This window comes from Metopolophium dirhodum, unplaced genomic scaffold, assembly GCF_019925205.1.
Source record: "Metopolophium dirhodum isolate CAU unplaced genomic scaffold, ASM1992520v1 scaffold8, whole genome shotgun sequence".
NCBI classification, from domain to species: domain Eukaryota; kingdom Metazoa; phylum Arthropoda; class Insecta; order Hemiptera; family Aphididae; genus Metopolophium; species Metopolophium dirhodum.
In genome coordinates, this window is record NW_026869952.1 from 1 (window position 1) to 125,000 (window position 125,000).

At 32.1% G+C, this 125,000-nt stretch overlaps 7 protein-coding genes across 7 annotated transcripts; 4 read left to right on the plus strand and 3 right to left on the minus strand.

Moving 5' to 3' along the window:
• Window positions 1-4: 4 nt before the first annotated feature.
• LOC132953533 (delta-1-pyrroline-5-carboxylate synthase-like) lies at window positions 5-15,213 on the plus strand (the record flags this gene model as incomplete). Its single annotated transcript, XM_061025919.1, has 11 exons — window positions 5-358; window positions 617-832; window positions 1,757-1,922; window positions 2,878-3,087; window positions 3,158-3,309; window positions 4,823-4,960; window positions 5,969-6,164; window positions 6,237-6,358; window positions 8,857-9,043; window positions 9,117-9,212; window positions 14,593-15,213. Coding segments are annotated over 11 exons (2,007 nt in total), but the record flags the coding sequence as incomplete, so codon positions are not given.
• A 19,349-nt stretch (window positions 15,214-34,562) lies between these two features.
• LOC132953536 (uncharacterized) lies at window positions 34,563-38,198 on the plus strand. The gene is made up of 3 exons (XM_061025922.1): window positions 34,563-34,832; window positions 34,901-35,122; window positions 35,914-38,198. The coding sequence occupies exons 1-3, from the start codon at window positions 34,676-34,678 to the stop codon at window positions 38,196-38,198; spliced, it is 2,664 nt and encodes an 887-aa protein (XP_060881905.1). The 5' UTR covers window positions 34,563-34,675.
• LOC132953535 (uncharacterized) lies at window positions 38,138-40,258 on the plus strand. Its single transcript, XM_061025921.1, has 7 exons — window positions 38,138-38,327; window positions 38,403-38,713; window positions 38,774-38,906; window positions 38,965-39,144; window positions 39,215-39,319; window positions 39,400-39,916; window positions 39,975-40,258. Exons 1-7 carry the CDS (start codon window positions 38,246-38,248, stop codon window positions 40,069-40,071), a joined length of 1,425 nt encoding a protein of 474 aa, XP_060881904.1. The 5' UTR covers window positions 38,138-38,245; the 3' UTR covers window positions 40,072-40,258.
• Window positions 40,259-40,873: 615 nt separating this feature from the next.
• LOC132953537 (uncharacterized) lies at window positions 40,874-42,958 on the minus strand. The gene is made up of 4 exons (XM_061025923.1): window positions 42,407-42,958; window positions 41,654-41,808; window positions 41,115-41,563; window positions 40,874-40,878 (listed from the first exon to the last, which is right to left on the minus strand). The coding sequence occupies exons 1-4, from the start codon at window positions 42,956-42,958 to the stop codon at window positions 40,874-40,876; spliced, it is 1,161 nt and encodes a 386-aa protein (XP_060881906.1).
• A 3,570-nt stretch (window positions 42,959-46,528) lies between these two features.
• Window positions 46,529-48,013, plus strand: LOC132953538 (uncharacterized). The gene is made up of 2 exons (XM_061025924.1): window positions 46,529-47,680; window positions 47,933-48,013. The coding sequence occupies exons 1-2, from the start codon at window positions 46,529-46,531 to the stop codon at window positions 48,011-48,013; spliced, it is 1,233 nt and encodes a 410-aa protein (XP_060881907.1).
• LOC132953534 (uncharacterized) lies at window positions 47,872-49,244 on the minus strand. Its single transcript, XM_061025920.1, has 2 exons — window positions 48,389-49,244; window positions 47,872-48,325 (listed from the first exon to the last, which is right to left on the minus strand). Exons 1-2 carry the CDS (start codon window positions 49,091-49,093, stop codon window positions 48,173-48,175), a joined length of 858 nt encoding a protein of 285 aa, XP_060881903.1. The 5' UTR covers window positions 49,094-49,244; the 3' UTR covers window positions 47,872-48,172.
• Window positions 49,245-87,530: 38,286 nt separating this feature from the next.
• On the minus strand, window positions 87,531-105,868 carry LOC132953532 (toll-like receptor 6). The gene is made up of 2 exons (XM_061025918.1): window positions 101,450-105,868; window positions 87,531-89,161 (listed from the first exon to the last, which is right to left on the minus strand). Exon 1 carries the CDS (start codon window positions 105,247-105,249, stop codon window positions 101,461-101,463), a length of 3,789 nt encoding a protein of 1,262 aa, XP_060881901.1. The 5' UTR covers window positions 105,250-105,868; the 3' UTR covers window positions 87,531-89,161; window positions 101,450-101,460.
• Window positions 105,869-125,000: the final 19,132 nt, after the last annotated feature.

Here is a 125,000-nt window from a genome sequence, read left to right on the forward strand (position 1 = left end):
ATTTGGAAAACAAAAGTTGACCCACGAATTATTAATGTCATTGAGTATGCGAGAGACACTGTCGCCTAACGACCATGCTAGAAAAGATGTTAGAACATTGCTCAAGGCTAGGGCTGCAGCGGCTGTGGGTCAATCTGGGCTCATGTCTTTGTACGATGCCATGTTTTCACAGTACGGTGTTAAGATCGCTCAGGTCCTAGTCACCAAGCCCGATTTCTATAACGACGAGACACGCAAAAACCTATTCAGCACGTTGTCAGAACTAATCAGTATGAATATCGTACCTATTATCAATACCAATGACGCAGTGACACCTCCGCCACAAGACGACGACCTCATTAAATCTAAAGGAAAGAAGGTTGGCGAATTCTAAATGTTTAAGCAACTATTTTAACGCACCATTAAATTAATGCTCGTGTTCAGAATAACACGGTGTTATCATCACTGTTTTAATTCACATTACACAAGCTATTATTAGACTTGTTACACGATATATAAGCTGTTTGTGTTGTTACACGATAAAAGCTGTTTGTGTTCAAAATTTTTTTAAATATGCTTATAGGACTGTTTTTATATAATATAATATATTATATTTATATTTTAATGCTATATATAGGTTATCAGCATCAAGGATAATGACAGTTTGGCCGCTATGTTAGCTGCTGAAGTCAGTGCAGACTTACTTATTTTGATGTCGGACGTGGACGGTATCTTCACGCGACCACCAAAACAGGAAGGGGCGAAAATGATTTGGACATACAACAGCGATATGGCTGACATAATACAGTTCGGCAAAAAGTCAACTGTCGGTACAGGGGGCATGGATTCCAAGGTGAACTGACTACATAAAAGTACCATTAAAAACGATAGAGGCGAAGTGCAATAATTGATCTTCAACGCTGATTATTATTGATTTAATTGGTTCCGTTTGTTTATAGTCGAGAGATCAGTTGATAACTATATTTCGGGGCATCTGAGTTGGGTCCCTAACACTGGGGGTTAATTACAAGTAGTATACTAGTTGGGTCTAGGATTATCTTAGATAAATAATACAAACGAAAAAATACTAAAAATGGTAAAAATCTAATATATAGGTATCTAATATTAGGTAATAATATAAAATACGGTTCATAAAAATCACTTTTAGGTAATTCAAGATTAATTTAATTGTTCCCTCAATTATTTGTTATATTATAATCTAAACATTACAATTCACGTAACTGCAGAAAAAATCAGTTTATTGGAATTAGTAAAATTAATGGCTTATACATTAATTATTACCAACTCAAAAGTGATTTATTTAAACATTAGATTATATTATGCAAACTATGTATGATAACTTATATAATATGAATTTTTAATATTATTTTATATTACGTATTTATGTTATAGTTTCTAAAATCTAATAATTATTTATATTTTTTTGGCATTTTTGGCAAAAAGCATTTTTAACCATACTTGTGGTCAAAAATTGATTATAATATACAGTTTTAAGTGGCTAAATCTGTTAAAATGGGAAGAAAAACGTTAGTTTAGTGTAGTACTTGCCGGAGAAAATCCGGGAACCAACTAGTATAGGTATTTTTAATTCAGGACCCAACTCTGATGTGACCTTATATTTGATATAATATTTATTGTGCATGCATTACATGATTTGTTTACACGATTCCAAGGGGGAGATCTTTTTTTTTGTCTGTTCACCAAGTCGAAACAGTCCATTTGTAAATAATGAGTCACGTGAATATTATCGTTTTAGGTACAAGCGGCCACGTGGGCATTAAATAGAGGAGTTTCTGTAGTTATTTGTAATGGCATGCAAGAAAAAGCTATTAAGTCGATTGTGCTCGGCAGAAAAATCGGCACTTTTTTCACCAATGCCCCAACTGCTAATGTCACTTCAGTTGAAACACTAGCTGAAAATGGTAAGTTGAAATTTTTTTCTCAAACATCAAAATTACATAAAAATGAATATCAATACTATTAATTGAATACATAATATAGTCTGCATATAAAGTGTTCAGACGAGTAGCGGTTGACTGTTAAGTAGCAGTGCTCAAGACTTAATTACACGTTGTATTATGTATTATCTTACCATACCTGTATTATTTTTTTATGATTAATAGCTATCAGAATAATTACATGGTCTAATAAAATTATTGAATAACACTCTGTGCTAATATTAGGTTTTATCTATAATTACCAACCGAATCATTGAGTAAATAATTGTGTACCTAAGCGTTTTATTAAATAAACAATGAATAAATTGAGTATATATCTAGGAGATGTATCACTTATCGCCTATCAATTTTGAAATTGCTTCGATAGACATAAAAAAAATATATTACTTATACATTAATTTAAATCATCCTGATTTCTCAGTGGCAGATAATGAAATAACTAAATGTTAAATTAATATTTCACTTACTGTACATAACAGTAGCTTTATATTCGAATCTAACATTTGCATTAATTAGGCACTGTCTGAGGTAGTCGATGGCTATTATACATTAATAGGTAGCAACAAAAATCTAATTATTAACTTAATTGGTAACATTTTAATTTGGAATATTGCTTTATTATAACATGGTATAAATCCAAGGTTATGGTATTAAAACTGTATTTTACACAAAGTATTTGGTATCCATAACCAACGAAAAATCAATGAAAAATGAATGGGTGATCGGAAATTGAAACGATCGGAGTAGGGTGTGATAAGACAATCAGTATTAACATGATATTTATTTTAAACGTTAGAATGCATTTGTCAAATATAATTATTTATTTCGTTTTATAAATATCACACTATACGAGTGCACTAATGCACGATTCAATTGTATCACAATAAAAATAACTGTATATTATTTAATCATTCTACAGCACGTTACGGGAGTCGTATCCTGCAAAAGTTGCCAGCTGTAGACCGTGCAAGTGCAATATATGCATTAGCTGAGTTGTTAATAAGCAAACAGGCAACTATTTTGGACGCAAATGAAAAAGATATAGCAATAGCTACCAAGGAAGGGACAGCTGCTCCCTTGATCAGCCGATTATCTCTGACACCGGCTAAACTTAAGAGCCTGGCCATAGGTAAGATTAATTTCAAGGTGAACTATAATAATATAATATAAATTATTTGAATTAATAAATCTTGTTGCAGGTCTTAAACAAATTGCCGAGACTAGTCACACAAATGTTGGCAAGGTGTTAAAGAGGACCAAGATTTCAGAAAATTTAGATTTAACTCAAGTCACAGTCCCCATTGGTGTTCTTCTTGTCATTTTTGAATCTCGGCCTGATTGTTTACCTCAGGTAAATATATTTTAAATCTTAGAATTACAATATTAACTAATGAGAGAGAGAGAGAAAAATATAATTTATCAGTATTATTTTTGTACGATATAATATGTTTAGTTTTGAAAAATAAATAAAAAAGGTTAAAAGGGTGTCATAAGGACATATTATAGAGAAATTATTATATAAAGTATAGAATAGTACATGGAAAAATGTAGATTAATTTCCTGGATATTCCTGAAGTTGCTTTTGGTGTTATCAAATACAGTCTTATGAATTTATTAAATAAATTAAAATATAAATGCGAGTTGTGATGAAATATTTTTTTGTAACAAATGTTGATGATTTGTAAAAAATAATCTTATAACAACCCATAACAATTTTAATGAACAAAAGTTTAGCAAAGTAATGAAATATTATTTTATTTTTATTTTATAAGTTTCTGAATTTTTTCAAAGAAGTTTAATTTTATAATCAAATTCAAATCAGCTTTGAGAAACATATTTATTTATTTTTTAATATTTTAACATTTTATATTTATATCTATATATCCAGTATGAACTATGAATTGAATCATTAGTCAAGCAAGATATTATTTGCTATATAGTGTTTATGTTATTCAATTTCAACATGGCTGTTTAATGCTATTATTTGATAGATATAACACTAGGTATGAAGAGAATAGTTATATTTTTAAAATAGATGCTATGCATTTTTTTTTTTATTATTATAAAACCCTTATATTTCTATTAACCATTTAAAATAAACTTAACAGACATAAAAAAATTGTTTAGTTATCAGTACATGACCAGTTTGACATCACTGTAAATTACCAACACAACAATAAGATTATTCGTGTATTATATTTCGTAAACAATGTCTTTTTCACAAAACAAAATTAAAATATGACAGATTTACATGATAGAGGATATTAATTAATAAAACAAAGTCCCGATGAAAAAGGTCATACATCAACACATAATGTATATTTATTATTTATATTAGTTTGTATTTTCAATTTTCAATTAAAAATTGTACGTATATTGTATTTAATGAATTTATTCGTAATGTATAAAGGGTAGTTGTTCTTTTTTCGAATAATATATTATATTGATATCAATAACATATTTTTTTTCCTCAGTATTTATTTTAAACCTACACACTACATATATTATTATAATTAGTATTTCAAATGTTTAATATTGATTTTTACGAAACCAGTTACGAATTTGAACTAAATCAACGAAACCCGCCAAAAACGAAATCCTATCAAATTATTTATCATGCGTTACGCATACAGCCGTATAAAATATGTTATTGAAAGGAAAATATTAAGCATCTTCTCTTTCACACATTGGATATAATATTATGACGGTGTGAGGGTGTTTTGCGTTTAATGGGCAATGCGTAAATTTTAGTGCAACGAACAATAATAATTTATTATATAATGTTGCCACCCCATTCCCACCCGTTGTGTTCAACACTCGAATAATGTAAAATGTTATTATGAATGACTTTTGTGGGCCCGCAGGTAGCTGCTTTGGCGCTGAGCTCGGCAAATGGACTTTTATTGAAAGGAGGCAAAGAGGCGTCGCACAGCAACAAAGCACTCATGGATGTAGTCAAAGAAGCATTGGCTACGGTCGGTGCCCAGGACGCCATATCGTTGGTAAATTATTCACAGTCGTGTTTCTCGACATGTCACTATACGAAAAATATAACTAATAGTGTTTTCCGAAATGGACGTTTGCGAATTCACCAGTAAAACTTATTAATATTTTCGAAGTCATTGGCAAAGGGCGTGGAGCACTTGTTTAAGCGCTTTGGTGGGATGTTTAAAATTGTATAAAAGTATCCGAAGTATTCAAAATGTACTTATTAATTTCGTCACCATCATAATATAATATTTAACTCCAAATTTTTTTTCACTTCAAAATACCTACTACATTTTAGAACACATTGCATTTGGAACATAAAATAATCTATAGTTTTCTAAAGAGTCGTAAAAATCCAACTATTTACATAAAGTATTTGGTAAACACTTGTTAGTTGTTAATAAGTAATAACCTTCAACAAATCAGCCGGAACACGAAAGTTTACGAAAGCTCGTCTAGTTTGCTTATTTTGTATTTCAAGAATTGAAATTCCACGTACTTGAGTAATGATTTGCAAACTCACAAAACCAAAGTTTTGACATTGACATTTTTTAATTCTAAATATATCAAGTAAATTGGAGGAGATTTATTTTTTTTCTTCTATAAAAAATGGTCACATAATGTTTTTTATTTAATAGGTGCTTAATGCTAATAGTGTAAATTATTTAGAAAACTTTAAAATGTTTATAAAATATAGACAATGATAACGTAAAACGTTGCAACAAAAAGTTATGTATACCTATGCTATAACAACGGAGTTAGTATATTTAAGTTATAAAGGTGGCCGAAAATGATACAAAACTAACGTATGATATTATGTTATACAATTTTCTAAATAATTAATCGTGATTTTTTATGCATAAATTATTTATTGCATTTGTAATAATTTTTAGTAGCACATTCGACATAATAACATCTTAAATATGTTAAAATATTTTTTTATAACTTTTGTGAAGCAAATGAACCATCATAATAGTAACGTAACTTAACTCATGTAATTCAGTCAATGATTTATGAAACAGGTGTCGACTCGGGAAGAAATCAGCGATTTATTAGCCATGGAGAACCACATTGATCTTATTATTCCCCGTGGATCCAGTGATTTGGTCCGTAGTATTCAGGATCAATGTGCTCACATCCCCGTCTTAGGACACGCAGAAGGAATATGTCACGTGTACGTAGACAAGGATGCCAACTTGGATAAAGCCCTGACTATAAGTAAGCATTTTTTTTGTAAATTATTTTGTTTAAACATTTATACATAGAATTTCAATTTATACAATATTATAGTTCGTGACTCCAAGTGCGATTACCCAGCCGCATGCAACGCAATGGAAACACTTCTAATCCATGAAGATTTGTTTGGAGGACCGTTTTTCAATGAAGTCTGCGATATGTTAAAGAAAGAAAATGTAAGTGTAAAATAATAATTATTTTATCCGTTCTGTTTAATATGATATGGATAGACACTATAGATTTATAATTACACTTCATATATTTTGTATGGACTGTCTTACATTGTTTATTTATTTATTTATTACAAATTTCAACGGGATGAAACTCAATAACAATTTTTTTAGTTATTACATAATATTAAAACTAACACGATTAGAAATTACAATAAAATATTTTCGGATAGTATCTTAGAAAGTAAAAACTATAGCAAGATAATCGAAAACCATTTAGTATACTTTGTGATAATAAATTATAACTTAATGTTCCAATGAATATAGTTTTCATTAAGTGTTTGAAAAACTTTAACACTTTTAAAACGAGCTTTTTATAATATATTTAAACCGCAGAGGGTTACATAACGTGCATTTTAATAACATAAATTGATAATTGTATTTTTGCACATATCAATATATTGTTATTGCATTGTATTCATTATACCTACTCTAACATGAAACAATCGTAATTTTAAATTATACATTCATTTATAGTATATTATTCTTTTATCAATATTGTTCAAGTGAAAATTTAATGCCCATTATTAACGTCCTTTTATCAAATTTCTTTACTTCAGTTAATTTTAGTAGGTATATTGAGTCACATTTCCAATTTTCATCTACTTTTTATAATTTATCGCTTTTAGCATTAGCCACTTATTATTATTTATAACTTTTAGATTTTATACAGGGTGATTTGTCAATCATGCTCACCTTCAATAATGCAGTTATTTAAAATCTGAGTTTTTAAATTTTTAAATATACTTTAAAGTCATATTTTCAAATTCTTGAGATTTTTTGTACTATTGTCCTATTTTGTTCTTTTGAGATAAGTACAAATATCTGTTTATCAAATAAGAATACCATCCTTTTCATTTGTATTCAGCGGATAATTTTCTGAAAAATTTTACGTACCAATAGTTTTTGAGTTATTTAACTTTGTGTTGTAAGGATAAAAGGTAATGGGTTTATAAGTATCATAAATAATAGTTCCAATATTTATTGTCTATTTTATGTTTTTTAAAACCATTTTTAAGGAATATTATCTTTAGCACAATAATTTTAATAACTAAGAAACTACCTAGTCATTCGAATTTTGAACTAGGTTTAAATATAATTTTAATTTAAATTAAATATTAAAATACATTTTCAAAAAAATTATCCACTAAATAATTTACAATAAAAAAGTAGGTTCTCTAATATTCAATTATTGAAAAAAAAAGTTTGTATCGCCCTAGAACACTCCTTAAGCAGTACAAAAAAAATTTGAAAATTTGAATAAATTGTCTTTAAGGCGGCTGCAGTCAGTTTTGTTAAAGGTCAAAACTAATGTGGATTCGACCGATCCAAACACAATTTAGTTTATTTGAAAAAAAATGGTTTTTAGACCATAAAGCCAGACAAAACTGAAGGAATTTGATTTGACGGATTTCAATTTTTAAAACTGATTTTTATTGAAGTTTACTAGGTTTCCGTCGAGGGGATTTTGAACATCTATTTTTTCAGCTCTTATATCCATGAATAAAAATATGATATTTTTGTATTTATATATTTATTTATTCACTTATTTTTTTTTTATTGAACTTAAACCCGACAACTATGCGGCCATTAACTGTTTTTTGTTGTTTTTGTAGTGGGGGGGAGAGGCGGTTGGGGTGGTTGATTGAAACACGTTTTTGGGTTCAAGTTGGGCACCCGTAGGTTTCTGCCATGCCCAGGGGGGGGGGGATGGCGGCATCCCTCTCCGGACACCGCGACTGTCCGAAGAAAAATGCCGTCGTGGCCGCAACCGACACTTTAGTCTACTTGGCCACTAGCCGTCCTCCCTTTTGTATTTATATTAACACATTAGTACGCATTATGACACTAACAATAGTTGGAATATTAAAAATTGCCTCGATGGAAACATAGTTAACTTGTTAATCAATCATAATCAGTTTTAAAAAATTAGAATCCGTCAAACCAAATTCTTCCCGTTTTGTCTGGCTTTTTGGTCTAATAGTTACTTTATTTTCATAAATTAGTGATAGTTAAAATATTTTAAAATTCCAATAAATTTATTATTCAAGGATAAAGTGGGGGGGGGGGGGCAGCATGCTTGGTGAATAGTCTTGTATATCAAGCAGATTTATTTGATTCAGTCTTACATCGTATTCTATGAACTCAAAATGAATATTATTTATGAAATACTTAACTTATATTATTTAACTGTTTATTAAATTATATATTACTTTATATATCTGTTTACACTATTTATTATTGACAAAACATTACTAGAGAAAATAAAATTCATTGTATTCAAAATAAAATTTCTTACATTGGGTTTTATTTATTCAAATATTGTTAGATATTATGCAAAAAATATTAAAACTATACCACTTTTTAGTTGATTTATAATAAAGCTACTGGTGTAATTTCTATAAGATTTAATTTAGATGTTTATTATATTTTTGTTTGTATAGGTGCAACTATTTTCCGGTCCAAAATTATCTTCACGTTTAACTTTTGGGCCACCCCGAGCTAAATCCCTGAAACACGAATACGGCGAGCTAGCTTGTACAATTGAATTGGTCTCTGGAATGGACTCTGCTATTAATCACATACATACATATGGAAGTGGTCATACGGAAGTGATCGTTACTGAAAACAGTAGGTTTTAGAATATTTATATTGATAAACTATTCGTATTAATGACATCAAATGGTTTTTTTTTGACAAACAGGCGAAGCCGCTACGAAATTCCAAAGAGACGTTGATAGTGCTTGTGTATTCCATAATGCTAGCTCAAGGTTTGCAGATGGATTTAGATTTGGTTTGGGTAAGTGTTATGTTTTGAATTTTATTGTTTTTTGAAAATGCTCAAGTATGGTCGTAGGTAAATCTATTTTTTAATTTTAATTTTAAGTATGAATGCAATGATCTGTTGTACAAGTTCAACCAAAATTAGACAATAATACATAATATAATATACATATTATTGTATTTTTGCGTAAATACTGCTGAGGTTGAACAAATGTAGTTAAAAACTGTTTGATTGCACAAAAAGAAAATTTAATAGGTAATAAAGCCTGAAGCCACTTAATTAACAATGACTATTATAGTGACTAACAAATGTTCAAAAGATGTCATTAAGCAACATGGGATTTGTTTGATTCGGTGAAAACAACTGTTACCTATGTTGATGCACGTTGTGGCGTAGGTATACTATATATTATAGCACAATAAAAGGGTTTTGGTAGTTCAAGTAACGTTCCACTAAAGACTATTTGTCTAACAGTAACTTCGTTAAAAAGGATCGCTTTATATTTCCAGAGATGAGTGGATGAGAATATTTGGTAAGAAAAACTCACGTTTGAAAACATATTTAAGTACGTAGGTACAAAATATAAGAGTGTAGGATGTGTGAAGGTGACTGAAGAGGTGTTAGTCCCTTAAATACACCACGGAATTTACCACCTATCCCCAAATTGTTTGTTAAGTTTGTCGGTGCCAGAGAGCGTAATACAAGGAACAATTAACTGCTTGGTTTCATTAAGTATAACGTTGAGGCTAATTAAATTTATTGGATTCAAACACGTGGTTTTAGGTTTACCGACTTACCGTACTATGTTACATTTAATATTGATCATTGCATCTTTTATACTTAGGAGGACGTCACACCCGCATGTATCGTCTCCGTCTTACACACTATCAAACTTTTAAGTAACAACATTATCTGTGTTCTCTCTTTGTTTTTTTACAATATTTTAATTCTTGAGTGAGTTACGAGTATGTAAATTAATATTTGAAAATGCTCATAACTCACTTAAAAATTAAAATATCGTTTAGAATAGACAAGAAAATACAGATACTTAATGTTGTTACCTAAAAGTTTGATAATAGGTCAATTCACTCTAATATCAAAACTGACGGCAAACTATTGAAATTGGCGAACGAAAATTTGCTTTGTCGTCAGTGTGTAAGACGGGGACAATACAGGCGGGCGCGACGTCCACTTAATTTGTTCATATTACTGAATTATGTATCTATCGACTTTCAAACTTTCGGTTCCAGTTTTTAGTGTAATCTTCAATTCCACTGTTATAATATTGAATATTTTAATATTTGATTTGTATGTTTTAAAATTTATAATCAGTATGGTATTTAAGATTCTAATAATTTATATAAAAAGTATTCAAAACCTTTAATAAAAAGGATCTATTGAATGATCTCTTCTGTTAGTGGTTAAGGTGCTGGTGACAACTACAGTGAGCTCCTAAGCTTGTTGACATTTTAATCTAACTGGTAACTAAGACCGTATTGAAACTTGTGGGTCATGAGAATTAATGTGACATAGGAATGAAAAGAAGTAGGTAGGCATGTAATGTTAATAAAAAACGACATGACTAGAATTGTTAAGCCATGATTACAGCTAGACAACACGAAAAATCGGGCAAGTACGAAACCGCTCTGCTGTGCAGCAGGTGTCGGATGTACTTCGAATAGTATAAGGTCACTGTAACGGATGTATTAAACTTTAATTCATTAATAAATATTTTTATAAATCATTGAATTATTGTCTTTGGAAAATGATTCTGGGTGGAGACGATCTGTCATCATAATATGTGACTTAATATATTTTGTTATTATATATGTATGTTGCTATTAAAAACATTTATTTTAATTATTAGTAATATGGTCTAAACTATAAATAGGCAATAGCTTAAAATCAATTTAAATATTTTGAAAAATATACATACAAATGTTGAGTTTTCACAAATATTTCTAAGACAAAATAACTAAAACTTATGACTAGGAGGAGCTTGCATTAAATGTTTTTGGTAGGTATACAAATTGAATATTTTATAAATTGTTTACTATATTATTATACGGTCCATCAAAAGAACTCACTGATTTTCCACATTCTCACTTGTATCGAGACCGGCTCCACTATGACTTAGGGCCCAATATTTTACCAATATTCTACCAATATTCTACATTTCCGTGTCTTACAGACAAGAAACATAAACACATTTATAAAATCAATACGTTTATCACTCTGCTCAGAATCTAAAATATTAGGCACAAATTATATTAAACATGGGATAGAGTTTTTAGGTTATCTACCATTTTGTTGACGAATGTAGTGAAAAAATATGAATTGTACTTAATATATTAGGTAAAATTGAAAAAAATAAAAAAATAAAATTATAAGGATATTATAGATACATTTTATTATATGTAATATAAATTTAAATATTTTAAAGTCAATATTTTATTTAGTTATTAAGTACAAGCAACATAGACGAGAATAATTTATCAGCACTTTGTATATTTCAGCTCAAACGTTAAATATGATATTTTCATAATTACTTTTTTCGTCCAAAAAAAAGAAAAATAATAATCTTTATTTATTGAAAATATAATTAATTTTTTATGTATGCAGTATAATAGCGTAGATTTAATTAAGTGATTCTTTCGTACTACGTAATTCAATTTAAAAGTGTTGGGAATTCCATAGTGAAAAAAACCAACATAATATAATACATAAATCGTTTGATAAAATAAATGTTTTCAAATTGAAGTCATCCTGTAAATCAGCATTTCCTATTTATCGTTTTTAGGAAGGTTTAAAAATACAAAACGCTGCACGTGGGATGTACCCTGGGACCGATAAAAGTCCCTCGAGAAAATTAAACTTAATATTGCATTTATCAAAATTGTTATCTATTTTTTACTTTTCGTGAAATTATTAATTTTTTCATATCTTTTTGTCCGTTTCAATATTTGGATATTTTTGTAGATTTTCCAATCTCGCGGGGTTAAGAATTAATAACAATCCCACAAAACCTACATAAAGCGTACATACTAGGATAAAGTTTTCGAATACAAATTTATTATTATGCATAGTAATAATAATAATAGTAATATAATATACATCGCGTGTGTATTGTATAGCTGTATGTTTGTATATTATACGATGCGTATAGCTTAGGGATATTTTGTACACATATAAATGATAAATAGCGAGTTATACAAATCCATCGTATGGTATCCAATGTGATATTAATAATAATAATAATAATAACAATATGTATGTACATCGAGTAATGTGTTATAGATTGTGTGAGAGGGTCGTTTATGGTCGTTGCTCGAATATAGAAATTAAAAATAAAATAAAAATCGTATAGACATCATAGATACAACTTGATTTAATTAAAATTTTTTTAATTTTTTTATACTGGGGCGTGTTTAAATAATATTATGCGTTAGATATAAAACTATAAAAAAAAACCGTTATTTATTGATTTCAAAGTGAAACAAGTCCGGAGAAAAAATTCTTGATAAAAAGTAAAAACTATTATTCTAAAACGATTTATAATAAAATATTCACAGAGTTATTTTCATCGGAAAAAAAATCTTTTCGCGTGGGAAAATACCCAGGAGTTATAAACGTACTTATAATACTACAAATTTAAAAGAATAAAATTACTATGCGAGAGATAGATGAATACTTTATCTGCAGTGAAATATCAAACCTTATTATTATAACGTTTCAAATATTATACATTTATAAAATATATTATATTAAAAAAAAGCTTTTATTGAAATTGCGTTAAATAAAATATTACAACACAAGTATTTGTGTTGACACAAATTATACAGCTCTGGTAAATAAACAAGGTTTCCATATCTATATCGTGTTAACATTTGGAATCCGACTGACTATATTATTATATCTGTAGTCTCGGAGATTCTTTTCCGAAACAATTTTCCTATATTATTTCGAAACCAATTACGATACGATACGGTATCACAAATCACAATGGCATTTTATAGAATTACAAGACTTTTCTTATTATTTCGTTCAGTCAGTAAAATATAATTAATTAGTAAGCCACAAAATCCCGCGAATAGTGATTGTATAGTTTACATATTATATAATATTAGTAATACGCAATGAATATAATCGTAGTTACTGTTGATCCAATAATATTATATTATTTTAGAAATAATACATTAATATGATTGGGGTTGAGAAGTTGTAGGAGTTGCATATTTTTCTATAATATGCTATCGATTCATAGCAGACCATTCTAGGCCAAATCAATTCTATTAAATCACCAGTTTTAAAAGATAATTTATTTATAAAATATATTTCATTAAAATTAAAAAAAAAAAACCATAATTCTAAATTTGAACCTATACGTCATATAATATTATTTTATATTTTATGTATGGTTAATATTTTCGAAAAAAATTACGTTTTTCTTATATTATCTAAGTATTATACACTCAATTATTTAATGTAATTATAAAAAACTATCAAAAATCCAATTTGTTAACTGCTTAACGTGGTTTTGATATAGCCTGACGATAAACGCCATGACCTCAACGATGTTTTTTTTTTTTTTTGTGAAACGAGGTTTCTTTCACATATTATCAATGTCAGTTTATTTTCAATAAAAAATAATATTTTGTAACTGATTGAGTGATAGATCAAGTTATAATTTATTTTGTACATTTTATCAATTTTAACTTCGATAACTTAAGGGGATTTAAATTGATTAGGTACCTATCGTATCGTAGTTGAGCACTCCTATACGTGCATTGTCATGTCAGTAACGCACTTCACGAATAAGTATTAATTATTTTGTTTAAAAGTATCAATTTTTTGTTTTTTAAATTTTTTTATTTTAGTTACCCAATAAAATGTCTGAATACATATTATTTTAATTAATCCTGACTCTTGAAGTTTACTTGAAATCGACTCTCTTACATGATTTTGTAATTAATTACTTTACTTCAATTTTATTAAAATTTGAAAGTTCTTAATAATCAAAATTTAAAAATATAATTTTGAACGGATTAAAAACTAGTTTAATTTCCAAAAAAAATGGAAAACTCGGTTTCCAGTAAACTGCGTGGCCAACTCATACGCATTATGTTTTCCAAAAGGTTCATTCGAATTCCGAATATTAGGGTAATCGGTATACAATTGTTACAGGCACGAGATAGGTATTATAATATATTATATTACAATAGAAACGATAGAAACACGCGTCTGGGATCAAAATCTCCATAATAATATTGCATTTTGTTACGGTTAAGTGAATTTGATTTCGCACGTCATACAGCGGGCGAGATTACCACATGTATGGAAATTTCTGTGTACGTACAAATTTATTCATTTTTTCCCATATAATTTATGATTTCAGGCGCCGAGGTGGGCATCAGCACAGCCAGGATACACGCGCGTGGTCCCGTGGGCGTCGAAGGACTTCTGACAACCAAATGGATACTGAAGGGCGACGGTCAAGCGGCTGCCGAATTCGCAGAAGGCGGCGGCAGGACATACGTGCACGAACACTTGCCCGTCGACAACTAGCAACCACCTGCGATCTCGACGCGCAAACTGGCGGCGTGCGAGCTCTTTTACGCGATTGCCGCACAGGTGGCCAAAATGTTTTTCGTCGTCCGGAAACTCCGAAAACCAGACGAAAAATAACAACGATATTATTATCATTATTGCACTGGAAAGGTTTCCCCCCTCGCCCCCTCCCCATCAATAAATTATTACTATTTTATAGGTACAATATTTTCCAACACGCGACACAATACGATATTGTCGTGCACGTTAGTTTATATCATTATTATTTTTATTATTATTGTTATTATTACGTTTGTTAGAGTTTAGATTTTTAAATGTCTGTATATGTATATAAAATATTATAATATTGTAGCACCAACGTTCCAAACAATTGCATGTATAAGATCTTTTCATAACGCAATTTCTACGTTATTTTTGTCATTAAATTATTGTTATTTTTAAGTAAAAACTGAATATTGTTTTCTTTCACCGAACCGTAGTCTTATGAATCCTTTCAAAACAGTGAGCGGAGTGTGCACGTTTCCATGTCCCTCTTGTTTCTTCTATTACATTAGTGACTTGGAATGTTTATTCACTGTTTTGTTGTATGCAATTATTCATAACGTAAGTATACGTGTTATTAACTTTCAAGAAAATTGCTAATATAACATTATACCATCGTATGATTAGTTAGAACACGTGTGTATAGGTGGCGAGGAGTTGTCACTAGAACCCGTGTGGTCACTGGTCACCCATCCGGGAACTAGATGCACCGACTGATGCTTGACTTCAGAACACGTTTTACACGTTTTATGACTGAAGCCACTATCATATTATATTATATTATATTATTATATAACGAATTCACATAACGTTAGAACTTGCAGTTTCCGTGTGACGATTTGAAACATTTTTGAAAAGGCACACAGAAAATTAAATTTTGATTATTTTTAAAATAAATTGAAACAAAGTGCTCAGCTTTCAATATTATGCGCTTTTGAGCAAAAGGTTGGTTTTTTATGCATGTTAGATGATGAATTTACGCGTGTAAATTTTAATTTCGTATAGATCGCGTAGTTTGTTTTTGTACACCGAAAGTAAGCCCTTATTTAATGTACACCTAGGTATATACTTTAAAACTTTATAGTTTTCAAAATTAATTAATATAGTCTAACAACTAAAAAGTTTTATTTCGTTTATTAATGGCAAAATAGCATACAACAATTATAATAATTAAAATATTCAGAGAATCAATAAAATATGAAAAACAGTAAAAACGATGAAAATAACTGTTAAATTATTAGGTAGGTAAACTGAATAGATAAAATAACTTAAATCAAATTCGAAAAATATGTAGGATTAGGCATGTTATATAAGAAATATTTATAATCATGCGAATATCAGTGTCGCAACGAGGATATTTTTGGATAACCTCCCTTCCCTGGTCCAATCCAGAAACTTATTTCCATTACGGTTTTTTTTTAAATTTATTACTACCATGCATTTATTTGTCATAATTTATGAATGATTTAATTACATAATATTATTTATTATTTATGTTGGTAAACTAAAAATTTTTAAATTAAAATGTTTTATTAACTTAATATAGTGGTTTAATCAACCACCCCCTGCGTTGACTTGAAGCTCACCCCATTTCGTGTGCTGCTGACTATATTGTGACTAACATAATATTATTATATATTTATATTTATATAAATCCAATGTATAATAATATTATAGATGGCTTTTACCGGTTAGTGGGCGAGAAAAAATAGACGCTTAATCGATTTTTGGAAAATCCACTTTTAATTGTCAATGCTCTAATATCGTTTTAGATTCTGAGCGAAGCGATGAATGTATTGCTTTTATTATGATGTGTGTTATTTTTTTTTTTGTGTCTGTCATCACCTTTTAGGACAGTAAAAATGCTTGGATTTTCTTCAACAGTAACTTTTCTGATAGGAAAGTGAATCTAGTCGGTACTTTGGGAGGGGGGGGGGGGTCAAAAGTAAAAATTTCCCAGTAGTTTTTAAATGCGACGTGAAAAACAAAAGAAAAATGAAGGAAAACCGGGAATTTTTACGCAAAATCTGTTTTTGAGAAAATCGATTTTTGTTTTTAGCGTAACTCTAAAACAAATGAACATTTCATGTATTACAATTTCATATATGTACATGAAAATTTCACTGGTTGTTTATATTTGCATTTTCTATATACGATAAAATTTTAAAAATATTTTGATTTGTTTTGAAGTGTTTAGAAACATTTTCAGTTTCCAATTTTATTAGTATTTTTTTCTATAAGTATCAATAAAATTATATCTGTTGGGTAAAAAAATGTGAAAATTTAATAAAAGGCTCCTGATATATTGTTCTAATAGCAGTTGAAAAATATTAAAAATACATAGGCACGATTTTTTTTTATAAGCATTTAAAGTTCAAATTTTGACAAAATGTATCAAATTTAAAATTTAATAATTATTTTGTAGTTAAACATTTATAAAATGTTCAACTTTTATAGCTAAGGATTGAAAATTTAAAACAAGGCTCCACGTAAATAGGTTATATTATATAAATTACTTTATTCACAATAATATCATCAAATATACTTAATAATATCATAGGCTGACTGACCGTTTTCACTCAGAATCGTTTTTCTAATACAATGATATTATATCATTGAATTCAAATTTAACACCATCCATTACAGTGAATCACTTGTAACCTACTGTACAGCAGAGCGATATCCACTTATCCACCTTTTTTTACATTATGTTTTGCTTGGAATAAAAATAAATTTCAAGGACAAAATATATTGCTAGGTAGTTTTTAGATTTGACAGTCATTAAGTCATTCATTACGAATAAAGATATTATGTATTACAGTTTGAAGTTTAAAATTGCTCTCCTGAACAATTTGATATTTTGAGATAAAATCTTTTGATTTTGTGCCCATGAAATGTTTCTTAGAGTTTCCACCTTAAGGCTTAGAGACACTTTAAATAACTTTAGATTATATCAGCCCTGAGCGTAAATCACTTGAAAAATGCCCAGAAATTAAATACTGTTCTCGAATCCACTCACAATATTATAATAAAGATAATATTTATTTTTTAGATGTTAATTTTTTTCTTAAATGCAGTAGATATAAATAATAGTAAAAAATATGTAGTAAGCTTAAAATTAAAAAAAATAGTTATTGATAAAATTCCATCAAATATTATACACTGGTATACCTATATTTTAAACATATTAAGTAATAATTTGTTTGTTTTTAAAATCCATTATGTTATACGATGTAACATAATATTTTCCTTTGTACTTTCTCAATCAAACGGATGAGATATTCGTTCCGTTTCAAATTTCGTTAGCTATTTAATGTTACAGGTGAGAATTTTTTTATTGAGGTGGTTAAACTTACATATTATTATAACATGGTTTCATTTAAGTTAAAATTATTTTGTAGGACGAACTAAAAATTTTATTTTAAATATAATGGATATCTTTTATATAATATTTAAAATAACAAAATGCAAACACTTATTTTTACAACTATTGGTTTGACTAGTCGGTTGAATTTATTATTATAAATGCAAATACAGTTAATTGAAAAATAAATCATTAAATTAAACCATTACAATTCTAACCTATGACCATAATTATTGTAATAGATTACGATTTGAAAAATATAAATTATTTCTTATGTTCCTATATATTTTAAGCATATGAGCTTATAGTTTATAAGCAGCTACTTTTATAATATTTGATAACGAAGTGGCAGATTAATTTACACAAATATCGATAGTTTACAAGTTTACTACAGTCTGACATACTATTGGTTTTTAAGTCTGTAAAATACAGCAGTTGACTATTTTCTCAATTTCTGTATTTTCCTTTTGATATTATATTGTAACAATAAATAATTGTACTAAGGTAAACGATAATATAATATAAATAATATAATATAATATTATATTATATCGTATAAAAATACTAAACAAGACAACCAGCTGTTTAACCAGCTTGTTATAAAGACAATTTATTGTTTTAGTTTTCACTGACTTCAATAAGTATTTGAAGTTTATGTATGGACTGAAACCGAAAATCACGTTTGTCTCATTAGTTTTGTCCGAAATTCGCCGTGCACATAAAAGTGGCATTTCTGCATAAATTTAAACGATTTTTAAGTCTATTAATCTGTTTCCTTGTACACACCAATACACCCCATCCGAGCTCATGCAAGTTAAACTGCGGGATCTTTGAAAAAGTGACGGTCCATTATAAGAAGTTTCCACGACGTCCATATCCACAAATACCATAAATCCTCCTTTGGATATTTCGTTCTCATGTCGAGTGACAAAATGTATTCTATAATTTATAACGTTTTACAGTATTGATAAATCATGTTTATTACAAGTCCTGCAAAACTACGAACGTCTATAATAACGACTACGCACTATAACTATTGCTGCGCAGAAATGACTGTGCGTAGCCGTACGGTTAAAAACATAATATAAGTTTTCGTGACGCATAAATAAAAGGCGCTACGCATAAATCGATACTGAGCAATATATTTCAATATTTCAAATTGGCCAGTAATCGATATACCCATTTATTGTGCATCACACATACACACCTAATAATACCGTACTGTTGCGTATATAGTTTTCACTCAAGAACAAAATAATCGATTAATGTCTGTTTGTACGTGGTACAATATATTAATAATCATAGGTATTACACTATTATATCAGTGTTGAGAAGGAACTCGTTCCAAAAGGAAACGGTTTCCTGGAATGAGTTCTTTTTGTAAGGACGTAGCTTGGAATTGATTCCTTTAAAAATAAAGAAAAAAGAAAATTAACGAATTCGTTTTTTTAGAAACCTAAACGATAATCACAGTTCCTTTGAATTTTAAAAACATATTTCAAATTGTAATATAATTTTCTTTGTTTCTACGTGTTAATAAGTTTAATAAGGTATTTTTGGTTGATTTACCTTTACTTCATTGATCGTTGCTCTTGCCTAACATTATAAATAACAAAAACATTATTCTAAAACAGTTATTTTGTAAAGAACTTGGTTGAAAATGAACGAAGATTGGAACGAGTTCTTTTTTTTAGAGACATTATAGATTTGGAGTTTGCCTTTGTGAATAAGGAACAAGGATCTGAAAAGAGTTCATATATTAAGAAATGAACGGGGAACGGAATGAGATCCTTTTAAGAAGGAACTTTCCCCACACTGTATTGTATTATATATTATTAGATATCTAGTCTGAATTAGTGTTACTCGCCACGTAATTTTTTTCTCTAGTCTCCGAGTATAATATGCTCCCCAACTGCCCCAACTAAATATTGCAGCGCGATAAGACCGAAAAAATCATAATATACTGGACGTAAAACGTAGAGTTTTTTTCATGGTAAATCTATAAAAAAAGTCACCCCCCCCCCCCCCCCCCAATTATCAGCAGACTGAGAGATTTTTTTTTTGTTATTTAGTGCCTAAAAATAATTTTTTTGTGTAATAATCATACATCATCGAATATGTACGACGAAAAACGTCTTACACGCAGGTTTGACCTGTTGTCATCATGACAATTATACCGTAGCTGCAGTGGAGTGCTCGGCTTTTAAGAAAAGGGGGGAGGGAGATATGAATTTTTGACTATTCTTACACCATGCAGCTATTAAACAGTATAAATATACTTTACTTGCTTTATCATTTATTATACATGACAAATACAAGCGGGGGGCTAATGACACCCCCCCCCCCCCCCCCCATCCACCTCGTGAGCACGCTACTGATCGGCTCTGTGGTTGTTTTTTACTCAATAACCATCATAATATATTATAATATTGTATTTTAAGCTGACCCACTCCGACTTATTCGATTACACGCGCACACGAGGAGTAAAAATGCATTTATTCAAATCGACTAAATTCTATAATATATAATAATATTAGACGTGACGTGACGGACATAAACTTAATTTGACATTCTCGTAATGCGTAAGTAGAACGATTTAGTTTGTGAAATTTGTGCATCATTAGTGTTGTCTACTCGCCTGTTTGCACATAGTTTCGACTCAACCCTCGGCGCGAGTCTTCCCAGACTAAGCGTGATTAGAGATATTTATTATTATTATTACGCAGATGCATTGAAATTCCACAATAGTTAAATATACCGCGGATAGTCATTTGATACACTCATTTTATGGCTACAGTTGGTTTCACGTAAACCTTCTTCGATTGTAGCAAAATAAAATCGTAAACACGCTAAACGTAGGTACTTACAATAATAATATAATATGCGTAGGTACCTGGTATATGTTAAGAAGTGTAATTTACCACATTCTGGTTCAGACAATATAATATAATACATAATATTATTATATTATAATAACACTTATATGCTCAACATGGCGCACGTGCCTCTGAAACCGTTGAGTGTCATGCAGAGCCCTACTTATAAAGGGAGTGGCTAGGAGGCTGCATCCCCTGTCGTGTACGATTTATTTAAATCGATCAGTATTAAATAATAAAATTACTTAAAGACTTATGGTATCAATTATTTGTAACCTTAAAATAAAAAATTATTATAAAAAAAACACAATAGCAAAAAATAAACTGAATTAATATTTAAGTTAAGGGGCCCCACCAAAAAAATAGCCCCGTACCCCAAAATGCCTAAGTAGGGCTCTGCAGGTGTCGTGTGTGGCGTGTACATCAATTTTAAATAATATTATCAATTTTATTCGGGGGACGGAGTGGCCGAGCGTACTAAGGCGTCGGTTGTGACGCACACAGGCGCTGGTTCAAACATCGGTTCACTGGCGGTATTTTTCTTCGGGCAAGTCACGGTGTCCGGAGAGAAGTGCCACCATCTCCCAACCCAGCATGGCAGATACCCACGGGTGCCCACTAAAAAATCTGCCATACCCAGAACACACGTTATTACTAACCTACAATTCCTCCCCTACAGACAAAAAAAAACCAGCTAATGGCCATAGTTGCTGGGTATCACGATCAATAAAAAAAAAAAAATTTATTCGATTTTTCCATTATAGGTACCTACGTATATTTAAACAACGTCTTAGTACGCGGTCTACGACGTTTCAATATAATATACGAATAAAATGATATATATTATTATAAGACACGCTACGCATAGATCTCTCAATTGTTTATTCTTTTACAATGTTATTTTTTCACGAACAATGTCGTTAATCAAACAAATACAAATTATTATATTTTTTTTATATATTGTTTATTAATTTATAATAAATTGTACATTTTGACAAGGTTTAAAACTCTTTCATATAATTTATCAATGCATGTCATGGATATTTTTAGTTACGTTGTTTGCTGGAAAAATGTACGCAATCATTTTTCTTGGACCTGTCTTTCTAATACATTTGACGCCTCATTAACTTTATTGAATTTTAATGATTATGGCTCTCGAGCTCGCAAGCTTTCATCAATATATTTCCATTAGTGTCTATATTAGAAATAATGATCCATTTTAATAGTCTCTAGTTCTAAAGGTCGTTTTTTAGTGACTTTTAAAACAAAATAATCACGTATTAGGAATTGGGGTACTCTATATATGCAGCAACTAAATTATCATGACTCTATGGGCATAATAATGAATTATTACATAAAATTAAAAATTATAAATAAAGAGATAGGTTTTTATTTACACGTTAGGAAGTCTATTTTAAGTGCTATAGTAAAAAATTGACTAGGTTAAAAATAATTTTATTATGATCAAAAATAAATAATCTTTAAGTTTTTACTAGCGATTGAACAAAAAAAAAAAACAAAAAACAATTACATCTAATGTTGGGACCTAAACACATTTTTTAAAAATCAAAACTCGAATAATTCAATCAAATTCAAAATTACACATTCAAAGTCTAATCGTTTAATGAAGTACCTACCTGACGACCTACTGAAAACATAACTTATTACGATTACGGACTTTTTGAAAAGCACTGATGATACAGAAATACGTAGCTAATAAGTACATAAATCATATTTTCATAAAAATATAACATACTTATACAAACACATATTTTTATATGAAACTGTTGCTGAGTGATAACAAAATCGAGTGATTTCATTTGTAAAATATCAATAAGAAAGGTTTAAAACTATAAACATATTGCTAATTTCATTTCAATCAACCGAAAATTGAAAAAAAATGTATATTTATTTCTATAGAAATTGAAAAACTTTATTGTATTTGCTATTCGGTTTTACTTAGTGACTTAGTGTATTAGTAATCTACAATCCCAGCTCATCAATATAGATATTTAATTCGATTAAAAACTAAAATGCACTATAAAAACTAAAATGCAAGCTACAAAACCATGCATTACTTGTCTGGAAATTTAAAACTAGATTAGCTTACGAAATATTATTATACAAACCAATAATAGTTAGACTGTATTGTCGCGTCATAACATTAGACTATGCTAGGATGGTATTTAAGCAATTATACGCTAAGGATTATAGGTGCTCTGTGGTCATAAAAAGGAATTTATTATTTAAATCAACGATCTATACTTTTTATTTTCAAGCTATAATTGAACTTACAGTGGTAGAAGCCAAATCAATTCCATGCCTGTAGTCAGTAATCTGTAACGTTAATCTTTAAATACGTACCTCGCCTCTCCAACAGTAGGTCCATGAAACATCTCTACCACAGTCCAAACAAAAAGGTATTTATAAGTAAATTTGAAAAAAATAAAACATCCTTATAAGTACTGGCTGTATCCTTATAAGTATCCCGCTCTCAAATTACTAATTTGTATAATATACACTATATTTTTATTTTGATTAATTGCATTAATTAAATTAAAATATGTTTATAATTAAATAATGTTAATCAATGACGGAAAACATAATTTAAAACTATTATTTAGATAAGAGGTGGCAAACCTATGACACGCGCTCGCTATTTTAGTGACACACCCAACTTGTATTTTTATCGTTCAATAGCTATGGATGAATGAATTTTTATTTTTAAAAAAAGAGTTATCAAATTAGTTCCCACACAGTATTTGGGAAATGATAATATTTTGTGAATATTTTAAAGTGCTTGAATAATGAATATTTGACTAAAAATATTTTATAAATATTTTTTTCTCATTATAATAAAATATTGTACCTACTATATAACATATATTATTATGATTGCATAAAAATGTTTTTTAAAAATATATGATTAAAATGTTTTGTCAATGTTTTTTAAAAAATTTTTTCAAAAATATGAACTTCTTGGCCAAAGAATATAACTAAAATATTTCCTAATTATTTATGCAACTTTTTAAAATATTTTGGCAACTTACTATTATTTTCCTGTGAATATTTTTACCATAGTTAGAAAATATTTTTATGCTGTGTCACGCGGGGCTAATAAAATCCGACCAACTTTTTTATTTGACACACGGTTACAGAAAGGTTCATCATCCCTGGTATTATAGGTAAACAATAACATAAATTATATTTATATTTTTTATTTATTTGAGTCAATTTTTGTTTTTTCTTTAAATAATTAGTACAATTTTTAAATAAAACAATATTATCTCGCAGTCGCTCTTAATATTTAAATGGTAAATATAATATATGGTTGATACCTCAGTTTTTTACCCGTTAGTTTGGTTTACTTTTCACTCCATTAAGTTGGGCAAAACTATTTTATTCTTGACATTGATAGTTCCAAATATTATAGTTTAAATTTTAGTTATCAGGCGAAATGGATAAAAAAAGAACAAAACAAAAATAATGTCTCACATTGTATGTAATGGTGTATTGCTCGTTTTCGTATGATTCGGCGTAGGTAGTGTGTAATATATTTTATTATATTTTAAGTTCAATACGTTGATGAAATAAGGATTAAAAAGATAAATATTATCAATAGATAGGCACTTAGTAAAAAATATAATTGGACTATTTTTTTAACAATAGAACTAGATACATTTGTTGTGTAGAATGTGTTAGTTAAAATCAGTGTGTAGTTAAGTGCTTTTAAGATTTCAAAGATAAAATAATAAAGTGGTATTGCCTAGCATTAATCATTCTTTATATATTATATAAAACAGTTAAAAGTACTATAAACATATTTTATTCAACGACTATTTAGTTGTCACTCAAATAAAATCAACAGTCCTAGAGATTTGTCATTCTTATCAATAGACCATTTTAAAATATTACACAATTTATATTTATCATAGTTTATTAAAGTGTATAATATTGGTTGAAGTAGTACTTACAATGGATATTTCTAGATGAAATTGGAATCGTATTCTACGTTATCTTCAGCGTAGCTTGGTCGAATAATAATCTTTAAAGAGACACCGATGAAAAGTACTGAAGAACCTACAAAAAACGCCAAAAACATAGTGATGAATTAACGAGTAGATACATTTTACTATTTCAGTATTCTTTTATTCACACTAAAATATGTATTTATCAACAGTTGTTTTTTTAAGTAATTACAAATTTAACAACCATTACAATACATTTGAAAATGCATTACCTAATTAAAGATATTTCAACAATGAATCAAATATATAAAACAAATTAAAATAATATAAATATTTACACTAGAAAACAATGTTAATTAAAATTGTAATTATCTACGTTTCTAAGTACATTAATAACTGTATTATTGTTAGCTATATTTATGTAGTTATATAGTTATCAATTTTAGATATCCATTAGTTCTTCATTCAATGTATGGATATCAATTCAAATCATTTTATGCGATTATAATGTATATTTTATTGATGAGCTTAAAGTATAAAATAATTTTACATACCTAATCCTTTACTAAACGACCAATTCTTTTCAGTTCTCTGGGAATTTCAATCACTATTCAAAATTCTATTCTTTATTTATACATTGGGATACCAGCTGTTTTAGTTTTTTTATTTTTTAAACATAATATATTATATGACCTTAACATTTTTTTTTTTTTTTAGTAATTACTCATTACTCATTAGTGTAGTTACAATATTTCATTGATTTAAATTGATGTATGTATATAAAATGGTTTTCATAAAGTGCATTGGAGGAAATCAGGAGGAGAATTTTGTTGATGGACGCCACATTGATGTTTAAAATGTTAGCCCCTCTGAAATTTTAATGGATTTTCGTCTACGAATTTAAGTGATTAAAATAATTTGAAATATGAGTAGGTATGTTTCATTTAAAATATTGGAAAGACATAGTAACATGAAAAAAAAAAAAAAAACGAAATAACGTTTTCTAGTTATCATTTGTTGGTACTTAGTAGTTATTTAATATTATCGGTTGGGACTTCCAACTTTTCAACATCACGTGTAGGTATATTTGTATTTACTATGTAATATGCACACATTTCATTTCCGAAATATTTAGATTAATTTCAAGCGTGAAAAATTTACTACGAACTTATTCATACAGGTCTAAGATATTTATATCGAGTTAAAATTGAAAAACAGTAAAGAAAAATGTAAAGAAAAAACTACATGATTTAAATACATTTTTTCTTACACTCGACATTTTTCTAAAACCCATATTCACAAATTGGCAATTTTGAATTTTTCAAAAAATGTTTATATTAGATTTAAAATTTTTCGTTTTCAGCGATTAAAAATAAAAATACAAAAAGTTACTAAACGTGCAACGCAAGCGTCTGTAAATGATATATATACACAAAAAATACAGATTAAAAAATATTGACTAAAAGAAAAGTTATTTAATTTGTCAGGTCTTCCTGTTACTGCCTATTTATTGGTACTAGGTATTTTATAATACCATTTTAATTTGGACATTTTACGAACACTCATCTAAGTGCTTATTTGAATGAAATAAACCGTTTATTATTTTTTCCCTCTAAATGTGTAGTGAAAAAAAAGAAAGAATTGTATAGATGATGTCATTAAAGAATAAAGTGCCACAGTGTCATATATTAGACTCTAATATAATATTACAATTGGATTACTGTGTTAACGTACATTTTTACTATCCAAGGGCTTAGGGGTTTTTAAAGCATTGATAATTTAATTAGTTTGTTCTTATAAAATCCTTATTTAATTTTCAAATTTAATAAATATGAAAAAACGATTTTTGACCTGAAAAATTATTTTGAGTGTCGATTCGTATCTATGAAATACCTAAGGATAGTATATTCGTATGACATAATTTGATATAAAAGAGTGAAATGTATACAGCTGTTTGATTTATGTTTTCTTTTGATACCCGATTTTAAAAGTACTATAAAATATTAAAATTGATTATTTGAATGTAATAAGTTCAAATCCCATTTCTATTAGACGGTGAGGAATATTACAAAATATAAAGATTTCTAAATATCTGAGGTATTAAATTGAGGGAAATAAATTCTTATGAAGAGCCATTTAAATTTTAAACGAATTTGCGTGGCTTAAATATTTAATCTTTAGGATTACTAAATTATTTTATCTGATAATGAATTGGAAATTATTTTTTTTATGAAATATCACCACGTAATTATTATTTAAAATAAAGAAAAATAATCTTCATTTTAATATTCTTTGATATATATCGTATGTTAAGATTTATATTTTATAGTAGGTACCTATAATAAAACAGTTCTACGATGTCTCTCTCTGTACATTAATTTTTATGAGTTAGTTATGTTCCAATAATATATTTTTGGCTAGGTAGTTATGATCTTATGAAATATGAAATAATTTTTCACTGATAGAGACATTTATATTTTATTATTATTATTTTTTTAAGCTGTAACTTGTGTATCAATTAGTTTCGATGATTAAGTTAATACGGAGACAGTAAGTTGATCGATCATTTGTCATGAGTTAACTTTATTTATTATCCACCAATAGTGTTGGTATAATTATAGTGTGTTCTCACTTATCACGCAGGTAATACAATATTTAAATTTTAAACTTGTATAGTATATTTATTCAATACATTCACGCAATCACACTATTTTGTGTTGGACTATTTGTGTATAAGTGTATAACAATATGTATAATATAGATATAGAAAGATATCTACAAATAAAAACATTTGAAATATTTATCATTATTTAAGTACGAATAAACCTACACATTTTATGCCAAAAATGTATGTTCTAACGAGTAACCAAAATAGGCATCCAAGAGCCTTGTTATGAGTTTCACAGTAAAAATTTATTAAATTAGTTGTGGGGTATAATGATACATATTACACAATATCAAAGGAAAGTTAAGTTTAAAAGATATCAAACTTAATTTAAAGAACTACAAGTTGTTATTCAGTCAACAAATGTGTCCACAAAATATCAAAGTTATTTCTTCTGATTATGAATAATTTCACACAACTATATAATATTGTACCAACCAATTTATTATTATTTCGAAAATTTCAAGAACATTATAGTTTTATAAATTATAAATTAAATTAATTTTCATATTCACTTTTATATTGTACTTTTTAAGATTAAAATATATAATTTTGCTTGGCATGGAGCGTTATTTGCGACCAGTCGCGCAATGCGACTAAGAGTAAGTAACATCCGCTGCTGCTAGTTCCCGGATGGGTGACCACCCGGGTTCGTTGTAGTAAAAACTTTGTCACACATACACGTGTTTGCTGACGTACCGTAACAACACTTTACCTTACCAACTTTACAAACCACAGTTCATAATCCCTACAACAGCTAATGGCCATAGTCGCCGTGCTTAAGTTCAATAAAAAAAAAAAAAAATATATATATATATATAATAATATTGTATCGACCTTATACATTTTGTGGTTGTGAACTACTAATTTTATTTACTAGAAATCGTTATTTATTATTCTTCGATGTATATGTTTCTATTTCATTCTGTACTGCTATAATCTAAACGAAAAACGTAGTTCAGAAAAAAATACATAATATATAACATTTTAATAGCACAATTTTTTTTCATTATTTTTTTTAGTAAGTCAAGTTAAAATTAGATTTATAACTATAATTTTCATAAGATTTTATTTAATAGCATATACTGGACCATCATTTATTCATTTCGAATCTTAAAAAATTAAATAAATAAATACTAACGGATTAAATATAAAATATTTAAGGATGATACGAATTCTACATTAAGGGTGTCGGTGCCGGTTTTTCCAATTTTCCGTATTTCTATAAAATTTGAAAATTAATAGTTTATAATATTTTAGTTGCTACCTTAATTATAATGCTTTTCCACTAATCTACTGACCGATACCTACTTGTGAAAGGGGGCGAGGGGGGGGGGTTGATATGGTGTATTATATCAACAAAAATGACACACATTATATCTATAATAATCAATAAACGATTTAACCAATACTAATATGTGTAATAAAATGGGTCAAAAATGTCACTCGCACTACATTTTGCTGCTTAATACATTAAGCGTACCGAGTTATAGTTTGGTGTAAAAATCGAACAAAATTAATTAATTTTTGTTTGATAAATATTTTCATTTCACGCTATTATTTAAAAAGCGTTTCTGTCTAAATGATGCAGAGTATGTAATTGAAATCTGTAACATCATTCAAAACCGTATTTGTATTAATTCGTATAACATACTAACACCTAACAGCAGTGTTGCATATATTATAGGGGTTTGGATAATGAGTCATAAACCTTCTTTCCCGAAACGTTATATGAAATAATTTATCCGAGCGTTTAAAAAATCATATTTTAAAAGTACGTGTCATTAAAAAAAAAAAAAATGCCAAAATGGTTGGCGTATTATAAAATATTTATGTCCGTAGGAACTTGGAACGATATGTATTACTTACACTGGAGTTGAAGTTTGTATTTCCAGATTATCTGGTTGACATATGGTACATAGAATTAATGTGGCCACTGACAACCCAGAAAGTTTTAACATAGTAACACAATATAATATTATATTACTCTCAGTGAATCCATTTAAGAGAAACATATGTACATAAAATTCAGTCGCTATTATACTGGTTTCAATTGCATATTACCAATGTATATACAAGACTTGGGTTAGGTTGGAAATAAAACCAATCGAGTTCAAGAGGTAGTTGACTTTAAATTGCAAATCATTTATATTTGTACTATGTGCAATGGTATAAACACCTTTTTTATTTACTAACGACAAAACAACCTAGTAAAATATTACGTAGAGCTCTTTGGATATTTTTATACTTTTCACATTTAGTTATATTATAGGTATACAATATTAATGTACAATAGTTTATCATAGTTTGTGCAAATAGGTAAGTAATAATGTACCGAAATCAAAATGCTAATATTTTTTTTTTTCAATAAAATTGTGAATTATACTCGTGCAGTGTTATTTAATATTATAATTTGATTAAATGTATTATTAAATGAAATAATGGGAGTCAGCGTAACTCGTGAACTGTTCTGTATAATTTAATAAAATTAAACATAAATAGTATCGATAGTCTTTGTTTAATATATATTTTTTTTTATTTTAGTGCAAGGATAGAATATAAGCCATGCATGGTTGATTATTGCTATAATGGATAAAATATTTGAACAATATACCCTTATTATACATGCCAACTACGAATGAATAAAGTAGAAAAAATATATGAGCAAAGATTTGAGTAGCGTGTAAAAATATAGTGGACGTTGAGGAGAGGAGTGTTATATATATTTACTGCAGATGCAAAACCTTCTTTGGGTAAAAAAAATCTTCTGTGCGCGCCACTGTCCAACAATGGCAATATGACATTACTACATTATTGCATAATAATAATATGGTATCAAAGGTTCTAAAAGTTGACTCTTGATGAATCGGAAAAATGTAGTTATTTTTCACGCGCCTAATATATATTTCTAAAACATAAAAAGGAACGATTCTAAGGTTATAGAAAGAAAAAAAATTGCGTTTATCCATTCACGATACTCGATAAAAAGAAATCCCAAAATGTTGAACAAAATAAATACCATGCCATCAATACGACAGCCGACAATACAAATACAGAATAATGAAGAAAAAAATCGTTTAAGTCTGCTGTTAGCATATTTTTGGATAAGAGGTATACGGTACACCTACGGAAATTAGTTTTTTTTTTACCTTACACACATCGAATTTTTTTCTTATTTTCTACAAAATATTTATGTTACGGTTTACGAGATATTTTCATACACCTAGGTACTAACACACATATTTTATATTCAGACTGTGATATAAAATGCGAACGCGCGACATTAACATATTATATTATTCTGATACCGAATTTATTTTAAGTCACACAAAATTTCAAAAAAATTTATAGATTCGCTTCGGAATTCACTCTAAATCCTGTTACATTATTTACCAAAGCAAAATATATTATAAAAATAATATTTCCATTTATTGGGCGTATGGTGTAGTAGATTATTTCGGCACGAACTGGGTTCGATTTAGTCAATGTCACTTGCAAAATTAAATGTTTGAAAGTTGAATACACTTTATATTTAGTTTTAGGGTAGGTATTTGATTTTTAACCAAAAATAATATATTCTAAATTAATTACAACGATTTATTTTCAATGTATTCGGTTTAAATGTGCTGAACAGCTGGATAGAAATACTTGTAGAAAACAATTAGCAAACATGCATGTAACATGTCGCCTCCACGTGTGTTCCACTAGTATTGATCACGACAACTGTCTAAAATACCAAAGGTCCCTTCATAGGTAAGTTAAAATATACAGTTATAAATATGTTTATGAATTAAATATATAATTTTTGTGTGCTAAGTTATTTATAGAAAACTAAAATTGTTTTTTTTTTTTAAATTATTTACCGACAGTGTCTATTACTAAAACGTATATAAATACGGAACTTACAATACCTATAGGTTTTGTTCTCGTCATCTATCGCGTATTCTCGTATTACAGTAAAAAATCATGTAAAACTTATTCAAGACAACTTAATGAAATTCATTATAATGTAGTGCTAAAATATTAGTAATAATTTGGTTATGTATTTATTAACCATAGAACTGTTGTAACGAGTAAGGTACTTTTTAATTTCAGAGTATTGTTTTAAATTGATTAGCAATTTTGTTGCGAAAATCCTTTTTGAAGAAATACGTGTTGATCATAATTGATTATTGTTCATACTTTATAATATTACATTGACACTAAAATATTATCATATTATCAAGTATTACATTAATAGTACATATACATATTTGAATATCTTGTTAAACGTGACTACAAGACTGACTGCTATTATCAATTATTATTTAAATTGTGCACGTGTAAGCAGGTGGCACTAGAAAGTGTGATATATTTTACTACAGGTTATAGCACCAACAATTCCTTATATCTTAATTGAATATATTGTTGGGATTATTTAATATATAATTAAAAATAATAATAAATTAATATATAAGTGTGACTGATGACAACTGTTACCTACGTGGCTACGTCTAATGTCTATAAGTAATAGTATATGCCTTATAATAAGGTTCAACTACAAACATCAAAACTTACTCAGACATTTCCTAATTATAGTTACATATAGCTTATTGGTTAAAGACATTTTTTTTTTTACTATTTTTGAATAATAAGCGATTGATATTAATGTATTTATGTGTGATTTTCATTCGTTATAGACGACTTATGGTCATTAGGATTTCGTTTTTTACACAATATATTATGATGATATTCATACATAGTTTAAAATTTTACCTACTGGCTACTATAGCTTAAATGTTTAATTAAATTAGTAGACCTATAGAGATTTACAATAGATAGTTTTATGCCAACGTGGAATATTGTTTAATTGTTTACATGATTGACCAGTATAAAATACTAATTTTTCAAACAATAAATGAGTTGTATGCCCAAATGTATATATATTTCTTATTAGCTTTCAAGTATTATATTAAAGGGATTTGTGTATTGAATACAATATATTGTGCTTGTGCTGTGATATTGTTGACACAATATCATTTAACTATAATAATATTTAGTTATAACTATGTACGATGGACAATATGAGTGCGCATTACTATAAAACACAGTTTAGATAGTATGGTTGCTTAACGAAAGAAAAAAAGTGGGTCTTGGATGTTCTTCACCGAATACCTAGGATCATAGAGCACTTTCAGAGGATTTATATAATAACTAACCAAATGACAAGATAATACACTAGATATTATTAACATTAAAACTCTAAGGTTTTTATAAAAAAAACCTGATAGATGGCACTGTAGAATCTTAGGTAAAATCAGGTAAATTCAGCTGATATCGGGAGAATATTAATTTATTGTGGGACGTAAACGTTCAGTAGAATGTATTACATCGTACTGTAACCATACTAACGTACATTTCCCCAGCCCCCCAGCCACAATAGATATTTTTATATTACCTACGTACATTTAAAAGATAATGTAAGTGCACCAAAAGACTTGATCATCGACTAAAATGTACACCACACATGCTGTAATCCACGACAATGAGGTGACCAATGAGTCTGTTACAGTTGATTCAAATTTATAATAAGCCTCGGCTTGATTGCGATAATATCTAAATGAACAAAAGTAGTATAATTTGGTATGTTCTGATGGCGCGCCCCCTGGCCCTGCTGGCCCTGCTGGCCCTGCTGGCCCTGCTGGCCCCGCTGGCCCTGCTGGCCCTGCTGAACCGCTGATCCGCTGAGCCTTGCTCGTCATCACCGCCACCCGATCGCGCACGTACGCGACGTATATTTTACCCCACCCCGTCCTTGCTCATCTTTGCTCGCCCCCTGATCCTTGCTGGCCCTCCCCACCCCACCTGATGGCCAACCCCGTTTCCTGGTCATCACGTGGCCGAAATACCATATTATTGTACACACCATATTATTGTGTATATTATTGTACATATTATTGTAAACTTTTTTTCATTAAATAAATATTGAAAAAAAAGATTGGTGGGATTCGAACCCACGACCCCCGAGTTAAAGCGCTGACGCCTTAACCCACTAGACCTCAGACCCGATATACCTTTAATTGGATTCTTAACGTATATAGATGAATGAAATACACAATGACCGCCTACATGACCAAGACATGTTATCATATATCTGTTATCAAGTTATCACTACCAACATATATATATTTTTCCGCGCATGCGCATTTTCAATAAATATTGCAAAAAAAAAGCCCCGGAGAGATTCGAACTCTCGATCTCCGTCTTACATTCTGGCGCTTTAACCAACTAAGCTACAGAGCCGGTTTACCTTTAGTATGTGTATATAGCTGTGTGAATATATACATCTCGATGTAATAATTGATACATTTATGTATCAAGGACTTGTGCTACATTTAAGAATAATATACTTGTACAATTACATAAAATAAAACGTCTTGTGTGTCCCGATAAACCCTAACCGGTGTATCATTCTTCAACAAGATTATAAATGTATACCCTTTGTATATTTTAAACCTTGTCCACCTACACCTTTTACGGTTCTAGGTATGTTAGCAACTATTTTTGTAAGGCTTCATCAAGTGAGGGATATGTATAGAAATATACACCATTGTGTTAGACACGTATTGATAGTTCCAACTGTCCGGTCTGTTGTCAACACGCACAGGCGAATTCCTGGAAATTGTACTGATAAACGATGGTTCCTAAAATAATTGGTAATAACTAGTGATGTACACATTTATCATAGTAAATACCCGATTAATATTTTGGTAACCCACGGCTTGAAATGCTACTCCTACCACAAATGCTCAGATTTCCGGACACTTGCTCCGTTGTCCGCCAAGACATAATCAGTCTGTTCCAGACACCCTTACCTGTTGTACGTTTACTTTACCTTTGCTGTCTCCGTGTTTTCGCAGTCCTAACAATTCGCTTTACGCACTCTGTTTAATTTTTCTAAGTGTTTAATTTTTACAAGTGTCTTAAATACATTTTCATTTTAAAACATTTTAATCATGTTTAAATGCGATCAGTGTCCGTCGGTTTTCTCCGCTAAACGTAATTTAGTCGCCCACCAAAAGAAGCATACAGGTGTATCTTTTCCATGTACTACATGTGTTAAATCATTTAATGACAAGTCGCATCTTAACAGACATATGAAGAACATTCATGGTATGTACTAAAAATATAAAGTTTTTTTTTTTTTTTTTATACAATATTAATTTATTATATTTCCTAAGGTATCATAAATGTTCCAGCCCACTTAAGACCATTGCCCGCTGCGCCGATCACCGCTCAACCAACACGATCAAGCGTCATACAGCTCGCGCCTCTTGCCGCTCCACAGGCGAATATCCAAATTGCCCCGCAGATATTTGTACCAGATGTCCCGGCCGGTGGTTCGAATGTGGTAACCGAAGACGACATGTGTATGGAAGCCATGGATGAATTCGAGGATAGAGGTTAGTTTTATTTTATTTATCGGATAGAGGTTAGTTTTATTTTATTTATCGGATAGAGGTTAGTTTTATTTTATTTATCGAAACTGATTTTTAAAGACCCGCTGATTTTAACGGATCATTTTTTAAAAAGATATACCAACAAGTATTATTGCTCGACCAATTAGATTTTTAAAAAATAAATGTCGTTAAATAGATTTTTAAAATTCAACAAATTATCTTACAACACTTAATCAATTACTTAGATTTATTATATATATATATATATATATATATTTTTTATTTTAAACTTATCAAAAGGTCTGTGAAACGATCAATGGTATAATAGTTGGAGTATTCCGGCATTATATCGATCAATTCACATGTCGCATCCTATGGGGTAATAGTTGGAATATTCCGGCATTGCACCGGTTGTCAGATCGTTTGGTAGATTTAATTTTTTCAACGCGTTATTTTATTATATGATATTTATTTTAATTTATTTTAAACTTATCAAAAGGTCTGTGAAACGATCAATGGTATAATAGTTGGAGTATTCCGGCATTATATCGATCAATTCACATGTCGCATCCTATGGGGTAATAGTTGGAATATTCCGGCATTGCACCGGTTGTCAGATCGTTTGGTAGATTTAATTTTTTCAACGCGTGATTTTATATGTCAACATTTTTTATAACTTCGTAGTTATATCAGTAGATTTTTTAAGATTCGTGAGGTTAATTAGATTTCTAATATAGATAGGGCATTAATTTTATTAGATATTGATATTAGGTTTTTTTATTTTTATTTTAAAGATTCTTATACAACCATAGATTGTAACGGAAAACGTGTATCGTCCGCTAACACCGGGTCGGCTGCTAGAGCAAAAAAAATTAGGTTGAATATGGTGCAGTCCCCCGGCTTTATAGAAATCTCGTCATTAGCAAGCCGTAAAATAGTTTGGTATTATGCGAAAAATCTGTTCAACTGTCAGGTTTATGACGAGTTTCTCCGGTCTCTCATGCCCGAGCTTGAAAATTTGTTAAAGACAAGTGTGCACCGCCACCCTATTAAATTCAATTTAAAACTCGAGGCAACCTACAGCCGTCCGCACGTAGCAAACTCATCAGAGAATAGGGCGTTTAAAACTTCAGCGGTCGAATTTTTTATTGATAGCAATGTTACGAAGATTTTAGAGAGAGCGTATATGAAGTTGATGACCGAGGCGGAAGAGTATAAATCGCGCGGCAGTGGATTTACTCTGGAGACAATAGACGGGTTGTTGTTAGCAGTATATAAATATACGCCAATGGGGGGCTCGTCATATATCAAGTTGCCAGCATATATCGATAGGAAGCGGGCTACGATAAACCCACAAAATACGGATCAGCAATGTTTCAAGTGGGCAATATTGGTGAAACATGTGACTGGGCCGGCGGTATGTCGTATCGAAGGAAATAAGTATGGGCAACACGAGGACAAATATGATTTTGCGGATATATCGTTCCCGACACCTTTATCAGATATCTCTAAATTCGAAAAAAATAATAATAACGTGTCAATAAATGTATACGGTCTCGATAAAAAATTTCAGCCTCCTAGAAAATATCCAACCTATGAGGTGTATCCACTGCGTGTGGTCGATGAAGAAAAAAAGGACCATTTTGACTTGCTGTCGGTGACGGACGGAGACAACTCGCACTTCACATATATTTCAAATTTTTCAAGACTAATTCGTAAACAGAAAACTACGCATACCGAGAGATTAGTGTTCTGCAAAAGATGTTTTACTAGTTTTGACGATAGACGACATAAATATAAGCTGAGCGGACAGGAGGCGCTAGAACAGCATAAGAAGATATGCGGTGAACATAAACCTATATTACCGGTGATGCCAGTAGAGGGGAGTGTTTTGGAGTTTGAAGGGTGGGGTAAGACACAACGTCATCCCATAGTTATTTACGCAGATATTGAGGCAATTTTAATGAAGACGGATGAGAAGAAGGGAAAAAGCACAACAGTTATACAGAGACATAAACCAATGAGCTATGGTATTTATGTGAAAGCAGCGAAAAATGTACCAAACGACTTGCTTAAAAAATTTAATATACCAACAAAAGTTGTTATTCATCGAGGCTCAGAGACGCGAGCGGAAGTAGCGAAACATTTTGTTGAGACGGTTGTAGCATTATCCAGGAAAATTGAAGACCTTTTGAAGACCAACAACACAATAATAATGAGTCAGGAACAACAAGACGAGTATGAGAGGAGTATAACGTGTAATTTATGTACAAAAGAGTATACAATTTTAAACGGAAAAGTGCGAGACCACTGTCACCTGTCTGGCCAATATCGTCAAACTATTTGTAACAGGTGTAATCTAACATTACAAACACCGAATTTTGTGCCTTGTTTCCTACACAATTTAAGCAATTATGACGCACACTTCATCGCCGTGGAGCTGGGATATGATGAACGCAGTACAACAGTGATTCCTAATAGCGAGGAGAAATTCGTCTCATTTAGCAAATATATTTCAAATAAATTTACCCTTCGATTTATAGACACTTTTAGATTTATGGCTTCAAGCTTGTCCTCTCTCTCAAAAAATTTAATAACATCTGGATTTGATAAGTTTAGAGAAACTTCAAAACATTTTTCTCATAATGATATGGCTCTAGCGACACGGAAGGGGGTGTACCCATACGAGTATACAGATAGTTGGAGGAAATTGGATGAGGGTGCACTACCACCAATAGAGTCATTCTATAGCACGCTGTTAGAGGAAAATATTAAACAAAAGGAATATGAACATGCAGTCACAGTATGGAACCATTTCAATTGCAAAACACTAGGAGAATATAGTGATCTGTATTTGAAAATAGACGTATTATTGCTAGCGGATGTATTCGAAAACTTTAGAGACATTTGCCAAACGTCGTATAGCTTAGATGCGGCTTTTTATTTTACGGCTCCTGGATTAAGCTTTGATGCATGCTTGAAATTCACATCCATAAAACTTCAACTTTTGGCAGATTATGACATGTTGTTGATGTGTGAAAAAGGTAGGGATATTTTAAAACATTTCAATAATTATTAATTAGCAATCTTGTTATAGGTATACGTGGGGGTCTTACACAAGCGAGCATGCGTTATGGTATGGCGAATAATCGGAAAACGACTAAATACGATGTGAATAAACCAGACTCATGGATAATTTATCAAGACTGTAAGTATATACAGATATTTACTTTTTTTTTTTTTTTTTTCATACTTATTAATTATTTCGTTTTTATTTTTGTAGGTAATAACTTGTATGGCTGGGCAATGTCCGAGTGCATGCCATATGGTGGCTTTGAATGGGTAGAACCTACACTTGATGGATTGGAAAATTTAAACGATACATCTGAGATAGGACGGATGTACGAGGTCGACATAGAGTATCCACAGCACTTACACGATGATCACAACGATCTACCATTCTTACCGAACAGCGGTATACCACGTGGATCTAAAATAAGGAAGCTCATGGCAACACTAGAATCTAAAGAGCGGTATATTATACACTACCGTAATTTGAAACAGGCTATGGCAAATGGTTTAATTGTGAAAAAAGTAAATTTTAAAATATTTTGATTATATAAATATATATTACATTAATGAATTTTGTTTTAGGTTCATAGAGTATTGCAGTTCAAACAGTCCAAATGGCTGGCTAAATATATTAATTTAAATTCTGGGATGAGGAAGAAGGCGATGAACCAGTTTGAGATTGATTTCTATAAACTGATGAACAATAGTGTATTTGGTATGTTACTTCCAAACTTTTTTAAACATTTTACTAACATTTTCTCTTAACTTTCCAGGAAAAATGATGGAATCGATGAGATTGAGGATTACTATGGAACTTGTTTCGAACGAACAGCGCTTGCAGAAATTAATAAACCGATCGACATTTAAATACTGTACTAATTATGAACATAAAAATATAACGGCTGTAACATTGGAGAATAAAATTATAGATTTCTTTAAACCAATCTATATTGGTAAGTATTATACTCATATACAGCTTATTATATTTTAATAAACATTTACCAACACATTTATTATTTATAGGATTTGCAGTGTTGGATATCAGCAAGACAATGATGTATGATTACCACTATAATGTGATGAAGAAACATTATGGTCCCAGATTAGCTCTAATGTATACTGACACAGGTATATATATATATATATATATATATATACTAAAACTTCTCTCATATAATATCATTATTTTAATATCATTATTATTCTAGATTCTCTGATATATCACATAAAAACCACAGACTTTTATGCAGACTTGGCGGCCAACCATAGCTTGTTGGATAGGATGGACACCGCCAACCTGCCTCATGATCATCCATGCTACATAGCAGATAGAAAGAAAGAACCGGGTGTCTTTTCTGATGAGGTGGACGGCAACATCATTACAGAGTTTTGTGCGCTGAGGGCAAAATCATATGCCTTCAATATATATGCTGGACCGGAAGATGAGGAAAAAGATGAAGAAGACCGAGTAGGAGGAGAAAAGATTAAGGCGAAGGGGGTAAAACGACATGTGGTTAAAAACCACATGACTCTTGAGGACCATAAGAAGTGTTTGTTTGGGGAAGAAGGATTAGAGTTGTATAAGGAGAATATTTCAATACGGTCATTTAACCATCAACTCATGACCATAAAGACAAAAAAATTAACTTACAATAGCTATGACGATAAGAGGGTGGTGTTAGAAGATAAAGTCAACACACTAGCCCATGGACACTATAGTATAGAGTAAGTTATTACAAAATATATATTTAAATTATTTTACTAATATTTCTTATTTTTATAGGGAAGATGACATATGGCCAGAGCTTGAGGAAGATGGAGGGAACTGGAACGATGAGGAAAAAGAATTGATGAGAGAGTTACTACAATGTATAACTTAATTTATATATTTTCTGTTAATTAGTTTTATTGTAAATGTTAAATAGTTTTATTGTAAATGTTATATAGTTTTATTGTAAATATTAGATGTTATATAGTTTTTTTTATATTGTAAATATTATCATGTTACTTGAGATAGATTAATATATATATATTTCTACCTTTTTAATATTTAGTTTGTTTCACATAAACTTGAAATTATTGTAAATACTATGTACGTATAACCATGATATAAGTTGGATTATTATGTTTCATTGCAATATTAGACCTTTATATTGTAAATGTAAGTGTAGTTTGTAAATGTAAGTGTAGTTTGTAAAATAGTAGTGTATAAACTTGTAATATTTTTTTTTTTATTTTATATTTTAAATATCCGTGTATAATTTTATAGTGTCAAATTGCTAGATATTTAAGTTAGTTTAATATATTTCATGTATTATTTTATAAATATCCTTGTATAATTTTATAATGTATAATTGCTAGATATTTAAGTTAGTTTAATATATTTCATGTATTATTTTATATTGTATACTTTATAAATATCCAGGTATAATTTTATAATGTATAATTGTTAGATATTTAAGTTTTTTTTTTTTTTTTTTTTTTTTTTTTCCTGTATAAATGTTTATAATCATTTTTTTCTGTTTCAGGTAGATGGAAGCCAATATATTTTAAAAAAAAAAAAACCTTGTAAATGCTGACATATAAGTGTATATATGTTAGCATATAAATAAAAACAATGTTAAAATATAATATTATGCCATGTTTTTTCTGTTTCAGGTAGATGGAAGCCAATATATTTAATTAGCCTTTAAATGTTAAATATATATATATATATAAATGTATGTAAATGTTAACATATATATATAAATGTATGTATGTTAGTATATAAATTAAAAAAAAAACAATGTTAAAATATAATTATGTTTATTAAATAAAATGTATACATTCACAATTTTTTAAGAATTATTTATAAACCATTTCCTTATAGCAAATACTTTATAGAATGTACATTGTTTTGGATTAAATTCCATATGAAAAATACAACAAGGTAGAGTTTCATCGTCACATAATTGATCCAAACGCGGACATCCAAGGTCTTCGATGTTGATTAGTGCGACTTGAGGTATAAATTCTGTAAGCAGCTGTTTTTTCTGCTCACCTTTGACGTAAATGCATGAGAACTTTAAAGAGTTTAATATTCTACTTAGTTCTTCATACTCAACATCACCATATTCTATAGTAAGTTTATGGTAGTTATGTTCCAACCACTTATTAGTTTTTCGACTCTTGTTGTCCTGCTTAGATTTAGAATTTTTAAAAATCCAGTGTTGGTTCGCCCATGTTTCAGTGTCGACTATAGATAATTCTTTAATAAAATATTTATTGCCTGCTCCAAGAACGCATTGCATGTCTGCGATGGCCGACGACATAATTTCAGGTTTATATAACACTGGCAAAAGACTACCAAACACGATGGTGTATACAGCTCGACTGAAATTATATATACCGTATGACTCTAACCAACTATTTTATTTTGTGTAAAATCAAGTTTTCGTAATATTTTTGCCTTCCAGGATTAACAAACGTGAATTTAATTCTGAAATATATGTTCCGTGATTCGGCAATGAATTTTCATCAAATATTCCGGTTATACGATTTATTTCATCTTTTAATTGGGCCACGTCTTGCCCCCGGATAGCGATCGCTGTACTGTTGTCAGCACAGTCATTAATTAGCTGCGACATACGATTTTCACAATTTAATAAAGACTTATTACTTGATTGTATATTATTTTCAAGCAATTGTATCTTATCACTTAGATTAACAATATTATTCTTCAAAGTTTCGATTTCTTTCTGTTGGAGTTTCACGTCATTTAGTATCGTTTTGTTACTCGACTGAATATCTGATATAATTCTTTTAGCATCGCTCGCCTGAGAACTACCGAACACGTTCATAGTTATAAAACGACTGACACTATTTTTTAACATCACGTGTATTTATCCAACTATTGTGTGTATTATCGAATCCTAACCACTTGACGTACATTTGATTATGTTTTTTACGTATAATTTTTTCAATTAAATATTCGTTTGGGAAATTGGTCTTGTATATTTCTTCAGAGTAAAAACAACCAGCTATAGGTTTACCCATATAATCTTGTAGTTGATAAGTAACGGGTAATGTTTTATTTATTTTGATAATCTCGAATATTTCCGTAGACCAGTTTGGTAAATAACCTTTTGTAAATACGCCTTTTTGTGTACTTATTCGAACGTTATCGCCAACTTTGAATTTGATTTTTACAGTATTAATTTCACGATGTTTTATTACCACCGAAGCGGGGTTGGAATCTGCTTGTATCGGTGTCATTCCTATAGTCCTATGGTATGAATTATTGTATTCGTCAAGTAACTTTGGTAAAATTGAAACCCATTCGTGTGACCCACGTGCAGTGAACTCCTTATACATTCTCCCTTTCAAAGTACGATTCATCCTTTCCGCGATGCTAGCCTTTAGAATACTGAAAGTTGAATATTTGTGTATGCCATACTTAATCATCAAAGCGTCGAAAGTGGTGTTGTAAAATTCTTTTCCGTTATCGAGTTGTAAAAGTTTTGGTGAACGATCGAGTAATATTTTTGACATTGCGTTAGCGACTTCTTTACCTGTCTTAGACTTTAATGGTATTGCCCAAGAAAATTTTGTAAAACAGTCAATTACAACCAAGATGTATTTGTAACCGCCATTTATCTTTGAATATGGTATCATTTCAACCAAGTCAGCTTGCCATAAATCATTTTTTCCATAGACGTTAACTCGACGCCTAGTGAAATTTTTCCTTGCTGGTTTGTGAAGTTCGTTAGCGATTTCCCGTTTAGACATCTGGAATTCGCTTTATTAGTCCGGCCTCGTGTAATTCGTCGAAAATCGATATTATTTCGTTTGAAACGCTTGTATTGCCAGCTGCTTTTGACGCGAGAAGCAGACGTAATCGGTCGACCAACTCGTTTGGATTATCCCAATACACTAAGTTATTTTTCTGTAATTTCATAGACAGCTCGCCACCCGATGGGAATAATTTACTAATAATTGTTGAATATTTAGTACCACCCTTTTTTATTTTATTTCCAACTGTAGATAAATGTACCGATGTTTGAGTTAATATAGATTTATATACCTCTAAATCACCATCAGTAAAAATAAGTGGATTTTTTAAAAATAATAACTGATTAAGACCCGACGTAGATGGGTAAACAGTACCGTCAATAAGTAAAGTGTTTTCTATAAATTTTACTTCTTTTTTACCCAAGATAATATGTCCGTTTGGAAGTTTTTTCGGACCATAGATCTTATCCAAGTCTGTAGACTGAAACCAATTTTCAATTTCTTGTTGATTGTAGTCCAAAATCGAGGATTTATTGGCAATATTTTCTTTGTTCAATCGAGGTTTATTCGATATTTTAGTTAAAGGATCGATAATTGGTTTTAATGTCTGTGTCATTAATTGTTGAACATTATCTGATCCGGTTTTTAATGCGATATATTTACGTTTAATACTTTCCTTAGCTTTAACTAGCTCATCTAACACAGTAGTTGCTTCCGTCATGACTACGTTTTAAATGATAATATTTATTAGTTGTTTCATCTTATATAACTACAAAAGTATCAAACCCAAAACGATAACGCCCGTTATCACGCTCACTATCTTTACAAATAACAACAAATGTAAACCTCTCACGGTTCCAACATGTTACACAGAAATGTTTAAATTGTGTATATGACATGTCCCCAGAACAGTGCTCGTTGTATACATGTTTTAAATTTGTTTCGTCCTGTTTAAATAATACTATTAAATTTGCGTTGTCACGTATCAGCTGTTTTGGTACTTTTGAATAACTCTGGGCCAGATAGAATATATCTATTTTATTGTGGCGACCTCGAGAAAAATAATCTCTTATAACGTTTTGGTGTTCACCAATAACATCGTCCAAGATAAAAATTGAATTTGGTAAAACTTTCTCGGGTGGAATTACTTTATCATTCTCGAAAAAGGTAAAAATGTTCATGTCATCTATTCCATCAATAATACGTTTTAATAATTTATATTTAGGTTGTTCCAGCGTCTTGGAGTATATGTAAACGTTTTCAAATCGTAACCCGTTTTCATCGACTAGTAGAAAATATATCAGATTGGTCTTACCACACCCCGAGCTGCCGAGTACCAACGACCTTATCGTATTTGGGAAAAGCTCTCCATGTCTCTGTTGAATTGTCTCGGGAGAATCAATATTATAAATTCGGAGTTTTTTCTCTTGTTCGATAAAGCGCATTTTTTTTTTTTTAATTTTTCACTATAAATATAGGTGCTATGTTAGCGATAGCGTCACACGATGTCTCTCGTTCGTAAGCGAAACAACAATAAAGGCTCCGGTCTTATTAACTCTGTTATAAATCATTTACCCGTGGAATTACATTTACCTGGTTATAGGTAAGTCGCTACAATATATTATGACTAATAAATCCGTTTTTAAATTTTGTGATTAATTGTTTTTAGATTTGCCGGTCCCGGAACCAAATTGAAACAAAGATTAGCACGAGGAGAACGTGGTATAAACAGACTTGACGAGTTGGCCAGAGCGCACGATATCGCATACGAGGAAAGTAATTTGCTAACTGATCGACATAGAGCAGACGAAGTATTAGAAAATCAGGCTTGGGAAGTGTTTAAATCTAAAAACACAGGTATCAAAGAAAAAGCGGCGTCTTGGCTAGTCACTACAGCCATGAAAGTCAAACGTAAGCTTGGAGCTGGTTGCGGATTTAAACAAATGGTTTTGGCTGCTAAAAATTCCATCAAAAATAAAATGAACGAAAATAATATAACAAAATTAGTAAGAACATGTCTGTCAGCTGCGAAAAAAATTAAAAAGAATAAAAAGAATAAAACTAAAACACCGAGAATTATACCGATACCGAAAAAAGGTGGTGTTCTACCTTTAATTCCTATTTTTGCTGGTTTATCAGCATTAGGCGCGCTTACCGGTGGAGTAGGTAATATAGTAAAAGTCGTGAAAGAGTTAAATTCTGGAAAAAGCACACCTATTCATTTAGGCAAAGGATTATATCTTACTCCTCACAAGGGTAGTTCTTATAAAATCGTAAAAGGTAAAGGTTTATACCTAGCACCACACAAGGGCGGGTCGGTTAAAAAATCAAGGTCAAAAAACTAATTTCTACGTTACCCGATAGAGCGTTGTACGATTATGAGATTATAAAATACGCTGACATGTTGAAAATTCCTCATTTCATCGGTGTATTTGCTAGAGACAAGTTACCTCGACGAGCAAAACATCAAGAGTCAGCTGTAGTTAATTTAGACATCGAAAACGGTACAGGTACTCATTGGGTAGCGTATAAGAAAATCGGAAAAAAAGTTAAATATTATGATAGTTATGGAAATTTAACGCCGCCGCTAGAATTACAGAAATATTTCAACGGTTGCAATATCGAATATAACTACGAGAGACATCAGAAATATAACACAACAAACTGTGGTCACCTGTGCTTAAAATTTTTATCATGTACACTATAACGTTAACCGGTAACTCTAGCGAATTGTCGTGTGACTTTTTTCCACCGATAGAAGTCAGTAAAAATGCAAAAATCTGTCTGTTAGGTTTTCAAACGAATAATTCTATTCCTAACGTAAACGAAAAGTGTAATAAAATATGCTTCACATACAGTAATGATAACAATATGAATAGCGACAGCTATGTGATACCTACCGGCTCTTATGAGTTGAATGAAATTGAAGCAGCTATAAAACGTGTATTGCATAATACAGATACTTTATTCGAGTTGAGAGCAGATAATAATACACTAAAATGTACAATGTTTTGTAGTGAAACTGTAGATTTTCGTATGACTGATAGTATAGGACAGTTGTTGGGGTTCAAAAATCGTAAATATGCTGCTAATGTCAAACACGAATCAGATACGTTGGTCAATATTACCAAAACAAACTGTATATATATCGATTCAAATCTAGTTATGGGTTCATTCGTCAACGGTAAGCAGTGCCATACAATCCACGAGTTCTATCCGAATGTTCCTCCAGGCTATAAAATAATAGAGGTACCAACACATTTGGTTTTTTACTCCATTAATTCTACATCTATAACACACGCAAGTATAATTTTAAAAAATCAGGACGACGAGTTGATCGATCTACGGGGCGAACCGCTATCAATACGATTATTAATTCAAGACTCGTGATGGGGCTTCAATTTTACAATATAAATAGGGCTGTATATGAAAAACCCGTTAGTCGTGTTAAAAACACTAACAAGGTAACAACTCCGAAGAAGAAAAAATATTCGAGACGAAAACAGACTAAACATAGTCTAACACCTGATAATTTGGCTTTTCTACGCTCGATTAACGTCATTTAATATGGACGACACATATTTAGACGTGACGGCTGGTTACTTCGACGATTGTAAAATAACACAAATTGATTATCATTCTTTTTTACCGTATTCAACATCGGCTCTTTCTAATAATGATGAGGTGCGTATTGCTTTACATAACACAGAGTCTTATACTTTACCATGCGAGAGTTATATTTACATCGAGGGGACAATAACCAAACCTGCAGAAATAACTGACGAGATTAGATTTATAAACAACGGACTGGCATTTCTTTTCTCCGAAATGAAATATGAAATAAACGGAAATCAAATTCAGAAACTCGTCAATCCGGGTATATCGACCACATTAAAAGGATATTGTTCGTACAATAAAACAAATATTTCCTCACACCAAAACGCTGCCTGGGATAGTGATTTTAAAAATGTTAATAAAGATTTTATTGATAGTGGTAATTTTAACGGATGTATTAATCTTAAACATTTGTTTGGTTTTTGTGAAGATTATAAACGTATTTTAATCAACTGTAACCAGCAACTCATATTAAATAGATCATCCATCGATTTAAATGCTATTAAGCAATATAAAAATAACGAGTTAGTGGACGGTGCTAAACTAAAAGACGCTAAAATAAACATAACAAAAATATTGTGGCGGATGCCTATAGTGAGAGTTAGCGATAGAGAAAAAATTCGACTGTTGAAAGTAGTCAACAGTCAAAAACCCCTGACATGTACGTTCAGATCGTGGGAACTATGTGAATACCCATTTTTACCTCAAAACACTTCACATTCGTGGAAAGTAAAGACATCCAACAAGTTGGAAAAACCTAGATATGTTATAATCGGATTTCAAACTGATAGGAAAAATAGCACAAGTAAAGCAATGTCATACTTCGATCATTGTAAAATTAAAAACTTGAAAGTCTATTTAAACTCCGAAGTATTTCCATATGAAGATTTTCAAAGTGACTTTAACAAGAATAAGATGGCGACATTATACCGCGCGTATGCAGAGTTCCAAAAATCTTACTACGGTCACGACGATGTAACACCTCTATTGAACCGATCAGAATTCAAAAATCACTCTCCAATCATAGTTGTTGACATGAGCCGACAGAACGACAACGTGAAAATGTCAACTGTTGACCTCAGAATTGAACTAGAAGCTGATGAGGCGTTTCCAGCTTCCACTTCCGCATATTGTTTAATATTACATGACCAAATTATTACTTATAATCCATTTAACGGAGAAGTAAGAACCTTGTAAATATTTAGTGTAAATACTTTTTTGTAAACCTTAATATTTTATTGTAAACCTTAATATTTATTGTAAACCTTAATATTATTAAATAAAAAAACTTTTTTCTTATATATCACGTCTTTTTTTTTATTTTACATAAATTATTTATTTTACATAAATTATTAGAAAAGTCTACGTTTTACTTTACGCAACGGTGTTTGGGGTTCAGCACTAGTTGATCGAGATGTCCGTGGTGTCTTGAATTGAGACGATGCATGGTTTAGATTGAAAAAAATCAGGCCCATCATTTTCGTCGAACGACAGTTGTTGGCTACAGCTATCATCGGGTGACGTTGGACCATCAAAATGATCTATCGGCTGGAAAAATAAATATAAAATCAATAAATTGTTTTTACTAAAAATTATTTAATAAATTACCTTAGATAAATCATAATCCTCATCCGTCAGATTAAATCCATTACTTCTAATGGGGTCTTCGTACGATTTGTAGTTAGCAGCGTTGACAGGTGAATAGCTTGGTATCATTAATGACGGGCTTCTAAAATTCTTGTCATATGGCTAAAATAATATAAAAAGTATTAAATATTTTATATAATATGTGATAATAAATTTCTGAATTACCTCTGGGGTGTTTGGTGTCACCAGACGATTCATACAAAGTTCGGTTAATTGTATAGGTGCAAACATTCTGATTTGGTTGAGGAATTGGTTTTCACTGGTTTGCTTAACTTCTTGGTTGTTAATGAAAATTTGCATTTCTCGTACATTATTAGGCGGTGAATCCACTTGAAGAATTTTCCCGATCAAATTCTCGGAATATTCGTTCATTTGTTTTATAATTTTGGGTTTGATGAAAATATCTTTTTCCCGTATACTCGCAGCAATACTCCATTCCAAGTTCTGAAGCTGAATTAGATCTGAACGATTCAAAAGAACTCTACACCCGTCCTCAGTTTTAGATTCTATTACTAAAACATTTACTCCTACATACACCATACTCGATAATTTGAAAAAATCTGTCTCGAGAAATGTATTTCGTTTATATGATGTAGGTATTTCTAGTATAAATGATAGCACGTTACCCATAAGCGAGAATATTCGTCTTAGAAAATCTGTTGACAACTTTACGTAACGTGAAGAAGTCAATATATGGATGACTGTTTGGAAATCATCAGTCGGATCGATTCCAACAAGTAAAAATTTTCGAGAGGTAAAGTCCAATGTGTAGGATGTAGAATCTATTAGGGTAGCCGGAGTTGACGGTGGAACGTACGCAAACGGCTTCTTTTTGTAGATTGCAGCATTGTCAGCGATCGAACCGGCCATGTTATTAGTGATTTTAAAAACTTATAAAAACTTGAAATTTATTAAGACTTGAAAAAACACTAACAAGAAATAAAAATGTACGTGTAGTATAGTATAAGACTCTGAACACACTGAATAAATGGCCGCTCTTGCAGGGTCAAGCGTCTGTCGATTTGAGTCATTATTCGGTGGGGGGTAGCATTATTAGGTGGGAGTAAATCACAACAGATGAGAAATTGAATAACAACACCTGCCGTAAAAGGTGTAGGTGGACAAGGCTTAAAATATACAAAGGGTATACATTTATAACCTTGTTGTTGAATGTTAACAAAAGATAGGGTATGTCGGGACACACATGTCGTTGCCTGTACACAAAGGGGTATAGTCACAACCCTTGTTGAAGAATGTTAACAATAGATATAGGGTATGTCCAACACATGTCTCGCCATAGAACGTTATGGCGACAGAAATTTAAGGTTAAAAATATACAAAGGGGTGAACATGTGTAGTGTTGTTGAATAATGTTAACAATAGATAGGGTATGTCGGGACACACACGTCGTTGCCTGTATAAAATATACAAAGGGGGTGTACATGTTCAGTCTTCTTGAAGAATGTTAACAATAGTTGGGGTTTATCGGGTTACACAAGACGTTTCATTCCTGTAGAATGTAATTGTACAAAATGTAGCACAAGTCCTTGATACATAAATGTATCAATTATTACATCGAGATGTATATATTCACACAGCTATATACACATACTAAAGGTAAACCGGCTCTGTAGCTTAGTTGGTTAAAGCGCCAGAATGTAAGACGGAGATCGAGAGTTCGAATCTCTCCGGGGCTTTTTTTTTGCAATATTTATTGAAAATGCGCATGCGCGGAAAAATATATATATATGTTGGTAGTGATAACTTGATAACAGATATATGATAACATGTCTTGGTCATGTAGGCGGTCATTGTGTATTTCATTCATCTATATACGTTAAGAATCCAATTAAAGGTATATCGGGTCTGAGGTCTAGTGGGTTAAGGCGTCAGCGCTTTAACTCGGGGGTCGTGGGTTCGAATCCCACCAATCTTTTTTTTCAATATTTATTTAATGAAAAAAAGTTTACAATAATATGTACAATAATATACACAATAATATGGTGTGTACAATAATATGGTATTTCGGCCACGTGATGACCAGGAAACGGGGTTGGCCATCAGGTGGGGTGGGGAGGGCCAGCAAGGATCAGGGGGCGAGCAAAGATGAGCAAGGACGGGGTGGGGTAAAATATACGTCGCGTACGTGCGCGATCGGGTGGCGGTGATGACGAGCAAGGCTCAGCGGATCAGCGGTTCAGCAGGGCCAGCAGGGCCAGCGGGGCCAGCAGGGCCAGCAGGGCCAGCGGGGCCAGCAGGGCCAGCAGGGCCAGCAGGGCCAGCAGGGCCAGGGGGCGCGCCATCAGAACATACCAAATTATACTACTCACGTATACCGGCTTCACCATATATTATTATATTATCCATCGAATATTTTTGTTTTTTGGTCAGAATCATCGTCGTACCCTGCAGTATCATGTTATATAACCCGATGAGTGCACACGGCGCTGGTTCAAATGCGTTTTTCATAACAGGTCGACGATATTGTGCAGCTCGATACCGTATCCGATTCATAGAACAAGTAGGTTTGTTCAATAAATGTCAAGTCGCATGAGATGTAAGGTGACGCCGCGATCACCCTCACATTCTCCCGCGTATTTTCCTTTATTTTCCACCACAGCGGGATCGCGCGACTTAAATTCTCGAGTAGCAATATTATAGGTTTGCCAGTATACCGTCTTCACCGTATTATATCCATTGTCTTTTTTTTTTTGGCGGAAGTCTGACTCCTCATACCAAGTATTATATTATAACCCAAGTGCATGCATTCAATGCTAGTTTAAAGTCGTTTTTTAACGGACAAACGGTATTGTGATTGACCTGGTCTAGTCCAAATAAGTAGTTGCGTACTTCCATAAATACCAAAAATCATTTGAAGGAGGAAAAAATCGAATATTAAAATATTTTTGATCCAAAAACTAGATTAAGTGTTGCATTTAGGGCAGCAAAAAATACAGAAGTGTCGGTTCAAACGCTGTGGTTTTTATAGTGAATATGTTTTTATTTTATCCATGGAAATATTAATTTATTATTACATTTTTGCTTGTCGAGAGCATTTACATCATATAACATTATGCAGATAACTAAATTTTATTATTTTAAAATGTCTTCGCGATCCCTATACCTACACATTATGCATTAATATTAGTATTTAGTATTTATAATCAACGGCACTACTAATATACTTTACAATTATTATAATAGGTACCTATACATTTAAATCTACTTTTCGAGTTGTCCCTTTCGGTGGTGGATACATATTTAATCACACACACATATTAATATTTAACTTATAGCTACTGCAAAGCCGAGAAATTGCGTAACCGTTTGTATAATATAATATTGATAAAACAAAACAAAAATTAAGCAGAATACATTATAACCTATCCGAAAATACATATATGTATAATAATACTGTTATGTTAATAATATATTCGTGGAAGAGTAGGGGTGGTTCAGTAGGAAGAAGGATTTATTTACGTTTCAGCTTAGTTTATGGGGTGCCCATTAAATTTGATTTAGTCAAGTCACTAAAAAAGGGTTTCACTGAACTCAAACATAATATCATAATATTATATATGTCATTAATTTGTACATGCACTACATAATTAATGATAACTGTGTTATTCACAAACAAAATCGTGTAATTGAAATTTTCGACCAAGTGCAACGGATGGAATGCGTCATTTGTCATCGCTCGGGTAATATTATTTTTTCTTTGTGAGAATATTACATCTGATGAATTATAAAAACTTCAAACAGTTGCGTGATACCCAAGATGTTTATTGTATATATACGTATATATTTTTTTTTAATAGAACTCGGCAAAGAAAAAAATACAACCGACAAAAATTAGATTATGATAAAATCTCTTAGATACATACAAAAGTCCTATGTATTTCTGCGCATAATTAGATAATATTTACGTCATCCAGTGGTTAAGATAATTCTTGCCAAACAGTAACATTTTGAATAAAATCGATACATTTTATACAAACTTTTATTTTATACGATTTTTTTTATATCAACTGATAAAGTTAAGTGTTCTAATAATTTGATGCTTGGGTAACATGCGTGATTCAACTCGTTATAGGTCCTACTGATACCATGTTAACTTCTTAAAATATTTAGAACAATTATAAATATAATATTATGATATTATAAATGACTTTAATACACACTAATTTTCGTTAAACTTGCAAGCTGTCAACGCGGAGTTCAACCGATCCTACTATAGTCTCCCGCTCGTTTGGGCCTGCTGCGGCAGCTGATAATAATATTATTATTGTAATAACAGCCGTGTTTCTGCGATAATATCATTCGGTGACTTACGCAAAGTAATTATATAAATGCGCGTACGTCCCTGCACCGTTGTAACATAATATATACATATTATTATTGTATGTGCTACAATATGCGCGTGTACGTGTATATTGTGTGCGCGGTATGTGTGCTGTATGCTTTGCGAATGAAATAATAATAATAATAATAATTGTTGTACAGCGCGTCGTATAGACTTGTCAAATTACTCAGGTTCCCCGGAGCAGCCGCCGACCGCGTGCTCGTGTTCCCCCGTGCCCGTTGATCAAGTTAAACACAATAATACGGTTCGGCGGTACACTCGGTATATCACACAGACACACAGACACACACATGCCCACCCACACTATATCTCTCTCTCTCTCTCTCACACACACACACATGTGTATATACGCATACGGCGCGCGTGCACAGCGTTCCTGGGGGGTAGAATTCAATTTGCGGATACCGCCGCGCCCGCGAGGAGACGATCCTTGCCTTGCATAATTTACGCGTTTTAATTAATGGGACTCCCCGTGGAATCCATTACGGATCGTTTTCCGGAAGCCACACACACACACGTTCATGCAAACACGTTCACAGAAACACTCGTGTAAGCACCCACACGCACCATCATTTACCTGAATTAAAAAAATATATTTATACAGAGTGTTTCACACGCTGAGCATGCTCCCCCCCTCACCCCCGAATGTTTTCCACTGATAATTAATAATTTTTTCAAGTCCTGATTTTTCAAATTTTTTAATATATTTTACGAACATTTAGTTCCAATGTTTTCAAAATTTTTCGGTTTAGGTACTTAGGGAGTGTCCTGTGACGACGATACAGACTTTTGTTTTTCAAATGAGAATCTTTCACTTCTATTGCAAAATATTTTGCGGATAATTTTTCTGAAAATTTGAATTCACATGACTCGAAGAGTTTTTCATTTATTAAAATGTATATAATAAGGATAATACTATAATAGTCATTAAAAATGGTTTTGCAAAAATATAAATTGGATCTAGTATTTATTGTGCTTAAGCCATTTTTAAAAATAATAAATGTTGATATTTTAATAATATTTAATTACTGTCGTATATTGCAGACAGTCGTCAAAATAATATTATTTTATATATATGTAATATAGGTGGGAATATTTCAAATTGTAAATTATTGACATAGGTCAGGCCAGTGAAGCAATAATGTGCTGAGGCGACAATAATATTTTCTATATAACACCGCCGTACGCGCAGGCACGGCCCCCGTTGTCGCTGAGTGATTCGGCGAGGACGTAGCTACGACGTGCGTGTGAAACGCCGATCGTAGTACGGGCTAGGCGATCTGAATTTGCTAAGTGTTTTATTTTATGTTTGTTTTAATACAATAAAAGTGTTTCCGACCTGAAAACCCGAGTTAAACATTATTTTAGTCATTCTTACGTTCTTACCTTTTATAGGAACAGAGCCGGGATATACGTACTATGTGTCAATGAAGTTTTATTAAACTGAATAGTGCCAAGGTATATGTAATCTTTGAGTCATTTCAACTAGATAGGAACGAACTAAGAATTGACAAGCGCCTACCATCGTACCTCAACGAGTTAACAGTGCCATTCTAATTAACTTTAGAGAGTGTCATTAACTAGAGAATACGAGGGTAAGGCGATAGTTGGTTTACCGCGTATTGTCTAATACGGGTGATACCACATTACTAAAATTACCAATTCACTATAATAGCCCAATATTATATTATTCCAAACCCATCATTGTTGACGTTTTGTCTTTAGTACACAAAGTCTAATAACTCAAAATCTACTTGTTCGAATTTCGATTTTGATACGTCAACATTTTCAGAAAAATTATCCACAAAATCAGGGGTTGCCAACCTTATACAACAAGTGATCTGGTGAATGACCTCTATTTATTTAGATGGGTACCTATATTATTTATGTTTTTACATCCGGCATAATAATAAATTGTTTATCTAATAATATTTTTCTTTTGTTATATTTCTTCAACGGAAAATAGTATGTTTTTCATCGTTATACATACTTTACTTTGTAATAATTCATAAAATTGTGTTGAAACAAGATAAACCAATATAGGGATAATTTATCTTTAATACGATCTACCAATATTCCTCTAAAGATCCACCAGTCTATCGCGATCGACTGGTTGGCGGCCACTGAGTGAAATAATATAATGTAGAAAATAGGGGTTCTCAGTTGAAAAACAAGAGTTTTTAAATCCCTGTATACTACTTAAAGTAGTATAAAAATCTCAAGAATACGGAAATATGGTTTTTATGGATAAACCTATAAATTACAAGTATCTATAATTTTAAATAACTGCATTATTGAAAAAAAAATGGGGGTGATCATACTTATATAGTGAATCTCCCTGTATTCACACATGTATATAATATTATATAATGTCTATATAGTAGGTATAATATATAATACATAAAATGCATTATTTTTTTGCGCATCACATATTATTATTATTATGGACACAATGTATATAATTTTTTGTTTTTTTGAACGTCCCTCAAGTATAAACACAATTATTATTGGGTGTCCTCATATAAGTACTAAAATAACATTAACAGGATACGGCCTGCAGATTCCACGAATTGGAAGCCAATCATCGACATAGATATTATTATAACGTCCCATATTATATTATATTGTATTACATTGTTATTATATGTTTTAGTCGTTTCGATTTTAAAGTTTTTAATGTTTTTACATCACTTCCAAAATCGTTGGCTATACCTTAACATTATTATCCACGGCTTTTGGCTAACGTTCAAATTCACATCTTGGGACAATCATTATACCAACTATATTAGAAATGTATTACCACACTGTCTAGCAACCAATAATTGAAATTATATGCGTCGATTATTGTTGGATAGTGTTGTAATTATAATTTATTCATACCTATATTATAATATTAAAATAAATGCCTGAATAAATATTTTATTACCTTGATTTACACGACACGTCAACAGCCAAGAACTTTTGAATTTATACTTATTATTTTTATACAAGAACAGAGAATTTTTAAAATATGATGCATTGTTAATGAAATTAATTAAATTTGTAGGAAAAACAGTTCGTGTTTTTTTACTGAAGTAAGTATGCATTTGAAAAAAAGTTCTATTTTTGTTATTTGTTTATTACTTATTAGTTATTATCAATAATTGCTGTCGCAAATTTAGCCTCTAATAGACAATTGTCTATTATTCTAACCAACGGAGTATGATAAACACTAAACAGACAGTATATAAACATTTAAGGTGGTTTGTAATGTTGTCATCAAAAAGCCAAAGAAAGTTTAATATCAGCCAATAATGTATTGACAATTTTATTATACTACTAATAATCAATGAAAACATGTTATGATTGACTGGATAATCGTAACATTGTTGGCAGGCCTTATTTTGACATAACCTTTAACATAAAATACGTAGGTATATAGTTAAATTTAGTGAAGTTTATGGCTAACCTGAAGTTTATATTATTACTACTATTAATTATAAATCTATAATGTAATCTATAATATAATTATGCGTACACGTCATAACTCATATTATCATATTATACATTATATCATAACATTAAATAGGTACTCATTTAAACTCACGTGGTGGATAAAATTGTGATATTTTGTGGTTTAAATGATCAAAACTGGCGTAAGTTATTATAATTCAAATTAAAGAAACACATCAAACGGATGGTTCGTTAAAATGTCGATAATTCATATTAATATATTATTACTGTCGTGTATTATGTTTAACAGTCTATTATGATAAGCTCAAAGATACTTGTCCGTTATACAGAGTGTCTCGCTGTGTTTATCCCTACTCCCAGTCAATATAGATTTTATAAAATATGATTTTGGAAAATGATTATTGTACTGCAGTAGTACAATACATAAGTAAAAATATGTATTTGTTTTCAAAAATTAAAAAAAAAAATCAAATTTAAAGAACTGATATATTTTGTAAATGTTTCAAAAGTTTAACAACGAGTTTCCGTCGATACTCGATTACACTCTGATGGCGAGATAAGTTTTAGTTACCGAACTACCATCATCCGGGGACGAACGCCGTGGCGAATCCATCCAGTACAGAGTTTTATTTTCTCTCTCTCTCTCTCTACATATATATGTATTTACTATTTATATTATAATATTATATATCATATATTTATATATATATAGGTACACGCACACACCACCTCGCGCGCGACCGTGGCAAACACTGCGCTGCAACGGAAATCACGTAATTTACGATTCCGAAATTATAGCCGGTAGATATACATATTATACCTAGATATATAGACATATAGTAGAGGTAGAGGTAGGTATTTTCGTACACAAACGTCGACCACAGGGACCGAATCCGGATAACACGCGATCGTAAACATTATAATGTCTATACGCTATTATACATACGTCACGTGCGCCAATTATTGTATATTATAATATAGGTACACACACACACATATATATATATAATATATACTTACACGATGTTACGGTGGAGCATAAATAATAATAAGGATCACGTGCGAGCCGTAATGATGACGTCGTCCCCGCCAACAGTATAATACGGTCGGCGCGTCTCGTCGGCGGCAGGAAACTCGCGGGCGGCGGCGGCGTGGCGTCGTCGCCACTGCAGTCTCGCGGTGTGCCTCTGGACCTAACATCACATAATATAATGGTAATAATAATAATAATAATAATATATAACATAATATTATCATCGTCGTGCCGATATATTTTTAAACTTCGGTGGCGGGGTCGAGTGGCGTAGTTCGCTCTCTTTACCGCTGGGTCGAGTGGGTCGTCGTGGCGTCTGCGTGCGGTGTCGAACGGGAGGAGCGGTCCAGCGAGAAGGAGTGAGAGAGAGAATACGAATAATAATAATAATATAATAACGTCGATCGACGCCCGGGGTGATTTTTCGACGATTACAGGAAGCTGTCCCGACGCGATAATTACGCGGATCTGCGGAGAGCAACAAAAAGTATATTATATCGGTACATGTATTATAATATTATATACGTACGTAAATAATAATGATAAAAAATGTAAAAAAAAAACCGATCGTTTTAAACACAACCACGCGATCGGTAAAAAAACGATATTATTATAATGTAGGTAGAGGCATACACTGCGCAGTATTAATAATATAATAATATATGTCTCGTTTTTTATCGAAATATTATAATGTTTAACACCGCGGCCTGCAAGAGATGACGTTAATATATTATATATAGTATCATTATTACGAACAATATTTATCGGACGTTTCGAAAAATTATTCAAACCACATAATATAATTATTATTATACGTTCACGTTCACGTTACTTTAATGACTTCAATTAATGTAATTATATGTAACGATAAAATTGTAGTTTATTTTTTTCCCATTTAGTGTGTTTTGAGCCCATTGTAGAAATTATCAATACATAATTTTTTTTATTTACTCGATATAAATGAATTTCCTGAAATGGTAATGTTCGTTTTAAATTTTTTCTCGAACATATGACAATTTCACATTTTACACTAACAGAGAAAATAAATGTTTTTTGGAATTTATCAAAACGCAATAGAAATATTGTTTCTTTGCCGTATTGTTGTGAAATGTATTATAAATATTATATATTATTCTTTTGTTTTATAATAATATAACTTACAAGTGTTCGTACATTTTCTCGATTTATTATATTTTATTCATTTTATCAAATTACGTTATGCTAGTTCGTCTTTTGATTATATCAGGGACACACATGCCGTGTAAAAATTACCATAATATATAACTTATCTAAGGTAGAATAATATAATATTCACCTGAACTTAATAGTTAATCATCTTGATCAGCTTGAATCCCGGTTGTATGTACAAGGTTGACCTCAATATTGATACACGATAAAAACCGTAAAAATCGAATCAACTTAATATGTATCTTATAACTATCTATAATATATTAGTGTGGCCTAAGTATCCTCATATTGGACTGAACATAATAATTAATACCTTATATCTAACTAATTAGTAATTATCCTTATAGTTTCGTTAAACAATTTTTTTCATGTTTCACGTAGGTATTCTGTATATTTTAGAAATATCTTTGCAATACACGTTTCTGTTTCTATATAGAATTATCGCCTACTCTACAAATAATATGGTTTCGTCCATAATTATTATTAAAGCAAACAATTCGAAACCCATTGGGGTTGCAATGTGACAACCCAAGGCATTAACCTTTAACTCGCCATTTCCTAAATAATGATATCAGATATTATTTATTATACCATATTATAAATGGTTTAATTGATAAATTCAAATATTGTTTGGGGTAATAAATTCCTTTTTCTTGTGTCTTCGGTATAAGATACATCCCCTCGTGGTTATTTAATAAAATATAGAATATAATATATTAGAACATAAATGTAATAAAGGTATTAATGGAGATTTTATTATTTGTTAAACTTCATTAGGTACAAAGTAATATAACCCCTGTGCAATTTACTGCTCATGATGTGTTTGTCAATTATACGTGTTCAGTGTCTATATTATAAGATTAAAGATAGTCGTCAACATAATTCATGATTTATAATATATATATTTCATAAGAAAATGCATGATGTTATTAAATTATTAGACGTCATGGCTTAAAATAAAATAATTTGTTATAATATTATCAATTGTTTTCTTCAACGACTTTTTAATTTGTAATCTATATAAAATACAAAAAATACTGTGTGCCATTTAAGATGATTTTATATTAAATCAAACTCAAAGCATAATAATATTATGCGGATTGAGAAGTGAAAAAAAATGGTTTATTGAACAGCTTTAAGTAATAGAGTTCTAAGAAAAATATAATAATTTAAAAATGTTGGAACGTCATCAAACAATGGACGGTATGAAATTAAATGTAATAGTTTCATTCCAATCACAAATTAGATTACTACGTTCTGATTATATGATTACTTATTTCGTCACGTTGTATTATATTATTAATATATCAATATTGTCTTAGCAGTCTGAGCTTTTTTAATTTGTATTTAATCATTAAAGTCATTACACTGTGTTGTAACCACATATTTGATTATGGCAAAAGTTTCAAGTTTTGACATAATAATCGAAGACCTATGACATTTTGAAAATAAATTTACTTTAACGCTGTACTTGTATTAATTATTATTAATACTTTTACTTCACAGTTCTAATAAACTAACGAAACTAATAACAACTAAGAACGGGTTTTAATATCATAATAGTTAAATATAAATTTAATTCATTCAAAGTTTAATAAAAATTAAAACTTTTTGAATACGCTTATCGAAACACTGAAATATTTGCATGTTATTTCTCTTTTTAATACTTCAATTGTGCCATTATAAGCCACGGTGTGGGTGATTCATTACACCAGTAACCAGAGTATCGTAATGAAAAGGTAGGTGAGTTACCGTAAAAAGGTTTCGTGCCTTGATTTGTCATATTATTTACTTTCCTAATAATATTGATTGTATTAACCTAAATAAAAAAAATGGTTAAATGAATAGGTCCACAGTGTGGATTTACATCCAGGTCCAACATTACTTCAAGATACGGCACAGTCCGTAAAGCCCACCAAATAATTTAAATTTTTTTAGTTCAATATATTATTATAATTATCTATGTTTTATTTGAGGTTATCAATGATACAGATCCATATAAAAAGGACAGCACACACGCAAAACGAGTGGTCTCTGTCTTGCAAACGTGCAATAACATAACAAATACCTAATGCGTTCATAATAATGTAGACCGTTTTACTCTATTATTTTTAAAATGTATTGATCTATTATACAATTTAAAGGTAAGATTATTATCTAATGTAAAGGTTTTCAAGGCTCATAACTTGCTTTGTAATTAAAATATCAATAAAAGCCTACGAGATTTCCTGGATAATAATCTTACCTTTAAATTGTATGAAACGTTCACTCTAATTTTCATCACTAACCAAGTAAAATTGATTATTGTGAACGTACGGTTTGCTCAATGTATAGTAATTATTAGTACGTTTGTGAGACGGAGACATCGAAACACGTGCTGGTGTGCATGGCGTCTTTGTAAAATAATATTTTATATTGTTTAATATAATTTTATTTTATTTTATATTCTGCAACGATATTATTGATTGTTTCCATTTTTATTCCTTCGATTTTGTAGACTCGTTTATTTTATTTGACGTTAAGTAGGAATATGAAACGAAACGATTCCCATGCATCATTAATAACTGCATTAAATTACCATTTTTCAATACCAACAACGTTTTAAATAAAATAATTGCGTGATTAACTTTGATATTAATTCGATGACCAATACAACAGTATAAAATATTATCATTCGATTATTCATCTGGATTAGTCTATATTTTTTTATTTTAATATAATATTCTGTATTAGTGGCAGCACGCGATGAATAGGTACACTCATTAGTCGTTTATTTTATACGATTGTATAATACTATAATTTACGTATAGAGCCTAGGGTCAGTACTAAGTATCCATAAATCATTATGAGTCTGTTAAAAAGGAAACTGATCGTAAAATAAAATTTTTACAACCAAACAATTTCAATTTTTTTCATATCGTTTGAGAGTTAGAGATGTAAGGTAAGTATAGGACCCATATCCTTTTATTTTGTTACAAAATTATGCGTGTAGCCGTATAAGTATTATTCAGTATATTTATTTAATTGACATTTTATAACAGTTAATACAATGAAGTGTTTCGAATAATAATAAAAAAAATTATAGCCAGACGATTGACATACTCGATAGCGGTATTGTTATACAGATACGCGGTATACCGTTGATTCGACAATACACTAAGGACGTGCCAGTTATACAAATGTTTATGAAGTGTGGGAGTTTTATTATTATTTTTTATGAAAATTACAATAAAATAATCAAAATGTAGGATATAAATAACTGTACAAAGTAAAGAAATAAATAAAATATATCAGATAGGTACATACGATTTTAGAAAATGGTTTGAATGATTTTCATGTAATTCTCAGGAAAGTTGATAAACCGAACATCTGAACTTTTATCATAGGTAAAATAATAATATTCTATTTCTATTTTAAATTTAAAGCGACAATAAATCATCGAATATTCGATAAAGGTTTCCGATTGAAGTCATTAAATCGATGTTTTTTCTTTCTCCAAAACTGTCGGTGCCCCAATAATTATAGAATAGGTATATAAATCAAAGTCATGTCTAATATCGATACTTGGTAAGAATTTCGATTTTCATCAGTGATTTTACCAATTAGAGGACAACAAATTTAAAGCAAAGTAGTACGGCGTACCATATAGTATACCTACTGATGTACTATAGTACCATACTATTATTTACGATTGCGTTTAAGACGCGTTAAACCGACCACTGCGTGTATTATTACAATATAATATGGCCACTGGGCAGCGTCAGAATTTTCTCGAGCGATAGGGTTCTGAAATGAGTTTTTTATTCCAACAGAATCGTCCCATCGCGTCTATCAATTCAAACGTATACTATTTCGGTAACGACACGTTAACCACACGTTCTGCGGTGCTGGAAGTCGGGTACATCATCGCCACGGCTACACAACGTAACTGTTTAATAAAACAACAAAATATATATCATAGTACGCTGTCGTGGTCGTCGACGTATATACAACTCATCGATCGGACGACAAAACGGCCGTGTTAAACCGTTCCGTACAAATGACCCGCACTGTTCACACAGTCATTAATCTTTGTTACCATATAATATATTATTATTATTATTATTATCATTATATGTACGAGCGATCCAACTCTTCCGCGCGCGCGGGTTCCAAATAGTGCGGCCCATAACGCGACCGCCGCTGAGGGACAGCGACGACTACGACTACGACGACGACGACGATTTGTCATCGGATTAATGTCGATCGCGTATATCCGGACGACATATTGTCATAAATAATGACACAAGTGTGCCACCGCATAATTGGACCGCCGCCGTTTCGAAATTAAATCCCACGAAAAATGACCCGTATTCGTATATTATTATTATTATTATTGCTATAATACGACTGCTTCTGTTGCTGCGGCGGCGGCGACGAGTGTCGTATATAATTCGTGTGACGTTCGGTTTCGTACTATAGTCGTCGGTCAGACATCCTGAAATGTGAACGGGTGAGCTCTCCCTCACACACGCACACACACACACGCACAATGGCATAATTTTGATAAATTTTATTGTTCGTTTTTGTTTTTTTCTGTTGGTGGTGAGGGGGAGGGGGGTGTCAAAAAAGATTACATCAACCCCTCGTTTGAAAACGGTATACGCTTTGTTTTAGGCAGCCATTTTTCTTCAGAGTGCTTTAACCAGTAATCTTCTTTGCCCTTTAGGACCCTTTTACTCGACGAATATATAGTACGACCCTCCCCACATAACAACATTCTTCCAGCGCCGCTGCTTTATTAATAATACGATCGTGAATTCTCGAATAAAAACTTATAATTTGACTGGATTATGCACAATTCACTCGACGAAACTTTCCTTTTGTTCGTATCGTTCAAACAATATTATAAATTCGTACAATTTCATTATTTCGACACATACTGCAGAGTATAAAATATAAGAAGATAGGTAGTTTGGCTTCGAATTTATCATCGATTTGGAACCCTAAACTACAATTTGGGGGGTGCAAAGCGCACGAGTTTGTGCTTTCGTAACGCGATACATATATTATTATGGTCACACACACACACGCACGCACACCCTGCATATCATACGCACACAAATGCATCGTGAAATTAGATCCTGTTCACTGTGTGTCTAAAGAAAAACAAATAACGGTGACGATACCGGTGCTTAAGTTTAAATGTCTATATAGGAACCACCCGCATTAGTCGAGCTCGCCATATTATTTCGAAAAAGCGGAGAGCACTAATTTCGTCGAGCATGGCGCGTTGAACCTTCCTGCGAATACCGTTCCTCAGCTTGCCACCGAAGTCGTGTTGGATGTTATATCATGAGTAATATATACTTACAATTCGTTGTTTATAATATTAAAACCGTTTCTATACGTCCCGCACATATTATTATATCAACACGCCTTAGAATAATATTATAAATTATTATTATAACAGAAAACGTGTGGCGAACGCTTCCTACAGCATCGTGTTATTCTGCAATCTTAGTCATATTGTTATTATACCTATATTAGATAGGTGCGTACTTATATGTAGCAGATATTGTCAGAGGTTCAAACTGAATCGATACTATACTACTATAATATTATATTGTGTATAGTCGGGTTCGGCTCGTGACGTTAAACAGTAGATCTCTATTATACAACAACTATACAAAACAGAAGAGATGAAAATATTATTATAATATATTATTCCACCTTATTATATTATTATTTCGTTTCGTCATCTGTTCGGATAACCGTCGCTGAACCTGCGACCTATCATCAGCTGCCGAAAAGTCTCGTGCGACGTACTACGCGTCTATCGCGACTAACATGTCTTCAGCACAAGCATTATCAAACAATACCGACCGCACTATAATGGATTGTGGCGTTGAAATTATTTTAACAACGCTCTTGTTAAATTGAGTTTACTCGAACACAATGAAGAGCCGTTTCTCTTTATTTGCTCTGTGTGTGTGTGTGTGTGTGTGTGTGTGTCCAACTATAATATACACGTCATGTACATCGATCAAAACTTTACACGCGATTCATCAAAGTATTTTATGGTCTTTTCCGTTTCGATTAGTTTTGCATTTTACGTGCGGCAAGTCGGATGATGGTCTCAATACTCAATAGTAATTCTTTATGAAGCACCGATGAAATGATAAAACATAATATTATGCGCACCTATTCTGAATCATAATAATCAAAGAAATACACAGTGTGTTTCGACGATTCAAAATATGTGCACTGTACAATACCTATACTGTTTTACGAACCAAATTAACATTATTTTTTTATTAATTAATGAAACAATAGTTTTATATTTGAAGTTGGTTTAAATTTATAGTATTTATTATTTTATTATAATTATTGTATCTAACAAACTATTTTATAATTTCAATAACGACCCAAATATTCTATAATAATTTTAAGTATAATATTGTTTTATTGGAGCAATTATACTATACAATAGCAAACAAATAAAACGGCATACCTTCCAAGTTGAAGTATACTACAGTATTAAACTTACACGATTTTATTAGGTAGTTAGGTGAATAGATGATATAAGTTTCTGTAAATAAGCTATTTTTAACAAAATTATAAGAATAGATGAACTATAAAAGTATTATTTTATTTTTATGTATTTTAAGGGGCTTATTTTAATGTTTTCAGTACGCTTTTGTATACTTTTAAGTTTAAGTGTATAACCCTGGATTTGTTTTATGGTTACTTTATATTTATGCTGTTTTAACTAATTTTACTTTATAATAATATCAAAGCTGAGTAAGAGAAAATGTCAGTGCACGCACACCGAGCAAAATAATATAATTGTACACAACAATTATTATTAATCTGCTCGGTCTGGTAAATAAATAAATAATTTAACCATAACACGTTTTCTAGTAAAATATAGCTGCATATTCTTAAAATGTTAAAAGAAGAAAAAACTGTGTCGGCCCCAATTAAAATTCCGTGTCACCTTCGTATACCCGACACTCTGTTTATTATATTATATAATATAATATACTATCATAATGACGTGTGTTAATTAATCAACAACATATTAATTATAACTACACTTCAGTGGTTGTTTTTTGGGATCTAAATTTACGTTTAGTGAAAAATCGTTACTATTGAAAAAAAATACTCTACACAAAATATTTCAATGTTTTATTTTTGATTTCTTAAAAAAACAATAAAATTACCTGACCTAAAGACGTAATCTAAGTCTATAGCTATACTGAAGGACATATTATAACATAACATTATTGTATCATACCACTTTCGGCTAAACAGAAAATCGGTACCTAAAAAGTATTGTTACTATGACGTATATTAGTATATTACTACACATTGACGAACGGCCCATAACCTTTTACCTACCTGTCAATGATGAGCTACTATGACGGAAGGAAACGAATGGATTTCACGGTTAAATCTCCGTGGACGCTCTTCGACGGGACCTATTTAACATAATAATATTATACCGATATACACGTGTAGGCATCGACGTGATTAAGGGGCTAGGGCCTTATTCACTCATAGACGATTTTAGCCCCCTGTAAGTTTTTACTTTTTAGTCCTTCCTAGTTAAAATATGCTAATCACTTGTATTAAAAAAAAAAAAATGTACTTATCTTGAACACTGCAGTTTCATTAAACATATTATTATGTAGATTGTAGGTACCTATGCCAACGGACGTGCATCATTAGGCGATTCACATAATAAAACAAATCGCCATTCAATTTATTATTTAAAAGAATCAATTTCTGTAGGTATCCGCACTTAGTCACGGTAATCCGTGCATAATATCATCACAGTTGTACAGAGTAGCCTTAAAATACGGTGAAAAAATACTACGTATGGATATTCGACAAAATCAAATATATACTTTATTGAAGCGTTTTGACAAATTTTAACAATATTAAATGAACAAAAGAATACAATATAACTGTGAACGATTCATCAGTCACCCACAGGGACCGTCGTCACATGCAATATTGGGAACGTTTCGGCGACTTTTCATGGCGGCATAGGCCAAAGTTGCTTTATACATTGCTTGATTTCTACTTCGGGCCGTCACATGCCGAATTGCTGGTTCGGTGACTAGCCCCAAAATGTTTTCCACGGTTGGCCGATCTCTGGCGATGTCGGGCCGTGGAAATTGTTTGATAATCCTTGGGTACGATGTGCCACACCGAACGTGTCCAACGGGTACTCGAAAAGGCCAGGTTGCGGCTAAGCCGGAGGCGATTGCAGTGCCGATTTGTTCTGTCGGTTGTCGGTCCACGACGAGTCGACCGTCGGCCAAGACCACGGTCTTGTCGCACGACGACTCATTTAGCAGACTGGCAAACTTCATGAACGCGGGCAGATGGACGACGACGTGAATAGCATAATTTCGCCGATTAACGGGTACACTTCGTAGCCACCTATCGCGACATTATAGCGGCCTGCTGCAAGTCGTCCAAAGCCTGCCGACTGTTGGCCGTCATCGAATCGAAGTCGGCATTCGCGATCTGTAGTCTAACATCATGCGATTCGTCGTCATGGACGCGGGAGAAGGCACCGCAACACGGACTTCAGATTCTCCATAAACGACGTTGGGGTCGCCTTGACGGACACTGTTCGCAGGGCGATCCACGGCCCAGGCAGATCCGACACGACGATACGAGCAGCACCCCAGCGGGACCCGACCTCGTGCTTCGATGCTACGGCGATCGTCTTGCCATCGAATGCGGTCGTCCAATCGCACGTTTTCGGTACCACGAACGTTGGGCGAAATTTCATGTTTAACAGATTTAAAATAAATGTATATTATTATCTTCTGGTAAATGTATAATAATAACATACTTTTGTCGTCAACGTGGTTGTTACGTGTCTTGTCGTTATGTATTGTACAATAATATTATAGCTATTATCTAAAATATTTAGTATGAAATCAGTTATAATAATTATTAGGTACCAGTTGTGACTCAGTAATTTATTTCACGCATTCAAATTATATCAACGGTAAACCAGAGTGCACGATTATTATGGTAAATACCTATAAGTTATAACTAAGTTTTATCTGTTTAATGTGTACCTAAATGATTTATAAGTTATAACTGAACAAATAAAATGATTGTTTGGTATTTTTTTTTTGGATTGGTGAACCAGAAATATTACGCAAAGGCAAGAAGTGTCATCGGAACATTTTAGCGATGGCGTTTATGATAATTGCTATGATAAATTGTGTATCTTGTTCGATAACTACTGCAGGAAATAGAAGAAAATATTTAGTGAGTTGATTATTATCAACCTACTGTACCTAACCCATATTTTTGTCTACATTTTACGATTTTTCTGTTCTTTTACGAATTTATTAAAATATTTAATTCATATTTAAATATTGTAGTAAAGTTATAAAAATAAATATATTATTACTTATTAAACATACCTTGTTATTGTACGAATGAAATAACAAAACATTTATATGATCGTGCAAGAACCAGTTATGGACCGGAGTTGTGAATAGTGATGTATAATCTGAGTAGCTTGTTTGAAATAAAATTATTTTGTTTATGTTGATGTTTCCATTGAATTGATATTTTATATTGCTAATTTATTGCAAATCGAATAATATTTTTAAAAAAATAACATCCGTTTTCGCCGTTTTTGGAAATTATTAATTTCCAACTTGGTGCATCCTCTCTTCCTCCACATAAATCCAGAACCATAATAATTTTGGTTTACACGATAGATTTGAGTGCGTATTATTTTATACTACCCGACAATTTAATATTATAAGCCATAAAAAGTGCGCGTGTTGCATGTGTGTGCGAATTAAGTGAAACTCTTTTATAGAGGGTACGGAAAAAAAGGATTGTCGCCCGTCACGGTCGAATATATGGTTCTTATTGGAAATTGGAATACAATATATTTCAATGCATTATCTGTTATCCTATCTAGATGATTTTAAAGTTATCTGTGCACAACATTGATGCGAGGTCAGTGGTCGCGGCAGTGACGATTTTTGGTCTCACTCGGCTGAACTCATGGACCCGAGTTACGCTACCACGCCTATAAAAGTTTCACTTCAAAAACATCCATGGGACATGGGTTTAATTTTTAAATTAAATATAAATTAACGATTATTCATAACATAATGTTTTATTAATATTGTGAACATACCATGTACGGTACACCATGTATTAACGCTATTATAAGAATTATGTCACGAAACAGATTCTTAATAATTATATATTTTTTTTTTTTTTATTAGATTATATACAATCTATACACAAAGGCATAATAAGAATATGTGCTATAATAAGTTTGAACATGAAAAGGGTGAGGTAAGAAGCCATCCAGTGATCGGAAAAATAACTCGCTTTAAACGCGCGTCTCCGGTTGCTGAAAACACTTCTTTCAAATAAACAGACTAAATTAAATACAAAACTACTAATTTACAAATCCTTAATTAAGCCTATGTGGACATAAGGTCTACAGTCACCAATGCTTCGTTTTATATTTCTAATTTCACTCTCCATTCTGACTTAAAAATCAAAACCATTCATGAAGAAGCTAAAATATACTACAAACGTTTTTTCAACAAATTGCCTTCTCACTCAAACCCTCTAATTTCCGGTATAGCCTCTCACACGATTCCTGGTAATCCACCACGGCGTCTAAAAAGAAACTGGTGCAGAGACCTTCTTAATGATTAACAAAAAAAAAAAAAAAATTCTTATCTAATGATATATAAATATATTTAAGCAAAATAATTATATATAAAAAAAAAATATTATCTTATACGAATTACGATTATCCATAGTGATATTGTACGGTCAAAATCAATAATAGCAACTATAATAATTTCTTGAATATTAAATTTCTGAAATTTTACATCACTATAGGCGTCAACGAAATATAATTAGGCTCTCGTCCCATCGTAAGTGCAGACGATTTGAATTTCGTCGGCGTAAAGGGCCCGCAACAACTACATACATCGCTTCTGTCGAGCGACGACCCCTCAAAGGCCAGTGGACAAAATCGTGACAAATCGCCTGACGCCGGTCTGGGAACGATGAGTATATAAGCGAAGAGCGGCGGCGGCGGACCACTCGTTATTCGTTTGGTCGGCGGCGGCTATAGTCGGTCTGTCAAAGTCCCCGGCCGACCCGAGGGTGGTAGATTTACTGCGGTTTAATGCGGTATCGTCGGGTACACAATATAGTATGCACGCACTTGCCGATGTATTCCGCGTTAAAATAAACGTCCGTTTGTCGCACTCGTCTGCGTATTATTTATAGGCGTCGTTAACACGTGTTGATGATTTGTCAGCGGCCAGTTACGTCTCCATCTCTGCAGCTGCCCCTCTGCAGCGCCTCACTCCGCTCCGATCGGCTCCTCCTCGACAACTCCTACGGAAGTCCGCACCACTACACTCGTGCCACCGTACAATATCATACTCGTGTATATAACGTCGTATCGTATGGCGACATTAAAAATACCCACGCACACTAACTCTCGAGTCGAATTTTTCGGCTTTCTTGGCAACCGGCCTGTTGTTTTCTTTCGGCCCCATTGGGAACGTCTCCCCCGGACGGACGTCCTCCCCTCGGACCCGCTCAGACCACGGCCGTTGCCGTCGCATCCGATTTGGCACCGAAACGCACCGAAAACGCCGTCACCGCTGCACCGTATTGTATTCATATATGTATATTGTAGTTGCGCTGCCATTGCACCGGACTCGTCTTCGTAATTATCATTTTTATTATTATTATTATTATTATTATTGCAGGGAAGTCGGTGCAGGCGGCTACAGCATAAAGGAAAACGTAATAATTAAAATAAACTTTATTATTGTTACCATTATTATTATACTCTCCTTTACCACGCACGTTTGACATTACCGCACGGTATCCGACCGCCAAAGGGTTATACGATTTCCACGTGTCGTTTTTCATTAAATTCTGTACAGCTATATGAGATGTATATATATATATATATTTAGACATTATATATTATTGTTTTTTCTGTGGTTTTTTCGTCTAATTACTGCGCTCTGATATTATTATATTCTCCGGACGTCTTCAACGAGACACGTGCGACGAGCACTTCAAACGAACGATACGGCACGCACGATTTTGTTATTACAGATTTCCAGCAAAGAAACCCCATAAAAGTCGTAGGTATACGCTAAAACGCAGTTTCGACGACGTCCTCTATAATGATATAAACGTTCACATAAATGCCTATAGCTCGTTATCTGCCGACAATATCACTCTTTAAATAACTGTGACTCTGAAGTTTCTCGAGCTACCGAATCCCGCCGCGATTAAATTATTTTATCGTATACTATGCATGCGTGTGTACAGGTACGCGTATTATAATTGAATAACTGTGTTCTATTATATTATTATAGATGATCGATAACGTAACATGACAATAAATTATATCTATTATAATATATATATATATGAAACTGAGTTGATATAACTCTATTCTGTTATTGTATATCTATATAGTGAAATTGGATTCATTATGATATTAACAAATGTTCATTCATACCATATAAGTATACACATATTATGACGTACCTTTTACACTACTTAACGACTTTGCGGTTTTGTTGAATTAGTAAGTGTATAATATCACATGAGTGACCTCGAGTAATATATAATATGTATTGGTTATTTTCATAAGTAAGTTAGCTCGCTTGAGTTTCGTCTGTGTTTGTTTTTTATCCTACCTGTTAAATGTTTGCTTTTATAATTGTATCGTTTTCTGGAGACTTCAAACGACCACGGTAGCACAGTGGACAGTTGCTAGAACTCATCCATATCCTATGTATACTTATTTATTGTAAAGTAAATGTCCAAAGGGATCGAGATCAACACAATATCTAGGTAGGTACCTACCTGTTAATAATTATACAATATAATATAATATAAACATGACATAATAAATGTCGTAGTTAATAACAGTAATACCATATTATATAATTATATTAGTATATTATACCTCATTACAATATTATTTAACTGTACAAAATTACAAATTTAAGTAAAAATATTATTAGTTTATAAAATTAGATGAGATGAGTTTCTGGAGGTTGAATAACAATCAATCGAGGGAAACAAATGTTATTTATGTCAAACAAAATTATTTGGCATACATCCACGAGAGATTCAATCAATAGGATTAATATAGCCATAAGAAGTAAGACGGATAGGAATTGAAAATGTTGGACAAAAGCTCTCAATAGGTATTGTGGGACTTGTGAATTCAATAGTTGCAGTAAATCAAGATAATATAAAGCATTTACAAGTTTGGACATATAAAGCGTACATCGATAAACTGCGTCTGGAGGCAAGAGAATCTAAATTAAGACTAGCCTTGATAGTTGATACTATAGAGGAGTATACTTGAGGAGGGGTTTCGATCAACAATTGTCCGTACCTATCTTATAGCCAATGAGGCATAATATTGTGCACTAACGACGTAGTACCTACCAATTTAGATCTCGTATGGATAGAGCTATATAATATAGCTGGCGATATAGGAATCATAATAATATAATATTTAACTCCTATCTGCGCACTAAACAGTATTAATTAAGTACCTACGGTATTATCTAAATACGCCATGAGTCCATAACCTGGGTGCAATAATTATTTATCCTTACGCTCGATACCTATTCAATACGTGCTTCTTCCTTACGCGTTAAAGCAGTTGCAAGTACCCCACGGGGTGTCACACGCAGACGGTTCGTAACAGTCCAACCCCGCACCCCCTGCAATAGTACATCACACTACCCCACGGGCATTTTCGATAAAGTCTGTACGTGCTAACCGTTTGAGCAGCTACAACTACACCGAACAAGGGCTGAGATTTGTGTTTTTGTCAACCGGTACAACTATACATCAGTACAGTCGTGTGCACGTTGTAAATTATTATCTACGGTTTCGAATTCGATATGAATATCATGTTATTAAATATCGAAAATTAAAACAAATACCCCACCGTCCGTCTCTTTGTTTGGACCCAGTACGTCGCGTCAACGTTGCAGTTCAGGGTCGGTAGAAATCATCAGGAGAAGAAACGGTCCACCGAGGTATCCTGGTATCCCGAGGACGGTCGACGCGCAGAACCAAAAGAGAACGAATTATTCACCGTAGGTATATCATGACATGTGCGTATATATTAAACGTAAATATAATTTTACTATAATTTTACTATAATACACGCTGAGCATGGGCGACTGAATTACAGTGATAAGAAGGTGCTATCGCACACTCGGACAGTTCGTATTCAAACCCTTCTGAAACCTCCACGCTCCCAACACCACACTACCCCGTGGGCGTTTCCGATAAAGTCTGTGCGTGCTGACCGTTTGAGCCAATATTATTATACAACTGCACCGAGAAGCGGCTGAGATTGATTGTGTTTTTGTCACCTCGGACAACTACGACCGTAGTAAAGTTATGTACATATTATAAATGATTAGCGAAGGTCTCGAGTTCGAAGAACATCACGATATCAAATATTCTAACCCGTCTCGTCGCGTTGATGCTGCAGTTGGTCGGTGGAAATAATCATGATCAGGAGAAACACACCCGACCCACCGACTAAACGGGAGCATACCTATTATAATAACTGAGTAGGTATCCCGATTCCCGAAGCTGGTCGACGTTCAGGAACTAAGGAGCACAAAATAATTCGCCGTAAGTATATTATGTGTGCGTATATTAAACATTGACACGTAGACATAATAACATATATTATACGTCGAAGCCACGGGCCACTGAATTACAGTGATAATACTTGTACTACGACACGGGGCACCACACGCGGACAGTTTGTATTCTACCCCCACACCCCTTGCACCACAATACCTTCACGGGCATTTCCGATAGTCTGTAAGTTTTGACCGTTAGGGCGCCTGCAGACCGTTTGTGCGGCTACGCCGAACAGCAGCTGACATTTGTGTTCATGTCACCTCGGACAACTACGACTGCAGTAAAGTCGTGTACATATTATAAATGATTGGCGAAGGTCTCGAGTTCGAAGAATATCACGATATCGAATATTCTAACCCGTCTCGTCGCGTTGATGCTGCAGTTGGTCGGTGGAAATAGTCATGATAAGGAGAAACACACCCGACCCACCGACTAAACGGGAGCATACCTATTATAATAACTGAGTAGGTATCTCGATTCCCGAAGCTGGTCGACGTTCAGGAACGAAGGAGCACAAATAATTCGCCGTAAGTATATTATGTGTGCGTATATTAAACATTGACACGTAGACATAATAATATATATTATACGTCGAGGTCACGGGCCACTGAATTACAGTGATAATATTTACTACGACACGGGACATCACACGCTGACAGTTTGTATTCCACCCCCACACCCCTTGCACCACAATACCTTCGCGGGCATTTCCGATAAAGTCTGTTAGTTTTGACCGTTAGTGCGCCTGCAGACCGTTTGTGCGGCTACGCCGAACAGCAGCTGACATTTGTGTTCATGTCAGCGTGATGGACAACTACATCAGAACTTTGGCGTACAAACGATTAGCTATAGTTTCGAATTCGAAGAATATCATGTTATCAACATCAAAACGATAGGACGTACCCCGCCGTCGCGTTGTCTGGCCGGCCACGTTTCAGTCGGCGCTGCAGTTGGTCGGTGAAAAGAATCAGGAGAAACTCGCCCGACCCGCCGACAAAGCGGGAGTATACCTATACCCAGGTATCCCGGAGGCCGCAGCGGACCGGCAGGACCAAAAGAGAACAAAATATGTATTCTCCGTAGGCATATTATGTGCGCGCAGGTATATAAAACGTAGATATAATAATACAATGATACACGTCCAGAGCTCTACACGGACCACTGAATTACAGTGATAAGTACTACAACACGGGCGATGCAGTCGGTCCGGCGAACAACCATCGTTCGTGTGTGTATATACATATAAGTACGATGTAATCATATTACTATATATTGTGCGTACTGCATTGCACGTGTCGTCCGGGTAAATTGAATTTAAGTAGAAAATAATGAATCGCCGGGCTTCCTAATGCCGCCGCACGGCGACCGCCACCATATTTACCGACCATTTCCCATGTGTATATTATATATATATATATGTGTGTGTATTATATACGCTATAATGCCGCGTTTTTCCCGCGGTAAACCGGCCGTACCCCACCCTCCTCCCCCCCCCCCCCCCCCGAGAGTAATAATTAAATACTAATTTGACGTAATCATTCGGGTTAACGCGATTTTTCAATAAAAACGAATACCATCATCCGTCCAAATGACAACAGCCCGCGCGGCGTAAGACCCATAATATGTATATTATATACTGCTATATATTATCATGACTGCAGCCCGCAATGACCTCTATAATATAATAATATACAGTTGTATAATAATAATAATAATAATTATATTATATTATATTAGGGTAGTCGTAGTACTAGTATAGTAGTAGCAGCGGTATTTTTCATCTGAAAAACACGCCTGGAAATAATCGTAATTTCTGTGTGCCGAGAGCAAAAAAACAACGGAAACGACGTTTCCTTTTAATCTCGTACTCAGCACCTAACGCGCGCGCGTGTAAGGCCTCTGATGATAACCTCGCGTGTTATTGTAAATAATTATTATTTTCTGTTTTCTACCATTTTAGTGCCCCGTTAATCACCGGAGGTTATTCCGAAATCAAAACCCATTCCCGCCGTAACATAATATTACTATTATTGTGAAACAGTTACAATATACCCACCAACTATTGCAGGTCACATTGTTCATTAAAGCGTCATAAGTCATAACACTTGAACAAAGTATACTTATATTCGGCAGAGCAAAAGTCGACAGTTTTTTTATCGAAATTAAAAACAAACGCAGTATAAACTGTACGAACAACAACTACTAATTTATATAAAATATTCATGCATTACGCATTATGCATTAATGTATTATAACATATTTATATAACTACATATTTTAAAACTTTAAACCTAGACAAATAAAACTTAGAACTACTAGAGTTTTTTTGTTATAAAATAAGTTATAAAAAAGATCATAAAAGAAAATATTATTTCTTTTATGATTAAAATGCAAATATATTTTGTTTTATAATGAGCTATTTGTGTAATAATTTTCAATCATTTATGGTTAATAATTTTTCAGAATTATTATCTTGAACTTATCATTTAATTGAATTATTATATTACACATTTTTTTTTTTAATTCTATATATTTGAGTTTCAGCATCTTTTTCTGAAACTTTGAATTAGGTTTCATTAAAAAACTTAGATTGAAAAAAAAATACTACGAAAAATACTAAAACTTTAAATCTTTATGATTTATATATATAATATACAGTATATAAGCACTTTAAAGAAACAATATTACGAGAACGAATTTTTTCTATCTTAGGTAAAATTTACTGAATCAATTTATCATACCAAATATAAAAAATAAACCGAAGCATTGTTTTACAAAATATTAATCCGTTATTTTGTAAATTGTATATATATATACATATATATAGGTTTTTTTATTTTATTGGTAATTAGTAGGTACAATAGATGTATGTTAAATCATTTAAACGAGGAACGTAAATAAAAAAAGTATTTGTATTGCATAAAACAATTATTAGTGTTTGTTTTTTTTTTTTTAAAGATACTTAAGAGGATATTGTACCTACACAAATTGTGTTGTCTCCGTCCTACTAACTTGTGTGGACAATATGTACCAACATTTACGTTTGGTAGTTTCAATTTTGTGTTGTTTGTAAATAGGTGAATGAACTAACATATCATTAAACTTAAATATAAGAACATTATTTTTGATTTCTTGATGGCTCTAAACAATGTTTTAAATTTTAAGTAATACATAAGAATTAAAAATATTAAAATGTAAAAATGCTTATAACACACTTAAGAATAAAAATATTTTAAAAACTAACTAGAGATCACAGCTGATGTTCTTAGGTTTTTACATTCCAGTTTGATAATATAGGTTTATTCACCCTAATATTAAAGCTAACAACATACAACTAGAACGGCTATATAGACGCAAACGTGGTATGATCTCCATTAGTTAGACCGCGAAGACAACACATGTGCGGGTGTATCGTCCTCTTGAATAAATTATAAAACTATTTAATAAAACTCATTTGATCTTCAAATATCCTTTTATATATTGAACGCTTGTTCAATTTATTATAAATAAATGATACGTTTAACGAATTGATATTTCAGTTTTTTAAATTAATTATACTAAATAACAATACAATTTGATATATTATAATGTTTAAAATTTGACATTACAATATATAGGAAGGAAAAGTTCAAAATGTGAAAAAAATTATGAAAACTAATCAGATTTCTGTATAATATTTTGTTGGTTCTAGTGATTCTACACATAGTTACACTATATGTGCACTCAGTACTACCATGATGAGTGTTTAAAATCGACATTTTAGTTGTGTACTACTGTACTCTAATATAAAGATATTATAACATGACTCTTGATATAGGTACCACGACAAATACTGAAAACTTAATCATATGATATGAGAATTTCTTTTGGAATAATAATTAATGTGGAGAATATATTGTATTCATCTTATCATAAGACGAAATGTGGAACCCATTATCTTTTATACTATTTAGTATATTCCATATTATTTTATACGCACTATTCTTTCGGTTTTTAAGTTACATTTCTTATTCACTCGTAGTATAAGATCCGTCGACGTATCAAAAATCGTCAGTCAAATATCATAATTTATAATATATTACATGAGATACGTAATAATATAATAGACATATTGTAATAATAAACAAATCCGCTGTTCAATCATTATCGATTAATATTACACCCAACTCGGATTTCGTCAACAGCAACTACTACAGCTACAACAATAACAACAACAGCGTCATTGTTGGCATTTCGGTGTGGTAGGTATAGGTACACATAATATTATCATGCACAATATAAAATTATGTATATAATATGATAATATACGCCGAATTATTGTTCTTGCGAGCTTATATACACACACACAATATAACATGTATGGCGTGTTGTATAATATATAATATTATGTGGTTCGCACAAATGAACATCGATCACAAGTATATGTATATAAGACGCACTCGTATATAATGTTAAACTTCACCCTGCACACACATACTATAATGTGTACATGCATTATACCACACTCTTATGTATACGCACACACAGTGAATGTGTATATAAATAATAATATTTCGCTTTTAGAGGTATGAAAAATTAAGTTCAATAACTGTCCGTGTACCAATTTGTGAGGAGATAACGAATTTTGTTGGTTTTTTTTCTTTTTTTTTTTTTGTTATCATGTTTTTGTTTTTCGTTTGAGTAATAATTTTAATACAACGTCGGCGCGGCGGCGGTGGCGGCCGTATCTCAGACGTGTCGGAGCCGCGAGTGAATGATGGGCACTGCGGCGTCGGCGGTGGCGGTGGAAGGAAAACCACCTTGCAGCCCAAACATCTCGAATAATAATGTTTTTGATAAATGTTTTACATTGTTGTATGCACTCCGGCGTGTAGTAAAAAGAAAGAGAAGGATAATAAACGATAGCGATGTTGCGGACAGAGTGGTGGTGTGGGGGGAAGAGAGAAAAAAATTAACGCGAAAAAAATGCAGCAGCGCACATCGACGACGACGACGACGATACGCGACTCGTTTTGAAAAACCGACGACACTTTTACCTTTAATAATATAATATTGATGGGACCTTTTAAGGCACACCTTTACCGCTAATGCATTTCCGTTTCACCGTATAGTACCTACGTTTGTGTGTGAGTGCATGGAGCGCATATAGTGTTGGTATAATAATAATAATAATATTATTATATACCATGTATGGTGCGCGTGTCATTGAAAAAGAAAACCGAGAGAAAAATTATTAAGTAAGTACGCGCACGAGTGCAGCTGCACATAGTGTCTTCGAAATACGTCGTCTTTGGATAATAATAATACGACTCGTAATACTTTGTGATGTTGTTTGTATAATATTTTATACATTTTTTTTTTTAGTTTCTTAACGGAACCGTCTTGAAAGCGCGGGCAATATACGCGGTTTGTGGTCCTAAACAGGAATTCGGTTATAAACCTACGAGTGGTCTCTTTGCCATCGTCAGCAAATCTTTGAGGACTAAAAAAAAATTACTTTCTAATAAAGTTTAAGAAAAATGAAAAAAAAAAAAAATAAAGGAAACGCAAAGTTTGTTAAATTATCGAAAAAACTGTCGGTGCTTTTAACGTGAACTCCCACTTCATGTCGAAAAACAATACGGATTATCATCTTTTTATATTAAGTTCTCTAATAAAATATTAACGACCCTTAGCTGGTGATTGATGATAAAATCCATTTTGAGTTTTTTTTTTTTTTTTTAATTCGGTATTATTTTAACATTTTTATTTTTGATCTATATTGTTATAACATGTTGGTACACTTTCAATGAGCTATATTTTACAAGATACAAATCAGTTGGAATATATATTTCATTACCTAGGAGATTTAAGTTCAACGAGTTTTCGGCAAAATTACTTTGTATTGACATCTACATACTTTCAGGTACCTATCAAACACGAAGAAAATCAGTTGTTTTTAATATTTTTTTGACTATAAGTGTTATAACTTATAAGGAATTAAATTCCAAAATGAAGGTCTCATTTATTCTTTAATTAAAAACAATATATTATGATGCATTACAATTTCCTCAATGAGTAATAATATTACAATATTCAAATATGTTTATACAGACAAACATGTTACAAAAAAATGTAACTGTCAACGTTTTTACTTACAAACTATTACTATTAATATGAATTTATATATTTGAGTCTGGATTAAAACTTAAGACGTAAGCTATTAAATGACTCATAAAACCAAAAAAAAATATGAAATCGATAATTGGAGTAGAGTTATACCTACTGTAAGAATAAATGCAATAAATGTATTATTGTTCACATGTATATTATATTATATATTATATTATACTAATTCAGTTTTTACTATTTTAAATATCCCTGGAAATCCGGCACATTCATAAATAGTTTAATTATTTACATTTAAAATATTGTTTGTGACTATATTTTTTTCCCTTTTATTTATAAATGTGTAAAAAAGATTCAACTCATATTCACGCCACGCTGGTTACAAACGTCCAATGTAAAACCGAGTTAATAGGTTTATATTGCAACAATCCACCAGTAAAGTTGTATTAGGATGGAGTATAATTAAAACTCAAGATATCCATAAAGACTACGTTACGAACCATTTAATGTCGGGTTGGCACAACACTCGTCATAATAATAGATGTTAAAATATTATGTCAAGTATCAATTTTGTAAGATGTAACATAAAAAAAAAAACTAAACAATAGTAGTTCATAAACTAGGTCAATTCCGATTCATATGTACAAGTTTAAGTTTATTTTCGTTTGCCAATTTATTGTGTTCTAAATGTGCCTATAAAATTAACTTAAAACGAAAATTAACTTTTTTTATATTATTATACAACATAAATGTTACACTATCTACGAAAAAAAGTAAATCTAGATTGAAACTTATACCATAATTTATTATTATTCTATACTTCTATATAACTCTAACAGAAATGTTTTCAAACCAGATTAAACGTCATATGTAATTTATAACTAGAAAGAAAGAATTATAACTTATTACTTATGAAAGAAAATAAAAATAAAAAAAAATCACATAATATAAAATATTATGTATTATGTTAGAGAGAACACTAAAATTCTAATTAAAGAAAAAATGATAGTTACTGTTAAAATAATAATTTACTCGGTTGGTTATTGAAAAGTATATCATATTGTTTAAAATAATAGTTCTTTCTGTGTTTAATTTTACTCTAGGTACCTACGTATACAAATTAATAATATCTAAGGTTATCCCTTAATTGTAAAAGCATGCAAAGAGTATTAAGCGTATATACATGTTTGAAAATTACTATCTATTTTAATGAAAACAGTGTAATAGAAGTTCAGGCTTAAAAAAACTAAATATTAATATGTTTGAAGTTAGGTATCAGCTAAGTACCTACTACCTACCTACGTACTTTAAAGAATATTTAAGTTATAATCCTAAGTAGCAATAACCACGCCACCACGGTATAACAAACATAAATTGCAACTAGAATTATGATGAAAGCAGATACTTATTACTAATAAGTTATAATAAGTTATTATAGTTATTAATTTATTATCATAGGTAATAAAAATGTATTTAGTTACAAATATAATAACTCTTCACTTTAAAGTCAAATTTATATAATATTACCTATAGAATTCAATAATAAATATTATCATGATAAACATTTTAAATTTTAACCTACTACCTATATGATCTAATATTTTTCAATGTAATCACTAGCTTGAAAATTATGAGTATTTGAAGGATTTTTTTTCAAATTTTACTCGATATACTAGAATCCATTAAATTTGACCTAATTTCTCGAGATCTTACTATCTAATTAGTTATAATTATATTATGTATAATCATGGAATTAGGAAGAAAAATGTGAAAAAATAAATAAAACAATAACGCCCTGTGTGAAGCACCCGTGATCAACTCATTGTAGCCAGCGTGTCAAATACAACTAAACTTAGGTGTCCGTTCTTTTCCCCCGGTTTCTCCGTGTAAATAGTCTTAAAATATATCGACACTGACGAAATGGACAAAACGCAACGGGTAAAGACGCTATTACATAATGGATCGATGTCGAGGGCTGGCCGTTACAATTAGCATCTTATCGGTCGGACAGCGTGCAAGTTAATACATAACATTACTCGGTCGACTTGGCGTGGATGCGAAACTTGTACATTGAATTGGACTGAAACAGAACGGTAAAAACTTTGCCGAACAATACGTCGAGTTCGATGTGAACTATTCCCGAGGACGAGGGTCCAAAAAGAGAATAGAAAAACTTTTCATTCTTTCTTCTTCGACGAACGGAGCACTTTCTGCGCGCCGGCCGTTTTCCCGGGCGAGCGGATATATAATATTATTATTATTGTTTTGGTTTTAAACTGAATTGTTTTTCGGTGGCAGGGAAAGCAGTTGGTAACTACGAATTGATGACAAATGCCCCAGAGACGTCTCCGATATGTCCCTCGTAACAAGGGGATTAATTGGGATTAATTAAAGACCGATGCCCTTGTCAAAGCACTATCCGACCGACTGGCGAAGCGCACGGACGCGAAACGCGTCGGAGAATGTCGCGAAGGAATTCGTTGGGGAAATAAATAAAAATATACAAGTGAAAAGCCAACGATATTATACAAAGTTTCCTCCTCCGGCGGCGTTATGTTATAACGATCATTACCGTTGACTTTTCATAAACAGCATTTATAAAACTCAAATGCAATTTTCTTAAATGGAATATAGCTGGGCTACATCAGTGCAGATAAATTGACTGCACTTTATGCACAAATGTTTTATTATTATTAATTTATTTATTTCTGTAAGCTCCACAATGTTCACAATAACTCAGACAGTCGTTTGCTGAACAGCAAACATCAAGTAGATAGGTAGATCCGTCAAGACGGTAAACATAACATCAATACCAAAATTATAAATTAGTTCATCGTTATATTAAAGTTTATAATATTTCAATTTTCAGTATAATAAGCATCATAAATTCGTTATTTATTCTCATGCAATAATAATACACTCTTAAGCGATAATACTATAATAGTAATAATTAATCAGAAATTTTTTTTTTTTAATGAACATACATTACATAAGCACAAAATTTAATATAATATAATATGGCAATAATTCAACGAGCAAAAATTCTCATTTTGTTTAAAATACATGGGTACACCGTATACCTATAGGCTATAATATAATATTTTTTAAATGATTGTATACCGTGATTATTATTTTGATCCGTGTACTCAATACCTTTTGAAATATTTTATTTCCATTTAAAAATAACATTTATATTGGATATAATATATTAGATTATAATGATATTATATTATTACTATGCTCTGTTTATATAATATGTTTGTTAATCATTCGAAGTTTAAGCACAACATTTCCGTTTACTTCGAAGAGATTGTACTTTAGATGATAAGTAAACAATTGTTTCAAAGTATGAATAATTTATTATAAAAAAAAAAAATTAATCAATACAAGAAGATGAATGATATCAACTATTTTAATATATCTAAGGCTTAATTTGTTTTTTTAAATATGTACATATATAATATTATATAAATATATACACAATATATATTATATAATATATTATCTGTTTGAACTATAAATCAAGAGCTTTTTTTCATGTTCAAGAAGAACCTTTTTAAGGAATAAAAATATTCTTATGAAATCGACCTACAAAGACTATTTGGGGAATATATTTTCGTCTGGCAGTAAATAAACATTTTCTTTTTGTTATCTTTTCAAGGGTAGGGCGTAAATATTTGTTAGTTTCTGGGCAAAGCGATGAATCTATTGGTTTTACATTGATGTGTATATATATATATGTATATTTATTTATTATTTGTCTATAAACACTTTGTCCAGTAGAAGAAATTTTCGAAAGTTTCTTCATAATATATAGACTTTACGAAATTTTTTAATTTGATTTTTGTTACCATTTGAACTTGCCGAGCCAGTATGAATGTGGCAGTGTCAGTTCCGAAATCTTAGCGGCAGAGTAGTTGTGACTAGTCGTGGAATTACCCCAAGTCGTTATCGGTCAGCTGGCACACAGATAGTATGAGATACTTAGAGACAAATCGCGTATTACCAAAATGTTGTGTTTCTTACGGTATGACGAATTCTTTTTGTTTTTAACCGATTGAAATAAGTGGTATATATTTTCGTTGCAAGGGATATTACCAGTTACAGATTTTGAATATTATATTTACTGTTGAACTCTGTTCAATTATACCTATACCCATGTTTGAGTCCGATAAAACAGCTACCTATAGTTGATATTGGCTTTTCCTATTGTCGTAAAAATATAAATCAGTGGTACCTATGTAATCGATTGTCGTGGCAGGTACTCGGTAGTTCATTCGACAATAATCATAATAATGAAATAAGTAAAATACATGTGATTATTAGTTATTATTATTTTTAATTTAAGAGTGAGCTAAACCCGCATGCATTCTCTCTGTTCTATAAACGCATAACATAAAAAAATTATACGCTCAGTAGATCACGTTCAGCTCTGCTAATTTAAACATGAGAGTGAATTTACCTTTTATAAAATTTAGAAGTAAGAATAGAGTTTGAACAGAGTAGTGAACCTCGGAGAGTTTTGTTTTTATATTTTAATTTTAAAGCTAGTTATGAGTATTTAAAAATTGTAAGCTGTTTGTACATTTTAAAACACTCATAACTTGCTTCAAAATTATAATCGTAAAAGAAAACTATGTGGCTCACTAAATAATTATTTTACTCAATGCTCTGATTACCTATAACTAGTTAACATATCGGGTATAAATGGTCCTAAATCTAATAAAATTGGAAGGAAAATGTTTTTTTTTAGGTCCACGATATTCAACTGTACCGATAATACGTCCCGTTGTAGATTGCACACAATTGTGATTTACCATATACAATGATAGGCATGAAAAGGTTACGGTAAGTCCTATAACACAATGTATTTATTAATTTTCTGGTCATAAACTGTATTATACAGTTATAATTGTACTTTAATCTCGTTGTCAGAAGGTCTAAAAATGATTTATGTGACAGCGGTTACGATGATTAGGTAGGTACCTATAATATAATACCTACTATTACGTGCCAACCGAATAATTTTTACTATTACCTACCTATGGAAAGGAAAGAGACAAACACTTATAAATTATTATAATCTAATATATTTTATTACTAATTGATTAAATTCTTTTTGATTACAAAACTGTAAAGTTTCTACCTGGGACGTGGTCATGGTACCGTGGTGTCAAAGTTTTCAAAGTAGGTAACCGTCATATCCGGTAAAATGGTATATTACCACAAAAATATAGTTTAGATAACATGTTATTCTAACCCATGAGAAAACATAGATTATGTTATTACATTTAGGTCTGATAATAGGTACAATATAAACGTTAATTTACTCTTTACAATAGTTTAGGTACTACACAACATTTGAACTAATAAAAACAAAATATGTCGTGAGCTACGTAGGTATACGTTTTCAAAACGAAGACATTATAGACAACGCATCCTTGTGTAGTGTTCTCTTAACTTTTATTTCTTGAGATGTTGTTAACAATACATTTAAATATTATGTAAAAAGAGGCATTAAAAGTTATAAATAGTCGTGTGCTGAATCTAATGGGCGGATAAGTGCAACGTGTATAGCAATCGCACTCACTGATACGTGAGTACAAGTTTAAAGTTTCTATGTATATTTTCTTCCAACGAACAATACAATATCATGTCGAAATGTAAAGCGCGCATTTTATGTTAAAACGAAGCTCGTTTACATGGACAGCAATCGACTTTGCAAAGTTTATCTACAACACTATTATGGCGTGCGTTAGTCATTTTTTTATTTTTATTTTTAATTATTAATAACAGCAATAGTTACAACGATTTGACACTCAATTATTTCATGGGAATTATTATAGTAGAGCAATATAATTGCTGTATATATGTATATATTGCTGTATGATAATTTCCCGTCTATATAGTGGTACATGGGCTAAAGGATTTTGTTTTGCGTATCCTGAACAATTTCAAAAAGTGGACTTGTCTGGTTGTTGCACCAAGCCCTTATACAATTATTGTATATCTAAAAATCGCAAAACACGTAAACAGATATTATGCTCATATAAACCTAATAATATTAAGGGCGTTGGATGCGGTGATTTTCCGTCTTTACCTAACACACGTGGAACATATAGGAATAACGACCTAAGCGACTGACAAAAATTAAGGTACTTCTAGTTGTTCAATTTAAAAAATGAAAACTTGTATACCAATTCAATTATCTTCGCATTTTTTAAATAGATAGAAAAGTACCTTAATTTCTGCCCGTCGCTTAGGTCGTTATTCCTATATGTTCCACGTGTGAAAGACAGCAAATCGCCACTCAAACGCCCTTAATAATAGTTTTTATCGACTAGAATATTATGTGTCTTACCCATTTTGAGATTCTGATTCCCGAGTGAAACGAGGAACATAATATAGTTTTTTGAATTTAAAAACAAGGCTAACCTTAGTGATTTTTTTCAGTTTCAGTTCCTTTAAAAATCATTTTGTTTCCGTTTCGGTAATTAGGTAATTAGGTACCGGTATTTAGAGGTAAGTTTTTTTTCGCAGAGGTTTAAAAAAAATTAAGTAAGAATAAAATTCATAACTAAAATAATAAGATTAAATAATAGTTGTCTCGGTGGGCTAAAGAAACTTAAGAAAGTTATTACTTATTACTATTACTTTAAAAATATCCAAAACAAATTTTAGAAAACTTGGTTTGACACCCGTTGTAAAAAGTTTAGGAGCCAGTGCTTCATAGTTTGATATAAACAATTAATATTAAATTGGCTCTATTAAAAGTGATTTTATATAAACAGTAGCCTAGATTTGTGCACAATGCATGACATGTAAAACGAATCACAATGAAAATTAAATTGGTATATTATATCGTTTAATTCAATGAATTTTGAAACGAAAGTTTAACCGTGTAACCCCTATGAGAATTGTTTTTTTGAATCAGACTTCTTGTTATTGATTTCTTGTGATGCTATAAGGTGAGAACGAGTTGACGAGTTTCTCCTAAGGCCCTAACGCTAACCTAACCTAACACGCGATTTCTTTATTATATTGTCCATATTTTTTTGTACATAAAACACTTTCCAAAAGTTTAACCTAACAAGCTCCTTTTAAAACTAAATATTTTAAAAGTAAAAATACACAATTACCAAGCTTTTAATGACTTTCGTAGTTTCGTCATAACTTATCGTGGCTCATAGGTATTAATATTACAGCACTGTTTGTAATATTTATGCAATAGAGATTGGCGTGGGGTTGAAGTTAGCAGGAAGCAAAATTCCAAACCACATCCACTCTAATTGTTCCGATTCATATGCAAGACTACTAAATCGACCAATTCGAATCCAAGTCAACAAAATGCCATTATTCGCCTGTATTTAAAATGATTTTGCTCAGTGCCTTGTTTGAACTTTTTTCAGATTTTTTTTTCCAACTTCATATAATCTGAGAAGTTTGGCTCTCGCATAGGAGGTGCCTGCCTCGGTTCTTTTTATTTAGCGTGAAAAACACCAACCATATTCAACTTATTTAAACAATTTTTTTTTTTATTAAAAACATAGCTGCCTGTCAGAGCAATAGCTATAATTAGGTTTCAAGTAGGTAATTTACTTTCAAGTTGGAAAAATTAACAGTGCATTTGTAACTTTTAAAAAGTTTGGGCTAACTATTATTTTTTTAATCGTTTATAATATTATATACATTGTAGGAACCACGGTATGCTACTTAATACATTTATTATAACATGTATTCACTATATTATTATAATCATATATTAGAAATAAATCTAATATATGAGACTATAAATTCAAACTACATATTATTATGTGGTTTGAATATAATATTTTGTTATTTGAACATGGCTTGCACTTTTACCAATCAACTATAGCGTGGTAATCAATATTAATATTATTTTTTTAAAAATAATAAATATTATTTGCTAACAAAACGTGTTTGAATTTAAACAATATTGACCTATAGTCATATATATTATATATTATATTTAATGATAATTAATCAATGCGGTTGAAAACAATGCGATTAAATTCCGACAGTAATATTAATACAATAACGATGGCACACTGACACGGTTGTAATGACCAGCCAGCCGTTCGGGACCTCTCCATATTCGCTGTGCAATGAAGATGTACATTGTTTATAACCATTAAGACATCTAAAATGTTAATTGAAAATACGTGAAAATTTGTAGTAAAATATGTCTTGAAACATTATAGTAGTGCTTTAATATAAAAAGCCATCTTTGAACGTATATCTTATCGATGACCGCCGAACGATGGGTGCCGTGTATAACAATAGAACCAAAAGCTTTATACTTACACAACAACAATAATAAAGATGAGCCGATGCCGATTCGACGTTGTTGTTATTGCTGCTGTTTTTGTTTTTGTTTACGCTATTATTGTAATAAATTATAATCAAAACACGTTTGAATGAACATTTATTTTATATTGTACGATAAATAACGACAAAATATACAAAGTAATAAATAAATTAATAATAATAATAATAATAATAATAATAAAAAAAAAGTCTATACAAAAATTTGACAAAGTTGGCTTAACACAAAATGTATTCGGTTTTAATTAAACTTGACGATACACAATACATTTCACGGGGTCAAAAAAATATACACGAAAAATCGATACAAATTAAAAATTATATTAAATATATTATCACAGCTGAGAATATATAATTTATGTTATATATTTATATAAAATGAAGTATTTAACATGACTAGATCGCCTGGTTGAGTAGAAAAGAAAGTCTGAAACCAATGCGCTTATTACAATAATTATAATATCAGTTGTAGGTATAATAATAATAATATTATCATGTCATTATTATATTATCTTGCAATATTATAGTAAAATGTACGACAGTGTTGAAAAAAATTCGAGTTATTTTTATTAAAACATTGTTGAGATATAATTGTTATTGTTTATTATTATTATACTGAAATTCGTATATTAAGGGGAAAAAATATGTCGACAAAAACAACACAAAACGAAGCACTGGAGTATACGCCGAAGTTCAGTACACGTAGAGTGTGCGTTGGCACACGTCTATGAACTTATTTATTACTATCGTTATCATTATCATTATCGCTATTGTTTCGGTTTGCTAAACTGTGTGCCGAAGAATAGATCACCACCACCACCACCACATTATAATGATTGTGCATACGTTTGCGTATAATATAGAGATATTGGAGCGAATATTACTATTATCTGTGCGGAATACACATGATGTTTTTAAATTCCCAACACGGAAGTGGACGACGACGAAAGGATGTTTTTTTTTTGTTCGGAGCTCAAGTAAAACAAAAGAAAATCGTTCCTTCACATCGCCGCCCAGTCACATTACAATATTCCGTCAAGTGCACGACTGTACACACATGCACGTGTAATGTACAACAATATACAATATAATAATAATAATAATAATAATAATAATATTCCTCTATATTGTCTTCTTTCGCTGAAGCCGTGACTCGCCGATTGGTCTGACGTCAATGCTGACCGTATATACCCCGAGTCATGCGAAGAACGTCATGGCATAAACGGCGGCGTTAAGGGTGATGATGGCTCTTTCAGTGTATCGGTGTCATAGCATATAAGTGGCATACGGTCAGCAATAACCATAACGATAACGATAACGAAATAATAATAATATGGCTGGACTATATAATGTTTTACAATAGGTACCTACCTACCTATAATTGTTGTAACACGAATGTTATAATAATAGTATAATAGTATAATAGTGTGTGTACGCGAGAATTTTGACTAGAAATCCAACGGGAAAACTTAAAATTAACATTAAAATATTCATATTTCTATACATAAAAAATAATAATTATTATAAGTTAATCGACCGAAATACAAAGACGTATAGGTATATAATATAATAATATAATGCGTTATAATGTTTTATATAGTATAATAATGGGAACGTAGAAAATACAATTTTTTTATATATATATTAAAAGGATCGTGTTAAAAAGATTTATTTGTAATTTTTGGTTTTGAGCGGCCTCTTCTTTGACATTGCATAAACACTGAAACAAAAATACAAAAAGCAAATTATAGCAATTAAATAATATAAACTCATATTAGGTAGAGGTAGGTAGGTAGGTAGGTTGCGTACATAAATAATTAGTCATTAGTGATTACGAAAGTATAGTATATAATGTAGGTATTTAATAATATATAATTATTACGGAGTTATTAAAACGACTTTTTAAAATAAATAAAATAAAAAAAGCCATGTTTCTTCAAATAGTTTTATCGCGTATCTCGAGCTGCAGAAGTGGTGAACCATGAAGTTTTTGCAGTATAATTTATTTCAATTTGTTTAACTCGATTATAATGATAATGGAAAAATAAATGTTATTATCGTTTCGTTTTCGGTAAAATTGAATAGCTGTGTACGCGGTGAGGGTTGTGTGTACAGCGTGCGATTTCCTTTCGCAAAATAATATTATATAAAGTTGTCGTCAGCACATTACACACAACCAAAGTTATATAGGCATTACGGCATTACGCTCTTTGTTATACACACTACAATCGTACATGACGTCAAGGGTTGAATTTATTAAAAAAATAAAGTGAAGTTATATACGTGGATACTGCTGCAGGAAATGCGAAGAGGTAAAAAAATGTTCAGTATAATACCTATACCACGGTGTTATTGAACGGTTTATAATATTAATGTATACTTGACTTAAACGTCTTTTGGAAAAATTATAAGTTTGGTCGAAAAAGTACAACCCCCCAACAGCCTCTATCACACAGAAGCGTGATTCAATCTCATGTCGTCTATTCATTGAATTTTCCATCAACCATGAAGTGTTTGTGCAATTATTATACATTATATACAAGGTGTAACAGACAACAAGCTGACATATTATTATGAAATAGCGTTTGTTCTAACCATTATTTAAATTTATTTGTTTTCAACATAATGTATAGACACGTGTGCTACAAATACAGTGTAAATATATAATTGTTAATTTTTTTTTTTAATAACGCAAATAACACAATTAAGTTTTCTTTGATTTTTTTGGGAAAAATTTACAATAGCCAATTTGTATATCAGCTAACATTTAGTAAAAAACGTTTACTGCCAAGTAGTTCAATTTTTAAAACCTCAATATTTTTTGGAGTTTAATAAATTCGAACGTAATAACATTTTCAAAATATAATTTTTGGGAATTTTCAAGCATAATTAAATCTTAAATTATTTACTATCCATATAATCTTCATAATTTTTTTCATTCGTTTCAGTTTTAACTAATATCAATTTTTCATTTGTGAGGTCTTTCTGTTACACCGTTCATCATGAATCATTATTGATGATATATTAATTTCGATTCGACCGATATCATACCGCATGAATTATTAAGTGTGCGCATCCTACAAGTTGCGCATGACACATGGCATCATTTCGACTGCTCCGGCGAGCTCACGGACTTGCTTTTAAACGGTTTCGCTAAGTGTAAGTATACACATATATATATATATGAATTATTTAGATAACGTTACATATTATATTATATATACATGCATGGTTGTCACGCGAGATTTACAACGGCTTTCGCGGTAGGCGGTCGCGAAACCAATTGAACAAACGCCCGCGATTATTCATTTCGGAATAATAATAATTGCCCCCGTCGTCTAATGAATCTTCCCGCGAAACGACATCAAATAGATACGTCTTAATGGCGTGTATAGATTTTCTTGTCGCGACGAACCGAATTATTCGTAAAACGATTTCATAATATTATTTCATTCTCCGCGTGCTCGGATGACGTTTGATACCAAAAGCAGCTATTCAATAATGACGATAATTGACGGTTACGGAACGGACCGTGACATGGCGCTCGCCCACATAATGTTAATATTGGTAATGATATAATTTCAAATTATATTCTTTGTATTTCGCCAACAGCAATATCTGTGCGATTTTTTAGTTTATTTTTGTTTTTGTCGGGCCGAGTGGGTATACTACTAACGCGAGTCCATAGCGTAATATTATTATGACCTATACGTTTTGGTGACTGTATAGGTAGGAGAAAAATAATAGCGGCGGTGGCGGCGCTATTGACTTCAATTTGTGTGCGTTCTCACTCGAATTGTTGTACGTCATCGATCCTACGCCGTTCGTCGACTTGATCGCTCCGGTGGTTACTTGACGCGCACTATTATAGTAATGGGCGTACTACAGAGTATACCTGATTACAGTCCGACGCGAACCGGAGAAAACATTATGGAAATCATCGAAAAGTGAGGTCGACCAGAAGTCTGTATTGCTATTATATATATATATAGGTAACTAAACACCGCGGTAATATAATAATAATAATAATAATAATAATAATAATAATACGGACGTTTTATTATATAATATAATATAATATACATATTATAATATATATATATATGCATACAAAACAGTTCACCGCGATCGAATGCGATAACCGCGATATAGATACCATGTATATATTCTGCAGCAATGTGTATATTATACCTATACAAAACGCGCGGTATATATACCTATTAATTTGCGGCATTATCACGGAGAGTTAGTCACGGGGTCGATGGCCAAAACACTAAGGTAGGTATATTATAACGATAACGACGTTATAATAATATAGTGTATAATAAATAATAATGATAATATGCGTACGGTTATGTACCGCGAGCACGGTATAGGTAGGTAGATACCTATAATAATAATGATTGTCGAATGCGCGCGTCCGATTTTCGACGGTCCAATTCACCAATTGAGGGGTGGGCCGGTCGTGCTTCCGCTCATCATCCGTTTTTCCGCGTTTAATAATCGCACCATAAAATCACATTTGCGCCGATGCAGTTTTATAGATTTACCATAGCTATTATTATAACTGACATCGTTTTTTATTTATCTGTGTGTGATTGTCCAGCAGGCGTTGTGGAGTACAAAAAAAGGTCTTGGTGGTGAGAAAAAAAATGATCCGCAAAAATGCAGCTCACCCTGGTGAAAATAAAACCGGCAAATTTTAGGCACCACTGCCAAAAACGGTAAGGTACAATATTATTTTGCCGTGTGATATTTCGTTGTTGCCGTAAAATATGTTACGCAATTATTGTGTATATCACTGACTTTTAGTCAAATTGAATAAACGGCCGGTGACAAATGACTGCCGATAACGAGTGGGGAAGGATTTTGACCGTTTAATGGCATTTTGAAACGTAAAATCCGATGTTTTTGGTGTTTTTCTTTTCATAAATTGGATACAAATTTGAAATTAATTCAGATGGTTATTATTTGAGTTCAATTTGTCTGCAATCACGTTTTTGCGAGAATATATTCTTTAACGGTCGTGAAACGAAAAATTACAAAGGTTGCAATGCAATAAATACTATATATAGGTAATTCCATGATAAGAACGTTTTATTTGAATGTTTATTATACTAATCTGATTTTTACTAAAAATAAGAAAATAATAGATCAACATGATAAATTTAAACTCAAAGCGGTGCGTCACAAAGTTTTGGAAAGACAGTTGAATATTATAACAATTTTAATCTATAACTTGAATATATTAATACGATATATTATGATAACCTTAATTTCTTACAGGTTTCCATTTTATAAAGTCAAGTATTTTCACGACCATAGAAATCGGTCTGTTTTTACCGGCTCTCTGCAGCTAGCGTTTTATTTTCAAAGTTTTTCGTCTTGGACAAATTTTATTAAAGGCGAGACTGGTATTTATTTAGCACAACATGCGGCGCGTCGCCCGATATTTAATTTGCAAGTTCAACTTTTGCGCCTAAAACCCGAGATCACTGCGCCTACACACTGCTGTGACTCAGCGGCGCACGACGAATATTATTTTTTATTATTAAGACAGCTGTTCACTGTAAAAGCAGAACACTGTAATAATATTGTAATGATATTATATTATATTATAATATTATTATAGCATAATGGCAGGCAGCCGTAAAGTCCACGGACGTAGAATGAGAATATATTATATTGTCTGCTGCTAGAGAGGTCAGAGGTCAGACCTATACCGAAATTGAATAAAAACCTCTTCCTACGTACGCACCTGTCGATGTCTTACTGCAGGTTATAAATATGTATTTTAAATTTCTAAAAAACAAAGAAAACCGAATGGTTTCTGCTAAACTTAAATTTCCTTCGTCGCGTATATGCAGTGTATATAAGACCGACACGAAAAACGGAATCGTCTATTTTTGAAATGTGTTTTGTATATTACAATATCTATATAACCTGCACAAGTTTTCCGGTGCATTCAGAAAATTCGATTTGAAATTGAACGAAAATGTTACGTAACTTTAGAGACACCGATGATCGTTGTTGGAGCTTTTTCACAAAGAATTTCTTCGATAAGACTGCGAAAGACAATAACGGTGAAATTCTCCACACGTCCGCGGTTATTACAATATCAACTGTACGCGATACGCCGTATATTATTCTCGTTTCGCGATTTCCAAAAACAATATAATATAATATTGTCGAAAGTTTTCGTCGATCGTGGCACATACGCACACGCTGATGAACTGCCGTCTCATAAACTATTATAGGTAATAATAATAATAATAATAATAATATATCCACGATATTATCTTCAATAGTATTTTACTCTGAAACACTGCGAAATTATGTGGTGCGGTGTGTGCACGTCTGCGCAGGAATGTGTTATTATTAAGACGCTTTTAGGTGTACATATTAATATAATTATAATAATATGCTGTGGTAAGACGTCGCGGTCGTCGTCGTCGTCGTCGTCGTCCTCTCAGGCTCGGTATCCGTCTCCGTCGTCTTCGAACATACCTAACATAAACATTGACCTGGTTGTTGGTGCCGCGGGTTCTCGCGCGGCGGTACCGAGATAACATCGTCCGGCTGGAGCGCAAGCGCGCGCATCGCATCATCGTTATCGGTCGGGCGCATCGCTCGCGCGCCAAACGCCCGTGAAAACGACAGGTGCGGCCCGCCGGCTCGGTCGGATACCATAATAATATTAATATAATGCCAGTGTAATGTTATGTTCTCGTCATCGTCATTATAATAATAATATATGATATTATATTATACCTATGTATTTATAATAATCGAGTGTATACAGGATGTTTGGACTCGTGCGCATCACTTACCCGCGATCTGCACCGATTTATAATATTATTGCACGTCCGTGTTCGCCGACAAATCCTGCGGCTGCAGTCTAATACAGTCTATTATACTGATGTACAAACTACAATAATATTTGAGGCGCATTGCACATTTCGGATTCGTCTCTCGAGCTCCTCCGAATTGGTTTAATATTTAAAAAAAGACATTTATTTTTTACTCAAGGTAACTGAATTTCAGATAATTAAAAATATTTTTAAGAAAACACTCGTCGACGTTCAAAATTGTCAGCGGCGTGGCATATCATGTACCTACGTCGTACTTATAGGCGTATAATAGTTTGTAATTAATGTATATTATATTAATAGAGCGAAGATTATCACACTTAAGATTTCGTTTCGTTACTTTTCGTATCACGCCAAACGAACTATTCGAACGGAGCGTTGAGACACCCTGTAAATCGTTCTTTGGTCAAATATATATATATATATACACACACTATATAGATACATATAGGTACTAATAGAGCTGTGCCAAAGATTATCTAACTAGGATTTCGTTTGGTCACTTTTCGTATCTCGCCAAACGGACTCTGCGCCGCGAAGGATCAAACGCCGCCCGCGACACGATTGCGATCGCCACGCTCTCCACGCGCGTCATTTCGGTGCACGTACATAAATAATACATACTTGCATATTATTATTATCATTATGTATATATTAGGCAGATACGTCGTCGCACGCCAACCTGATTATTATCCCCCGGTCACTATAATAATAATAATATTGCTATATAGAATATTAAATATCTATAAACAACGCGGCACTGGTCAGTTGGTCAGAGGTGTGTATAATAGAAAAAAACCATCCACGTTCCACGTCTATTTGTACCGCGATATTATTATAACCGTAATTACGATTTTTGCGACGTTTACGCGCAAACAACCGCGCTATAAGTATTAAATTCAAATTTAAAAATATAATAACAATATCAAATTGCACTGCGCTCACACGTACGCCTAATATTACTCCAATAATAATAATAATAATATCAACGACAATAATAATACCGGCGAGATTAACGGAACAATGCGCTTTTTGTCCAGTTTCCAGTAGATTTAATACGGTACGCGGCCGAGGTGTACCGTACAAAAGCTGAATTCGGGTCGAGCGATTCCCATTGTTGGCGAGAAAATCGGTGGCGGTGGTGGTATCCTTGGCACGTCCCTTTTCAGCCTTTTTAATATAATATATAATATCCCTTTGACGACGAAAAATAAAAAATAAAAACAGGATAAAAAATAAAAATCCGAAAAATCCTATTACGGCGCCGTCTTGAAAGTTTGCAGGCAAACAACTTTTATAAGTGGAACGACGACGACGACGGCTGCTGAGTTTCGCCGTCGCGTCCGTCGAAGATTGCGCGCAAACGATTCGGAAATGTGTATTAATAAAAAAAAAGAAAGCATTTTCGTCCTTTGACCGAACGTCGTCTGTATGCCCGATCGGACGAAACCGATAACCACGTCGTCGGTATACGTAATCTAATAAATGTTCGAACGCGGAATTCGAAGTCCTTCGCGCCTGCGTATTTGTCCCGGTCGTCGTGCGATGCTAATAAAATCTGTTTGATCGCCGAACCGTGACCGACACGAAAGCGATACCTTAAAATGTTCGTTAGGAAATATATATAGCTAGTGATTTTATTGCCACAGTACTTGTAGTCCGTAGAAGTACGTAGCCACGAATGTTCCTGTATAATTATATTATTAAAGTTTTCACGAAACATTCCGATACGATACTGTGAATTGTATATAACTCGTATATTCCAAGTCACGCTGGTCGGACTAGACCAAAAGCCCTCCCGCGTTTTAATTGAATAGAAAATTAAAATATTTTTTAATGAAAACGTTTTTTTTCTGCGTTGTAGGTATCTACATATACGGTTTTTTTTATTATTTTTATTATATGTACATTAGAATCCTGAAACCTAACCGGCATTAATGCGATAAGTGCCCTAAAATATTCGTTAGTAAATAGTTAGTGATTTTATTGTCATAGTACGTCTTGTAGCCCGTAGTAAAAGGTAGGTATTTTATATTAAAGTTTTCACGAAACATATATAGGTACTCGTATATTCTATAAGTTACGCGGGTCGGCTAGACGAAAATTCCTCTGGCGTTTTAATTTAATTGACAATTAAAATATTTTCAACGAATCTGTTTTTTTCGTGGATACCTTTACGTATACTTTTTTATTATATTAAAATCCTATTAAGGATTTATCAGCTTTTACATTGACGGAAATTTTATTCAGTTGCATTGTGCCCAGCTCTTGTCCATTGGGACTTTAAGCCGATTTCACAAACGTTAACGGAACTATATACGTGAACGAAACGCACGTGTCCCCGAACGGTATATACATTTATATATATATATATATCGCTAAATCGATACCGATCGTTTTTTACATTTTAAGTCCCTTGTTGGGACAGTATTTTTTTTTAGGTAGTTTTTTTTCATAAAAGAACTAAACTTTGTCAACTTTTATACACCCTTTATAGTGGCATGTAATAAAATAAAATATACAAGTTTGGTCAACCGTTTAAAAAATTGTTTTCATCCGTTGGACGCCAATTCCTGACGATCGATCAGTATGTACGACTTGGACAGCAGAAATAGTTGCCATTGTACTTCATCGTTTAAAATAGTATATAAGAATATTGTCGTTAAAGTATTATTAGGTCTTAAATCAAACGAACTAATAAAAAATACTTTTAGAACTTAATTAATCAATTTTACTGAAGCATACAGAGATATACCTGATTAAAATTTTGATTTATTAATCATAAGATTTATTTGATGAAATAGTTATTAAAATTAATTAAAATAAATTGAATTTTATTAGTACTTTTATTGTACAACTGCGTTGTAAATTTTTATTCACTGAATTTGCATACGACATATAATAAGATAAGATTTTTATTTTATTTTTTATTATAGCATTCAAATAGTGTAGTTCAAATTTATTTTTAGGGAAAACTCGTTTTGGATTAATGATTATTAAGTGAAAGAAACATACCTAATTGAAATATATATTTTTTACGAGTTAAATAAATTAAATATAAATATTTATTTAATATTATTATTTAGTAAAAAGTTTCATTAAATCTCGTTAAATTAAATGATAATTTTGTTAAAAATATGTTGTACCTACCTACCTATATATTTATTTAAGCTTTACGGTTCAATCATAATCTACGTAGGATTATTAAATAAGCTTTTGCTTGTAAAAAAATTTAATAATAACCTATTTTACGTTTAATGAAAATGTAGACTAGTTAGATATATAATACATATAATATTATCACGGTGTGTGCATTATTTTCGAATTATCACATGATTTATTAAATTAACACGAAATATTGGTATTTCTACTATATAACTGATTTACAAACGAATACAAATATCAAATAAAATGTTGTATAATAATGACGTTGATATTTTCCATTGGGTACCTATAGAAATATTTCAACAAAATATGTTTGTCGACACCGTACTATATACATACGCACTACGTACCTATAATAGTAGTGTAGCTGTTCCGATGTTCGAAATTAACGTTCAGTTTGCTCAAACCATTTTGTGTAACGCACAACTGCGACTCTCCCTTTGCTTAGTCGTATCAGAGGGTTAATTATCGAATGGGCTAAGGTGTCGAGATTGGGTTTCTCTTTACACACACACACACACACTCACACACATACACATACACACACATGCACACAATGATATGGGGTGAATACGAGTACACGGGAGAGGCAGATGGGAGGCATTGTCGAGCAGATGTTACGTATTAGGGCGAAAAGACGACAAAACTGAGGGTACGTTTTAATTTTGGAGGTAAAAAACACATAACAATAACGAGAGTAGTATATATAAACACCGTTTATAGGGGGAAAAAAACCGAAAAATGATATTTTGCAAGGACTTACGCGCTTCAAACACGAGCTAATGAAATCTTCGTAAATAAAAGAAGAAATGGGCCCGACATTGTAGTTTACAAATTTAATGATGTAGAAAAAATGAACAGAAATAATGGGATTTGTGGCATTTTGTATTTTACAGTTTTTTTTTTTTTTTATTCTAAATGGTCTCCTGAGGCGAAAAATAAACTAGTTATTCTGGCGAGCAAGACGCTATTTCTGTATTTTAAATGCATAGTTATTATTAAACTTTACAACTGGTTTACAAGTTTCAAATTAAAAAATACTTTGTAGACGTCTAGATAGATAATAAAAGAGTCCGTATTTATTATTATTTTATTTCCACTGGAAATCCGATTTAAACATTGTAAAATTGCATTTTAACATCTTTTTAGTGACTAAGGAAAAAAAAGCAAACAAACGACGATGTCAAGAGGCCCCAAACAGTTGAAGTTAACATCCATTCACACGTAAAGTATATACACAAAGTGTACCTAATGAAAAAAAAAAATTATATAAAGGGCTTTTTTCCTCACAAAGGTAGATAAACGTTTCGCTGGAGGGTGTCAAATAGCAAAGGGACCTTTTGGAGTGGTAAATGCAAATTAACGAAAATGATAACTTTTTTTTAAAAAGGATCTTCATATAAAGGCATTTTCAGACAGAAGAGTCACTAATTTAATTTTTACCCATGTATTTTACACTTCATTATAACTACAGTCTACAATTGTTTAAACATAATCGACTAATGTGCCTACTCGGAACTGACAACTATAATAATTATCGTATGTAGGTACATAATTAATTTTTTTTTTATTATTATCATAATTTATACTTTTGCACAATAATATACAAGTATTATACGGTAATTAGTTAATTGTACTGTCGTTACGGCAAGCTCTAGTTCTATAACTGACAAATCCTTGCACACAAGTGGATCATGTGACAGAACATTATAAATACTGACTTATTTTTTAATGAATATAAACATAACGCCTCGAGTACTTTTATCTATATTATTATTAAATAATGTCTGATACGTATGCCATTCAAAAAAAAAAATAACTTTTATTAAATAATAAAATGAAATCAGGTTTAATCAGGAGTGAACATAATATGAAAAACAAATTTGGTGTTGTGCACAAGTATTATTAAAATTATTATTATACCCTATGATGATGATAATCTATTCTGTCAACTAGCTTATGTACAGTTTACACGTCTAATTTACGTTAGACCTTTACCTTTAGCAAAGAACACGAGATACTTAATGAGAATCGTTCAGACGAAACGTGATTACCTGTAGGTACAAAACTCGGGATTGTCCCTGAGGCAGTAAGGCAATAATACCATGTTTTAGATTCTGAGCGGAGAGATTGGTACACGATGATGAGTATTTTTTTATTATTTTTTTTTGTCTGATGGTTGAAGACACATTTTAAAGTATAAAATACTTCGAAATTAATTTTCTAGGATGATAGCAGGTTAGGTAAATTTGTATTAGGTTGGTAATTTATTCAGGGGATGTTAAAAGTAAAAATATCGCAGAACATTTCTTAATAATCGGGAAAAAAATAATACAGAAAAACGATAATATTAACTCAAAATTGATTTTGATATTTGTAGTTATTCAAAAACGAATAATCGCAGATACTTGAAATGTTCATTAAATATTTATATTTACATTTTCTATACACGGTAGACAATTTACAAAATAATTGGATCTTTTTGAAACATTTAAAATTTTTGATTTTTTTTCTATAAAAATGTTGATAAACATTTTTATGCTTGGTCAAAAGGCTTGATATATTAATAGAAGGCTTTTCATAAGTTGTTCTTACCGGAATTAAAAACAAAGTTGAGCGTAAATTTACATTAATTTTTCATGAACGTTCATCTCAAAAACGAAAATTATACTTTCGTTAAAAATGCATATAATTTTAATTATTATACCCTGGAAATTTAAGACAAGATTCCTCATAAGATTTTATTATGGAAATTAAAAAACAAAGTTTAGCGTAATGCCACATTACCTATTTTCTTATGATGGTTTCAAGTTTAAATTAAGACAACATTAGATATTCACACGTACAATAATGGTTTCTCCTGTAACGGTTTTTGTTATTTTCATAATTTAAAAAATATTATATAATGTAAACATTTGAAAAATTCCACAATCATATTTTAAATTATTTTTTCCCTGTACAATGACATTTTTATTATTAAGACTAATTTTACACTACCTATTTATAGGCATTTGAAATTTTTAATTGTTTTAATTTAATTTTTAGGAATGTTAATAATTTTTTTTTCTGTATCAAAAAGCTTGAACATGTATAAGTTGTAATAATGATTTTTGTTATTTTGTTGTGAAACAAAAAATATTATTCGTAGGGACTTGGAACTTTTTGACATTCCGTATATTATAATATACCATACACAGTGGTATTTAAAAAATATTTAGATTCAATTTAAGTTATTCATACGGTGAACCAATTCACACGCCGTTCAACGGTACGATGATATTAAATTAAAAGTTAGTAAGTACATAATATGAAAAAATATTTTAATTAGTATTTCACACTATTGGTATAGGTTAGGTATGTGATTTGTATTTTGTGAAAAATTGTTCAACTGTCCGTATTTTTTACATACAAATAAATAACTAATAGCAATATAAATATAAAATAAAATACCCATAGATATATAATCTGAGAGATCGTCTTCACTCAAATTAATTTTATCTTATACAATTATACTTATCATTAAATTTAAATTTAACACATCCATACAATGTCCCAGCTACTCAATAATTACGAGGTATACTCGACAATTTTTATACAGTAGAGCAATTTCCCCGAATTTTGTTACTTAATTTAAAGTACTTGTGTTAATAACTTAAAAATACACTGCTGTTACATATCATTTTATGAGATCCTTAATTTACGATTTTTTTTTATATTTATAGATTATAGATTGTATGTGTATACAATACATACAGAAATTACTACAACAACTTTACAACCTATAAGAATAATTTTGGTATTTTTCAACTTATCGGGATCACAACACGATTAATGCAAGTCGTTATACTTAGCCTAAGGTAAAACCTGATTTTCTTGATGATTTTTAGTATTTATTTTTATGTTATAAATTAATTTGTATAGGTACACGAACAAACTGAAATTACTTAAAACAATAAATTATTTTGAAATATTACCTTTTGGCAAATCACGCCCAAAGATGCTGCGAAGAATCCACGTACGCTGGTGACAAGTAATACTTGCTTGACTGTACTGAAGCAGTCCTTGGTGGCTGGCTACCAAATGAATAGGACGTCCTCAATGGTGTCGCATAGATATTTACACCATTTCTAGACCGTGACATTAAGCTTTGACACTTGCTAACATCCGGCATAGCAAACTTTAATTTTTCCCAGAACATTCGATCACCCCAGTTTACTTGTATAGAATTTTTCATGTAAACTCTGAGTTCCGGATCGACGTCCTTTGGCTGAATTTCACCGAGTGCGACGACGATGAGCCGTCCCTTTTTGTCCTTAAGACCTTCGTGCAGTGCTGATTTGAATTCAAATCGACACCATTCAGATTCCACAAAATTTTTAGAAACGACCAGAATTGTTCTCTTGGATGACTCGATAGCTTCCACAATAGTATCAGCGACAAACGAGCTGACATTAAAATCTCGATAGTGTAAGCCTACCCTGTACCTCGGGTTGCCCTGTTCCAGCCCGGGAGCCAGCATCTGAGCAACGAAACCGTCATCTTTCAGGCTGTACGTGACGTACGCATCGAACATCCTGTCATCTTCGAATGGTACGGTTTTATGACATATTCTGAATCCGCATTTATAGTACACCCAAGCACGGCACTCTTCTCTGTATACGACTACAAGGTACAAGATTAGCACCAGAGCTAAAATTATACACACAGCCGTTAGTGCCGTAGGCAATACGTCTCGGACGATACGATTTTCTACGATGGAACCAAAAAATGAGCTACACTCAGTGGCATTTTGGTCACGAATACTTACGTCCCTGTTTCCGTCAGAATGGCACATGACGGTGGCCGAGTCTACGACCTTATCACCGGACGCCATAATGTACCGTCTAAACGACTGGACAAACTCACAGTCACACGACCACGGGTTGTTGGATAGGTGCAGCTCGACCAGGTGCAAGTTGGTAGACAATATCCACGAGTCGTAATCATACAGTCTGTTGTGGTCGAGCCGTAGAACCTGCAGGCTCTTTAGTGGTTCAAACGTCATGTTGCTGATGTAGCTTATTGAATTGTGCTGTAGGTACAGTTCCCGAAGGTTCTCCACGGTGTTGAACTCAGATCCATCGAACCTCTCAATCTGATTGTCCTCCAGGTGCAGTACGGCTAGACGCTTAAGCCCCGTAAACGTATCGTTGCGCACCGACTGGATGCCTGAGTTGTTGGCAAACAGTATACGCAGGTTCTTGCGGCCCAGAAGCGCATGACTGGACAGGTGGGTGAACAAATTTCCGTCCAGATAGACCTCAGTGGCATCCATAGGAATTTTAGCTGGAAGCTGGGTGTAGTTGGATGAATAACAGTCAACGATATTGGACGACCACGGCTGATCGTGGTAGCACGTGCAGTTGGCTGGACATGTCATTTCGCAGTCACACGCGTCAAACTCGCAGCACTGACACACGGCAAAACAATGCGTCTTGTAAGTACATACAAATTGCGCTGGGTTGATTTCAGACAGTGGCACGTACTTATTCTCCCGGTTGTACAGCAGCTTGCAATAAATTGACGGTATATCCATCACCATCGGGTATTGACGCAGCCCAGCCAGCAGGTTGATACGTTGCAGCCATTCCATTTTACAGTCACACTGGAACGGGTTGCCGCTGATGTAGAACTCTGGTAGTGGTCTGTCCGAATGAACAGGTGCCAATCGCAGTGCGTTGATATCCAACTGGCCGATCTGATTTGCGTACATATCGGCCCGGGTGATGTTGGTCTTTCGCAAGAAAGTTCCTGTCTCCACGGTCATGATCTGGTTGTCGTTCATCAGTAGTATCTCTACACTATCCGGTATCGAGGCCGGGCTAATGTACGTTAGGTAGTTGTACCTCACGTCCAGCTGACGAATTTTGATGGTGACACCATTTTTGTTGGACAACTCGGTTAGGTAGTTTTTGTGCATGGCAAGCCATTCTAGCCGTTCCGGTAACATACCATAATCAAAATCATTTAAGACGTTATCGGACACGTTCAGCCACCTCAGACTGGACACGTTGCGAACTATATGTTCTATCGACGATAGTCGATTACCGTCCAGCCTGATCGCTTCTATGCTTGAAATGTTTTGAAACGCGTCCGAAGCCACAAAATCGATCTGATTGTGTGCAACGCTTAATATTTGCAGTGAAATTAAATTGTCAAAAAGGTTAGAAGTTATATTGCGGAGTCGATTTCCCATTAACCTCAGACCATTTAAGTTTGACATACCATAAAACGAATCTGGGTCTATGGAGTCGATTTTATTCTCTCCTAAATCCACATTCTTCAGCATTCTCATTTCTCTTAAAGCCAATGGAATGGTTTTTAAAACGTTACCGCTGAGGTTTAATTCCCGCAGTGTGGTGCAATTTTTAAAGCAGTCCTCGTGCACGTCTGTCAGTTTATTTCCATCCAACGAGAGCAGAGTCAGCGCGTAGAGGCCGTTCAAAGCCAATGGACTGACATCGACAATTTTGTTGTTTGACAGCACTAACGTGTCGAGGTTCCTAAGCGGTATGAATGCATCGTTTGGTATCGAATCGATTAGATTACCTCCTAAATTTAATATTTGCAGCGTGTATAGATCGTGGAATATCGTTGGGTCGAGCTTGGATATTTTGTTATTGGACAAGTTCAACGCCACCAATCTAATGAGACCCGTAAACGTGCTGGCGTCTATCCAAGTGCTGGTGAGCAGATTTGATGATAGATCTAGCGAAGTCAACTGGTACAGGTTGACGAACAGACCTGGAGACAAAGCGCTGATTGAGTTGTCTTGCAGGTGGATTTGCTTGATACTATCTGCCACGTCCTTGAACATGTCGATGGGCAATGAGATAATGTTGTTGCAAGATATGTCGAGAATCTCTAGTCCAGTAAGCCCCCCGAGCGGCCTATCGTTGACCACTGATATCTCGTTACCAGTGAGCCGAAGCTCAGTGAGCCGGCGCAACGAGCTGAAACCGTTGGACGGTATTACGGCAATGCGGTTCCACGATACGTCGACGGACTGGACATCAAGTGGACACTGACTGGACGTAGGCTTCCTCAGGTACTGGTTTGCGTCGTACACTTCATCGCGCCCGCTGATCAGCGGCTGCGGTGGTGGCGGTGGCGCGCGTTCGCCGAACCCTAAATCAGCAACGTCCTGTATGCGGTTCCTGCTCAGGTTTAAAATCACCAGGTTGGGTAGCTGACAGAACGCGTTCTCGGGCAGCGCGACAATGTTGTTGGTGCTCAGATCCAACCGTTCCAGGCGGCCGGCGTGTGCGAAACTACCAGCCGCAATTTCGACGGTCATGCCGGCGTCCGGCCAATCGGACATACCCGTCCTGACGGTCAGGTTTCGGAGGTCTGTGAGCCCGGCAAGCGTGGCGGCCGGCCACCGGGCCAGCTTGCACGCGTCCAGCTCGAGCTCGCGGAGCCGCACGAGGTGGGCGAAACTCTGGTTCTCCATCGAGCTGCGGGCCGTGATCGCGGGATCACACGATATGAGCAACGATACGGTGTGCTCGGACGGGATGGCCGAGAAGTTTGTGGTGTCTATCTCGCTGTTGATGGTCCGGAGCGTGCACGCCAGCAGCACCTCATCGCCGTGCCCGTCGCGGACCTTCCACGCGCAGTCCTCCGGCGCGTCATAGTTGAACTGCGGACCGGACGACGCGTTGCTGTGATGGTATTGGCCGCACACCGAGTGCCACATCGGTACGAGTATGAGAATAGCGAAGAACACGCACATACTCGCGTCGTCGGCGGGGAGGCAGCGGTGGTCACTCGTCGACCGAAAGCATACGCTAGAAAACGGCCGGTGCGGGTCCGACGACCATGACAAATCCGCGGGAGGATTGAAAAAAAATATATATATAAATTAATTAACACTTAACCACGACGAGCGAGGGTGTCGAGAAAAAAATAATATCTAAAACAAAACGCGCGAAAAAAATGTTTTTTATCAGAGACGGATAGTAACGGCGTGTTATAAAATATTGTTGTCACCGATTGAGTGCACAGTCGTGTCAGAGTAGGGGCGATCCGACGGCGAAATCGTTATGTCCGTTGTTATCACTAATATTATTATTAATATCAAATTTCGGTTTCGGCGAAAACGACGACGACGACGACGACGGCTGCTGCGACGGTAGCAGTGGCGAGGACGCCGTGTACATGGCGCGACGGCGGCGAACTGTTCGATGCGGTGCGCGAACGCGGACTGACCGTGTCGGGCGGTACATGCTCGTTTACGACTGCCGCCGGGCCGGTGTGGTGCCCGCGCGCACTACACTAGCGCGCGCGCCAACGACGCCGTTTTATTCCCCGCGGAGACCGTTGTCGACCGGGCTCGACGGTGGCGCGACGACCGACGACTCGAACCACCAGGAAACGTTTTCCCTTTTTCTCCTGTTTTTATATATTTTTTTTTCGTCCTTTCCCCCCCCCCCTTCCCCCACACAACCTCCTCGCGTCGTCCTGTCGCCGCCGCCACCGCCACCGCCGTCGACGTCGTTTTGCAACCCCCCACAAACAGCTGCACGAACACACACGCGCGCGCACGCACTGCACCGCACGGCGTACCTACCCACGTATTATCGTGTACACGCACACGCGGCCGCAACAACGAGTCCCCTCGATATAATAATATAATATAATATTATTATGACAAAATCAAAAAAAAAAAAAAACGTAAAACAAATACCCAGCGGTTTTTTGTTTTTATTTTTGACTAATTTTCTGTTTTTTTTTTTTTTTTATTCCGTTTCGCCCGTTGCTTATCAGCGCGAGCGATCGCCGCCGCGTGTCCTATCGTTTGTCATAATACTTCATTTTATTATTATTATCGTAATTTTATATTTTTATCGTCGCGTATTATAATATTACGTAGCAGTTTATATACCGCGGTCGTGCCGCAGTGCCATACGTAACGCGGTTAAACGAGTGGAACGCACGCACCGCGGTCGTCGCCGTGTGCACATTATATTATTATTATTGTACGGTTTACGGAGGTAGGTAGGCACCGGGCAAAGTACAGGGGAAAGAGACGAATGAGGGGGTTTGCGAGAGAGCACTCGTGCCGCCGAGTGCGTTATAATGTTGTATAGGTACCTATATACCAAAGTAGTTAATATTTTCGTTTATATACCGTTTCGAGTTTACTTCTGACGAGGGCCGCCGCCGCCGCCGTCACTCGAATCGGCGCCGTAATAAATATACAAAATAATAATAATAATAATATTACTGTGTGTGTTCTCCTCTCGTTAAGAGAACAGAAAATAGTATAAAACTCTGTACGATTCGATCTCGACGAATGTATATTATTATCAAACTGTAGCGTCGCCCTACGGCGTCGGCGGTTCGTTTCGCCACAAATAGGGCGGAAGTGGATCTCGTGAATTTCGTTATTATTGTGCATAGCAGCAGTCATCGGGTCTACGTCTATAATACTACCAACTACTCCTGAGAGTTGGTAAATTTGTATATTATTTACATACATTTTTTTAAGCCGCGTCACAGACGGCTTTGCGGATACCAGTAAAACATCATCGAATATAATATAATATTTATAGATATCACTGCTGCCAGACTTTTGTCGGTAAATATTATTATTTTGTGAATGGAAATCGGATGACAGTGGACAAATTAAATATCGCTATTTATCGTTAAAAATAAAGTTACACTGTGTTTCGTGAATAAAACATTTACAGAAACTTGTGGAGTTATAATTGTTGAAATAATATTATTATACGAATTCTAAAGCTGCGATATTTCATTTAAATATTAGTAAAATACAAACAGTACATGAAAGCACACCGAGTGTATTAATTAAATGTCACAAATGAAACCCATAAATATTATTTACTTTTTTTTTTATCCGGACAGTCTATTTTAATTAAAAGAGCAAATATTGAGTTATTAAGAATACTTTTGCAAAATAATAAATATAATATAATATACGTTAATAAAAACGATTTCCCGTTGTAGTTGACTTTTATGTTTTTCTTTCAAATATATTATTAAAGTTGTATTTTGTACGAATTGATTCAATGACAAAAATATTGAGAAAGAATCGACTTTTTTATAAATAATACAAAATAATCTCTTTTCGTTAATAATAATTATTACATAAAATATATTATCAAATGATGATAATTTGTTATCTTGGTTGTAAGTTAAACACTGTATAATAGTATCTTGAACATATTATATTTTATTATTAATATCTTCAGCGTGGCACCGATAGTATAAACTACACTTATTGGTCCACGAGAATAATAAATTAATACTTGTGGTGGTCAATAAAATATAATACATATAATAAATTATGACGATAAACACTATATACATCCTGCAGTATCACGGTATAATATTATACAAAAGATAATCAAACAGATAACACGCACAGGGTAATCATTTAAAATAGTTATTATGGCATACTGGGCCTACGGCAGATATAGTGTCCACATCGCATAACGAGAAAATTGAAACATTAATACCTATACCGTACCTATTATTATTATCCTGTTTTCTCGATTTACAATAATTATTTCAATTTACAAAACGACCGGGAATGGTGTATGGAATGATCATATAGGTAATAATAATAATAAATATTGTACTATATTATAGAGGCGTACCACCATAATAGGAGCACGATTGTGGTTTTCAGAATGATAATAGCCAAATACCGCGGGCAAGTGATCGTTTCTGTATTATAATAATATTGGTGGTTGGTATTTTGGTGGAGCTCACTGGAGTAGTAGTACACGTCCGTACACAACAGCGACCGAAACGATTGGTATTTGGCGGGGCGCCATCGAATGCGAAAGCCAACTACTATTATTTTCGACACGGCTCGGCAAATAGGGGTACATCACATAATCATATACCTATATACAGTATAGTACACTGAACAGAGGGGTAGGTTAACTACTATATTGTCGAAAACGGTTTTGGTTTATTTTTTATTCCTTCTTTTTCCCGTTAAACGTTTTTTTTTTCAACCGAACGAACGTGCCCTTATTACGAACAATATTAATTTAATAATACATTAAACGGGTTAACAATAACATTACGTCCGGGCAAAATATTTACACAATAACGCAGATAATAACGAAAACGGTCGTTTGTTTTACTCGAAAATCGTTCGCTGAAAATCTCCAAAAGTGATAATCATAATATTACGACACTGCTTACACAATGTACACATATATTATTATTAACTAGCTGCAGTTACTATACCTATTACAATAATGTTCGTGATTATTTTGGAAGGTGCAGCAGGTGACACTACTGCTGTGCCCTGTGGAGCGATGTCATGGGGGAGTAAAAATTCCGCCCGGGCTCGTTAACCTCGAGCAGTATATTATTGGTATACAGAGTGACGAAAAATACAAAATTCTCGTAGTCTAGTAAACGCCACGACAATGGATGTCTATAATCTATATTATATATTTTATAAATCCATTACGATAATTATTGCATGCACTCTAACGCACGTTTACATAATATTGAACATTTGCGAGATTTCTTCTATAGTAGTAGTCTTCATTGTAGTATTATACAGTATATTATAATATTATACTACATAATATTATATACTACCCAATACGAATACTACCCAAGACTGTATGTAGGTACGTCGACGCAGGTGTTTGACGCATTACAAAATACGGTCGATATCAAGATGAAGACGATTTTTGACAAAAATCTATAGGCGATGACGATCCCTTATAATTTCGGTACATAGGTAATTTAAAATTAATTGTTAAAACATTTTTATAATCATTTTTAAAACAGTTAAAAACAATTTCATGACAAATTTTATACTGTGTATTAAGTACATTTCCTATGTTCCTTTGTATTATATTATATTTATTGTATTATACTAAATAACAAAATATACTCATATACCATTATTGTCTAAGATATTTACGTATACGAAATGATAAATTGATCTGCACCAGATGGATATAGTAATAATATATGGATATATAACCTAACCCATTTGGACCAATTAAAATATATAACCTATAGGTTTATCTAAGTATAATGTGCAATGTACATACCTAATATACTAATATATTTGTATCAATTTCGGGGATCCATTTTTAGTTTAGACCAGAGAGTAATATTACGCGACATTTCACTCGTTATAATCGAATTCATAAGTACATAAATTATAATAATAATTTGTATTGCATAGTCGTTTTTACTATTTTGAAAATTTTTAATTGGACATTATGAGTTATGACTGAATCATATTTCATGTTTTGTAATTAGCTAATAATAATTATTAATATATATAATATAATATCATGTGTATGATAATTGTTCGTAGAATGGTGCTTTGGCGGGTATGGCTGGTCGCCGGTCGGTAATATTTAGGTACTTGAACACACATACTAATTTAATAATTACAAATATTTGTTTTATCAATTATTGATAAATCATCAATATTTTGCGATTGTGATGGAAATATTTGCAAACATCCTTTGATTTTGGGGTCAGAATACCGACAACGTTCGCGAACCAAGTGATGCAGATACCCATATCGAGCACATCACTTGCATATTACGGGCACATTAAACAAAAATGTACATGCCAGCAAAAATAATCCAATGATATTATCTACTTAATATTTATATAATACGCTTTAGTGTTATGCTAAAACACATCATACAGCACGGTATAGGTACCTATACGTGATTTTCCGCAACCTAACCATTTAGTACCTGCAGCAGTGTACAAAATGTAAATACAATAAATTTTAATTTCTTAGTAACGGTACTAGAGGCATATAAAACTGTTTACTTCTACAAGGAAACTGTGAACGATAAAGGTGACTTTGTGCATCCTACCTTGACGAGACGCCTGGCGCGAAATCTTCAGATAGCGGGAGGCTCATGTGTGGTGATTAAGGCCAGAGGTGATTAAAATACTCGTTTCGTCATTGCACAACACCATCATATTATTATAATATGTAAGTACACTCGAGATCTTGGTCGCGTAAAAGCCGGTGCTATCGAGATCGTGGACACGAACTGTGAAAGTAAAAATGCAAAAACAGTGAGATTGATAATTAGATTACAGAGACAGACGCCAATAGACGATAGTATGGCTGAGACGACCATTTCATAATACTATAGACGACGCCACGACGGTAAACGTTTATGTTAACAATAATAATATAATATTATGGTCGATGGTCGCTTGGCCGTGTTTACCGCGGTCGGATATCGTGTGTTTAGAACATCTTTGGTTTTGTCACAACTGCGTTTTGGTGAAAACTTTCCCAACACGCACGTCAGTGAATTCCACTGCAGTGAGGCGCTATTAAAGCAGAAGACCTCTTTCACCGTAGTATGCTAACAACAGTGGTAAGCTCGGTCGAGACCACCGACGTCCATCGTATCATCGTGTACCATCGTGGTAACGAGTAGGTAACCGAATCGCTTTCACGTCACTGTTTGTGAATTCGTGTATTATAAAAAAATATTATTGGGTAAAGTGATGGGAAGTGTGACGAAAGGTCTGTGAAATGTGTTATTAACAAGCGTTCATATCACATACGAACTGGAGAAACGCTCGACCGTTGTTTCACGTGGATTATGTACCGGATTGTTTGTAAAGGTTCGTAAAGATGGCAGGATGCACACAGTCACCTATATTATTTTTATACTATAAGAAATCGGTGGCGTAGGCAAACATTTTGTATGGGAGGGGAGGCTTATACTGTAGTCACTAATCATAAATTGTACGTCGTTTGACCAAGAACCTATTCTTATTTTCTTTTTGACTTTATGCAATGAGGGTTAGATGAGTGAATCCTTATTTTTTTTTTAACAATTCGAATCGAACATTAAATTATCTTTAATTCGAACCCATTAAGCATCGCATGAACGTCGCTTATCGATCAATATGATACACATATTAACTCTATATAGGTATATAGCTATATATATATGTATACGTGATATAAGAATACCTATATCGAATAAATACTATATCAGCTGCAACTTTATAATATTATCGTGTCCTTCATTAGTATAAATTGGCAGGGTGAATTCGTGTGCCTTCAACGTGGTAAAAGACAAAAGCACCCGCGGTGTTTACAACGTGTTAGCCTTTAAATAACGGCGCATGTATATAGTATATAAGGTATAATATATGATAATATAATACATTTTAATAGAGTAACATATATTAATGTATGCACCATGTGCATGACTTTTTTTTATTGAAATAAAAATTTAATTTAAAATAATTTAGCGTTCGTGTGTTTATACTGCACTATTTAACACTGCATATAACAAACTATTTTATAACAATGAGGATTTTCCATAAAAAAATTAAATTCCATGTGTGCATAATTCATTTATAATTATCATAACAATTTTTGATAGGATATTTTCAACTTGTCCAAACATGCGAGTTAAACAATAAAAATACGGTAATAATAACTATCAAATGTGTTGAAAACCATTTTAGTCTTATGATGCACTATCGCATATAAATTATTAAATAATACTGGCAAACTCAGTATCATAATATCATTATTGCTCTATGGTCGTGACCCGTGGAAACAGTTTACAATAATATCTACAAACATCATAGTTACATGAATTATAGGATAGATAATTAGGAAATGAAAAAGATTCAGTGGTAGCGGTAAAATTATATTGTTTTGGCGGTGCTGTTATGGAAGAGATAAATATTGTGTCTGATTGAATTTTTCTGCTACCACCATATAGTAATGATAATATTATTAATTGTACAATGAATGTTGTAAAATGTCTTGATACTCTTATAATTTTCGTTCATCGATATTTAAATTTAAAATATCGTGATTATTTTTGTAATCAATTTGGTTTCCTGTCATAAAGTGTCTTCTTGGTAGGTGTGTGGACATAGGTACCTACAATTAAGATCGGTTGGAGATGCTGTATAAACTCTTATTTTGATTTTTAATCTAGTGAAACCCCTACACTCCTCTACTAAGTTAATATATTTATAAGTGGCACACCTATACAATAAATTTAAATGTACATCAAGAGGACATAATTTTTGTGTAATACCCTTTAATAATAGAGAATTAATTGACCTTTTATCCAACTGAAAGTAAAAACATTCAAAGATTAAAATATCGTAAAAACTTACATGAGAATATGATAGTATTGTATTAAGCATAATATATTATATATTTATACATATAAATTAATACGTGGAGCCAGAGTACAGACGTGTGAGTGTCTTACTACCAGTTACATCGCATTATTAGAATTAAAAACTATATAGGTTAAGAAAACATTTATGTAATATGTGACAACATTTATCACTAAGAAGTAGTTGATAAGTTATAGAGGAGTGGACAAAAAAAAGTTATTTGCAGCTGCAGTGATCGCTTGATGCAGTAACTTACTGCAGTAAAGAACAAATCAGTAATGAATTGTTATAAGTACTTTAAATTTTAATAATTGTTTGTGTTCAATACTATACGTCGGAAGTAATCGGAAAATAGGAATTGAACGTCAATAATTTCAAACGATGCTTTTTTCCATGCTATCACCAAATGTGTCAGTCAATCGCAATCAATAGCAACATTGCAACAACTTTCAGCTGACTTTTTGGATAAAATCCATTTGCTTCAAGGTTTTCGATTTTTAAGCATAAAGTACAAGTTGTTGTCACAAAACAAATTTGAAAACCGTGAAGGCCGGTAGAGTACATTTATTCCGATTTTTCTACGCCAATAACTCAATACAAATTTAAATAGTGCACTTATATTTTATCCGCAATACTATTCGTGCATACGCTGTTTTCTTAAAAACGAAGTTAATAAATAGCGATATATCTATTAAAAAACTTGGAGCACCGAATCTGGTTAAGCCACATGTCGCACAGTGGAAAATTATAAAATGAAAAACAAATGAGATAAAAACTCATTGTTAATGGACCTACAATAATATGATACAATATATACTTCTAACATTGATGAAAATATAAAAGTCAGCTATCGCACTTATCAATGTGCAATAATAAAATAATCATGACATATTATATTTTACATTTTCCATCTCACAAATACGTTACCACGGTTGCTGTAATTTATGTACCTAGATAATAGTCAATAAGTAGGTACCTGATTATATACAGTGTTTGTTTGTGTGTACCCCCAACTTATACAATCAATAATTTTTGCCAATTTTACTGGAAGGTATAAACTTACTATTCAAATATGAAAATAATATGATCTTATTATAAAGTTATACCTTATAATGTTCAAACTGCACTCGTGTATGTAAGAAAAATATCCAAAATAGAATTTCCAAAATAGTAATTTAATTATTGTATATATATATTATTTAGAACTGTCTATTAATCGATTGAAGTTTTATTTTGTACATGAATTTTCTATTTTAAGCGTATAAAAGAATATAAGTAGGATGTACTCGTGAGACAAAATGTATTACGATTAAAATAAATACAAATGTTTCATCGAGAAATATAATATTATCTAGCTGGTAAGCATAATGCGACAAGAGACACTGCAGCAAGTACTTAAATATCATAATAATTGCAATGTATGTGATTCCATTGCGTGTCCCGACACTATTACAATTTACAATTTATTCATTTTTTGCACACGTTAGGATTTATTTGTCTTATTTAAGTATAAATGTTAAATTTATTTCATAAATTATACCTATATAATAATATTATGGTCATGTTGGTAAAAGGATCGTGTATTTTTTCCGAAAAATAATTTTATTATTAAAATAGTGTTAAATAATATACAAAACATTATTTAAATAATTTTTCCTAAATCGTTATTGACGTAGTCGTATATTTTATTTAATTGTTATAACTAAAAAATTAAAGAAAATGGATTTGAAAAATTCCATAAAATCTTTCAAAATATTAATCACTTTTATGTAACGACGGAAAAATTGTCTGTCTCTAGAATACAAATTATTCCTAAAACATTTACCTGCATGTTCACAAAAATGACGGTTTGTTGATGTTTGAAACCGTACAAAATGTATTTCAGACATAATTTGTTTGCTCTGTTTGTTAATATTTCAAAGGCTAAATAACTTTTATTACCAAGATTTTATACCGTCGTGTGACACTTCGCTCGTTTTATGAAAATGTTCATAATTTAAATTGTTATTATATACTCATGATTCACACGCATCACGCATACAATTTAACACGCACATATTATTATTATAATGCACTGAATGACGTACGTTTTGTACCAGCGATTTTGAAGATAAGATTTTGAAAATACTACTTAAATAACTTTTAATAAGTGTTACTTATTATTTCTGCCTGTACACAGCTCGTATTCATCATACTTTAAATACTTTTTCATTTTCTACGATTTTTCACACGAACATCTTTAAATATAAATATATATTTGTTTAAATAAAATGTTTATATACAATCAGACATTGGCTAAATATTGATCACCTAACAACGGATGTAAAGCATAAATTATTATGATTTTAGTTCTCGTATTTGCGAGGTATTTATGAGGGCGTTAAAGCCTTTTAGGTACTCATACAATGTATTATACATTATAATAATTTGTTATTAGGTATAGTTAATAAGTATAATTGTATCATTATTTGTACTGTACTGAGCTCCTCAGAGCGTATATATTATCAATAAATAAATATTTTCACCTATTTGATGGTTTGACACAATAGGCATTCGTAATCATCATAATAATTATTATTCATATTAGTTTCAGACTTTTAATTTTGTTAATTACTTTTTCTGCCATATACAATATTTTACAATAATGGAAAAATATAATATTTTCATTTAATTGCATTGGATAGCAGAACATAGTTTAGTCACATTTTATTAGGTACCTAATACAAATTGAGGATTTACTTTTTCCATTTAGGAAATCAACATTAAATAATGTTTAGTACCGTAAAATATGCATACGCATACCATAATTTTGGTTCATTTTGGAAGACGCGAGTGCAACCATATTAAATTTAAAAGCATATTATCTGGTTGCATTAAAAATACAGTGTTTTAAACGGAGCCCAGTTTATTACTGTTTATTTCTTTATTCATATTTGATAAGGTCATAAAAGAAATATTTCTCAGAATATTTGGTTAAATATTTCTAAGATTAAGTTGGAATGTTTATTTTAAAATGTATGAAATGTATGAATACCTGACATTTAATGAAAAAATAATAATTACTTACGTTATTTTTTCAAAAATGTGTTTTATGTTTGTATTAGTATTAATACACTTATAATATCTCAAAATTACGTATTCATCAAATACCATAATGTTAAGTCTCAGTGACCATTATTATTGTTTACCAAATTATAAAAAAAATATTAATTTATAGATTATAGGAATAATTTATTTAGAACTGGTTCACTGTAAACTTTGAATTATATTTAAAAATATTGATAATTTTACACAATTCTTCTTAATGACTTAATATACCACCAGTGTCCATGTTCCAAACTATTTATAAATAAGTGAAACTCGTATAGCACTTTTATTTCTCCAAAAAGGGGTTTCCAAAATTTTTAATATGTTAAACTTAAAACTTTTTAGAATAAAGCAAACATTTTTTTAACGTTGTTCAATATTTGTATACATACATAGTTTCTTAACGATTTTAACTGAAAATGTTTAATTTAAACTAATAATCAGTAAAATATTCAAGTTTCTAGAATGATAATTTTATGAATATTATGAAACAAAATCAATTTTGTTAATAATCTAGAATCCGTTAATTTTTGCACTTTTATTCCGTGTGTTTTAAGATAAAAGAGAAAATCAACAACTCATAATATCTTTCATTTAGTACATCAAATCCAAATGTAGGTAAATGTAATTATCCCTATTCCCTACGTGTCGTATAACATTTTTGTAATATTTTTAATTCCTCAAAATATAATGTTTTTCGAAAACAAGCAAGTCAAAATCAGTAGTTCTCGCGAAAAGAATGTAAAGGAAAATACATTCATACAAAGTTACAAACGTAACTTAAATCTTCAACTACATAGTAGGTTACTGATTCGCATTAAAAATCGATATGATTTTATGGCAAAAGAACAAAGCGAAGTTTTATACGTCATATAGTTATCTATACTTGATTTTGATTTTTTTAATCTTAACTTGTGTTTTATCGACAATTTTATCATCCCAGTTATTTAATGTCAACATAATTTTTAATAGCACAATATCAATACAAACTCTTATTGTTCAAAGTCAAATATTCTTATGTGTCAGAGAAACATTACAACGTGTGAACATTCAATTTCAAGCCCACGTTTTATAATATAGTTTATAGTTTTTGAAAATATATGAAACATTCTACCAAGGTAGAAAATGTACTATCCATGCATTTAAACAATGTTCTTGTATATTGTAAATTGTAATGCATTAGGTATGTCTATAATAGTAACCTTTTAAATGAGTTTAATTTGAACGAAACAAAATAAAAGCACTTGTTGTAGTTTATATGAAATCTAAAAAAATGTTTATTTTACGGTATAATAAGTAGGTTACCTATATAATATTTTAATTATTTTATTTTTTGATTATAAAAATAACCACAATGAATATTAAGACATTTTTGAAATGTTAATTTAAACCAACTCGTAAAACAATTATAATACATAAGTACTTTATTATGAAAGATAATCAGCGCATATAAATATGTTTAATAAAATATATAATAAATATACCACTGTAAACACTAATAAACTATAGAACAAAACATAACTATTGTTATATCGTTGTAAACGTTGTGATCGAATGACAATAATATGATTTGTATAAACTTATGAGCGATTTTTTTTTATTCGTATGGCAATAATAATATGTGTCATAAAGAAACCATAATATTGAGATATTTTACTACAACTTGGCAAATTTAAAAGTAGTTAACCCACTTTGTTAATTTAAGGGGAATAAAACCACATCAAAAACAACCTTTCCACTGTGTACGCTCGCAGAAATTTTGTAGTGGACATTCGCCCACATTGTTTCTGCAGGGCGTATGAAGGGCTCACAATTTCCAGTGTAAAAGTTGTTCGGAATTGCAAAAACGCTTTGTATAATATTGTATATATTTTTATAGTTTTGTACGAAACCAGCACCGTGGTCCTTTGGCGTGACTATATTATTATTATTATTATTATTATTATTATTAGAAAGGCGAAAAACATCATAGAAAGGATTTTATTACCACCACGCCACTGTCCGGAAACAGTCGACCGTCCACGACCCCTGGGAACACTCCTAGCTACATCCGACGAGTTGACTTTGGCAGTATATATACATTTTTTTTCCGCTTTAGGGGTACGCTCTTCACTTGGCAGCAATTGTAATTTATGTTTCTGTTGTGTATGTATAAGTCTCGCTATATTCCTCCTTATTTCTGTCAAACCACGGGGATGTTTTTGCATATTGCCCCACAACGTTAAGGCGTGTACGCTGTGCTAGTGTATACATATTATTATCATGCGCGCATATACACTCATAATATACGGTTTGATGAATATTAAGTGGTAAGAAGTATGTCCCGAGTTTCTTCCGGCACATTCTAACATATCTTCCCCCTCCTCCCTCGCGCGCGAGCTAACTGTTTATAAAAGTTTCATTTTTCCATTAATGCAATTTTCCTCGTACCGCCACCGCGCGCCGTCACCGCCCAAACAATAAATTCACCTGTCCCCGAGGCCAACGAGTGTGCGTAGGCTTTTTCACCCTAAAAATCTCATTCCGACGATTGAGAAACATAAACTTTGTTACTTTATTCACATTCTCCGCCATTTCTTCGTACCGAGTGTCTGGCGTACCCGTGAAATTGTTCTTTAAATAATTGAATACCTGCAGAGTAGGTATTTTCCGCTGGTTTTATTGTTTTCGTACATTTTTTATGTGTAAAAAAAGCTTCCAAGATATTGATATGAACTCAGAACTATGTACTTAAACATAAAATAAATGGAAAAAAAAATCGTTTGAGCAGATTGAAAATACATTAATAATAGGTATTAGTTTTTTGATATATAAACATTGAATTGTATTACATTATTAATTAATTGGAATATCATCAAAAACAAAATGTTAAAAATATTCCACTTTTCAAATACTTATGTTATTTAAATAGTATAACTCTGATTTAAAAAAAAAATAGCATGTAATAATATGCAATAATAATATTTTATAAACAAATAGTTTTAAAAAAAGCAAGTAAGTGGATGTCGCTCTGCTGTACAGTAGGTTACAAGTGGGTCAAAGTATAATGGTTTGTATTAAACTTGAATTCAATGATATAATATCATTGTATAGAAAAACGATTCTGAGAGGTGACGGTGTTTCAGTCTGGATATTTCATATTGTTGTTATCTATTTATTATATCCTGTAAGTTGAAATAATATTATAATATTATTATTTTTTAATCGTTTCTATGGTGATAAACAAAGCGTTAAAATTAAAATCACATTTTTAGCGGTTTTTCGTAATTTGTCGGTGGTTTTTCCGTGGCATTAAATAACTATTGAGAAAATTGAAAAATGACCTCTTTAAAGTACAATATTGATCCAATTTTCTAAAAGATAAGGTACTATATGTTGAAATTGAAGCACTGCTTCTGGTAAAAATTTTGTATACAGGATAAAAAAAAAATAAATAAACAGCATTGTAAAACATAGGTTTTGAATAGCCTCACAAGAATATTTAAGTAATACTGAAATAAGTAGGTACTAGTTGCTGAATGAAAAATTACTTAACAAACATCTTACTATATTTTTTAGAAAAGGTCATAAAAGGTAAAATTATATTGATTGTACTATTTAAATATTATTATCACAGGGCCAACCACCATTGAGTGTACATAGTGATTTGCCTGTGAATAGTATTTTATTTTATTTTACTATAAGTAATATTGTGATCGAAAATATGAAATGTATCAAAAATATTACTATGAGATGTATAAATTGTACAACAGTTGTAGTAATTGTTGTATACTTGTATGTATTGTATTCATAAATCATAACAATATAACATATATTTATTTTTAAAAAATTATTTTCAAAGATATTTTCAAGCTAATATCTAAAACAAATATTAAATTTGGTACAATCATAAAAATGTTAAAAATAAAAAGTTTATATGAATAACTGGTGGAGGAAATTGTCCACTAACGTCATCTCAGACTAATATTAAATTTATGTATGAAAATAACCATAGAATGCAAATTAAGGTTCTCATTAAAGTATAATATGAAACAGTCTATTTTTATGTTTTTAACACACGTGCTTGAAAAATTAAATAAGAAAATTTGAAAATTCTGTTGTATTATAATAGATGTTGAGTGTAGGTACCTCGTCGTTGAGTAGGCCACTGCAGCTTAGTAAATGTATTAAATAATACAATGTAATTTAATGATAATCATTTAACTAAACAGTTTGGTAAATTATATCTTGCGACTATAAAAATACTAATATAAATATATACCTATTTGGAGAAAATGTCAAGTATCAATGGTTATTCCTTTTTGGAATACAACAAAAAAAGACAAGATTGATTAAGTCGAAAACTAATGTTGCGTAAATATTCCCGATTTCCATATTTTTATAATTAGTTTTTTCTGATTGTACTGAAAAGCACCTACTGGGGATTTTCTATTTTAAACATCACAATGTACCTACATTCAATTTTCCACTGGAAACCAAATTTGAAGATTGTAGTTCTTTTTCTGCTTCAAAACCTGATAGACATACACAAAAATAAAAAAATACATTATTTTAAAATACTATCACCTTTCCACTCACTTTTTGCACACCTTTTTCTTGTGTAATTTTGAACTGCACAATTTCTTTTTTATCAGTATTACAAGTTACGTTATCGGTATTGAATCTAATTGATCAATTATTATTATAATATTATTGTGCCAACGAATCACATTGTAGAATATTTACTCTGCAACCAATATATATAGGAACCTAGCATCACGTTATATTTAACGCATATTACTTACAGATATTAAGTTGTAACTAATATAAATTAATTTACAAGAATATCGAAATAAGCCAATAGATAATAAATAATATCAACAGCAACATTAAAATAAATAATATGTATAGTGTTATTTAGAGTAAAATATAATTATTGTAATGTTAGTTACCTATATTAATTTGTATAATTATTAAACTAGGTATAATTAACAGTGATGTAGAAGCAAATCTCCCACGGTTCACTTTTCATGAAAAATTATAGAGGGGATACAGCACCCCACCAGAGATATTAGGGCTAGCTGTGCCACTGTGAAAACCTGCTTTAATAATATATTATAGGTAATTACCAGTCGTAACCAATTACCATACCTTATACTGTTGTAAAGTACTCACACAACCACTATACTTTCATTATATCAATCACAGGTAAATATTATTATAATTCTTTGCATACCTACTGTATTACGCGATATTATGAGCGCTTTCGAAAAGCAACTGCGATTAATTAAATACCAATTTTTAGAACGACTAAAATAATCACACACACACACCCACACACGCAGGCACGCACACATACTACTTTATTATTCGCTTAGGAAAATAAATGCGGTCGTGTGTGTAAATCGTACCGAATAGTATTAAGCTTTAGTTTCGGCTTCAGTAGTCCTGGAGTATCATAATACTACCTAGTATATACCGATGGTATTATACACAAAACAATATTGTGTTGTGTGACGTTTCCAACCACTATACCACTACATGGGTACCTACGGTAGGTACTGGCGCTGATCCCGTGCAAACATGGTGTTTTATTAAATTACACCTCGACGGTGGCGATAAAAACCACATACCTACTGGCTACTAGTACTCTATACCTATCTACACTCAAACAAACCCGAGACATGGCCCAGTGTCAGCCGGTCGGTCATATTTCCAAAACAATATACTACGCAGAACTCTTCATACGTATGTAGCCTGCCCACGATGAAAAATATTATGCGCATTGTCATACGCTCGTGTATGCGCTTAAAGTTACCGACCAAAAGCTGCTCCCGTTATGGATTTTACAAGCCAGCTAGACTATGAACAAACGCGTTCTAACCCATAAATTTTGTATTGTTTGACGCCAAGATCCATATTTTGATAGCGCGTAAACATCTGATTTTCACTGCCTCGTTTCAGCGATTTTATCGGCTGCACCGTCGACACATGCTATTAATAATTTGTCATCAACGTCCCCTCATAATTCTACATATGTATTTTTATTCTCTACATGTTTTACGACCACATGACATTTTTATAAACTCTTTATTGTTTTTAGTTATTATTATTATTATTATTATTGTTATTATTGTTATTATAAATTTTTTTTTTTTTTAATGTTAAACATTGTATTTGCATCCAATAAACTCCGAGATTTATTAAATTCAACCCCTCCGCCGCCGCCGCCGCAATATTATTATTGTACATATACGCATGTGTGTAGACAAAGTACTAACGCGTTTTAATAATATATGTATTCATTAAGTATGCTACATTTGTCATGTCCGCCGGAACGACGAGTGTATATATAATGTTATTATTGTGATTTATAACATTTTTACATCACAACCCAATATGGGCGATCAGACAATAAAACATATAGATTTTGTAATTAATTGACGAATAGCGAGAACACTTGCTAAACGTGTATTTTCGTTTGATTCATTTGTCGGGCGAAAAATTATTACGATTTAAATGTTCACTGCTGTGGCAAACTTGGATTCGCCGAAACACCTCCTAAAATTGTTAGATATAATATGTGTCATCTATAATATGATGATGAAAAATAACCAAACAATATTATAAACAGTAACAGGATTTATCATTTTTCTATTTTGTAATTTTCGTACAATACAACGAAAAATATTGTTTTGGTTTTAACGGGAAGTAAAAAAAAACAAAAATAATAAAAACAATAAAATTGCATAGAATACAACAATTATAAAAAATGACCAGCAAAGTTGTTGTGCAACGTTATGTCAGTACGAATTTTATGTACGAACGCCATAAAATAGATCTTTCCGCATTGAACTTATAGATTAGAGTTTGAAGTTTTCTATTTCAGTCATGACGTGCGTACGAAAAAAGGGGTGAAAAGTTTTTGAAAAATCGTTTGACAGTTGCAAAACTTAAGCGGGAGAAAACTAGAAATATTTAGTACGATATATTTCAACCGAACTACATTAACATTATAAAATATATTATATAACGGTCACGCGTATTACACCATCAAAATACACTTAAACTAATAAACGCAAAAGCCTGCCGGAACAGAATTTTCTGTTTATTATAATTCCATCGGTATATGATATGGTATAGATATATATATATTATATATATGGTATTGACACGACGTCATTTACTATATATAGCCTATTCTTTATTGTTACTGAGACGGAAAATATATTAATATGATGTGTTTCATACGTGGGAAGATATACTACTTAGATTACTTTTCGATGTGGTGATTCGATACGCATATAAGTATATAATACCATAGTGTAAAGTAGATGCATGACACCTTCAGAACACTATTATATGATGTACCCATAGTATGGTATGGTATTGATGGTACTATGTCTGTGCAACTGCGTTTGTGTTTATGGATTGGGCGCTGTTGAATAACAATAGATTATTACCTAGGTAGGTAATGATATTATTATATAGTCCATGTGATATTGAAAAAATCGTAATTATTCTACAGGTTACGCTTTTTTTTGTTGAGACAAACTATTTTGTTTTTTTATACATATATTTGGTAAAAAGCTTCAACTACAACAGAGGTTAAGTCAAATACAAATATTGACGATGAAAATTTACAATTTATGCCTTAGGTTTAGATACTGTGGAAAAATGTACTGATTGCGACAGTGTTTTCTTCGTTGAGGACTTGGTGATGTATGAGAGGGTTGTTGAGCATCTAACGGGCTTTGGTGCATTTGGGGCAGTTGATTACTACCTAATATATTCCCTATTATTAAAGTTGCATTAAAAATAACGCATAATGGTACTGGTTCGTTTCTGATAAGGTAAGCAAGTGTTAGATGAGAGTGGCCTTTTCTTAGCTCGAGTAATGGTTACTTCCTCTCTTCCTTTTATAAAAAGAGCAAATTTAATTTTTTTTATACAATTTTACACTTCTCAGTTTGTTGGAGAGAAGTAGGTGTAGCCAACTTTTTTGCCATTCTGCCATTATTTTGTGATGGATAACGTTGTCAGTTTCAAATGAGGTTGATGCATTAATTTTTGTAAATAATGGAGATGTGGTGACTTCGTATAATGTTATGTTTGCTTTCTTATTTCCAGGTATCCTAATATGTGAAGGGACCTACATGATATATGTAATGTTATTTATTTCCTATAAGATTATAATAAATTTCTATCTGTGTTGAACAAGTTTATTATATGGATAGCGATTTGAGATTGATGAGAGGGTCACTGATAATAATGCTGCAGCTTTTCAGATTTGAAGATGAGATGTTTTTTATAAAATGCTACATAAATAGGCAGCATAAGTTTCAGCTGTATATTAACTAGTAAAGGACGGTAAAGACTACTGATTACAGAAAAATCCACAATACTATTTTATGATGTAGAATGGTTTGGTGTTGGTGTACTATGTTCGTGCGAGTGCATTTGTGTTTATGGATTGGGTGCTGTTAAATACAAGTTTAATATTATTAGGTAATTATAAGTCCATGTGGTATAGAGGAAATCGTAATTATTTTAAAGTTTTCACTTTTTTTTGTTTAGACAGTGACCTTTTGTCAGCAAACTCTTTACGACGACCGATAAAAAACGTGATAACAACCCCACATAATATATAGGTTAGGTTATACGTCATATTATGTTCTACTTCTTATATAAACCCCATAGAGCCATATCAATTTATATAATATTAAATCATATTATTATAATAATAATATATAAGTACTATTATAATTATTTATATGCCTATGTGCCTACATGCAATAAATTATTACTAATACGTATTTATGTAATAATACCTATAATAGTATATAATAATATACTTGATAATAATTAATACCTATATAACGTAATACGAAAAACTAAATACCAATCGTACAGTTTTAGCTTATGTATTTGAACGTCATCATTGCGTAACAAATCGTCTTACGCGAGTAACGAAGGAATGGCTTTAACGTCCTTATATTATATATATATAGATAATAATATATAGGCTCACGAAGTTCTCTCGTTCCGATAATATCCAGTTTGGATGGGATGTAATCCTCGTGCGTTCGGATGGTCTGACAAGGACTGGAAAACATATAAGTATAAATTATACGAGTATATATTTTGTGTGCATATAAATAGTGGCCCCCGAGTGAGGCACGTGAGTCAGTCTTCTTACCTCTGTAATAACTAATAAAATTTAATAAGAGGGAAGAAAATATTAGAAGAAAAAATATTTAAATACAT

What these genes read in the sequence shown, in the direction of transcription:
- LOC132953536 (XM_061025922.1), top strand. Translation starts at nt 34,676, where the DNA reads ATGTTTAAATGCGATCAGTGTCCGTCGGTTTTCTCCGCTAAACGTAAT. An exon ending in ACATATGAAGAACATTCATG is followed by an intron (nt 34,833 to 34,900) that starts GTATGTACTAAA and finishes ATATTTCCTAAG; the next exon opens with GTATCATAAATGTTCCAGCC. An exon ending in GGATGAATTCGAGGATAGAG is followed by an intron (nt 35,123 to 35,913) that starts GTTAGTTTTATT and finishes TTTATTTTAAAG; the next exon opens with ATTCTTATACAACCATAGAT.
- LOC132953535 (XM_061025921.1), top strand. Translation starts at nt 38,246, where the DNA reads ATGCGTTATGGTATGGCGAATAATCGGAAAACGACTAAATACGATGTG. An exon ending in ATGGATAATTTATCAAGACT is followed by an intron (nt 38,328 to 38,402) that starts GTAAGTATATAC and finishes TTATTTTTGTAG; the next exon opens with GTAATAACTTGTATGGCTGG. An exon ending in CATGGACACTATAGTATAGA is followed by an intron (nt 39,917 to 39,974) that starts GTAAGTTATTAC and finishes TTATTTTTATAG; the next exon opens with GGAAGATGACATATGGCCAG.
- LOC132953537 (XM_061025923.1), bottom strand. Translation starts at nt 42,958, where the DNA reads ATGTCTAAACGGGAAATCGCTAACGAACTTCACAAACCAGCAAGGAAA. An exon ending in ATTCCAACCCCGCTTCGGTG is followed by an intron (nt 41,809 to 42,406) that starts GTAATAAAACAT and finishes CGTATGTCGCAG; the next exon opens with CTAATTAATGACTGTGCTGA. An exon ending in TCAGAATTAAATTCACGTTT is followed by an intron (nt 41,564 to 41,653) that starts GTTAATCCTGGA and finishes ATATAATTTCAG; the next exon opens with TCGAGCTGTATACACCATCG.
- LOC132953538 (XM_061025924.1), top strand. Translation starts at nt 46,529, where the DNA reads ATGGACGACACATATTTAGACGTGACGGCTGGTTACTTCGACGATTGT. An exon ending in TTGAACTAGAAGCTGATGAG is followed by an intron (nt 47,681 to 47,932) that starts GCGTTTCCAGCT and finishes ATAAATTATTAG; the next exon opens with AAAAGTCTACGTTTTACTTT.
- LOC132953534 (XM_061025920.1), bottom strand. Translation starts at nt 49,093, where the DNA reads ATGGCCGGTTCGATCGCTGACAATGCTGCAATCTACAAAAAGAAGCCG. An exon ending in TGACACCAAACACCCCAGAG is followed by an intron (nt 48,326 to 48,388) that starts GTAATTCAGAAA and finishes ATATTATTTTAG; the next exon opens with CCATATGACAAGAATTTTAG.
- LOC132953532 (XM_061025918.1), bottom strand. Translation starts at nt 105,249, where the DNA reads ATGTGCGTGTTCTTCGCTATTCTCATACTCGTACCGATGTGGCACTCG.